Source organism: Schistocerca nitens, chromosome 4 (genome assembly GCF_023898315.1).
Source record: "Schistocerca nitens isolate TAMUIC-IGC-003100 chromosome 4, iqSchNite1.1, whole genome shotgun sequence".
Classification (NCBI taxonomy): Eukaryota; Metazoa; Arthropoda; class Insecta; order Orthoptera; family Acrididae; genus Schistocerca; species Schistocerca nitens.
This window is the reverse complement of record NC_064617.1, coordinates 856,813,499-856,957,677: the sequence shown is the minus strand read 5'-3', so window position 1 is coordinate 856,957,677 and position 144,179 is coordinate 856,813,499. Positions and strand designations below refer to the sequence as shown.

Sequence of the window (144,179 nt, the reverse complement as noted above, 5' to 3'; positions counted from 1 at the left end):
GACATATAGGTTAACTCTTACACAGAAGATTACAGCAACCCGCCACTTTTTGCAATGCTATCTATTTAAACAGCGCCGTTACCGGTTTCGAACCAATAGGTTCATCTTCAGACGGCTAGTTCAAGTTTTACATTACATTTCGTGTTTTCCCACTGCAGTTGTGTAGCGATCAACTTAAGCCCAGTCAGCTATAAGCAGGACAATATTTCATATTGAAGTTAGTCGTAGTCAATAGCCAGATATTCACAGCTATATCCGCAAACAGTTCCTTGGCGGATCTATGTCTGTTATCATATACTTTCAGCAGTGTCAGTTTTTGCTACTAAACGAGGCAGTTGAAAGCAAAGGGATGTATTTGACAAAGTCACGATTCTGAGAAAATGAGCTTCAAAATTTGAATCAGATATAAAATATTATCTTCATTTGTTATATTTCAGTGAATTAAATTCAGAATGTTGTGCTTGTGACTGAACACTCGCAATATTCAATTTGTGCTTTTAAGTAACAACAAACTGCATACGCTCTCTTCAAGTTTATTTAACAGATATAGTAAAACTGATATTTTTGTTACTAATTGTGAACCGTGATTTATCTTCAAAGAATATTCTTAAAATTTTATTTTATTTAATAGCGATTCATCAAGAACATTAACACATTTAATTACACTATGTGAGCGTGGAAGTAGTTGCCAGGGAGTAACTGATGAAATCATAATCAAATTGCTTTTAACAAATGCAAATTTTATTCCTAAAAGCGTTTTTCTTAAAGAAACAGATTTAAAATTATAATCAGAAAGCACCCTCTAAATATCAAGTTACAATTTATTCAGAGGCAGAAACAAAGAAATTTTGGAGTATATGAGCTTTCGGGCTGAGAACCTTGCCGCTCCCTTTTGACACGGCCGTAGTCACGACCGCTCACAACAACCTCTGAAAGACTACACTGGTGCAAACGTGCAACACACCAGATTACCTTAAACTAAAAGTTTTAACAATTCACACAAGCACACAAACTATGCACCCAGTAGGAGGGATGGAAATGGTACAAAACACTAACAATTAAAATATTAACCTTGCCACCGAAGGTGCAACTTGATTTTAACTTCTAAGAAAAGTCTTACGGTGAAAGGGTGGCAACTTTATATACTAAAATGATCATTTAAATAAAAGCCCATGAAATGCAATTTTATATAAAATTCTACTAGGTTGGCCAAACAATAGTTAATATGCTCTACAGTACACTCTCAAGATCATAGGCAATAATATCAGAGCTTCCAAAGATATTTCAGGTATTAGGCCGTTACACTCCAAGCAATAAATTCGTTAACACACCGAATCCGACAAACATGACAGAGGCAGCTACTAACGTACGGCATATTGATAGGGAGATTACAGAACAACCCGAACCGCAGGTTGCTCTAACCCGCCCCTACTCCACAAGGGAAAAACGGACCTCTCAGTTCATAAATAACCACCTTCCGGCGGGTGGCAAACGGAGAAAATTGGTGGGAGGACCCCAAAACAAAGCGGCTGGTGACCTCACCAAGAAAACAAGTAGAATTTAACAAGTAAATGAAACAACATATCACCAATCACTTAACTTCTAATACACTGCGATTTCTGGAGAAGACCTAGCGCAGCACCCCGAAATCGCTCTCCCGAACCGTCGGCTGCCAGCCGCTTCGACGGACGCAGGAAGGCGCGCCGATCTCCCGTCTCACGGCGTCGCAGCTCGCACCGGCCAGACCGATGTCGTGGGTTGTCTCCTGTTGCTCTCGTGTCGGCCGCGAAGCCACTACCCCTTGCTATACGGCGTGGCCCACTGGACTCCCTTGGCGACCTCACATGTGCCGACGCTCAAGGCGGACAGGTCCTCTTGTGTCTCAGTGCTTAACCGACCAACCGATCGATCCAACCGCCAATGACTATTGGCTGAGCAACTCGAGCAGAATCCGATGCAGGAACTAAGCCCCGACCAGGCGACCACTCGTTGAGTTCTCTTACGGCGGAGTGGAAAGACTCTCAGTTACCCGGCTTTAAAGATCCGAACGAAAGACATACTAACACTCCAGACGAGCGACAGACACTAACTGTCTCACAAATTCGGACGAGAGACAGACTAGCAAGTTGGGGACGAGAGACTGACCCCAGACTGACTCCTGACTCACCCAGACTGACCAACTGGCGAGCTCATAGCGCCCCATAAATGCACGTGAACAGGCAATCTTTCCCCTTTCCCACCAGAGGGAGACACCAAAGCTGTGATTGCCACAGCGGCGCCACCGCCAGAAACGGAGGGCGACAACCTTTGAAGGAAATATTATCTCTAGATTCTTACAGTCATGAAGCTCTGAAAGAGCTAATTTCATCTTAATTAATTTTGAAACTCAATGTGAATTTGAATGCGAATTTATTAACTGTGCTTTATACTCAAAACTCTGAAGCCGGTTTTACGCGACACACTTATCATATACAAACCTGCACTGGCACCCAAAGCGTACAAGTTTGTAAATAGCAACTGCTTCGTTAGCCCTATTATGTGATACATCTAACATGTGTCTCCACCAGCGCCTCAAGGGTACGTATTCGGAACCATAGACTTGGTCACATCGTTGAGTGTGAAAGTTAGTTTTGTAAAGGTGCTATTTACTCATATTGAGGCTTCTGAGAGGTCCAGCTACGTATTTATTAAGCGGTTATTGTTATCTTGTGCAGCTATGATCAAATTACGTTATGGTTATGCAGAACTGTGGAATAAAGTATTCTTTTTATCTCATGTTGGTACAAGTGAATGATTATGTAAGTTTACGTTACAGCATTTTAGACATGGAGGCCACTATTATCTATAGAGAAGTTGCTGTGACAATGTTTGTTTTTGTTGTTAGGAGACGCGTACCGGTACGACAATAACGTAATGCCAGGTGTAGGAGTTGGGTCTGTCCCTGGCTGGGAAGAAGGCAGGGGCATATACTACCAGTTAATGAAGTAGTAGTGGCCCGAAGATCCACAGGAATTTAGGAACTTCATCAGAATAGTTGTGCCTTGTCTGTCGTACATGATGGAATTCGCCCAAGTGGCACAGTAATGGGGGAAGCCATTTCACAATAATGCGACCTCAAAGACGCAGAACGCTTTTTACAATTCTCATTGGTCGCAGCCGGCGCAGATGCTCTGTACTTGTGTCTATTCTCTCAACACTGTCCTTCCTGGCATGCTGAAATACTATAAAAGATGCAGTCAAATCAAGCACATGCGCTACTTTCACCAATTAAGGTGATACGTAGACATATCGAAAGTAAAATTAAATGGACATGTACGTAAAACATAAACTAAGAATTAAATTTTTTAGACGTAACTTATTATGGTACAGCGTATCTAGAGGATCACATAGACACCTTCCCTTGCTGTATGCCTCAGTAGGCACGCTTATACTATCTTTGGATCATTCCATTTCTACAATAACAAGCTGTCATTAGAGATAAAACTTTTCTCAGCGGCAATACAAACAGAGAATTTTAATTTGTTTAATTACTGTATTTGTAAAAACTTTGCTAGCAGAAAAATGTGCATAATATCTTGTGCAATAGCCAAACCAGTCTCCAGATCTCTCGTATTTCTCATCTGCCTACTACGCGTGAAAACAATGACAAGCGAAAGGCCCATAAAATATTGCATTCTGCGCGTGCGCGCATACACATCTTCCATTGCGCATGCGTAAATCTATGGCAGAGTAATTTCTCCTCAGCAGATAAACCGTCTACTGAAATCGCAGCTTCATTCGTTCTGCCGCTAGGTGGTAGCCCGTTTACACCTTACTTGAACACGTTAGGATTGTCATGTAACACCTGCCCAATGCTTAGCATCTCTTAAATATGTATAACTAGAAACATGCAGTCTTGTAGACCTCTTAATATTATTTTATCACAGAACTCCAAATTAGCTGACAAAGATAATGTGAACAGTCATCTATGTCATATTATAAGCAGATGAAAAACTATTCAGCGTTTGTACAGACTTCGTTGATTACGTTATTTAAAAAGAACTCGAAATTTCGTATGTGTAGTCATGTAGTACGTGTCTTGAAATTATGTTAATATCGTTAGACCAGTCGGATTTTAACTAAAAAGAGTGCAGAAAATATAAACTAAGGTAATAATCAAATGAAGTGAAAATATTAATTCGCAGAATTTTTGCTCGCTCGACACACATCTTCCTACCACATTTCAGACAAAATGTCTGACAACATTTGGTACACTTATACCACTGCTTACATGCCCTTTTTCTTGTCTTTGACGCACTACACTTCATACACGTCTTCCTTTTTTCCATTCTATCAGCTGGTTTACCTCTAACGCGTCGTCGTCAAATAAACCTCCTATATTCGACATTTGATAGGCATTCGCAGGAAAATTCGATTTTTCTCCTTTCAAATATTGTGTTGAGGTATTTTCCATGCTCAAATAGAGTTTGAACATACCAACTTGAGATTATATTTGTGATAAAAGACTGCATTTGCTGCGAACAATTATCTGTGGAATAGGTCACAGCTGGCTCTTCTTCCAATGACGCATTTTCTTCACTTAATGTCATACACTATTTCCTGGTGACCACCAGGTAACACAAAATGAAAATCAGCATCAGAATCATCAAAAATGTCATCGTCGTTCCCATTTTCCTCTTCAGCGTAATTACTATTGCACCCAAGCTTCAAAATCTGGATCAGTTGCAGAAATCTCATTCTTCTTAGGAAATCGTTCAATGCTATAGCTGAAACTAACGAATTCAGGCATATAATAAAACGCCATGAATAAAAAAAATCCGAAATATCAGTTGAAAGGAAAATATGTAGTAATTAGGAACATGTAGACTATTGGACTTACCTATTTATTACACTTAATGAGAAACTTACGGTCAAACAGGCACCAAATTTCGTGCTCAGTTCTAAATAATATACTTTATCGTTTGACAAACTCACGCTGATTATTGAATGTTGCTTTACACACGGCAAGCATTAAAGCGAAGACACTGAAAAAGAGAAAGGGTGGTTTTTTGCAGTGTTACCACACTCAGTGTTTAAAATGAATTATGGGTCTGAGAGACAGTTGTTTCGGGTTAAGGGTTAAAATGGAAGGAAGCCATATAGATTCTAGTGCCATGTTCTGGTAGCCATCTTTAAACTGTTTTCGAAATGAATTGTTGAAAGGTATTAACTGGATTGCGAACTTTCAATGAGCTAAATTTAAGTCAGCAAATGGAAAAATAAAGACAACCAGCATAGAACTTAAATTTAACATTTTGAATGGTTTGGATTGTTAGCATTGTATTCTGAAGTACTAAATTCTGAAAACATTTTTACAGTTCTTAAGATCGTAATTTTTATGCAAATTCATACAGGGTGTTTCAAAAATGACCGGTATATTTGAAACGGCAATAAAAACTAAACGAGCAGCGATAGAAATACACCGTTTGTTGCAATATGCTTGGGACAACAGTACATTTTCAGGCGGACAAACTTTCGAAATTACAGTAGTTACAATTTTCAACAACAGATGGCGCTGCAAGTGATGTGAAAGATATAGAAGACAACGCAGTCTGTGGGTGCGCCATTCTGTACGTCGTCTTTCTGCTGTAAGCGTGTGCTGTTCACAACGTGCAAGTGTGCTGTAGACAACATGGTTTATTCCTTAGAACAGAGGATTTTTCTGGTGTTGGAATTCCACCGCCTAGAACACAGTGTTGTTGCAACAAGACGAAGTTTTCAACGGAGGTTTAATGTAACCAAAGGACCGAAAAGCGATACAATAAAGGATCTGTTCGAAAAATTTCAACGGACTGGGAACGTGACGGATGAACGTGCTGGAAAGGTAGGGCGACCGCGTACGGCAACCACAGAGGGCAACGCGCAGCTAGTGCAGCAGGTGATCCAACAGCGGCCTCGGGTTTCCGTTCGCCGTGTTGCAGCTGCGGTCCAAATGACGCCAACGTCCACGTATCGTCTCATGCGCCAGAGTTTACACCTCTATCCATACAAAAGTCAAACGCGGCAACCCCTCAGCGCCGCTACCATTGCTGCACGAGAGACATTCGCTAACGATATAGTGCACAGGATTGATGACGGCGATATGCATGTGGGCAGCATTTGGTTTACTGACGAAGCTTATTTTTACCTGGACGGCTTCGTCAATAAACAGAACTGGCGCATATGGGGAACCGAAAAGCCCCATGTTGCAGTCCCATCGTCCCTGCAGCCTCAAAAAGTACTGGTCTGGGCCGCCATTTCTTCCAAAGGAATCATTGGCCCATTTTTCAGATCCGAAACGATTACTGCATCACGCTATCTGGACATTCTTCGTGAATTTGTGGCGGTACAAACTGCCTTAGACGACACTGCGAACACCTCGTGGTTTATGCAAGATGGTGCCCGGCCACATCGCACGGCCGACGTCTTTAATTTCCTGAATGAATATTTCGATGATCGTGTGATTGCTTTGGGCTATCCGAAACATACAGGAGGCGGCGTGGATTGGCCTCCCTATTCGCCAGACATGAACCCCTGTGACTTCTTTCTGTGGGGACACTTGAAAGACCAGGTGTACCGCCAGAATCGAGAAACAATTGAACAGCTGAAGCAGTACATCTCATCTGCATGTGAAGCCATTCCGCCAGACACGTTGTCAAAGGTTTCGGGTAATTTCATTCAGAGACTACGCCATATTATTGCTACGCATGGTGGATATGTGGAAAATATCGTACTATAGAGTTTCCCAGACCGCAGCGCCATCTGTTGTTGAAAATTGTAACTACTGTAATTTCGAAAGTTTGTCTGCCTGAAAATGTACTGTTGTCCCAAGCATATTGCAACAAACGGTGTATTTCTATCGCTGCTCGTTTAGTTTTTATTGCCGTTTCAAATATACCGGTCATTTTTTAAACACCCTGTATGTGTGACAGTAGTTGCGTCGTCAGAACGATGGTGATCAGTGATCCTTCTTCACGTCTCTGATAAATTAATACACGCCAAGCAACAAGGCACTGCCCAGAACCATTGTTCCAGCGGGAGCTATGACTCATAGATTTTCATGGTGTCCAACTCCGGAAATTCTTGCATCTGCGACCAGATGATGTCAGAAACGACTTAATAGTGTGTACGTGAAAAACCACACCATTCTCATGAAATTTCAAAGCACTTTTTACCACCACAACAACTTTACATCTGCGTCCATCGACAAAGCGTCCACACACTTCAGTGACTCTCCCTGTCTGTCTTCCCTCTCCTGTTGCGCACGTCACTTTGGAGCTCACCAAGCCAATCGCCGAAACCGATTACTAGATTTTCGCAGAATGAATTTTACTTTTAATTAAGTCGCTGTTTAAACCGTTGGAGTAGAGCAGTCGCTTACAATTAAAGATGTGTGTGCGTATTTTGTGTCTATTAAACCGGGGACCTAGAAACAATGCAGAGGCTTCGTCTCGCCGTAGCACTCAGTGGTTCACAATCCCACGACAGGCCACAACAGCAGTCCACCCACCCCACCGCCGCCCCACATCGAACCCAGGGTTATTGTGCGGTTCGGTTCCCATGGAACCCCCCCCCCCCCCCCCTGGAGACAGTGTTTGTGCAGCAATCGCCGACATAGTGTAACTGAGGCAGAATAAGGGGAACCAGTCCGCATTCGCCGAGGCAGATGGAGAACCGCCTTAAAAACCATCCAGAGGCTGGCCGGCACACCGGACTTAACACTAATCCGCCGGACGGATTCGTGTCGGGGATCGGCACGCTTTTCCGCTCGGAAAGCAGCGCGGCTAGCCGGGCGGGCTATTAAAGATGTAGTATTTTTATCTTTTCATTTTAAAAAAATGCATGTGAAATGCCTGCACTAGCAGGACAGAGCGGATTAGGTTGTGGAAAGGGGCCAAAATATGCTGCAGTCAGTTTCACTCAACATACAAACTTTAAACTTTATTCACCAACACACAATATTACAACAAGGTTGCAAAACACTCGAAACCTTAATCGACCTCCTTTGATAAACTTTAAGTTGGCTGAAGGCCACACTCAAAATCCAAGACACAAGGCCTAAGCAAGAAATTGAAATACTAGGTTCTTCTGGAGGTTTCACCCAAGAATATTTTCTAAATATTCATTCTAAACAGGCTGAAGGCCTTAGCAATTTAATTTTAATGGAACTTGGTTGGAGGCCGCATATTAGGCAATAAGAAGAGTTTCAATCAAAAGGCAGAATGCCTTATCTTAAAACAAAAGCATAACAATCGTATGCCTTAAGGGCAAGACAAGGACATTAATTTAAGAGACATTAAAACTCGACTGAAGGCCACACATCAACCAAATAACTAAAATCCAAACAGGGAAATTACTACATAATACACAAGGAACAGCACTCAGAAGTTTCCAAGGGTCGGCCTGGGATTGTAACACTAACGCCCGTTTCGGTGAGACAGGCAGCCTGTCCAACGACTTCTTCATCTGGAGGCAACCCAGCCGACAGATAGCCAACCGACCAATCAACCAAATCAGTTTCGCTCCACGCAACCAGCAAAACGACCACAAAATACACGACACACAGAATATTGGCACCCACACCGACCAACAACACCTGAGCTGTCGAACTACACGCTGCACTGGACAGCAGCAACACGAAGAGGAAAATAAACAGCCTAAATTTACGTCAACGACCAGGGCGGGTAACTGGAACGTCAACGGCCAGAAGGCGGAAGATGCCGCTGGTGGACTCCCATAACAAGGAATAAATTAAGTTAAATTTCACAGGAAGACAGTTGGAATCTTAGCCGACTTAAATATACACACGTTGTTGCTTGAGGGAATGTCCCAAAAGCGACAACCAGGATCAAACGAAGTTGAGGCTCGATAGTATGTTAAGTGAGGACTAAACTTTCATGTACAAGATCGGTGGGCGACGAACTTCGTAGCACTCGCAAGCAGCACCTCACACTCCAACCGCGCATGTACACCACCAGCGGATCCAGGCCGGCTACGCACGACGGGGGCTTGCTAGCTGCTCGATGCCAACCGACCGATTGGACTGCTGGTCCATCCGCGACTGCTGCTCCGTCGCGGCTGCCCTGCTGGTGCGTCTCGCACTCGCTGACTACCTGACACACGACGACCCGGAATTACTATCAGTCGCTCCAGAGGTGGTACGACAGTGCGCTTATCGATACGCGCTGCTGCTGCCACTCACGGGCAAGTAAGGGAGGAAGTAATGGAATAAGAACACAAGGTGGCACTACCGTAATAGAAGAAGACAAACAGTTAATGAGGTGAACACGAGCCGTGCACGGCTCGGCATGTATAAAAAGTAATACATTTCACAAGTCTGCAAACGTATCAAACCGTTTCATGATTAAACGATCGACAGTTGTATCGAAAGAGATTTCGAAAAAAAAAAAAAATATTGTTAATGTGTTTGGGTGTAGTTCCGTTACATGCTAAGTTTTTACCAATAATGTAGTCATCACTTACACCCTTCTGCCTCCAAGGACATCACTTGTATCCCTTAGACTGTCATTAATTTGACCTTTGGAATGACCCACAACAATGTAACGCAACATTCTGTCCTATTTTCATATATTACATTAATCAATTCAAAAATTTTACAGATTATAATTCTAAGACAAAAAACGACGCACGAATTATCCTAATTGGACGAAAAGTGGCAGATGTTATGTACATGCACGGACAATGATTACAATTTCAGAAAATCAGGATAATTTATTCAAGAGAAAAAGCTTCACAAACTGAGCTAGTCAATAAAGCGTTGTTCCACCTCTGTCCCTTACGCAGGTAGTCATTCGGCTTGGCATTGGTTGACAGTATTGTGGGTCTCCTCCTGAGGTATATCGTGCCAAATTATATCCAATTAGCGCGTTAGATCGTCAAAATCTCAACACAGTTGGAGGTCCCTGCCCATAAGGCTCAAAACTTTCTCAACTGGAAAGGGATCCGGCGACTTTATGCCCAAGGTAGGGTTTGGCAAGCACGAAGGCAAGCAACAAAACTCTACCAATATGTGGGCATAGATAATCGTCGACATACCGCTGTGCTGTAAAGGTGGCGCAGATGACAACCAGAGCGCTCCTGCTATGTATAGAAGTGGCACCCCAGACCATCGCTCCTGGTTGCCAAGTCATCTGGCGGCGACATTCAGGTTGGTACCCCATCGTTGCCTGGGGCATCCCCAGACACGTCTTCAGCCTGGAATCTCATTGACTGGAGTAGAAATGTCTTCACTTATGAGTCCCGCTTCTAACTGAGCCCCAATAATCACTGAAGACATGCATGGGGAAACCCCAGATATTGGAGGGTTCCAACCAGACTTTGATATACAGGGTGATCAAAAAGTCAGTAGAAATTTGAAAACTGAATAAATCACGGAATAATGTAGATAGAGAGGTACAAATTGACACACATGCTTGGAATGACATGGGGTTTCATTAGAACAAAAAAAAAAAAAAAACTACAAAAGTTACAAAATGTCCGGCCGATGGCGCTTCATCTGATCAGAATAGCAATAATTAGCATAACAAAGTAAGAAAAAGCAAAGATGATGTTCTTTACAGGAAATGCTCAATATGCTCACCATCATTCCTCAACAATAGCTGTAGTCGAGGAATAATGTTGTGAACAGCACTGTAAAGCATGTCCGGAGTTATGGTGAGGCATTGGCGTCGGATGTTGTCTTTCAGCATCCCTAGAGATGTCGGTCGATCGCGATACACTTGCGACTTCAGGTAACCCCAAATCCAATAATCGCACGGACTGAGGTCTGGGGACCTGGGAGGCCAAGCATGACGGAAGTGGCGGCTGAGCACACGATCATCACGAAACGATGCGCGCAAGAGATCTTTCACGCGTCTAGCAATATGGGGTGGAGCGCCATCCTGCATAAACATCGTACGTTCCAGCAGGTGTTTATCAGCCAGGCTGGGGATGATACGATTCTGTAACATATCGGCGTACCTCTCACACGTCACGGTAGCAGTTTTGCTGTCCAGCGCGATCTGTCGGACATTTTGTGAACTTTGTTTTTTTCTTTTTGTTCTAATAAAACCCCATGTCATTCCAAGCATGTTTGTCAATTTTTACCTCTCTATCTACATTATTCCGTGGTTTATTATGTTTTCAAATTTATACTGACTTTTTGATCATCCGGTAAATTAACCTGCCGCATGAAACACAGACCCCAAAATGTTGCCTTTCGTAGCATACTACAAGATGACGCATGCCACATTTCTGTAGCATGCCACAATGTTGCAATAAACGAGCCTTTACGCCTCAGCTGGGCCCGCCAACACTGACATTGGGCTGTTGATGACTGGAAGCATGTTACCTGGTCGGTCGAGTCTCGTTTCAAATTGTATCAAGCGGATGGACCTGTAAGGGTATGGAGACATCCTCATGAATCCATGGACCCTGTGTGTCAGCAGGGGACTATTCAAGCTGGGGGAGGCTCTCTAATGGTGTGGGGTGTGTGCAGTTGGAGCTATGTAGGATCCTTGATACATCTAGATAAGACTCTGACAGGTGACACATACATAAGCATCCTGTCTGATCACTTGCGTCCGTTCATGTCCATTGTACAATCCGACATTAGGCTATTCCAGCAGGAGAATGCGACAACTCACACATCCAGAATGGCTACAGAGTATCTCCAGGAACACTCTTCTGAGTTTAGCCCGCATCTCGTGGTCGTGCGGTAGCGTTCTCGCTTCCCACGCCCGGGTTCCCGGGTTCGATTCCCGGCGGGGTCAGGGATTTTCTCTGCCTCGTGATGGCTGGGTGTTGTGTGATGTCCTTAGGTTAGTTAGGTTTAAGTAGTTCTAAGTTCTAGGGGACTGATGACCATAGATGTTAAGTCCCATAGTGCTCAGAGCCATTTGAACCATTTTGTCTTCTGAGTTTAAATACTTCCGCTGGCCACCAAACTCCCCACAAATGAACACTATTGAGGGTATCTGGGACGCCTTGCAACGTGCTATTCAGAAGAGATCTCCACCCCCTCGCACTCTTACGGATTTACGGAGAGCCCTGCAGTATTCAGTGTATTCCCTCCAGCGCTACTTCAGACATTAGCTGAGTCCATACCACGTCGTGCTGCGTCACTTCTGCTTGCTCGCGGGAACTCTACACGATACTAGGCAGGTGTACCAGCTTCTTTGACTCTCCGGTGTAAACCAGATCTTTAAAACAAACGTTATCGAGATTTAAAACTGAAATCTTTCAAAAATGTTCAAATGTGTGTGACATCTTATGGGACTTAACTGCTAAGGTCATCAGTCCCTAAGCTTACACACTACGCAATCTAAATTATCTTCAGGACAAACACACACACACACCCATGCCCGAGGGAGGATTCGAACCTCCGCCGGGACCAGCCGCACAGTCCATGACTGCAGCGTCTCAGACCGCTCGGCTAATCCCGCGCGGCTGAAATCTTTCATACAGTTGACGAGGCTGTAAGTTGTCACAGAATAGAACACATTTAATTGCGTTTATATCTTTTCATTTCATCAAATTCCGTAAAAACCTTACGTTATGAACTTCTGTTTGTTCACTCTACCTTTTAGCATGCGTGAATATTTCTGTTTCCTAGAGAGCATTCGTAACCCTTCGTTTCTCGCTTGTGTGTAAAATTTGTAGTACTTCTGGCGGCCTCTGAAATACGTAGTATGGGCGACTGCTTTCAGATGTGTTGCCACGTTGGACTTGTTGCCCTCAGTCAGTGTAGTGTGGACGTTAAATCTGCTGTTGAACTTCAAAATTTTTGGAAATCGTCACTGTTAATTTTGTAGATACCAGATCTTCATAAAGGATCCACTTTGTTCTTTGCGTGGTGCGTATGCTCAGTACGGAAACTGGTATTTATTTTCGTTTTTATTAAAAACCCGAGCGATTCTGTCCGAGATTTTACCAAGCCACGGCGGTGAGGCGTATTTGGTTTTCTTCACTACTTCATTTTCTTTATCTGGGGTGATTTCGATGTCAGTTGACTTTCTGCTTTTCTTTAATTTATCTGCGTATATTCTCTGTACTGCCTCTGGCTCGAAACCGTTCTTTTAAGCTACCTATCACAAATTCCCCAATGGTTTATCTACCTTATGGCGCTCTAATAGACTGCTATAACTTGATACAGCATGGACCTGTTCTCGCCCGGATTTTTGAGAGTGTAGGAGTACGCGCTTGAAAATGGATAACGGGCGAAACAGCTGACCGTGGTGTAAAAGAGATTCTATAGCGGCCAGAGTGGGAAACGGAATTGTCCTTCATTTAATGGTAAGTCATTTTGCGAGAACTGGTACATTTTGTCATCTTAGGGCGTTCAACACCGTACGAAACCGTCGATTAATAATCAGGATCATTGGGAGTATTTTCGCAGACATGTGGTTAGGTCCAAGAATATTTGACTAAAAGAAGCCAGTACATTACACTGGGAGGCGAGTGTCTGGCAGACACGAAAGTAACATTGCGTGTGCCTCAATGAAACGTAAATCGACCTGTAATGTTTTCAGTATACACAAACGTTTTGTGAGATGGGATCAGCAACACTATGAGATTGTTCGCTAACTATGCTGTTGTCTGTAGGAAAGTACACCGAGGTGACAAAAGTCATGGGATACATCCTCATATCATGTTGGACCTCCTTTCGCTCCACATTGTACAACAGCTCAACGTGGCATGGACTCACCAAGTCACTGGATGTCCCCTGTAGAAATATAGTGTCATGGTGCCTATGTAGCCGTCCATAACTGTGTTGGCGGTGCAAGATTTTGTGCACGAACTTACCTTTCAATTATGTCCCATAAATGTTCGCTGGAATCCATGTCACATGATCTGGCTGGCCTAATCATTCGTTTGAATTGTCCAGGATGTTCTTTGAACTAGTCACGAACAATTGTCACCTAGTGACATGGCGAATCGTTGTTTGGGACCAACAAGTCTAAGAACGGATGCAAGTGGTCTGCAAGTAGCCGAACATAACTATTTACAACCAATGGTCGTCTCAGTTGGACCAGAGGACACAGTCCATTCCAAAACACAGTACACAACGTTATGAAGCCACCACCAGCTAGCACAGTGCCTTCCTGACAACTTGGTTCCATGACTTCGAGGGATCTGCGTCACACTCGAACCCTACCATCAGCTCTTATCAATGAAATAGGCACTCATCTGACGAGGCCACAGTTTTCCAGTCATCTAGAGTACAGCAGATGTGGTCACGAGTACAGGAGATGCAATATCGTGCTGTTAGCAAAGACGCTTGCATTGGTTGACTGACATTAATGCTAGATTTCTCCGGACCGTACTAATCCCATGTTAATTTCTGTGGTTATTTCACGCAGTGTGGCATGTCTGTTAGTACTGACAACTCTCGGACCTTAAGTGATTGCCGTCAGCCATTGCATTGCCCGTGGTGAGAAGTAATTCCCAATATTTGATATTCTCAGCACACTCTTGTCGCTGTGAATCTCGCAATATTGAATTCCCTAACGATTTCCGAAATGGATTGTTACATACGTCTAGCTCCAACTAGCGTTCAGAGTCTGTTAATTCCTGTGGTGCAACCATAATCACGTCGGCAACCTTTTAACATGAATCACCTGAGTACAAATGACAGGTTCGCCAATGCACTGCCCTTTTATACCTTGTGTACGGGATACTACCGCCGTCAGTATATAAGCTGTTCCATGACTTTTGCCACGTCAGAGTACAGTTTTCGACATAAAAACTGACCGCCATCCGGCCGCCACAGCGACTAAGTCGTTCACTTAAGGCGGCCAATAAGACCGACCGCCGCACGATAGCTCAGTCGCCGGCACGGTAACTCAGCGTGTTCGGCCAGAGGGTTAGCTGCCTTCTGTAATAAAAAAAAGAAACTGAGTTAATGGATCAACGACGAACTGAAACGGGTGTCTTGCGACGTCCGCCTCGAGAAGATACAACGAACGAAAGCGAACAAAATGAGATTTAAAAAAGTACTGGTAATCATCCTGGCTTCTGAACTTATAGTCGCGTGTTCGCGTCCAACCGTATCACTTTTCCAGAATGAGATTTTCACTCTGCAGCGGAGTGTGCGCTGATATGAAACTTCCTGGCAGATTAAAACTGTGTGCCCGACCGAGATTCGAACTCGGGACCTTTGCCTTTCGCGGGCAAGTGCTCACCATCTGAGCTACCGAAGCACGACTCAAGCCCGGTACTCACAGCTTTACTTCTGCCAGTACCTCGTCTCCTACCTTCCAAACTTCACAGAAGCTCTCCTGCGAAAGGCAAAGGTCCCGAGTTCGAATCTCGGTCGGGCACACAGTTTTAATCTGCCAGGAAGTTTCGTATCACTTTTCTTTTTAACCACATTTCTGACCTCGTCTAAAGTTATGAGCATGATTGAAAATCGAAGATAATTCGCTTCATATTCTACCTACCAGTAATAACAAATACTTCCAGAAACATTAGCACAGGACACCTCGTGGCTGCGTCGCGATCACAACAGCTTACGATCGAGAGTTTCCTCGAGCTGCAGCGGCTACCGGCCACCGGCCAGACGCCACCCGCCGCCTGAAATCAGTCGCGGCCCAGGTGAACGCGGCGCGACGCTTTCAGTGTATGTATCAACTGTCATTTTCAAATTTGAAGCTCTAGTTATCATCTTGCAGTTAAGCATTGGATTTCGCATACTTGAAAATCATGAAATATGGTTAAGCGTCGTAAAATTAGGTCGCAAGTGGAAAAGGTGTAACATCTGCAACACAATATTTACTTTTGGTATATTAGAGGGGTGAATGCAGAGGAAGCAGCTCGAAAGATTTGAACTGTGTGTGGAGCGAATGCTTTTGGGAATAATACGCCAGAAAAAGATATTATTGTTTCAATAAAGTTTGTTCTGGCATGAATGATTTTCCACATTAAGGAAGTCTCGACTGCTAATATAATTAATGGATTACCATTTAACCATCATGCGACATTTGCATTTAACAGGCAAGGTTCAGAAGTCCAGTGTAAGAGTACTGCATGCTCTAATTCGAAACAACAAAAATCAATGGAGTGACTATTATTGCAGTTTTGCTTGAACGTCATCAAGTCGCTCACTGAGTGACGGGTTATGATGCCTTTATCGTTAACTTTCTAAGAAAAGCCCTACCAAAAGACGTAATCTCGAGCAAATAGTAGTGTGAACATAATATTTTCCATCTGATAGCTCCAGAATTGTGTTTGACACTGTGGATTCTTCCCCAAGGGAGTGTCCATCACAGCTGGAATTTATTGCCTACAATTCAGACACCTTTCGGTCGCAGTGTAAGAAACTCGACCAACAAACCTACATCACGTGTGTGACTGCATGATAATGCACTCTGTTCATTTGAGAAACAAAAGTATCCAGGAGATTGATAGTGAAGTCATCTCTCAGGCACTTGGCCCTCTGATCGTATACTCGTAAAATTTTACCTTTTCCACTCTTGATCGATCAACCGTCAAGGCAATTCATGTCTAGTCATAAGAGCTCTTCAAACTGCACTGGTTTAATGACATCCTTAAAACCAGTAGGTTTCTACAGGCGTAGAATTTGTAAACTACTTTAGCATTGTCAGATTTTTTTTAGATATTGTGAAAGATTATACTGTTGCTGATTAAATTCTCTTTGATGATTACTGTTGTGTTCAATAAACTAATGGAAAACGCAATTAAAATATTCACTCTACTAATACAAATTAAATTCAGCTTACTACAGAATCATCACGACGGCAGTCTATCTTAATAAAGCATTAAGTGTGTGTTAGACAATTTTTGCCTATTTTAACACGATTTAGTAGGATATTACCGACTTTTGACTTCGAATAGGTCTGTATTTACTTCATGATCTATATCATACTCAAGTATTATGAAAATGTGACAGTTCACAGATAAAATTATGTATTCACAACAACAAAAGATATGTCGGAAGAAAACAAGAGTGGTATTATGAATTTTGCAGTACCGTAAGGTTTCTGCTCTGACACTAAGGAGTACTGAAAGTAGCAAGATTAATTTTGCTCGAGCGTTGTCTTACGATTCCCTTAGTGAGTTTCTATCTGCCTGCTTGTAGCTCTGCTGCAAAAGAATTAAAAATCTGGTTTTCAGCGAGTCTCGAAAGTCGAGCGAAAGCAGCTTGCACCTGGTAGGCAAGCACAGACGTTCAATGAGTTCTCTTATTTCAGTTCGATACCAGATCGTTCTAATCGGATTCAGCCAGTCAGTCTTAATATGGATTTCCGACTACACCCCTCATCATATTATAGACTCGGTAAATCACATTCCTAATCGGACTGTTGAATCTACATCACTGATCTATGACAGGGCCTGAATTCTTATAAGTTATGGGAAATACTAATACAAAGTGCTTATTACAAATATGTTATTTAAGCATAATTATATGAAGTAACGAGACAACAATTTATTTGCAGGACCACAGCCCCATCCATCAGGGCCAAGAGAGGATAAAGTTGTTGCCGTTTGCTCCACGATCACCAGACATCAACCCGATAGAGAATATGTGGGCAGAGGTAACGAGGTTATTGCCATGTGGACCTACAATTGCAAGCGACCTTTTGACGAATATAGAAAACCAATGGTGGGAAGTAAACCATCACGCTGCGCTATCAATGCCCCGACGCTTTCGAGAAATCTTACATAATGATGGTCGGTGGGTTGGTTACTAAAAGTGTACTCGTCCACAAACCCATGTGGACGATCATCTGATATCCAGGCAAGTTTTGCTTTGTCGCAGCTCTTTAGCATACAAGTCCATTTACTTTCAGTCTCCTCCTCACAATTCTAGCAATGCAAGGTAACTGGAAAATCTCGTTCATTCGACGCCAACCAAGGAACTGATTGGCGCATGTGTTGTTCAACAGGCAGCAGTCGTTACCCTTACTGGAATCGATAACTGTGTGTGTGTTTTCGTGTTCACGCACAATCTGAATCATTCAAAAATGGCTCTAAGCACTATGGGATTTAATATCAGAGGTCATCAGTCCCATAGACTTAGAACTACTTAAACCTAACTAAACTAAAGACATCACACATTTCCGTGCCTGAGGCAGGATTCTGAATCATTACTATTAACATTAGAGGCAAGCAACAGTAAGTATTGCATCAAACATAACTGTAAAGTATTTTAATGCAATGGATAGTTACTACAAACTGAATTTTTACCCAACCCATGTTCTGCATATTACGTTAAGTAAGATCTCTGAACTCTATAATATTGTTAGCAGAGACAGTGCGCTCTTGTTGTCGCGCCTCCCGACAAGTGCAGCGATCAGCAGTGCCCAATGCTGCCGCGATTTGTTTATGCTGGCAGAGCGTGGACACTGCAGCAGACGCTTCGCCATAAACAGAAAGAAATCACCTTGGCTCTGACTGCAGTGAGCGGACATCACTGCCCGCGTGTTCTTACAGTAAGAATCGTGACGCTCTACTCACAGGTGCCATGGAGCAATTGGAACGGGTATCATATCATTAGCCATCAGAATATTAAACAATGATGAAATGTCCACTCTGTTTGAATCCCAAGAAAATAGGAACCTTCTCACAAAGTAATGTGAGGAGATCTCAAAATATATCCAACACACAAAAATTAAGTGCAGAGCTTTCACGCACGCAGTATTAGCACATAAGGAAATATTGTGTCTTGGAAACGTATACTTCATTTTCTACTCTCACATCAACGCCCTCTGCAAGGCAGTCTGGAACCGCGCGACCGCTGCGGTCGCAGGTTCGAAACCTGCCTCGGGCATGGATGTGTGTGATGCCCTTAGGTTAGTTAGGTTTAAGTAGTTCTAAGTTCTAGGGGACTGACGACCTCCGATGTTAAGTCCCATAGTGCTCAGAGCCACTTGAACCCTCTGCCAGGCAATTAAATGTGATTTACAGAGTATCCATGTAGATATAGTGTTGTTGTTGTTGTGATCTTCAGTCCTGAGACTGGTTTGATGCAGTTGTCCATGCTACCCTACCCTGTGCAAGCTTCTTCATCTCCCAGTACTTACTGCAGCCTACATCCTTCTGAATCTGCTTAGTGTATTCATCTCTTGGTATCCCTCTACGATTTTTACCCTCCACACTGCCCCCCCCAATACTAAATTTGTGATCACTTGATGCCTCAGAACATGTCTTACCAACCGATCCCTCCTTCTTGTCAAGTTGTGCCACAAACTCCTCTTCTCCCCAATTCTATTCAATACCTCCTCATTAGTTATGCGATCTACCCATCTAATCTTAAGCATTCTTCTGTAGCACCACATTTCGAAAGCTTCTATTCTCTTCTTGTCCAAACTATTTATCGTCCATGTTTCACTTCCATATACGGATATACTCCATACAAATACTTTCAGAAACGACTTCCTGACACTTAAATCTGTACTCGATGTTAACAAATTTCTCTTCTTCAGAAACGCTTTCCTTGCCGTTGCCAGTATATATCATCTTGGACAGTTTCCAGCCACTGGCTGGGTCTGTCGGGAACACAAGCCTCTCCATCGTGTTCTGTCTTTCCACCATTCCCCCTCTTCCACCTTCGTCCAGTTCTCTCCTCTTCTCATCACACATTCCTTCACTCCCTTCACCCACCTATCTCTTGGTCTTCCTCTGGGTCTCTTCCCCTCCAGTTGCAGATCAAACATCCTCTTTGGAATTCTTCCCTCATCCATTCTCTTCATGTGTCCATACCACTGCAGTCTTGATTTTTCTATCCTGTCCTGTACTCGTTCCTCCTTTAGTCTTTCCCTCACATACACATTTCGCAATCTGTCTCGTCTTGTTACACCCAACCTGCTCCTCTGGAACTTCATTTCACTAGCCTGTATTCTACTTTTGTCGCTTTTGTGCATTACCCATGTCTCACTTCCGTATGCCAATATGGGGACAAAGGAGGTTCGGTATATAATTCCCTTGGATTTCTGTGGCACCGCCTTGCTCCAGATATGCCCCCTAATGTATTTGTAGAACTGCCCTGCTTTTCTGCACCTTTCATTTATTTCCATTGCGTTTCCCCCCTTACTTTCAATCACGCTTCCCAGGTACTTGAAGTTCTCTACCAGTTGTAGTTTTTCCCCTCCACAAGTTATATCCACATTTGGCCTATTCTTCTTCCTTGTTGTGACAATTATTTCACTTTTCTTTGCAGAGAAATGCATTCCGTATTGTGCTGCCGTTGCCTCCCATGCATCTAACTGCTCTTGCACCTCCTTCTCGCAATTTCCCCATAACATCAGGTCATCGGCAAAAAGCACTGCTTTCATTTTATGATCTCCAATTGCATCTGATACTTGCTGTAGGATTTCATCCATAACAATAATAAACAATAAAGGCGAAAGTGCACTTCCCTGTCGCAGCCCATTTTCCAGCTTGAACCATGCAGTACGTTCCCTCCCCACTTTCACACAACTCTCACTTCCCTCATACATTTTTCTGACTTTTCGTGTTATCTCTTCATCCATCCCTTTTGCGTTCAGCACATCCCAGAGCTTGTCCCTACAGATACTGTCATACGCCGTTGCCAGTCTACTTTTTATTTCTTCTCTACTTCGACCATCATCAGTCATTTTGCTCCCCAAATAGCAAAACTCCTTTACAACTTTAAGTGTCTCATTTCCTAATCTAACTCCCTCAGCATCACCCGAATTAATTCGACTACATTCAATTAACCTCGTTTTTCTTTTGTTGATGGTCATCTTATATCCTCCTTTCGAGACAGCGTCCATTCCATTCAACTGCTCTTCCATGTCCTTTGCTGTCTCTGACAGAATTACAATGTCATCGGCGAACCTTAAAGTTTTTATTTCTTTTCCACGGATTTTAATACCTACTCCGAATTTTTCTTTTGTTTCCTTTACTGCTTGCTCAATATACAGATTGAATAACATCGGGGAGAGGCTACAACCCTGTCTCACTCCCTTCCCAACTACTGCTTCCCTTACATGTCCCTCGACTCTTATAACTGCCATCTGGTTTCTATACAAATTGTAAATAGCCTTTTGCTCCCTGTATTTTACCCCTGCCACCCTTAGAATTTGAGAGAGAGAGTATTCCAGTCAACATTGTCAAAAGCTTTCTCTAAGTTTACAAATTCTAGAAACGTAGGGTTGCCTTTCCTTAATCTTTCTTCTCAGATAAGTCGTAGGGTCAGTATTGCCTCACATGTTCCAACATTTCTACGGTATCCTAACTGATCTTCCCCGAGGTCGGCTTCTACCAGTTTTTCCATTCGTCTGTAAAGAATTCGTGTTAGTATTCACTTAAAACGTCCGGGCTGATAGGCCGTGGTCGTAGAATAAAACTCTCCCCTGACGTTTCGTCTCCGACTGCGGGAGACATTCTCGGAGGTACAGCGACGAACTGCAGTTCGAATGAAATCAAAATGGTTGAAATGACTCTGAGCACTATGGGATTTAACATCTGAGGTCATTAGTCCCCTAGAAGTTAGAACTACTTAAACCTAACTATCCTAAGGACATCACACACATCCATGCCCGAGGCAGGATTCGAACCGTGACGGTCGCGCGGTTCCAAACTGAAGCGCCTAGAACCGCTCGGCCACTGCCGCCCGCGAATGAAGTCATAAAATAAACACAAAAAACTAAAGTTTCTGAGAAGCATATAAGTCATTTCCTCTTTTGATATCGTAACTTTTGTTTTTGTATTAAGTGAAAAAATAAACAGTTTAGGGTCCGAAGCATAATAGGACACCTGATTCTTATCTTAGGCCCTATCGGAAACGCAAATAGCAGGGAGCTCTTCCTTCTCTTCTCTAACAGTCTGTTTCCTTTCATGCATCACTACCGCTCGTAGATTCTTATTTAAGAACTTGCGGGCATCAAGTTCTTCAGCAGAATGAACCTTATGTCACTGTGCTAATTACGGTATGGAAAAAATGCAACAAAGACCGGCTCCCCTAGAGCAGTGAAGATATTTGCACATGTCTGTATTCAACAATGACTGCCAGCTGCCACAACACTTAACAGAATTCATGCTGCAGGCAACACAACTGTGAGTGCACTTCAGACTTCATTTAGTAAGTCGTCAGGAGACGGACAGAAACAAAAAATTAAAGTCGCTTTCCGAGTCATATTCAAGCCAAAATGAGGTGATATTAAGGTACTTGAATGTTCTAGCAATTACACTTTGATAATTCCCATATGAGTATTCCGACAGTAAAAAGAACCCGTTAGTGCGAAGCCATCAGGAACTACATTAATATGAAACTGCAAGAACTCGAGAAAAATACGCGGACTCTTCGCTGGGTAATCTCTTAGTGTTATTTAGGATTATCTCTGTCCTAGGCGTAATGCAAATGAGACTTCACATTCATGAGGTGCTTCCTGCTGTTCTTGACAAACATCAGCAACTTATAATCACTGCGAGTAACAACTGTGTGATGATAATGGTGTAGGTTGTCAGTGGATGTGGCGGTGTTACGCTGTCAAACTACTTACAGTTGCGTTAATTGTGGCGCACATAAGTAGCTGAAATGACTTACTACACAGGTACTCCATGTTGCACTTGGTTAAGTGATCAGCTCGCTGCAATCCTGCTTCTACTGTTCGTAAATACTTGTATACTGACTATTCGTTATTTGACTAAATATACAATACAATCCGATTGGCATGTATATGACGTGGGTTAGTGCCATTACAAAGCAATGACTAAGGAATGGATGCCGTTGAAGTCCCATTACATTGATGGCAAGACAAATGTTCGCAAATCACTTGTATTGCCTCAAAAAACAATTGCATCTTAATTATAGAAGGACCGACGCACACTGTCACAGGGCGTTGAAATACAGCAACGGCAGCAGACGAAAATTTGTGATCGACATGGGTACGAACATGGACGTCCTGCTTATTAGGCAGATGCGCTAACAATTTTTTATTTATTTATTTATTTTTAAACTATCTTCATTTTGTTCGGTATTGTTCATTGCGCTTGGTCTGGGCAGACGTTACATGACATCCGTTCAAGTTGATCGTTGATTCTTTTACAGTTTTTTTAATTACAAAGGGCAACCAGACCTCTGACCGAACACGCTTAGCTATCGTGCCGGCAGCCATTGGACTATCAGGACATACCAGTCAGCCTGCCTGCTGGATCTATCTACACACGCTCCTCGTCAGGCGCAAATTCCCATCTAAGCCGCGTATCACATACGCGGTACCTCCCGTCCATTATTCCATTCGTCGCAGCCACACTGTATTCCAGCGAGGGTTCGGACGATGACGTGCGTGGAACACTGAAAACTTTCGAAGGCCCGTCGAGACCTGAATAATTACAAAAATGGTTCAAATGGTTCTGAGCACTATGGGACGTAACATCTGAGGTCATCAATCCCCTAGACTTAGGACTATTTAAACCTAACTAACCTAAGGACACCACACACATCCATGCCCGAGGCAGGATTCAAACCTGCGACCGTAGCAGCAGCGCGGTCCCGGACTGAAGCGCCTAGAACCGCTCGGCTACAGCGGCCGGCAGCGAATAATTACACAGGATGTTTCAGGAGGAATAGTAAATATTGTAGGAGGTAGTAGTATTGCAGAAAAAATGCCGTATAAAATGTGTCCAATTTTTATTGAGTACATACAGCTGGGTTCGCATTGTTGTTAGGTTCATTTGGATACGAGAATGTGTATGTTCCTCCAGCATGACGGAGCTTCTGAACATTCTAGTCGTCAGGTGACACGTCATCCAAACCTAACATCTTCCGGAAGATGGATTAGTAGATATGGGCACTTTTCTTGCGCACCAAGGTCCCTTTGGATTTTTGCCTGTGGGGATAGTTGATAGCGAAGTCTACATAGAAAAAGTAAACCCAAGAGCCGATTTGATCGCTCGGATTATGAGTAGTGCAGCCCTCATAAAAGAGCGCAAGGACGACCTCAGAAGAGTTACACGTGGTGTTTTCAAGAGAATTCAAAAGTGCATTGAAGTTGGTGTTGGAATTTTTGGAAATCAACTTTGAAAGTCCTCATTTCCCTTTGCATTGAGTTTGTTAGAAGAAAGAAAACACAGACACACACACACAACACACACACACGTATTTCTAAAGTGCTATTCGGAAAATGTTTGGCAACTCACTGATAGTGACGGACCGGGACTGCATTAACCTATGCATTTCACTAGATGTAGTTGTAATTTTCTGAACAATTCATGTTTAACAAGTGACAGCAATTTGGAAGATTTACGTTTGCGAGATGGTTACTTTATGTGTTAATTACAGTGTCTCTCATCTTTTACTTTGTGGGAAACCTGCTTCTTTCTGCCCTGGCCTACACTAAAGCAATGAGTGAATCCTCACATTCTTGATACCTCACTGGACGAGCTATTGCATCTGTAGCCAAACATTCAAATCCCGCTGGAAAAGTATATTTCGTCAGATGGTTTTGATCCTCTTCTACTGTCATTGAAAAGGATCACAAGGAAATTAAGTACAGGAATCCTACGAAACCCTTGAGTTCATACTGCGGTGCTGTGCAGATGAAAAAAGTACTTTTTCACAATTATCAGATGACAGATGGAGTTTGTCAGTTCCACTAATTATGACTGCATTATTAATTGTTGGTTCACAGGCGCTTTTTTTGCAGCTTATTGTAATTATTTTTCTAATGATAGAGCTGGAAGAACAGAATCATCAGATTTTAGCCATATGAAATATTCGAATTCACCTTAAGTCTTCACGTTTCGAGCATTGGCAGAATATCCGTCAGAAAAGCTGACAACAAGGAGCCAGGTCATGCCTCTCTTCTGGCGGGTGTGCCAATGACAATGATCTCAATAACAATATTGTACAGCAAAGATACGTTGACAACTCAATCACTGGAGAAGCTCCAAAATTGTGAATGCACTTTCCCGGTTTTGGTCTGGTTAAGACAGTAAAACACAAATAATTGGCGCTGTTATTAATATAAGACGTTTCGTTTGCACTCAGTGCATCGATGTATTACAAGTAATACACTATAGCCCCTAAACCTGGTTACAGAAATGCGAACAAGACTCTTTGCCATATAATGAAGATATTCCGACCCTTGCCACCCACAACTTTCAGACGAAGCTATAGTCGCTTCTGGGACCATTCACACAACACATCAGCTGGTATCTTTCCTGGTTGTCTAACTGAAACTTGGCAACAGCGCAGAATATGTCTGGCACCTCTGTGACCGACGAGTTACTTCCTTGATATTATCGTGTCATTTCAGTTGAATAATGTGAGTGATTTTCTCTTGAGATATGATATAGGGATATCAGTTAATGCTTTTGAGTCCACGAAAGTCGTTCCACACGGAAAATACAACTACTCTCGTCTCTTACATTGCGATTTATCTGGCATACGGCCTACTGGGCCAATAAGTACGATACATTCACTAACTCCGAGATAGCCGACACGGTAACTCAGCGTGTTCGGTCAGAGGGTTAGCTGCCCTGTGACAAAACAAAGTCTACCTACATGCTGTTGATAAAGAATTCGGCCTAAGAGTGAAGTATGGCGGTATACAAATCTCCTCTATTTATATGGTTCTAAACAATTACTATCACTGTTACATAATTTATTTTACATAAGAACAATCAAAGTTTTCACATACATTTTCCCAAATTGCATAGAAATTTATGTAGAATACAAGTGAATAATTCCATACAAAGACAGGAAAGAATCTGTTTCAATTAAGACTATAAGTTATATGTTTTATCACTGCAACAATATATTTCGTTAATTTGCATATAGTAATTAATTGACTCAAAGAAAACTCATGCTAACATTTTCAAGTGTACAGAGTAGTTTTATCGAATGAAAGGCCTAGATGCAACTAATTAATTTTTGTACGAGTATAATTTACATTTCTATATGGTCATATTACAGTTCTAGTTCTTATTAATTAACTAACACCAATTAAAACATGAGTGTGATTGATTCTGACTGAAAAATCATCGTGTCTTATTTCTTTATGGATTCAAACAATTTCTGGCTTCAAAATATAAAAATAGCTCTCTCTCTATGACTTGTAAATATCGGAACTTTAATCAATAATTACTCCGTAGTTACAATAAGGAAATCATTCCTACCATGTGCCTGAAGATTGTATTGCGTGTAAATTATGATGGTACATTAGTTTTTAATCCAATATGTTTCCTTCACTCCGTTTACTTGTGAGACTCGTCACAATGTCAAAACAACAGTTTAAATAGTATTTATATTTTAAGTAAGGTCCGTTTTGTTGTAGACACTAGTAGCTGGCGCACATACCGCAACGTGCGCATGCGTCGTGTATCGGCATGCCTCAGAAACAACTGTGCTCAGTTTTAGCTCTGTAACTAACCTGTACGGTTCTGTTCTGTGCTTTCAACATGTTTAAGACTATCAACTCGCCCTCCGCGTATGAGGTTCGCTCAGTGATGCGGTTTTTGTCAGCAACGAACCTGTCTGCTGCAGAAATTCATCGACAGATTTGCGACGTGTACGGTGATACTGTTATGAGTGAAAGCAAAGTGCGTAAGTGGCTACGAGAATTCAAAGATGGCCGTGACAACGTCCATGATGAGGACCGCTCCGGTCGCCCTTCTTTGATCACAGACGATGGCGTCGGTGTTTTGGGATAGGCATAGTGTTTTGTTGGTCGACTTCATGCAACGAGGAGCCACTATCAATGCAGAAGCATACTGCCAAACCCTGAGAAAGCTACGCAGAGCGATTCAAAGCAAAAGAAATGGCATGCTGACGAAGGGAACTGTCCTTCTCCATGACAATGCAAGACCTCACACTGCAGGTGAGACCCACGATTTAGTGGACAGTTTTGGCTGGGAAGTTTTAGACCACCCACCCAACAGTCCTGATCTTGCTACGAGCGATTACCATCTGTTCCTCCACCTCAAACAACACCTCAGTGGCAACCATTACAGTGATGACGACGACGTAAAACGGCAGTGAACTCTTGATTGTCGGAGCAGGCGACAAGTTTTTATGAAGAGGGTATTTTAAAATTGGTTGAGAGGTATGATACGTGTTTGAACAAACTTGGCAACTATTTCGACAAGTAGAGTGAAGTATGTTATTTCTGAAAATAAATTTACTTTTTTGAAATAACCTTTGATTGTGTACTTATGTTCAAACGGACCTTACTTAAAAAACACGCCTCGTGTTACAAAAAGGTACGGCCAAACTTTCAGGAAACATTCCTCACACACAAAGAAAGGAAATATGTTATGTGGACATGTGTCCGGAAACGCTTACTTTCCATGTTAGAGCTCATTTTATTACTTCTCTTCAAATCACATTAATCATGGAATGGAAACACTCAGCAACAGAACGTACCAGCGTGACTTCAAACACTTTATTACGGGAAATGTTCAAAATGTCCTCCGTTAGCGAGGATACATGCATCCACCCTCCGTCGCATCGAATCCCTGATGCGCTGATGCAGCCTTGGAGAATGGCGTATTCTATCGCAGCCGTCCACATTACGAGCACGAAGAGTCTCTACATTTGGTACCGGGGTTGCGTAGACAAGAGCTTTCAAATGCCCCCATAAATGGAATTCAAGAGGACTGAGGTCAGGAGAGCGTGGAGGCCATGGAATTGGTCCGCCTCTGCCAATCCATCGGTCAGCGAATCTGTTGTTGAGAAGCGTACGAACACTTCGACTGAAACGAGCAGGAGCTCCATCGTGCATGAACCACGTGTTGTGTCGTACTTGTAAAGGTACATGTTCTAGCAGCGCAGGTATGAAATCATGATAACGTGCTCCATTGAGCGTAGGTGGAAGAACATGGGGACCAATCAAGACATCACCAACAATGCCTGCCCAAACGTTCACAGAAAATCTGTGTTGATAACGTGATTGCACAATTGCGTACGGATTCTCGTCAGCCCACACATGTTGATTGTGAAAATTTACAATTTGATCACATTGGAATGAAGCCTCATCCATAAAGCGAACATTTGCACTGAAATGAGGATTGGCACATTGTTGGATGAACCATTCGCAGAAGTGTACTCGTGGAGTCCAATCAGCTACTGATAGTGCCTGCACACGCTGTACATGGTACGGAAACAACTGGTTCTCCCGTAGCACTCTCCATACAGTGGCGTGGTCAACGTTACCTTGTGCAGCAGCAACTTCTCTGACGCTGACATTAGGGGTATTATCAACTGCACGAAGAATTGCCTCGTCCATTGCAGGTGTCCTCATCGTTCTAGGTCTTCCCCAGTCGCAAGTCATAGGCTGGAATGTTCCGTGCTCCCTAAGACGCCGATCAATTGCTTCGAACGTCTTCCTGTCGGGACACCTTCGTCCTGGAAATCTGTCTCGATATAAACGTACCGCGCCACGGCTATTGCCCCGTGCTAATCCATACATCAAATAGGCATCTGCCAACTCCGCATTTGTAAACATTGCACTGACTGCAAAACCACGTTCGTGATGAACACTAACCTGTTGATGCTACGTACTGATGTGCTTGATGCTAGTACTGTAGAGCAATGAGTGGTATGTCAACACAAGCACCGAAGTCAACATTATCTTCCTTCAATTGGGCCAACTGGCGGTGAATCGAGGAAGTACAGTACATACCGACGAAACTAAAATGAGCTCTAACATGGAAATTAAGCGTTTCCGGACACATGTCCACATAACATATTTTCTTTATTTGTGTGTGAGGAATGTTTCCTGAAAGTTTGGCCGTACCTTTTTGTAACACCCTGTATATATACTACTGGCCATTAAGTCTGCTGCACCAAGAATAAATGCAGATGATAAACGGGTATTCATTGGACAAATATATTATACTAGAACTGATATGTGATTACATTTTCATGCAGTTTGGGTGCATAGATCCTGAGAAATAAGTACCCAGCACAACCACCTCTGACCGTAATAACGGTCTTGATACGCCTGGGCATTGAGTCAAACAGAGCTTGGATGGCGTGTACAGGTACAGCTGCCCATGCAGCTTCAACACGGTACCACAGTTCATCAAGAGTAGTGACTGGCGTATTGTGACGAGCCAGTTGCTCGGACACCATTTATTTTTATTTAATCGTGTCTGAGCTACATCTGTAATTAATTAATACGCTATATATGATAGATTACAAATACAAGTAAATGATAGTTTTTCATTCATATATACATTCATGATCTTCACATATTGTAAGTCGTCATTATTGTCTAAAGCAAGGCTCATATCTCTCTCCAGTGTTCGGCACACTTCACTGCAGCGTCGTTGGCCAACCACAGGTCTTGGAGAGTGCATGGGGCCAGCAAAGATGGACAGGTCAGCAGGTGTGTCATGGTTTGTTTTCCTCCACATTGGCAGGGCTCTTCTTCGGCGTATCCCCACTTGATCAGGTTATCCTGTGATCTTCCCATTTGACATCTAAGTCTATTTAGGCTCTTCCAGACTCTCCATTCCAATTGTGATCCAGCAGGAAGTTTTTCTTTAATGTTCCAACTTTTCAGACTGCCTTTATCCAATTTCTGTTTCCACATTGATTCTCTAGTTGTAGACTGACTTTCGGTTAGTGGACGTTCAACTTTTATGAAGTCTTTCCTAGATTTAAGTCTTGCCTCCGCTGGCTGATGTGCGTACAGGGGATGTCTTCTATCTTCGCACTGCCTGCTTCGTTCGGCCATCGCCAACGTTTGCCGTCTGATCTGTGGGGGGGCTATTCCAGAACACATATAAAGGAGATCACGGTTTGTAGGCTTCAGGCATCCCGTGATTAATCGACATGAGGCATTCAGTGCTGCGTCTAGCTTCTGGGCATGTGTCGATCTTCTCCAGACGGGGCATGCATATTCAGCTGGAGCAAAGCACAATGCCAGGGATGATGCACGTAGAATTTCAGGGTTTGCTCCCCAGTGTGAGTTGGTAAGTTTACGGATTATGCCGTTCCGTGTGTTGACTTTCGCTCTAGTTTTCTCTATGTGTTTCTTGTAAGACAATGTTCGATCTAACGTGACTCCAAGATAAACTGGGTTTGGGCAGTGTTGAAGTTTAACTGAGTTCCATTCCAATTGTAATTCCCTGTTTGCTTCCTTGTTGTTTAGATGAAATAAACAAGTCTGCGTCTTTGCTGGATTAGGTCGAAGCTGGTTCCCGTTGTAATATTCAGTTAGTTCTTCTAAGGCATCTGTTAGGTTTCTCTCAATCTGTTTGATTAATCTAGATTGGCATGCAATGGCTACATCATCAGCATAGATAAAGCTTCTTGTCGTCGGTCCAACTGGTTGGTCATTTGTATACAGATTAAAAAGTAGGGGGGACAAAACACTACCTTGTGGGAGCCCGTTCTTCTGGTTCCTCCAGCGACTTCTTTGTTCCTGAAATTCCACATAGTATCTTCTGTTGGAGATCAGTGATCTCACAACTTCAGTAAGGTGGTAGTTTCCTGTCATTTTCGGACACCATTGACCAGCCGTTTTCAATTGGTGAGAGATCTGGAGAATGTGCTGGCCAGGGTAGCAGTCGTACATTTTCTGTATCCAGAAAGGCCCGTACAGAACCTGCAACATGCGGTCGTGCATTATCCTGCTGAAATGTAGGGTTTCACAGGGATCGAATGAAGGGTAGAGCCAGGTTCGTAACACATCTTAAATGTAACTTCCACTGTTCAAAGTGCCGTCAAAGCGAACAAGAGGTGACCGAGATGTGTAACCAATGGCACCCCTAGCATCACGCCCGGTGATACGCCAGTATGGCGATCACGAATACACGCTTCCAATGTGCGTTCACCGCGATGTCCCCAAATACGGATGCGACCATCATGATGCTGTAAACAGAACCTGGATTCACCCGAAACAAATGACGTTTTGCCATTCGTGCACCCAGGTTCGTCGTTGAGTACACCATCGCAGGCGCTCCCGTCTGTGATGCAGCGTCAAGGGTAACCGCAGCCATGGTCTCCGAGCTGACAGTCCGTGCTGCTGCAAACGTCGTCGAACTGTTCGTGCAGATGTCTTGCAAACGTTCCCATCTGTTGACTCAGGAGTGGAGACGAGGCTACAGGATCCGTTGCAGCCATGCGGATAAGATGCCTGTCATCTCGACTGCTAGTGATACGAGGCCGTTGGGATCGGGCATGGCGTTCCGTATTACCCTCCTGAACCCGCCGATTCCATATTCTGCTAATAGTCATTGGATCTCGACCAACTCGAGCAGCAGTACGATAAACCGCAATAAGCCGGCCGAAGTGGCCGAGCGGTTGTACGCGCTTCAGTCTGGAACCGCGCGACCGATACGGTCGCAGGTTCGAATCCTGCCTCGGGCATGGATGTCTGTGATGTCCTTAGGTTAGTAGTTCTAAGTTATAGGGGACTGATGGCCTGAGATGCTGAGTCCCATAGTGCTCAGAGCCATTTGAACCAAACCGCAATCACGGCAAGCTACAATCCGACGTGTATCAAAGTCGGAAACGTGATGGTACGCATTTCTCCTCCTTACACGAGGCATTACAACAACGTTTCACCAGGCAACGCCGGTCAACTGCTGTTTATGTATGCGAAATCGGTTGGAAATTTTCCTCATGTCAGCACGTTGTAGGTGTCGCCACCGACGCCAGCCTTGTGTGAATGCTCTGAAAAGCTAATCATTTGCATATCACAGCATCTTCTTCCTGTCGGTTAAATTTCGCGTCTGCAGCACGTCGTCTTCGTGGCGTAGCAATTTTAATGGCCAGTAGTATATGCCGTCTTCTGGAGAGTGGAAATGAGATTGGAATAGGATATAGGGTCCCAAGGGGTTGTGGTATTACAATCCCGAAAAATAAAATACAGAGTCGAGGTCGCTCTGTCACGCTGACGTCGTATGACGTAACGACGGCGTCATCTCACGTACTTCGAAGCGCGACCGATTACGGAATTCCTTAAGATTGTTGCGTATGCGTCGGTCGCTGAGTGCAGTTAGCCGACGAAGAAAAGTGCGGAAGGTGGGTGTCAGTCGTCTGCGAGATGTCGAGGAACGCGCACGCCTTGTTGGTTGCGGTGCTGCTGGTGTTAGCGGCGTGCATGCATTGCGGCTGCTTCGCCCAGTGCACGGCCTCACAGACCACCGCCTCCGGCACCAAGGCGCCCGCCACCTTCTGCAGCGGCGACATGATCTTCGCCGACGACTTCGAGGACTTCGACCTGAGCGTGTGGCAGCACGAGATCACTATGTCCGGCGGAGGGGTGAGTGTCGGAGCGAACGTCCCTGCACTGCGCGTAAAATGACGCACGCAGTGAATCTCTACATTAGCGATACGACATTTATAACATCTTGCTGCAGCGACCACTAGCACCTACTCCTTTCTGGTAGCAAGACGGAATCCTGCTTCTACATAACGCTTCGCAACCGTTTTTGTTCTTCTGATTTTTGTTATTTGAAACTAGTGTTCCGCTTAGTGGGCCATTTTCAGGGAACAACTGACTGATATGATCCATTATAAACAGTTTTGAAAGCCTGAGACTGTGGAAATAATAGGTTTGTTTATAAACAAATCTTCTGCTACCAGTCACGATTTTCTTTATTTACTTTTCACACGACGCGGTTCGGGAAATGATTCCCATTTTCAAGTGCGTTTTTTGTGTGTATTATGCCATTTCTGTGTGGTGTTGTCGGTGTGTGAGAGTCTGCCTCATTTAGTTGACTTCACTGCAATAAACACGCGATTTTTTAGTTGGTTATCACTCTCTTTGTGAAGTTAGTGGCAAAATTTAGAATAATTTGTACTTACAGTTTTCTAATGCTCCATTTGTGCAGAGTCTCACACACACTAAACATCACACACGACTTGCTGTAGATTTTAAACATCGAAAATACGAGGCCTGTTCAGAAAGTAAGCTCCGATTGATTGCCAAATTGAAACCACAGTGAACATCAGAAATGTTTTACTTGTAACAATTAGCTACACCTTTCAGCTACTTCTCTACGTAGTCGCCGTTCTGACTTAGACTTTTGTCATAGCGTTGTACCAACTTTTCAATAGCCTCATCATAGAAGGCAGCCGCCAGTGCTTTCCGCCAATTCTCCACGCTGGCCTACACCTCGTTGTCTGTGTCAAAATGTTGTCTTCAAAGACAGCGGTTCATGTGACCAGAGATGAAACTCAGGGGGAGACAATTGCGGACTGTATTGTGGGTAATCTCACATTTCCATTTGAAAACGATGCAGGAGCATCTTCATTGCCCCTGCAGAATGCGGCTGAGAATTGTCTTGAAGAAGAAACAGCACGACAGTTATGTAATGTTAGCTGCATAGCTTCAGGCGAAATTTCTCACCAGGCCCTCGTACTTGGCGGCAGACACTATTTTCTAGACATCTTTACGCACTCACTGCGAGCTCAGAAATGAGAAGAGCGACGTGATGCTAACTGGGGTTATACTAGAGACACTACCCAACACATCTGTGCAAAGCTTTATCGGATTTTCATAGTAGTTTCCATTTCGCGACCGATCGGAGCTTACTTTCTGAACGCCCCTCGTATTTTACATAAGCAAAACAGTTACAAAGATGTTCTTATCTCTGTGGTCCATTTGCAAGAACATCTTCGTAACTGTTTTGTTTATGTAAGATATTTTCGATGTTTAAAATGTACAGCAAGTTGTGTGTGATGTTTAGTGTGTGTGAGATTCTGCACAAATGGAGCATTAGAAAACTGTAAGTACAAATTATTCTAAATTTTGCCATTAACTTCACAAAGAGAACGATAACCAACTAAAAAATCACGTGTTTACTATATGTTGCAGTAAAGTTAATGAAATGAAGCAGCCTCTCACACATCGACAACACCACACAGTAATGGCATAATAGACACAAAAAACGCACTTGAAAATGGTAATCATTTCCCGAAACGTGTCGTGTGAAAAGTAAATAAAGAAAATCGTGACTGGTAGCAGAAGATTTATTTATAAACAAACCTAAACAACTGACCAGTGACTCCAAGCGACCAAACATTATATGCAAAGACATATCCACTTGCATAGAGCATTGTGCATTAAACTTTTTTCTTAATGTTGAAATTCACTACACTGCACACACACACACACACATTACATACATGTAATATTACAAATATTGTAATGGAGCAAGTTGTAAATAAATGCCGGCCGGAGTGGCCGAGCGGTTAAAGGCGCTACAGTCTGGAACCGCACGACCGCTACGGTCGCAGGTTCGAATCCTGCCTCGGGCATGGATGTGTGTGATGTCCTTAGGTTAGTTAGGTGTAAGTAGTTCTAAGTTCTAGGGGACTGATGACCTCAGAAGTTAAGTCCCATAGTGCTCAGAGCCATTTGAACCATAAACAATATAAAAATATAAATATAACAATATTAACCCCTAAACATCATTTTATACATCTTAAGTAGCTTATGACACCAATTTAAATTTTTAATTTTCTTTTTAATTTTTAAATTCCGACAGTAATTATGTGGAATACTGAAAATCAAATTTGTGTTACTCCTAGAAGCTGTTCGATATTCAAGTTGCAGCTGTGACCGAGTGACTGTTTTAGCTATTTACTGATGCAAAGTCTGTTATGTTCATTGCTGAAGTGGCTGTTCTTAATTTTATAAAACGTTTTTGCGTTTTCCTCGAAACTAGCGTGCGTGGAAACGAGGCCTTCTGGAAATGAGCCGTTAGTATCAAGATGATAATTAAGACCACTTTTCTTCCATATACGAGACCAGTGTATAAACAACTAGGTCGCAGCTCTGTACTACCCGGCGTACAGTAGTAGTCGTACGACGGATGGCAGGCCGCCAGCTGTTAAAAGATCGAGACTATCAACGGCCATGTGCGCTTCCGTGACGCGGCAACCACGTGACAAGCGCAGCCGGTCTTCCTAGCGCGGACCTTGAGTTCTAATGCTGAAACTATCGGTAAAGCTACGTTTTCCTTGTGGCGGGAATTACCCGCAACGAGCTGCGTAAAACGCTTGGGAGACCGTGCTGCCCACTCGCTCACGCCAGACCGTTTTCCTGGAGTGCGCCGCTGCGGAATCTCTACGTGCGGACAACGCCTGCGAGTTTCGGGACGACTCTGTCCTGCACGTCGCAGCTATTTGCTCGGTTGGAGGAGTGGGGGAAGTCGAACTGAGCATCGGCGTACTTCTCGGCGGGCGCTGCAGTATTTGTTCCGCACTCTCTGGCAGCAACAGAGAAGCTAATTGTTCCGATCTAATTATTGAATCATTCACCAGAAATGTCGGTTGACCGCTTCTCTGTCCCAGAGGACGAGCAGCTTATCGAGTTAGTATCCGAACAGCATATTTCACGAAACATGCCTGACTCCGAGTTGAAAAATCAGGTTTGAATTGGGCAGAAACCCGGGGAAAAAAGATTGAAATAAGCAAGCAGAATTGTCTTATTACATCGAATGTGGTACATTTCATTTACATCTACATGGATACTCTGCAAATGACATTTAACTGTCTGGCAAAGGGTTCGACGAGCCACATTCACAATTCTCTACTATTTCAATCTCGTATAGAGCGCGGAAAGAACGAACACCTATATCTTTTCGTGCGAGCTCTGATTCCCTCATCTTATCATGGTCATCGTTTTTCCCTATGTAGGCCGGCGTCAACAAAATACTTTCGCATTCGGCGGAGAAAGTTGGTGATTGGAATTTCGTGAGAAGATTCCGCCGCAACGAAAAACGCCATTGTTTTAGTGATGTCCATCCCAATTCCTGTATCGTTTCAGTGACACTCTCTCCCATTTCTCGCGATAATATAAAACTCCTTAGTAGATCTGTTACATTTTCTAAGTTTCCTACCAATATTACGCAGTCTTTGGTTAGCCTTCCCAACAACATTTTCTATGTGTTCCTTCCAATTTAAGTTCTTCGTAATTGTAATTCCTAGGAATTTAGCACACATTTAAGTATCTAGGCGTGGACATCACTTCGAGAAATGAGATTTAATCCGAACTGAAGAAGAGATTACGGGCGGGAAGTGCGTGCTATTTCTCACTGAATAGATTACTTTCATCATGGGTATTGTCTAGGAATTTAAAGATTAGAATATACAAAACTATTATTCTACCAGTTATGCTGTATGGGTGTGAGGCTTGGTCTCTCACTGTGCAAAATGAAAAGCCATTTCGAGTATTTGAAAACAAAATTTTGAGGAAAATTTTCGGAGCAAAAAGGGATTAAATTAGCGGAGAGTGGCGAAAACTGCATAACGAAGAGGTTCACGAACTCTATTCAAGCCCTGACATAATCAGTATTATTAAATCACGTAGGCTGCGATGGGCGGGTCACGTAGCTCGAATGGATGAGGGCAGGGCAGCGCGCAGAGTACTGGTAGGGCACCTAGAGGGAAAACGTCCTGTGGGGAGACCGAGGCGTAGATGGGAGGACAATGTGAAGGCTGATTTGAGGAGCCTAGGTATTGAAGGTGAATGGAAGGAAATAGCCCAAGACAGGGACAGATGGCGAAAATACGTTGCTGCGGTAATGGACTCTCGAGTCCGGTATGACCAGTGAGTAAGTAAGATATTTAGTTGAAATTACAGCCCTTGTATTCGACCGATTTATCGTGTAACCGAAGTTTAACTGATTCCTTTTAACACTCATGTGCATGACCTCACACTTTCCGTTATTTAACATCAATTCCCAATTTTCGTTTTGCAACTTGTTTCGGTCATCTGATGACTTTACTAGTCGATAAACGACAGCGTCATCTGCAAACAACCTAAGACTGCTGCTCAGATTGTTTCCCAAATCGTTTATATACATAAGGAACAGCAGAGGGCATGTAATACTACCAAGAGGAACGCCAGAAATCACTTCCATTTTACTCGATGACTTTCTGAACTGTGACCTCTCTGACAGGAAACCATGAATCCAGTGACCTAACTGAGACGATATTCTATAAGTACGCAATTTCACTACAAGCCCCTTGTGTGGTACAGTGTCAAAAGCATTCCGGAAATCAAGAAATACGGAGTCAATTTGAAATCCCTTGTCGACAGTACACAACACTTCATGCGAGTAAAGAGCTAGTTGTGTTTCACAAGAGCCATGTTTTCTAAATCCGTGTTGACTGTGAGTCAATAGCCCGTTTTCTTCGAGGTAATTCATAATGCTCGAACACAATATATGTTCTATAATCCTGCCTCATATCGGCGGTAATGGTATGGGCCTGTAATGTACTGGATTGCTCCTACCACTTTTCTTGAATATTGGTGTGATCTGTGCAACTTTCCAGTCTTTGGGTACGGATCTTTCGTCGAGCGAACGGTTGTATATGATTGTTACTCAGAAGGGAACCTAATTTGTATACAGTCTGCACCAGAAGATTTGCTTTTATTAAGTTATTTAAGTTGCTTCACTACTCCTAGGATATCTACTTCAGTGTTACTCACCTTGGCAGCTTTTTTTGATTCGAATTCTGGAATATTTACTTCGTCTTCTTTTGTGAACGCATTTCGGAAGGCTCTTCTTACAAGGGAACCTCCCCATCGCACCCCCCCCCCCCCCCCAGATTTAGTTATAAGTTGTCACAGTGGATAGGCCTTGAAAAACTGAACAAAGATCAATCGAGAAAACAGGAAGAAGTTATGTGGAACTACGAAAAAATAAGCAAAATATAGAAACTGAGTAGTCCATGCGCAACATATATAACATCAAGGAGAGCGTTAGTCTAGTATCGCCATGGTCCTGTGGTTAGCGTGAGCAGGTACAGAGCGAGAGGTCCTTGGTTCAAGTCTTCCCTCGAGTGAAAATTTTAATTTCTTTATTTTCGCGAATTTATGATCTGTCCGTTCGTTCATTGACGTCACTGCTTACTGTAATAAGTTTAGTGTCTGTGTTTTGCGACCGCACCGCAAAACCGTGCGATTAGCAGACGAAAGGACGTGCCTCTCCAATGGGAACCGAAAACATTTGATCGCAAGGTCATAGATCAACCGATTCCTCCACAGAAAAACATGTCTGATATATTCTATACGACACTGGTGACGGCGTGTGCGTCACATGACAGGAATTTGTTGTCGACCCACCTAACTTGTATACTTGGCGAATGGGTAAAAAGATTCTTCTACCTACCCGATTTAGGTTTTCTTGTGGATGTGATAATGACTCCCAAAAAACTGATGAAAACATAATAGTTTGTCACATAAACTGAAAATAAAAAATTAAAGTTTTTACTCAAGGGAAGACTTGAACCAAGGACCTCTCGTTTCGCAGCTGCTCACACTAACCAGGGGACCACGACGCTGCGGTGCGGGTATTATCCTTGATGTTGCATATCTTCCGCATGGACTACTCAGTTTATATATTTTGCTCATTTTTTCATAGTTCCACACAACTTCTTCCTGTTTTCTCTGTTAATGTGTGTTCAGTTTCTCAAGGCCTATCCACTATGCCAACTTATAACTAAATCTGAGGGGGGGTGCGATGGGGAGGTTGCCTTGTTAGTAACTCTACTTTGGCAGCACTGTCTTCGACAGTATCTCAGTTGCTATTGCGCAGAGAAGGCATTGATTATTTCTTGGGAGCATTGTCTTCGATAGTGAAATATTAATTTATTACTTCACTGTTACTGACTCTATCGGCCAGTAAGCTTCCACATGCTTTCGTCATATACTACTAAAAGCAACTACAAAATTATGTTATTGTACGACACATACTGAAGGAGGTACGGCTTGATAAATATTGAGTAGTGCTAAAAATCAACCTTTCTGAAAAGCCCCAATATTTCTCTATTTCAGTAACACAAAATTTTCACTGAATTAAGAAGAGGTGTCAGAAGGTAGTTCTAGTATCACTGTACCATGTACACTGGCGAGCCAGAACATTATGACCACGTGCTTAATAGCATGTTGGTCCCTATTTGGACTGCAGTACAACACCCATTCTGCGTGCCATCAATTCTATCATTTATTGGCAGATTTGAGGAGGCATGTACACACAAGTCGTGTAATTCCCGTAAATAACGGGCCGCTGATTTGTGTACGTGGTGATAGCGCCCGATAGCGACCCAGAAGGATTCCATCGGATTGACATCAGGCGAATTTGATAGCCAAGACCAACCAGATTTCACAATCATACTCTTCAGATCACTGTAGCACGATTCTAGCTTCGAGACACGGACAATTAGACGGGGTGTTTCAGAAAGGACTCTACAACTTTGTAAATTCATATAAATGAATTCATAGTACCAGAGTAGTGTCAATCTGCAGCGAAATAAGTCTCGCGTAGTTCGCTAGTGCCGAATCGCACCGTAAGGAGCTCTAGTGGCAGTTGCGTTTAAGATGGCTGCCTTCACTGGACACGAAGGTGCTGGCTGTGTGTTTTGTTTTGAAGAATCGAAGTCGGCGACAACAGTTCAGCCTAATTTCCGTACCAAAAACGCTAAAGATCCTCCTAGGGGGCGTACAAATTTATGAGTGGCATAAACGTTTTGTAGAAACAGGGTGCTCGGTAAGACACGGGAAATAATCAGGTTGTCCAAGCACATCTGACGACGTCGTGGAGCGAGTGAGACAACGTTTTGTCAACAGCCCTACGAAATCGACGCGGCGTGCATCTTGCGAACTGCAAATCCCAAGTACGACTGTTTGTCGTGTTTTGAGAAACCGTTTGCATTTGAAACAGTACGGATTGACGATCGTACAAGCAATAAAAGACACTGATAAAATTGGTCGCAATAACTTCTGTGGGGATATGTTAAATCGATTACATAAAGATGAACATTTCGTGGACAAAATCATCTTTTCTGACTAGTCGACTTTTCACTTAAGCGGCAAGGTTAAAACACATAACTGTAGGATTTGGGGCAGCGTAAATCTACATCAAGAATTGCAACATGTTCGTGATAGCCCTAAACTGAACATTTTTTGTGCGTTGAGCAAGAACAAAGTGTACGACCCATTTTTTTTTTTTTTTCTGTGGGAGAACCATCAATGGGGTAGTGTGTCTGGATATGTTACAACAATTTTTGACACCACAGATCACGAGGATGACCAAGAACGAAATGTTTACTTCATGCAAGATGGTGCACCGCCCCACTACCTGGCTGAGTCTGGGATTCAGTCCGGAACCGCGCTGCTGCTACGGTCGCAGGTTCGAATCCTGCCTCGGGCATGGATGTGTGTGATGTCCTTAGGTTAGTTAGGTTTAAGTAGTTCTAAGTCTAGGGGACTGATGACCTCAGACGTTAATTACCATTGTGCTTAGAGCCATTTGAATCATTTGAGTCCCGGAATTTCTCAGTGACCGCTTTCCAGGTCAATGGACTGGCCGTGATGCGCCAATTGCATGGCCCCCACGTTCCCCAGACCTGACAACATTCGATTTTTTTTAAAAATGGGCATACAGGTACATCAAGGATATCGTTTGTGCCTCCTGTGCCGGCTTTTGTACCTGAACGTAGAGCAAGAATTTACGCCGCAACTGAGCAAGTTACACCTGCAATGCTAAAGCGAGTTTGGGAAGAAATTTACTTCCAATGGGATGTGTGCAGGATAACCAACGGAAGCCACATACAACATCTTTAGTTTAAGCTGAAAAAAATAATGTGTTTGCCTACAATGTAACACTAAATCCAGCTCTATATCTTCTTTGAATAAATTTAGATGAAATTTTAAAGTGGTAAAGTCCTTTTTGATACACCCTGTACATCTACATCTACATCTACATCTATACTCCGCGAGCCACCTTACGGTGTGTGGCGGAGGGTACTTATTGTACCACTATCTGATCCCCCCTTCCCTGTTCCATTCACGAATTGTGCGTGGGAAGAACGACTGCTTGTAAGTCTCCGTATTTGCTCTAATTTCTCGGATCTTTTCGTTGTGATCATTACGCGAGATATATGTGGGCGGTAGTAATATGTTGCCCATCTCTTCCCGGAATGTGCTCTCTCGTAATTTCGATAATAAACCTCTCCGTATTGCGTAACGCCTTTCTTGAAGTGTCTGCCACTGGAGCTTGTTCAGCATCTCCGTAACGCTCTCGCGCTGACTAAATGTCCCCATGACGAATCGCGCTGCTTTTCGCTGGATCATGTCTATCTCTTCTATTAATCCAACCTGGTAAGGGTCCCATACTGATGAGCAATACTCAAGAATCGGACGAACAAGCGTTTTGTAAGCTACTTCTTTCGTCGATGAGTCACATTTTCTTAGAATTCTTCCTATGAATCTCAACCTGGCGCCTGCTTTTCCCACTATTTGTTTTATGTGATCATTCCACTTCAGATCGCTCCGGATAGTAACTCCTAAGTATTTTACGGTCGTTACCGCTTCCAATGATTTACCACCTATGGCATAATCGTACTGGAATGGATTTCTGCCCCTATGTATGCGCATTATATTACATTTATCTACATTTAGGGAAAGCTGCCAGCTGTCGCACCATTCATTAATCCTCTGCAGGTCTTCCTGGAGTACGTACGAGTCTTCTGATGTTGCTACTTTCTTGTAGACAACCGTGTCATCTGCAAATAGCCTCACGGAGCTACCGATGTTGTCAACTAAGTCATTTATGTATATTGTAAACAATAAAGGTCCTATCACGCTTCCTTGCGGTACTCCCGAAATTACCTCTACATCTGCAGATTTTGAACCGTTAAGAATGACATGTTGTGTTCTTTCTTCTAGGAAATCCTGAATCCAATCACAAACCTGGTCCGATATTCCGTAAGCACGTATTTTTTTCACTAAACGTAAGTGCGGAACCGTATCAAATGCCTTCCTGAAGTCCAGGAATACGGCATCAATCTGCTCGCCAGTGTCTACGGCACTGTGAATTTCTTGGGCAAATAGGGCGAGCTGGGTTTCACATGATCTCTGTTTGCGGAATCCATGTTGGTTATGATGAAGGAGATTTGTATTATCTAAGAACGTCATAATACGAGAACACAAAACATGTTCCATTATTCTACAACAGATTGACGTAAGTGAAATAGGCCTATAATTATTCGCATCTGATTTATGACCCTTCTTGAAAATGGGAACGACCTGTGCTTTCTTCCAGTCGCTAGGTACTTTACGTTCTTCCAGAGATCTACGATAAATTGCTGATAGAAAGGGGGCAAGTTCTTTAGCATAATCACTGTAGAATCTTAAGGGTATCTCGTCTGGTCCGGATGCTTTTCCGCTACTAAGTGATAGCAGTTGTTTTTCAATTCCGATATCGTTTATTTCAATATTTTCCATTTTGGCGTCCGTGCGACGGCTGAAGTCAGGGACCGTGTTACGATTTTCCGCAGTGAAACAGTTTCGGAACACTGAATTCAGTATTTCTGCCTTTCTTCGGTCGTCCTCTGTTTCGGTGCCATCGTGGTCAACGAGTGACTGAATAGGGGATTTAGATCCGCTTACCGATTTTACATATGACCAAAACTTTTTAGGGTTCTTGTTTAGATTGTTTGCCAATGTTTTATGTTCGAATTCGTTGAATGCTTCTCTCATTGCTCTCTTTACGCTCTTTTTCGCTTCGTTCAGCTTTTCCTTATCAGCTATGATTCGACTACTCTTAAACCTATGGTGAAGCTTTCTTTGTTTCCGTAGTACCTTTCGTACATGATTGTTATACCACGGTGGATCTTTCCCCTCGCTTTGGACCTTAGTCGGTACGAACTTATCTAAGGCGTACTGGACGATGTTTCTGAATTTTTTCCATTTTTGTTCCACATCCTCTTCCTCAGAAATGAACGTACTACTGAAAGATGGCATCGCCGTCGAAGAAGACATCAAGCATGAAGGATGCACGTGGCTTGCAGCTGAAATGATGTCTCCGATTACTACCACATGTGCTATGCAAGCGAAGGAGAATGTCTCCCATAGTGTAATACTGCATCTGTGGCGCGGTGAATGTCTGTGAAACGTCCCCTTAGAAAAAATTATGAATTACTGTGCTGGTAAACTACGTTATTTCATACAAAGACAGCTGAGTAAAACTAAAAGTACTGAGACAGTTCTCTCTTTATTTATTCTGATCATCACTAAACTGACACACAATATTTTTTTTTTAGCGCAACGCAATCTGACTTTCAATAATCCCTACAAAAGAATGGCCCTGACTAACAATAACCTATACCTTTCAAGAATCACTTACCTCACAAAAATCTTCGTTACTCGAACTACTGCAATACAGCGAACGCCAATACTGCCGGCTAAATAAAAGATTCTAACTACTGAAGGGACTAACTACTGATAGGCATAGTTAGCAAATGAAAGATTGTGATAGAGAACAAACAATGTATTTACCTTAATAGCGTTCAAAAGTCATTATACATATAATTTTGTGACATCCAATTAAACAAATTTCCTTTTTCTGAGGGACACACGTCCAGATCGTCCGCTCAAAACTCTGGCATCTCTCTCTCCACATCCACCACTGTTGCCGGCTCACCTCAAACTGCACAACGCGACGCGCTGTTCACATCCAACTGCCCAACATTACACAAGCGAATATTCCTACAATGAGTCCAGCCAGCCACAGACTGCACACAGCACAGTCAGTGAATTTCATACAGAGCGCTACGTGGCGTTACCAACATCTACATCTACATGATTACTCTGCAATTCACATTTAAGTGCTTGGCAGAGGGTTCATCGAACCACAATCATACTTTCTCTCTACCATTCCACTCCCGAACAGCGCGCGGGAAAAACGAACACATAAACCTTTCTGTTCGAGCTCTGATTTCTCTTATTTTATTTTGATGATCATTCCTACCTATGTAGGTTGGGCTCAACATAATATTTTCGCATTCGGAAGAGAAAGTTGGTGACTGAAATTTCGAAAATAGGTCTCGCCGCGATGAAAATGTCTTTGCTTTAATGACTTCCATCCCGACTCGCGCATCTTATCTGCCACACTCTCTCCCCTATTACTTGATAATACAAAACGAGCTGCCCTTTTTTTGCACCCTTTCGAAGTCCTCCGTCAATCCCATCTGGTAAGGATCCCACACCGCGCAGCAATATTCTAACAGAGGACGAACGAGTGTAGTGTAAGCTGTCTCTTTAGTGGACTTGTTGCATCTTCTAAGTGTCCTGCCAATGAAACCGCAACCTTTGCCTGCCTTCCCCACAATATTATCTATGTGGTCTTTCCAACTGAAGTTGTTCGTAATTTTAACACCCAGGTACTTAGTTGAATTGACAGCCTTGAGAATTGTACTATTTATCGAGTAATCGAATTCCAACGGATTTCTTTTGGAACTCATGTGGATCACCTCACACTTTTCGTTATTTAGCGTCAACTGCCACCTGCCACACCATACAGAAATCTTTTCTAAATCGCTTTGCAACTGATACTGGTCTTCGGATGACCTTACTAGACGGTAAATTACAGCATCATCTGCGAAAAACCCAAGAGAACTGCTCAGATTGTCACCCAGGTCATTTATATAGATCAGGAGCAGCAGAGGTCCCAGGACGCTTCCCTGGGGAACACCCGATATCACTTCAGTTTTACTCGATGATTTTCCGTCTATTACTACGAACTGCGACCTTCCTGACAGGAAATCACGAATCCAGTCGCACAACTGAGACGATACCCCATAGGCCCGCAGCTTGATTAGAATTCGCTTGTGAGGAACGGTGTCAAAAGCTTTCTGGAAATCTAGAAATACGGAATCAACTTAAACAGCCTACTTACATCTGGAGCCGTCGTTCACCTCGATGACGGCGTTTGTGGAGACGACCATCGACCTGGTGTAACAAGAAACACGATTCATCCGACGAGCCGACGCGTTTCCAATGACGCACGTTTCTGTGCCCAGTGCAATCGTAACTGAGGATGTCGTTGGCTCAACATGTGAACGTGTAATGGTGGTCTGCTGCAGAGCTCCACGTTCAACAGTGAACGATGAACGGTGTGCTCCGAAACACTTGTGCGTGCAACAGCATTGTGCTTTTTCGGCAGAGATGCCACATATCACCATCTGTCCTACTTTACAGAGCAGTCAAGCCTCTGAACCCCACGTTCTGTGAAGAGATAGTTGTCCACAGACTCTGTGAGATAATAATCTGCCCTTTGTCAGAGCCGCTCATTTCAATGGATTCTCCCATTTGCAAACCATGTCTTATCTATCTGCAGCTCCCATCCGTGTCTGCTCCGCTTGCATTTCTTTTTTACTGTGCCACGTGCCCGCAACGACTGCAGGCGGCATCCTACGTCGCAGTCAGCAGTGGTCATAAGGCCAGACTGCCTATTGGCTTCTGTGTCGGGTTCTTCGGTAGACGTTCGTCTGATGATTTTTCTGAAATTTCGCCAACACGAGTGGCTGGTATCTTCGGAGTTTCACCCTCCATTCCTCCATTGCTAGTGATGGACTCGAGGCGAGCTCTCGGCCGCAGACTATAAACTGAAGAACCAAAGAAACTGGTACACCTGCCTAATATCATGTAGGGCCGCCGCGAGTACGCAGAACTGCCACATCACGAGGTGGCATGGACTTGACTAATGTCTGAAATAGTGCTGGAGGGAACTGACACCATTGATCCTGCAGGGCTGTCCATAAATCCGTAAGATTATGGGGGGGGGGGAGAGGGGGGGGGGAGATCTCTTCTGAACGGCACGTTGCAAGGCATCCCAGCTAAGCTAATTATGTTCATGTCTGGTGAGTTTGGTGGTAAGCGGAAGTGTTCAAACTTAGAAGAGTGTTCCTGAAGCTACTCTGTAGCAGTTATGGACGTGTGAGGTCGCATTGTCCTGCTGGAATTGCCCAAGTCCATCGTAATGTACAGTGGACGTGAATGGATGCAAGTGATCAGACTGAATGCTTACGTACATGTCACCTGTCAGAGTCTTATCTAGACGTATCAAGGGTCCCACATCACTCGAACTGTACACGTCCCATACCATTACAAAGCCTCCACCAGCTTCAAAATTCCCCTGCTGAGATGCAGGGTCCATGGATTCATGAGGTTGTCTCCATACACGTACACGTCCATCTACTCCATACAATTTGAAACGAGACTCGTCCGACTTTGCAACATGTTTCCAGTCATCAACAGTCCATTGTCAGTGTTGATAGACCCAGGCGAGGCGTAAGGCTTTGTGTCGTGCAGTCATCAAGGGTAGACGAGTGGCCTTCGGCTCCGAAAATCCATGTCGATGATGTTTCGTTGAACGGTTCGCACGCTGACAGTTGTTGATGGCCCAACGTTGAAATCTGCAGCAATTTGCGGAAGAGTTCCACTTCTGTTTCGTTGGACGATTCTCTTCAATTATCATTGGTCTAATTCTTGCAGGATCTTTTTCCAGCCGCAGCGATATCGGAGATTTGATGTTTTACCGGATTCCTGATATTCACGGTACACTGATGAAATGGTCGTATGGGAAAATCCCCACTTCATCGCTACTTCGGAGATGCTGTATCACATCGCTCGTGCGCTGACTATAACACCACCTTCAGACTCACTTAAAACTTGATAACTTGTCATTGTAGCAACAGAAACCGATCTAACAACTGCAATTTGATCCCTTCGTGACAATACAGCTCGGCTACAATTTGTTGTTTGTTAAAAACTGCAGATTCCTCAACGTCTCCACATATTGCGCGTGAATGGCCCGGCGCTAAAGATTTCATTATGTATTATCAAGGTCTAGCATGAGAACACCTATCTGATGGTGGATAATAATTTTGATTTTTAATGTTTTTTCATTCGTTGTCAACACTAACGATATGTGACGTTTTTGACTCTCAGTGAGACACAGAACTATTTGCGAGCTCACCGTAAGTTCAAGTTATTATTCCGAGCCGGAGGAAAATTCGGTAGCTGACGTCTCTTTGTGTGTAGTCAACAACGATATGTGTGGAGCTCTATTCCCAGTCAGCACTGAACTCTTCGTCATATTATTTCTAGTTCAAACATGCTCACATGTCGCTGCTGGTGCAACAAACCCATATTTAACGTTCGTTTTCTCTAGAATACAACAGCGATAGGTGCCGGGTTGGAGTCCTGGGAAGGAAAATAATTAATGTTTCGTCTCGTCATTTCAGTTAAAACATCTAGCTACTGCCGAGAAAATCGGATATGTCACAGTTGATTGTGCGTCGATATCTGTCCGATTAGGTTCTGGGTTCGAATCCCTGTCCAACACAAAGCTTTACTTCACGGCAATTCAAGTAAGTTACTTGTGAAGAAGCAATAGTTAAGACCTCTCGTAGTTCGTCAACGGGGACAATAGATGCTGGGTTGGAATTCGCGTCCGTTAAAAATGTTTGCGTTATGCGATTTAAAGTTGATATTTGCTAACTGATACTGTCTAAAATCGAGGTATATCACACTCTGTGTGCCTAGTCAGGAATGACTGTTAGTTTCCGTCAGTCGCGAAATCTTTGCTTAGTCTACATGACCTGGGTTTGAATCCATATGCAGAACGAGACGGTTCGTCGTGTCATTTGAAGTTCATACATATTCTCTACTTGCTTCTCATGAATAACTTAAATTTTTAATCTCATTTTGTGTTAAATAATAAGTACGGCATGTTACTTTGGAGAGGAAGTCATGAATACGACGAACTTACTACGTGCAATACCTATCTGACATAATGAGAGTGGTAACATTTCAGGTATGTCATTTATTGTAATAAATGTGAGCTTACAAGCCCTAAGGACAGTCTGATCTGTGATAAGGTGTTCCCTGATATTTATAATATCGTGGTATTACTTTACATTTAGAGTTATTGCGATACAGAGCAGTGTTTTCTAGTGGTTGGTTGTTGGAACCATTTTCAGTAGTCACACGACTGTACCAAAGAGCGATTAGAGGACCTGCTGGACAGCTGCGTTATGTGGGTTGCATGTGAATCAGGCGAAATGCAATTCAGGTCGTTCGGATACTTTTGAGCACGACTGTACCTGGTGCGCCGCCGGCCGCTGTAGCTGACCGGTTCTAGGCGCTTCAGTCCGAACCGCGCGACTGCTACTGTTGCAGGTTCGAATCCTGCCTCGGGCATGGATGTGAGTGATGTCCTTAGGTTAGTTAGGTTTCAGTAGTTCTAAGTTCTATGGGACTGATGACCTCAGATGTTAAGTCCCATAGTGCTCAGAGCCATTTGAACCATTTGAACGTCGAGTTCCCTCCAGGCATTCCCATTTTAGTTTCCGAAGAATCTCCGTAACACTTATACGTTGTTAAAACGTACCGGTAACAAATCTAGCAGCCCGCCTCCGAACTGCTTCGATGTCTTCCTTATAATCCGACCTGGTACGGATCCGAAACACTCGATCAGTACTTAAGAATATGGCGCACCAGCGTCCTACGTTCGGTCTCCTTTACATGTGTACCACTCTTTCCTAAAACTCTCCCAGTAGAGCGAAGTCGGCCATTCTCCGCTGGCCCGTGTGGCCGAGCGGTTCTAGGCGCTTCAGTGTGGAACCGCGCTGCTGCTACAGTCGCAGGTTCGAATCCTGCGTCGTCAATAGATATGTGTGTTGTCCTTAGGTTAGTTAGGTTTAACTACACTACTGGCCATTAAAATTGCTACACCATGAAGATGACGTGCTACAGACATGAAATTTAAGCGACAGGAAGGAGATGTTGTGATATGCAAATGATTAGCTTTTCAGAGCATTCACACAAGGTTGGCGCCAGTGGTGACACCTACAACGTGCTGACATGAAGAAAGTTTCCAACCCATTTCTCATACACAAACAGCAGTTGACCGGCGTTGCCTGGTGAAACGTTGTTGTGGTGCCTCGTGTAAGGAGGACAAATGCGTACCATCACGTTTCCGACTTTGACAAAGGTCGGATTGTAGCCTATCGCGATTGCGGTTTATCGTATCGCGACATTGCTGCTCGCGTTGGTCCAGATCCAATGACTGTTAGCAGAATATGGAATCGGTGGGTTCAGGAGGGTAATATGGAACGCCCTGCTGGATCCCAACGACCTCGTATCACTAGCAATTGAGATGACAGGCATCTTATCCGCATGGCTGTAACGGATCGTGCAGCCACGTCTCGATCCCTGAGTCAACAGGTGGGGACGTTTGCAAGACAACAACCATCTGCACGAACAGTTCGACGACGTTTTGCAGCAGCATGGACTATCAGCTCGGAGACCATGGCTGCCTTTACCCTTGACGCTGCATCACAGACAGGAGCGCCTGCGATGGTGTACTCAACGACGAACCTGGGTGCACGATTGGCAAAACGTCATTTTTTCGGATGAATCCAGGTTCTGTTTACAGCATCATGATGGTCGCATCCGTGTTTGGCGACATCGCGGTGAACGCACTTTGGAAGCGTGTATCGGTCATCGCCATACTGGTGTATCACCCGGCGTGATGGTATGGGGTGCCATTGGTTACACGTATCGGTCACCTCTTGTTCGCATTGACGGCACTTTGAACAGTGGACGTTACATTTCAGATGTGTTACGACCAGTGACTCTACCCTTCATTTGATCTCTGCGAAACCCTACATTTCAGCAGGATAATGCACGACCGCATGTTGCAGGTCCTGTACGGGCCTTTCTGGATACAGAAAATGTTCGACTGCTGCCCTGGCCAGCACATTCTCCAGATCTCTCACCAATTGAAAACGTCTGGTCAATGGTGGTCGAGCAACTGGCTCGTCACAATACACCAGTCACTACTCTTGATGAACTGTTGTATCGTGTTGAAGCTGCATGGGCAGCTGTACCTGAACTCCCCATCCAAGCTCTGATTCAATGCCCAGGCGTATCAAGGCCGTTATTACGGCCAGAGGTGGTTGTTCTGGGTACTGATTTCTCAGGATCTATGCACCCAAATTGCGTGAAAATGTAATCACATGTCAGTTCTAGTATAATATATTTGTCTAATGAATACCCGTTTATCATCTGCATTTATTCTTGGAGTAGCAATTTTAATCGCCAGTTGTGTAGTTCTGAGTTCTAGGGGACTGATGACCTCAGATGTTAAATTCCATTGTGCTCAGATCCATTTGAACCAATTTTTCGGCCATTCTCCGTCCCGAGCACAGTTCTCAAATGCTCGATCCATTTCATATCGCCTTGCAACTTTACGCCCAGATATTTAAAAGACTTGACTGTGTCAACCAGGACTCTAGTAATACTGTATCGAAACATTACAAGTTTGTTCTCCTTACGCATCCGCATTAACTTACATGTTTACACATTTAGAACTAGCTATTATTCATCACACCACTTAAAAATTTTATCTAAGTCGTCTTGTATCTTCATAGAGTCACTCAACTTCGACACCTTACAGTAAACCACGGCATCATCGGCAAAAAACCGCAGATTGCTGGCCACCCTGTCCGCCAAATCATTTATCTATATAGAGAACAACAGCAGTCCCATCAGACTTCCCTGGGGCACTCCTGACGAAACCCTTGCCTCTCATATACACTCGCCGTCGAGGACAACGTACTGCGTTCTATTATTTAAGAAGTCTTCGAGTCACTCACATATATTGTGAACTTATTCCATATGCTCCCAACCTCGTTAAGAGCCTGCAGTGGGGTGCTGTGTCAAATGATTTCCGGAAATATGTTGTTGTTGTGGTCTTCAGTCCTGAGACTGGTTTGATGCAGCTCTCCATGCTACTCTATCCTGTGCAAGCTCCTTCATCTCCCAGTACCTACTGCAACCTACATCCTTCTGAATCTGCTTAGTGTATTGATCTTTTGGTCTCCCTCTACGATTTTTACCCTCCACGCTGCCCTCCAATACTAAATTGGTGATCCCTTGATGCCTCAGAAGATGTCCTACCAACCGATCCCTTCTTCTGGTCAAGTTGTGCCACAAACTCCTCTTCTCCCCAATTCTATTCAATACCTCCTCATTAGTTATGTGATCTACCCATCTAATCTTCAGCATTCTTCTGTAGCACCACATTTCGAAAGCTTCTATTCTCTTCTTGTCCAAACTATTTATCGTCATGTTTCACTTCCATACATGGCTACACTCCATACAAATACTTTCAGAAACGACTTCCTGACACTTAAATCTATACTCGATGTTAACAAATTTCTCTTCTTCAGAAACGCTTTTCTTGCCATTGCCAGTCTACATTTTATATCCTCTGTACTTCGACCATCTGTTATTTTGCTCCCCAAATAGCAAGACTCCTTTACTACTTTAAGTGTCTCATTGCCTAATCTAATTCCCTCAGCATCACCCGACTTAATTCGACTACATTCCATTATCCTCGTTTTGCTTTTGTTGATGTTGATGTTATATCCTCATTTCAAGACACTGTCCATTCCGTTCAGCTGCTCTTCCAAGTCCTTTGCTGTCTCTGACAGAATTACAATGTCATCGGCGAACCTCAATGTTTTTCTTTATTCTCCATGGACTTTAATACCTACTCCGAATTTTTCTTTTGATTCCTTTACTGCTTGCTCTATATACAGATTGAACAACATCGGGGACAGGCTACAACCCTGTCTCACTCCCTTCCCAACCGCTGCTTCCCTTTCATGCCCCTCGACTCTTATAACTGCCATCTAGTTTCTGTACAAATTGTAAATAGCCTTTCGCTCTCTGTATTTTACCCCTGCCACCTTCAGAATTTGAAAGAGAGTATTCCAGTCAACATTGTCAAAAGCTTTCTCTAAGTCTACAAATGTTAGAAATGTAGGTTTGCCTTTCCTTAATCTATTTTCTAAGATAAGTCGTGGGGTCAGTATTGCCTCACGTGTTCCAACATTTCTACGGAATGCAAACTGATCTTCGCCGAGGTCGGCTTCTACCAGTTTTTCCATTCGTCTGTAAAGAATACGCGTTAGTATTTTGCAGCTGTGACTTATTAAACTGATAGTTCGGTAATTTTCACATCTGTCAACACCTGCTTTCTTTGGGATTTGAATTATTATATTCTTCTTGACGTTTGAGGGTATTTCCCCTGTCTCATACATCTTGCTCACCAGATGGTAGAGTTTTGTCAGGACTGGCTCTCCCAAGGCCGTCAGTAGTTCTAATGGAATGTTGTCTACTCCCGGGCCTTGTTTCGACTCAGGTCTTTCAGTGCTCTGTCAAACTCTTCACGCAGTATCGTATCTCCCATTTCATCTTCTTCTACATCCTCTTCCATTTCCATAATATGGTCCACAAGTACATCGCCCTTGTATAGACCCTCTATATACTCCATCCACCTTTCTGCTTTCCCTTCTTTGGTTAGAACTGGGTTTCCGTCTGAGCTCTTGTTATTCATACAAGTGGCTCTCTTTTCTACAAAGGTCTCTTTAATTTTCCTGTAGGCAGTATCTATCTTCCCCCTAGTGAGGTAAGCCTCTACATCCTTACATTTGTCCTCTAGCCATCCCTGCTTAGCCATTTTGCACTTCCTGTCAATCTCATTTTTTAGACGTTTGTATTCCCTTTTGCCTGCTTCATTTACTGCGTTTTTATATTTTCTCCTTTCATCAATTAAATTCAATATTTCTTCTGTTACCCAAAGATTTCTACTAGCCGTCGTCTTTTTACCTACTTGATACTCTGCTGCCTTCACTACTTCATCCCTCATACCCATTCTTCTTCTACTGTATTTCTTTCCCCCATTCCTGTCAATTGTTCCCTTATGCTCTCCCTGAAACTCTGTACAACCTCTAGTTCTTTCAGTTTATCCAGATTCCATCTCCTTAAATTCCCACCTTTTTGCAGTTTCTTCAGTTTTAATCTACAGTTCATAATCAATAGATTGTGGTCAGAGTCCACATCTGCCCCTGGAAATGTCTTACAATTTAAAACCTGGTTCCTAAATCTCTGTCTTACCATTATATAATCTATCTGATACCTTCTAGTATCTCCAGGATTCTTCCACGTATACAACCTTCTTTTATGATTCTTGAAACAAGTGTTAGCTATAATTAAGTTACGCTCTGTGCAAAATTCTACCAGACGGCTTCCTCTTTCATTTCTCTCCCCCAATCGATATTCACCCACTATGTTTCCTTCTCTCCCTTATTCTACTCTCGAATTCCAGTCACCCATGACTATTAAATTTTCGTCTCCCTTGACTACCCGAATAATTTCTTTTATCTCATCATACATTTCATCAATTTCTTCATCATCTGCAGAGCTAGTTGGCATATAAACTTGTACTACTGTAGTAGGCATGGGCTTTGTGTCTATCTTGGCCACAATAATGCGTTCACTATGCTGTTGGTAGTAGCTTACCCGCACTCCAATTTTTTTATTCATTATTAAACCTACTCCTGCATTACCCCTATTTGATTTTGTTCCTCCTGCTACTGAACTTAACTAATTCCCACTATATCTAACTCCAACCTATCCATTTCCCTTTTTAAATTTTCTAGCCTACCTGGCCGATTAAGGGATCTGACATTCCACGCTCCCATCCGTAGAACGCGTTTTCTTTCTCCTGATAACGACGTCCTCCTGAGTAGTCCCCGCCCGGAGATCCGAATGGAGGACTATTTTACCTCCGGAATATTTTACCCAAGAGGACGCCATCATCATTTAACCATACAGTAAAGCTGCATGCCCTCGGTAAAAATTACGGCTGTAGTTTCTCCTTGCTTCCAGCCGTTCGCAGTACCAGCACAGCAAGGCCAGATCAGTCAATTATCCAGACTGTTGCCTCTGCAACTACTGAAAAGGAACCACAGGAACCACACGTTTGTCTGGCCTCTCAACAGATACCCCTCCGTTGTGATTGCACCTACGGTACGGCCATCTGTATCGCTGAGACACACAAGCCTCCCCACGAACGGCAAGGTCCATGGTTCATGGGGGTAGGGAAATATACGAATATGGAATCCGCCTGTTGCCCTTCATCCAGAGTTCTCAGTATATCATGTGAGAAAAGGGCTAGCTGAATTTTTCACGAGCGATTCTTTTCAAAAGCATGGTGATTCGAAGACGTAAGGTTCTCAGTCTCAAGAAAATTTATTATATTTGAACTGAGAATATGTTCATGGTTTATGCAGCAAACCGAAGTTAGAGATACTAGTCTGTCATTTTCAGGGTCTGTTGTTTTACCGTTCTTTTATAGTGGAGTCACCTGCGTTTTTTTCCAGCCACTTGGGACTTCGTGCTGTGCGAGAGATTCAGGTTAAAGGCAAGCCGAGGTACGGGGGCCAATGCCGTGAGGTACTCTTCGTAAAATCAAACTGCGATTCAATCCAGACCTGGTGATTTGTTGCTTCCAAATCTTTCGTTATTTATCTGCTCTAGGGATGGTTCATACTGTCTTGTCCATATGGGAGTCTGTCTGATGGTCAAAGGACAGGTTAGAATCTCTGCTTCTGCAGGATCTCGAAACGGCGTGTTCGATGCGCTGATAACCTCGATCTGACCGATATCGAATGCACTGATATCGGACGTCGTGTCGACGCCCACTACCTTGAGCAGTATAAGTCTCGACGACGTATCGCTCACGTGACACGCTGAAGTATGCTTATCTCCGCAGCGAAAAGAGAGCTGTTTTGCTAACAGCATTCATCCCTAATTCAGCTGTTTATAAATGTATTCGAAACACACTGATATAGCAGAACTCAGTGGCCACCGACCACAGCGAAAATAATGCCCTCTGGTGCAGCTGTGGGTAAGCGACGCTTTAAGAACCGTGCAGGACTACTATAAATGATTCATTCGGTTTCAAAGCTCTACCAAGTGTAGAAGTATGACTCCAGAATTTCCCTACAGATGGTGCTAGCCGTCAGCGTAGGGCCCGTGAGACCGTGTCTGCAGTGCCATCTGCTTCCTCTAATGGCTGACGACGAATGTCAACACACAGTAACCCAAGTTCCATAGATCGGTATCTGTTTCAAACCCGTAAACATGTCGAGTTTTGTGCCTACCAACTTCGATTTGCGGACAGCATTTGTTTTCTGTTATCATTTGTTAGAAAACTGCTTCAGAATCGCATCGAATGCTTGTCGAAACTATCGGCGTACACGCGTTTGGGAAAAAACAGTGTTTCGAGTGGTTCAAAAAATTCAAAAGTGGTGATTTTGACCTGAGAAAAGTCGAGTGCGAGAAACCACCGAAAACGTTCGAAGACAACGACTTGGAGGCCTTATAGGATGAAGGTCATTCTCAAACTGAACACAAACTCGCGGAACAATTGAATGTGACGCAGAAAGGCGTTTCTCTTCGGTTGCAAGCTATGGGAAACGTGAAGACAGTGGGAAAATGTGTTCCTCATGAACTGAATGAAAGACAGCAAGCAACTCGAAAGACCAATTGTGAAATGCTGCTCGCCAGATAGAAAAGAAAGTCGTTTCTCTTCCGGCACGGTAGCTCAGCGTGTTCGGTCAGAAGGTTAGTTACCCTCTATAATAAAAATACTGAGTGAACGGATCAACGATGAACCTGAAAGGGTGTCATCGGGCGTTTACCCCGAAAAAATTCAACGAACAATATAGAACAAAAATATGCCGGCACGGTAGCTCAGCGTGTTCGGTCAGAGGGCTGCGTGCTCTCTGTAGTCAAAAAACTGAGTCAAGGAATCAACGATCAACGTGAACGGATGTCTTGTGACGTCCGCCCAGACCAAACGCAACGAACTATATCGAACAAAACGGAGAAAAACAGGTAGCTGAGTGGTCAGCTCGACAGAATGTCAGTCCTAAGGACCCGGGCTCGATTCCCGGCTGGGTCGGAGATTTTCGCCGCTCAGAGACTTGGTGTTGTGTTGTCCTAATCATCATCATTTCATTCACATCGAGGTGCAAGTCGCCGAAGTGGCATTAAATCGAAAGACTTACACCTGGCGAATGGTCTACCCGAAGGGGGCCCCTAGCCACACGGCATTTACATTTTAGAATGACGTCAAGTTGTAATGGAATGTTATCAGAGAAGGGGGAAAACGTATGGCAGAAGAAACATAAATAGTAAAAAAATGTAGCAATAGATGGCGCTGTAAGCATCATAATTTAATAGTGATCGACTACAAATAACAAATGAATCATACAACAATGCCTAGAGTGTACGCTTGACGTTAAACAAACTACACTACTCAGCGTGAATGGGTGTACAGATGTGATAGTGTTAGTTACGTAAACCCATCCACCACGGCAAGGTCATATCACATCGGATGGTAAAAATCGGTATTTAATTGTCATGAGGCCAAAACCCGCATAAAAAGCATCAATCAAAATCAAATCGGATTATTAATTTCCGTGTGACTGGCGCAAAACATGTTGAATACGCTGTCCACTGTTTTCTGCAGCAAGTTGAAATCGAGAAACAACATGTTACCCAACTGATCGAAGTGTTTCTGGGGTCACGTCCAGAATGTGTTGCGCAATTGCGTGCCTTCAATGCAGCTAAGTCTGCCAACGGAACACTGGACACAACATCTTTCAGACAGCCCCACAGCCAGAAGTCACACGGGTTAAGATCAGGTGACTGGGACGGCCAGTCTGTAGGGAAATGGCGGCTGATAATTCTAGCATTTCCGAAATGGCGCTTCAGCAGCTGCTTAATTGGATTTGCAATGTGCAGAGGTGCGCCATCTTGCATAAAAATGATCCCATCCACACATCCACGCTGTTGGAGAGCTGGAATGACGTGGTTGAGCAAAAGACACTCATAGCGCTAACCAGGATGTTACAGGTAAAAGGACCAAAGGCACCTGTCTCTTCGAAAAAATATGTCCCTATGATAAACGATGCCGTAAACCCGCACCACACAGTGACATTTTCAGGATGAAGTGGTACTGGTTGATTTGCGTGTGAATTTTCCGTTGCCAATATTCGACAATTCTGTGTATTGACATATCCTGTCAGATGGAAGTGGGCTTCGTCTGTCCACAAAATCTTCCACGGTCAATCATTGTCCCATGCGGGTAAGAAATTCTGAAGCGAAGATCTCTCTTTCTGGCAGATCAACAGGAAGCAACTCGCGCACATAGGAAACTTTGAATGGATGGCAAAGATGGATGTTTAGTAGGATTTTGCGCACCGTGCTCACGGATATGTCCAATGTTCAGGCAATTCTCCGTGCACTACACGTTTGCACACCACCACTCGTCTCCTCCTGCATTGCTGTGGCCGCTGCTCCCACTGACGTCGAATCAATTCGTTTCCTCTCTCTACCAGGTTGCACATCAAAAGAACCCGTCTTTTCGAATCATTTTCTCCAGACCCACGGCAGTCATCGGAGGAGCGCCTTTTTTCAAGCCCTTCAGTGTCCGGAACTTCTGCAGAGCGACGTGCGCACAGTCGTCATTCTTGTAATACAGCTTTACAAGCAGAGCGCGATCCTTCATAGAGACAGTGATGGCGAACGTCGCAGACGCGAAAGAAGGAAAAGCCGTGTACCCGGCGTGTTTATACCAACTTCAATGGGTCGTGTGCATGACAGGTGTTTTCATTCACACATTCTGACACATGCAGCGCCAGCTACTGATCAATTTTTACACTATTTTTTTCTTCTGCCATACGTTTTCCCTCTTCTCCGATAATATTCCGTTCCAATTTGACGTCAATCTGACCAGTGGTGTTATTTCTACAGCGTTTTGAAAGTTTAATTATAATCATCCTGTATTTTGAGAATTCTAAGCGTAGTAAGTCATAGCTGAATGCAGGCAAACCATCGACATCCACTGCAAGACCAAATAGCTTTGGAAAGAAGACAATGCTCTGTGTTTGGTGGGATCAGAAGGGTGACATCTATTATGAGCTGCTAAAACTTGGTGAAACCGTTAAGACTGATCGCTACCGACAGCAAATGGTCGAGTGAAACCGAGCATTACCTCAAAAATGCCCGGAACATAGAAAAAGGCAACACAAAGTCATATTGCTCCACCAGAAAGAGTGATTCGGTGTTGGGCGGCGGTGGGGTGAAGTGGACTGCGGTAGTCGTCGTGGGGTTGTGGACCACTGCGGCTGCGGCGGGGACAGAGCCTCTGCGTCGTTTCTAGGCCCCCTGTTAACATACAATACATATTGCTGCATGATAACTCCCTATCACACACAGCAAAACGGGTCAGGGAAACGATCGAGGCGTTCGATTGAGAAATACTAGGGCATGCAGCTCATTCTCCAGACTTGACTCCGTCCGATTATCACCTGATTGCATCACTGGGATGCGCTCTCGCTGAACAACGCTTCAATTCGTATGAAAATGTACGAAAATGGCTCGCTGACTAGTTCGCTTCAAAAGAAGAACTGCCTTTTTTGGCGTGGCATTTGTAGCCTGAGGAGGAGGGGGGGGGGGGGGGGAGGTCGGAGGCGGGAGAAATGCATAAATAGCAATGGAGATTATTTTGAGTAAAATATTGTTTATCAGTTTTAAGCAACAGACGTGTAATTATTGCAACCAAATTCCTGTTTCATACTTCTGCACCTGGTATATTTTCCACAGCATTAAATGCACGTATATCACTGACACATGAATAGAACCGTAACTCACCGAGTTTGTATTTTGCGCTCTGAAAGTGTTCTACGGGTGTCCCTCTGGTCGCACGCCACTCGACCAAGCGGTAGTGAAGTTCATTCCACATCTCACACCTTGTGTAGCAACATTCCCTCACAGCAGCAGTCATGCTTTCTCTGAGCTGTTCGAGTGTTGTCGGCAGTGCGGGTACGTAAACACGGTCCTCAGTGTACCCCCAAAGGAAAAACTCACGAAGCGTTAGGTCAGGCGACCTGGGGGCCCAAGGGAACAGGGGCCGCATAATCTTCACCACTGCACTCAATCCAACGATGCAGAAGTTCGTCGTTTAGATTGGGTCGTACATCAGTGCTCGAATGAGGAGGTGCCTCGTCCAGCTGGAAGTCGCAATTCTCGGAATCAGCTGTCAGCTGTAGAAACAACTAGAACTGCAACATTTTAAGCTAAGAGGTAGCCGTCACAGTCTTCTAACAGAAGAAAAACAGCCCGTACAACTTGGTCTGTCACACTGCGCCGAAAAACATTGACCTTAGGCGAATCTCGTTCATGCGCCACAATTGCATGAGAATGTTCAGTGTCCCACACTCTCACATCGTGACGATTAACCTAACCATATAAATGGAAGGTTGTTCCGTCACTGAATATCAGCTTGGAGACGAAATGTTCATCTTCAAGCGCTTCCTGCACTATGATGCAACATTGGAGGTGCCGGCCGCAATTATCCGGTTTTAATTGTTGCCCCAGCTGTTGACGGTGCGGTTTCAAATGCAACCGCCGTCGCAAAATTTTCAGCGCAGTTTACTGTCTTATTCCAAGTTCATGACTTGCGCGGACCGTTTATTTTTTTTACACTGTGCACTAAGCTTTTTCCTTCACCCTCTGCACGGTTGCATCTGCCCCATTTGGTCTACTAGTACTTTTCTGTCTACAGAGGTGACCAGTGTCCCTAAACTGTCGATACCAACACAGTGCTCTGTTTACATGGCGGCTCTTTTCCACAATCCCTGTTACAACAGTTAGATTAGATTAGATTAATTATTCATTCCATAGACACATAAAAGAGAGAATCCTCCTAGGTGTGGAACATGTCAGATAAACACATTACAAAAATGTAATTAGAAAAACTTTAGTTTCATTAATTTCAAGGATCCTCAGCCAATAAACAGTAAAATTATGTACATGAATTAAATTTAAACTTCTAATATTTACAGGTTTAATACTTACATCTGCTTTCATTAAATCCATCATTCAGACATTTGCTAGTTTCTTGGCTATTACAACCAAGTATTGTCAAAAATTAAAGTAAATTATTCATTTCAGTGATCCTCAGTTACGAAGTCAGATTATATACAAGATTTAAAATTAAACTTCCACTATTTACAGACTTAAGACTGCTCTCCATACATCCATCATTCACACAGTAGGTAGTTACTTGGCTGTTACAACCAAGTATTGTCAAAAATTAAAGTATAATAAATTTTCATTAAAATGGTCTACTGCACTTGTTGAGAAACTCATGGATATAATAGAAGGAGTTGGCCACCAAAATTTCTTTTAAATTATGTTTAAATTGTGCCTTGTCTGAAAGTAAACTCTTAATGGTTGTTGGTAACTTATTGAAAATATGCGTTGCTGAATACTGGACTCCTTTCTGGGAAAGAGTATGTGATTTTAAATCTTTATGTATATTGTTCTTATTCCTAGTATTGATACTGTGTACTAAGTAGTTAGTTGGGAAAAGAGATGTATTATTTACAACAAACTTCATTAAGGAATAAATATACTGAGAAGCTGTGGTTAATATGCCCAATTCTTTGAATAGGTTTCGACATGATGTTCATGGATTTATACTACTCATTACTATTATTATACGCTTCTGTACTCTAAAACTTTTTTCTCTGTTTGTGGAGTTGCCCCAAAATATACCACCATACGACATAATGGAGTGAAAATAAGCAAAATATGCCAGTTTTTTAAATATTTATATCTCCTATGTCTAACATCATTCGCATTGCAAACACAGTCTTGTTTAGGCGCTTTAGCAGTTCGTTAGTACGTTGCTCCCAACTGAATTTATTATCAAGTTGTAATCCCTAGAATTTTACACTCTTAACTTCTCCTATTTCCTTGTAATCATATTTTATACACACACCAGAAGGAAATCTCTTGGAAGTTCTGAACTGCATATAGTGGGTCTTCTCAAAGTTTAATGACAGTGAATTGGCTATGAACCACTTATTAATGTCAGTAAAAATTTGATTAGCTGCCTTGTCTAAATTTATGTTTGATTTACTATTTACTGCAATGTTTGTATCATCTGTAAATAAGACAAACGTGGCATCTGGTAATGTAACAGATGACAGGCCATTAATATACACAAGAAACAGTAGTGGACCTAGTATGGAACCTTGGGGAACACCACATGCAATTTTTTTTTCCCAGTCAGATGATGTCTGATTGCTGAAGTGTTGCGTAACGACACCCTTTGTTTTATATTAGTAAGATATGACTAAAACCACTTTGTAACACTACCAGTGACGCCATAATATTTTAATTTACTAACATCTCGCATATTGTAACACACAAAATAGCTCCTTTCTTCCTTTGTCGCTAGTTTGTCAAGGCACCATGCAAACTCGTTGTAACTTCCTGGCAGATTAAAACTGTGTGCCCGGCCGAGACTCGAACTCGGGACCTTTGCCTTTCGTGGGCAAGTGCTCTACCATCTGAGCTACCGAAGCACGACTCACGCCCGGTCCTCACAGCTTTACTTCTGCCAGTATCTCGTCTCCTACCTTCCAAACTTTACAGAAGCTCTCCTGTGAACCTTGCAGAACTAGCACTCCTGAAATAAAGGATACTGAGGAGACATGGCTTAGTCTCGGTCGGGCACACAGTTTTAATCAGCCAGGAAGTTTCATATCAGCGCACACTCCTCTGCAGAGTGAAAATCTCATTCTGGAAACATCCCCTAGGCTGTGGCTAAGCCATGTCTCCGCAGTATCCTTTCTTTCAGGAGTGCTAGTTCTGCAAGGTTCGCAGGAGAGCTTCTGTAAAGTCTGGAAGGTAGGAGACGAGATACTGGCAGAAGTAAAGCTGTGGGGAGCGGGCGTGAGTCGTGCTTCGGTAGCTCAGATGGTAGAGCACTTGCCCGCGGAAGGCAAAGGTCCCGAGTTCGAGTCTCGGTCGGGCACACAGTTTTAATCTGCCAGGAATTTTCATATCAGCGCACACTCCGCTGCAGAGTGAAAATCTCATTCTGGAAACTCGTTGTGTTTACGGTTCTATTGATGCATCGTACAGCAATGAGCGAAAACATTATGACCACTTGTTTAATAGCGTGTTGTTCCACTTTTCAAACACAGTACAACAGAGATTCTGCTTGGTATGGATTCTGCAAGTCCTTGACAGGGTTCCAGAAGTATGTGGCACCAAACGTATACCCACAGGTCAAGGAATTCCCACAAATTACGGGATGGTGGTTTACGGGCACGTACGCTGCAGCTAGTGCCCGATATGTGTTACAGTGGGTACAGATCAGGCACATTTTCTAGGCAAGGCATTTGCTTGCTGTCTTTCATTCAGTTCATCAGGAACCCATTTTCTCACTTTCTGCACCTTTCCCATTGCTTTCAACCGAAGAGAAACGGCTTACTGCATCACATTCAATTGTTCCGCGAGTTCCTGTTGAGTTTGAGTATCATCTTCATCCAATAAGGCCTGCAATTCGTTGTCTTCGAACTTTTTGCGGTGGTTTCCCGCGCTGGTGGTTTCTCACGCCAAAATCACCACTTATGAATTTTTTGGATCACTCGAAACACTGTGTTTTCCCAAGAGCATGTTCGCCGAAAGCTTCTACAAGCATTCAGTGCGAATCTGCAGCAGTTTTCTTCAAATGATAACAGAAAACAAATGCTGTCTGCAAATCGTAGTTCGTAGGCACAAAACTCGACATGTTTACGTGTCTGAAACAGATAACGATGTATGGAACTTGGGTTACTGTGGGTTGGCATTCGTCGTCAGCCGTTACAGGAAGCAGATGGCGTTGCAGACGCGGTGTCACGGATCCTACATTGACGGGCAGCATCATCTGTAGGGAAATTCCGGTTTCATACTTCTACGCTTACGTAAGATTTTAATACGGCGCATTTTGCGTTTAAACTTTACAACATTATTTTACTGTAAATGTCGACACAGTCTGCGCAACTCAGCGATTGCAAAGGTGGAGCGCTGTCAGTTCTGATTGCGGACAAATAAAGTTATGGAAAAATCCTGGAATAGTAGTAACCTCACTCCAGCCAGCTAATGAAAACATGCGTACAGCACTCCCATTGATACGATGGAAGAACTGGAACACAGCACTGTACAGTCTCGTCAAGATTTATGAGATGCTCCACAGCAGTTTGGATGAGTTGCTTACAAATGCTGGGGTACAAGTGTATAGCAAATTGTAACGCTTAGACAGTTTCAGTGTGTATCTGGCATAAATGGGAAATGGTCCAAGAATGAGAGACTTATTATCCGTAAACAGTGGTTTTTCCACTACCATACAATGCTAGAGTTCTCTTGGCCAGGAATGCAAATAAACCAAAGAGCGTGGTTAGAGTTATGTTCAAAGAATTTGTGTTGGAGCAGAGAGTTTCTTTGTGCAGCACTTACATTGCACATTGGTGACAGTAAGTATATATCTACATATATTATATTCATTATTGCAAAAATAACATGTATTTAAAATTCAAAATTGTAGTGTGAAATTACGATTGGCATTGATATAAACTTAGATCATTGTTTATAAAATAAACGCTATAGCTCTGCATGAAGTGCCGGCCTTTGCGGCCGAGCGGTTCTAGGAACCTGCTGCTACAGTCGCAGGTTCGAATCCTGCCTCAGGCATGGGTGTGTGTAATGTCCTTAGGTTAGTTAGGTTTAAGTAGTTCTAGGGGACTGATGACCTCTGATGTTAAGTCTCATAGTGCTTAGAGCAATTTGAACCATCTGCATGAAGTTTTATTAAGTTTTGTGTGTGAATTCCTGAGGGACCAAACGGCTGAGGGCATTCCTAAGGAACCAAACTGCTGAGGGCATCGGTCCCTAGACTTACACAGTACTTGAACTAACTTATCCTAAGAACAACACACACATCCATGCCGGAGAGAGGACTCGAACCTCTGGCGGGATGGGCTGCGCTATCCGTCACATAGCGCCTCAAACCACGCGGCCACTCTGCATGACTAAGTTAAGGTTTGTGGGCATTTGTGAGGGAGGTGGTATGTAAAGCGGGTGGGAGGAAAGAGTGAGTGTGTGTGTGTTTTGTCCTGACTTGTTTTCAAGTTTAAAGATACTTCGAAATTTTGAAAAATATGGGTTGTTTACAGAGTCAAATTCTCCGTTGTTGCAGAACGGCGAGTTCGAGATCTACGTGAACAACAGGTCCAACAGCTTCGCCAGGGACGGCTACCTCAACATCCGCCCCACTCTGACCTCCGGCAAGTACGGAGAGGCCTTTCTGTCCAGCGGCACCATAGACCTCAACGGCGGCTCGCCTGCCGATGAGTGAGTATGCGCCGAAACGCTCGCGGCCGTATAACTGCGTCTATTGCTGAGCTTGTAACGATTGACAAATAATCCGTTTACGACTGTGGACACCCACACAGACACGAACTCCGGAGAACTTTTACATAGATGAAGCCCTGAATATTGAAGCTATACCTTGTTATATGAATGTTCATGAACCAATAGTTTTGTAACGCTCTCTGCTGACGAAATAATCGCAGGAGTACACAGTTACAGAAAATCGGCCCAACGTGAAATTAATATGCATAGCTTGTGTACCTGAACATCCAACAGTGTGTAGACACTCTCAAAATCCTCTCAAAATTACCAAGTGTAAATGACGACACCTTGTAGCTGAACGCAGTGCCATGAGGTGATTTCCCTAGAATGTTATCAGTATATCTTAATCTGAAAATGGTCTAGCACAGACAAAAAATGGCACTGAGCACTATGGGACTTAACTTCTGAGGTCATCAGTCCCCTAGAACTTAGAACTACTTAAACCTAACTAACCCAAGGACATCACACACATCCATGCCCGAGGCAGGATTGGAACCTGCGACCGTAACGGTTGCACGGTTCCAGACTGTAGAGCCTAGAACCGCTCGGCCACTCCGGCCGGCACAGACAACACCTCAGCGAATGGTTGTACAACGACATAGTACAAGAATTATATCTGCACGTACTACTACAAAAGCTGTGACTTTACTAGCATATGCAGCACAAATTATTGCATAGAAGCATCAATATACACATTACAAAAATCTACCACAGCGAATCTTCTTCCTGGCCTCATCTACGAAAGTCACCTTCCACAACCTGAAAATTGTAATTGCGGAGAGCGGGATATTTATTACTAATTCGTGGGAGAAACAGTACGTGACTGAATTACTTCATTAACTGTATCGTGGATGATCAACCTCTACATCTACATCCATACTCTGCGAACCACTGAAGTGAGTGGTAGAGGCTACGTCCCACTGAACCAGTTATTAGGGCATTTTCCCGGTCCAAACATTTATGGAGCGCGACAAAACTTATTGCTTAAATGCCTTTGTGCGTGCTGTGATTATTCTAATCTTTTCCTCACGATCCCTAAGTGAGCGATACATGGGGGTTGCATATTCCTAGAGTCATCATTCGAAGTCAGTTCTTGAAACTTTGGAAGTAGGCTTTCTGTGGATGGTCTTCGTTTATCTTAGAGTCTGCCAGATCAGTTCATTCAACACGTCAGTGACACTCTCCCGAGTGTCAAACAAACCTGTCAACATTCGCGCTGCCCTTCTGTGTACACCTTCGATATCCCCTGGTAGTCCTATCTGGTACGGAACCAATATCCCAGTATAAGTCGCACGAGAGATTCGCAAGCAATCTCCTTTGTAGACTGATTGCATTTCCCCAGTGTCCTACCAATTAACCAAAGTCTGCCACCTGCTTTACCCACGACTGAACCTATGTCATCGTTCCACTTCATGTCCCTACTAAGTGTTACATCCAAGTATTTGTATGAGTTTACAGATTCCAGCTGTCACCCACTAACATGGTATTGATAGGATACTATCTTTTTCGTTTTGTGAAGTGTAAATTTTTTATTTTTGAACATTTAAAGGAAGCTACCAAACATTGCACCACGTTCAAATATTATCAAGGTCTCACTGAATATTTGTACAGTTCAGTTCAGACTGTACTTCGTTGTAGATAACTGCATCATCTGCGAAAACTCTGAGGTTGCTATTACTATTGTCCGCAAGGTCATTAATACAGAACATGAACAGCAAGGGTCCGAATACACTTCCCGGGGGTACAGCCAAAGTTACTTGTCCATGACTCTCCATCCAAGACAACATGCCTCGTCTTCCCTACCAACAAACAGTCTAGTCACGTTTTTCGTTTGATACCCCATATGATAGCACTTTTGCTAACAGGCATAGTTGTGGTACTGTGTCAAATATTTTTCGGAAATCGAGAGATACTGTATCTACCTGACTGCTCCGATCCAAAGGTTTCAGCATGTCATGTGGGAAAAGCACGAGTTGGGTGTCACATTATTTATGTTTTCGAAATCCATGTCGGTTGTCATAGAGCAGGTCGTTCGAGATATCTCATTATGTGCGAGCTCAGTGTTAAGGATAATGAACTGTAGTTTTGTGGATCACTTCTGCTACCCTTCTTGTAGACAGGTGTGTGGTGCTTTCTTCCAACAATTGGGCATAGTTTTTTTGTTGGAGGGATCTACGATACATTATAGTTAACAAAGGGGCTAACTCAACCGCGAACGGGGTATAGAATGTGACAGGTATTCCATAGGGCCTGGGGATTTGTTCAGTTGTTTCTCAACGTCATCTTTTTCACTCATCTTTTCGGCTGTGCGAGAATTAAGATACGTCAATACTCCTGGGTTTTACTTTCTAAAGGAATATTTTAAAACAAAGTTAAGCATTTCTGCTTTTGCTTTGCTTCTCTCATTTTCAGTTCCAGTCTCGTCCGTGAGTGACTGGACACAAATTTTGGTGCCACTAACAGCCTTTACATGTGCCCGGAATGTGTGTGGGTTTTGTGAAAGATCATATGACAATATTCTGCTATGGTAGTCATTGAAGGTTTCATGCATTGCCCTCTTTACTGCCAAACACGGTTCCTTCCGTATCTCTCTATCTACAGGCCAATGCTTTCTTTATAACTACTATGTAATAGTCTCTGTTTTCTTCGAAGTTTCTTTAGAGTAACTGTATACCATGGAGAATCTTTGCTGGCGAAGAGATGATTTGGCAAGCACGAAGATAAGTGGTAGAAAACTTCTCCGTGTGCAGACGGGCATTATCTTGCTGAAATGTAAGCACAGAATGGCTGGCCATGAAAGGCAACAAAGCGGAGCGTAGAATATCGTGGAGATTCCGTTATGCTATAAGGGTGCCTCTTACGACAACCGTAAGGGTTGTAAGCGTATTGTCATATCTCTGACTTGGTTCCGGAGTATCTTTGCGAGCGGCTACATTGTAAGCATATTGTCATATCTCTGACTTGGTTCCGGAGTATCTTTGCGAGCGGCTATATTGTAGAGTCGAGCACGGGACACGGAGCTGCCATGTTGTGTTGTGGGTAGCTCTTCATGGAAAAGGCATTATTATAGAAGGTCAGGTGTGGCTGCAAGTACTATTAATTCGAGGTAATGAAAAATTGGAAGTGGATTCAGTGAAAAGTGCGTAAAGAAGTAATTAAGTATGAGCAGTGCCGCCGATAACGTATTTGAGTGTTCGCCCGTTTGCGTACCGTACCGTACAACATCAATCATCCCCGTCGTGTTCGGCCCCCCAGAATGAAACTAACGTGAATCAGTAAAATAGTTTACGGTGGCCTTGAAACTTTCCCTGATGCAAACATCTTGGCTTGGATGACATGGAGTATAGCTGAGAGTACAGGTCTTCTGGCTAAGGTTCTTTATGGTACTTTGGAGCAAGACAAGGATTTTACTTTGACTACAAGAAGAAGAAGAAGCTAAATGCAGACGAGTATCTGTTTATATGGACCAAAGTAGAGAACAATAGTTGTAAAATAAAGATTACTGGTGACTGTATATTCTATTATAGACAGTAAAAATTCCCTACCTCCTTTCCCTATCTCTCCCATGTTTTCCGTCCTCTGCTGGAATATTGCTGCGCGGTATGGGATCCTTAGCAGGTAGGATTGACGGAGGACATCGAAAAAGTGCAAAGAAGGGCGGCCCGTTTCGTGTTATCGCGTAGTAGGGGTGAGAGTGTCAGTGATATGACACGCGAGTTGGGGTGGTAGTCACTGAAACAAAGGCGATTTTCTTTGCGACGAGATCTATTTACGAAATTTCAATCACCAACTTTCTCTTCAGAATGCGTAAATATTTCGTTGGCACCCACCTACGCAGGGAGAAATGATCATCATAATAAAATAAGAGAAATCAGAGCTCGAACGGAAAGATTTAGGTGTTCCTTTTTCCCACGCGCCATTCGAGAGTGGAATGGTAGAGAAGTAGTATGAAAATGGTTCGATTAACCCTCTGCCAGGCACTTAAGTGTGAACTGCAGAGTAACCATGTAGATGTAGATGCAGAAAGGAGAGCAATCAAGTGTCAGAGCCTTGTAGCGAAAGTGAGAACATGCGTTCGGTCATCGCGTATCCGCAACAATCAGCCGCGTCGCGACGGTTACGCGCACGGTCGTATAAGAGAGAACTGTGAACTGTAAATTAACTTTTATGAACAGTGTTACATTATTAAAAGTGTCAAGAAGGACTGGCACCAGATATCTGTGTGTATGTGCCGAGCGTAAGAACTTTCGTTCGACCATTCGGCTTCCGCATCATCAACAAAAACCCGCGTCATGTCGATTACGCGTACGTTCGTCCAAGTAATAATGGTGGATAAATAATCATCATCATTGCCTGTGTTCGTCCAGACAGTAAGACATTAACATCATCAAGAATACTGTACAATAATACAGGAATGATAATTATGACCTCTCTTCAAATTAGCAAGAATGTTAATTGGCGCCAACACTTAGTGTGTAAACAGTGCAACCTGCGATTTTCTGATCGCCTCAGAATATAACTGTCCATACTAAACGTAGGACGGTGGTGTGTTTTTGGTGTTGAGTGGCTCCCCTAAATCGGCTTGCATATTTACCCTTCTGGCCATTAAAATTGCTACACCGAGAAGAAATGCAGATGATAAACGGGTGTACATTGGACAAATATATTATACTAGAACTGACATTTGATTACATTTTCGCGCAATTTGGGTGCACAGATCCTGAGAAATCAGTACGCAGAACAAGCACCTCTGGCCGTAATAACGGCCTTGATACGCCTGGGCGTTGAGTCAAACAGAGCTTGGATGGGGTGTACAGGTACAGCTGTCCATGCAGCTTCAACACGATACCACAGTTTATCAAGAGTAGTGACTGGCGTATCGTGACGAGCCAGTTGCTCGGCCACCATTGACCAGACGTTTTCAATTGGTGAGAGATCTGGAGAATGTGCTGGGCAGGGCAGCAATCGAACATTTTCTGTATCCACAAAGGCCCGTACAGGACCTGCACCATGCGGTCGTGCATTATCCTACTGACATGTAGGGTCCCGCAGGGATCGAATGAAGGGTAGAGCCACGGGTCGTAACACATCTGAAATGTAACGTCCACTGTTCAAAGTGCCGTCAATGCGAACAAGAGGTGACCGAGACGTGTAACCAATGGCACCCCATACCATCATGCCAGGTGATACGCCAGTATGGGGATGACGAATTCACGCTTCCAATGTGCGTTCACCGCGATGTCGCCAAACACGGATGCGACCATCATGATGCTGTAAACAGAACCTGGATTCATCCGAAAAAATGATGTTTTGCCATTCGTGCACCCAGGTTCGTCGTTGAGTACACCATCGCAGGCGCTCCTGTCTGTGATGCAGCGTCAAGGGTAACCTCAGCCATGGTCTCCGAGCTGATAGTCCATACTGCTGCAAAACGTCGTCGAACTGTTCGCGCAGATGGTTGTTGTCTTGCAAACGTCCCCATCTGTGGACTCAAGGATCGAGACGTGGCTGCACGATCCGATACAGCCATGCGGATAAGATGCCTGTCATCTCGACTGTTAGTGATACGAGGCCATTGGGATCCAGCACAGCGTTCCGTATTACCCTCCTGAACCCACCGATTCCATATTCTGCTAACAGTCATTGGATCTGGACCAACGCGAGCAGCAATGTCGCGATACGATAAACCGCAATCACGATAGGCTACAATCCGACCTTTATCAAAGTTGGAAACGTGATGGTACGCATTTCTCCTCCTTACACGAGGCATCACAACAACGTTTCACCAGGCAACGCCGGTCAACTGCTCTTTGTATATGAGAAATCGGTTGGAAACTTTCCTCATGTCAACACGTTGTAGGTGTCGCCACCGGCGCCAACCTTGTGTGAATGCTCTGAAAAGCTAATCATTTGCATATAGCATCTTATTCCTGTCGGTTAAATTTCGTGTCTGTAGCACCTCATCTTCGTGGTATAGCAATTTTAATGGCCAGTAGTGTACATACATAATTTCCGGCAAGCCAGCAGCAGTGTGGTGCAGAAATAATACGACCGCCGCGGTAGAACCAGGTACGTGGCGTGGAGAGGGCACACGGTCAAAGCGAGAATAATTTTAAGGATCTCCCACCAGTTGTACCCCCGGGACATGTTACAGGCTCCTACTACGAAAAGAAACGACACCTCAGACCATCATATCTGGTTGTCGGGCCATTTGGCGGGCGACAGTCAGGTTGGTATCCCACCGATGTGTCCAGACACGTCTTCGCTGGTCATCAATGCTCGGTATGAAGTGGGAGTCGTTACTGGAAAGAAATCCACTTCGGTCAATGAGATCCCACGTCGAAGAAGGGTCTAGAGACTGCCGCGGTGGTCTAGCGGTTGTAGGCGCGCAGTCCGGAACCGCGCGACTGCTACGGTCGCAGGTTCGAATCCTGCCTCGGGCATGGATGTGTGTGATGTCCTTAGGTTAGTTAGGTTTAAGTAGTTCTAAGTTCTAGGGGACTGATGACCACAGATGTTAAGTCCCAGAGTGCTCAGAGCCATTTGAACCATTTTTTGAAGTCCCAGACAGCGGTGGGCTGCCATAAAGGTCGCCAGATCTCTCCCCAATTCAGCACATTTGGAGCATTATGGGCAGGGCGCTCCAACCAGCTCAGGATTTTGACGATCTATCGCACCAGTGAAAGGGAAGCAGTGGTTGGGAAGGGAGTGAGACAGGGTTGTAGCCTCTCCCCGGTGCTATTCAATCTGTATATTGAACAAGCAGTAAAGGAAACAAAAGAAACGTTCGGAGTAGGTATTAAAACCCATGGAGAAAAAATAAAAACTTTGAGGTTCCCCGATGACATTGTAATTCTGTCAGAGACAGCAAAGGACCTGGAAGAGCAGTTGAACGGAATGGACAGTGTCTTGAAAGGAGGGTATAAGTTGAACATCAACAAAACCAAAACAAGGATAATAGAATGTAGTCTAGATAAGTCGCGTGATGCTGAGGGAATTAGATTAGGAAATGAGACACTTAAAGTAGTAAAGGGGTTTTGCTATTTGGGGAGCAAAATAACTGATGATGGTCGAAGTAGAGAGGATACAAAAAGGATGACTGGCAATGGCAAGGAAAGCGTTTCTGAAGAAAAGAAATTTGTTAACGTCGAGTATAGATTTAAGTGTCAGGAAGTCATTACTGAAAGTATTTGTATGGAGTGTAGCCATGTATGGAAGTGAAACGTGGACGATAAATAGTTTAGACAAGAAGAGAATAGAAGCTTTCGAAATGTGGTGCTACAGAAGAATGCTGAAGATTAGATGGGTAGATCACATAACTAATGAGGAGGTATTGAATAGAATTGGGGAGAAGAGGAGTTTTTTGGCACAACTTGACCAGAAGAAGAGATCGGTAGGTAGGACATGTTCTGAGGCATCAAGGGATCACCAATTTTGTATTGGAGGGCAGTGCGGAGGGTAAAAATCGTAGATGGAGACCAAGAGATCAATACACTAAGCACATTCAGAAGGATGTAGGTTGCAGTAGGTACTGGGAGATGAAGAAGCTTGCACAGGATAGAGTAGCATGGAGAGCTGCATCAAACCAGTCTCAGGACTCAGGACTGAAGACCACAACAACAACAATCGCACCAATTGGACGAATCTAGAACGATATCCTTCAGGAGGACATCCAACTACTCTGCCAATCAATGCCAAGTCGAATAACTGCTTGCATAAGAGCCATAGGTAACTGACTCACTCAATGTGTAAAGATCTTTCTTTTGAATAAATAACCCATTTTTTAAAATTATAATGATTTGTTTGTCTTTACGTATACCTCAAGTCTGCCGATTTCCGTCCCATTCGGGGAATTTCTTCATGATAGGTCTTATTTTTTTTCTTTGTTAGAACGTATTTAGCGTAAAATGATCGCGACAAGAAAATCTGAGAAATTACTCATACAGAAGTTTATCGACATTCGTTCTTGCCCCGGATCATTCGTGAATGGAACAGGGAGGGGGGTAAATAATAATGGAACGCCAGCAGTATCCTCCGCCACACACTGTAAGCTGGCTTTCGGGGTACACTGTGGGTAGCATGTTGCATGGGAGATTTGAAATGCGTGCTAGTTGTTGTGGTCAGTCTGCTGGACTCGTTTAAGTGACAGGGACGTTTCGATAACGCCAAATACACTGCCAGTAGCATTAAATATGAAATGAGGGTAGCAGAAAACAAACCAGGGGACAGATCATACCACAAAAGTGTTGTCAGCGGGAGAAATGGAATGAGCAATGAGAATGGGGCATTTCAGTCAAAGACAATCCTTGTCCTACTGAGGCGCTATTGACTGATAGGGCCTGCATGTTTAAACAGTTTCACGAGTTGTTTGGAGCTCACGAAATCTCTGAGTCGGCTGACGACGCTGTTTTGTGTGGGAGGCAATTTTGGGACCTCTAGCGCTGAAATGCTTTTTGCATCTGTTTCATGCTGCTGAAGTTAGTGATTCACGGTGATGGATAAAGTTATTCTGCAAGTATAACGGCCTATTAGAATTCACAAATGCGTGTCTCATGCGTGACTGTGGTGTTCTCATTGGTAAGTAAATGCTGTAGCTTAACGTCTGAGCTGGTGATCATTCGGCAGATGACGATGACTGATGATGTTCATATCCTTAAGGCGCCAAAGTACACGATTATCAGCGCTCTCACATAAAATATAAATAGAACCGAATGTGGTTAAAGTTGATCGAAACAACAGTAACCTCTAAAATGAAACAGACAGGAAAACGAATCAAACTAATAGGATTTGGTATACAACACTGAGTTATAGATCATAAAAAAGAATAACATGAAACACAGATAAAAAGAATGCGGTGGAGGTCTCGTATTAGACTGTGGAGCTATTAGCTAGCTGGATGTTGTTCTGATGAAAGATTTGAACTTAACGAGGTTTAATTAAAACAAAGATTATTTGAAGTTCCTATTATTTTTTATGTGGTTCCATACCTACCATGCCTCGAACTGTTTTGACTTTATGTAAGCCTGTAATGTCAAATGGTGACAACTGAGCTATTATTCTAATATTTTTATTGCAGTATATTGTCACATTTGTCTTTGTAATGTTTAACAGTTTCGTTCAATTCCGAGCATCTTCAGAGCTGTTAAAACATATGAAAGGCAAGCTAAGTATGATCTTAGATAAGTACTCTGAAGCACACATGTGATTTACAGAATAGTTATGTAAAGGTAGATAAGTGTAATAATGTAACGACACCCGCTGTAGTTGCACAGCAAACCGTCGCTTTTATGTGTGGTGTGCAGCGTCCATATGTCATTAACGTACGTACATTACAATTATTATGAATTATAAAGGAGTGTGGACAAGCATGTTAGGTGTTATCGAAGTTAGGTGTTATCGTCTTCTATATGTGGTACATCAAAACAATAAAGTTTTTGTGTAAGAACAAAAGAAACGGGGGCTCTTAGCTTCTTTGAGTGTCCTATTCGCACCCTGAATCGCTACAGCAAAATTCCCCTTACGCTTGCTCTCGCAAAGTGGCATGACGTCACATGCTTTGAATACCGGAGTACAGTTGGCTGTGGTCGATTGCCGTTATCCGCTGCTGCTATCACAGCATGGTGGAAGACTAGCACACATTGTCTTCAGTACCGGTATCCAGATCAGGGTTGCCAGGTATCCCGACTCTTTGGAACTGTCCGAATTTCCAGTCGAAAACCCGACTTCCGATTGAACTTTATCAGGACAGGTAAAAATCCCGATCACTCAAAAATGGACAACATTTCATGTAATATTACGGTCTCCACTTTGAACTGTTCATTATAGGTTCAAAACTGACGGGCAGTCTTGTAAAGTTACTGACATTTAAAACTCTGCTTCTAGTTTTAGTCAGGGAACTAAATTGAGGGCCGTTGTTTTCGAGTAGTGAGTCAGGAGTAGATCATATCAGTGCTTAGTCATTGCCTGCAAAAACAAATAAGTAGTGTTGTGCAGTGCCGGCCGCAGTGGCCGTGCGGTTCTAGGCGCTACAGTCTGGAACCGAGTGACCGCTACGGTGGCAGGTTCGAATCCTGCCTCGGGCATTGATGTGTGTGATGTCCTTAGGTTAGTTAGGTTTAATTAGTTCTAAGTTCTAGGCGACTGATGACCTCAGAAGTTAAGTCGCATAGTGCTCAGAGCCATTTGAACCATTTTTGTTGTGCAGTTTCCTTCCTCTGAGGCATCCTCCATCGTCTATAAGACAGTAAACCAGGGTCGTGTCAAAATATTCGAAAGAGATTTGGCCAATTAATTGCAGAGTGGTATAGACTATCTTGACACACGATATGACTCTGAAGAGAGCGTGTACAAAGCTTCCAAACCATTTTCATTTACAGGGAAACAATGCTCACTTTCAGAATTCGTGGAAGTGACTTCTCGATGTGAACTTCGTGTGAACGAGAATTTGATGTTCGAAGAGTGTGTGCAATTAAACGCCTTACTCAAGGAGGAAGAGGAGAACTTTTTTAAGTTGAATTCTGATGACAACTGGATGGAATTTTCTCGTCGTTATGAAAACCATGAAACCTTGTTCAGAGTTGTCTATTTCGTGGTTTCTATTCGTAATTTCAGTGCTGCTCCATCACGAATTTTTTCCTGATAAACACTTGGCGAGTTGAGAGAAACCCTCTGTCCATGATTACATTAGAAGCTTAATTAACTGTGAAGATGATTTAGTCATTTAAGAGCCTGTAGTTTCGTCGTTTCCTCGACGGGAAAGAAGGGAAAATGCAATTAAGGAGGCTGAAAAGCGGGCAGAAATATCGATAAGATAAAACACAGTGCTTTGTTAAAAAGTATTATATTTTGAATTTTAGCATAAGTGTGTTTTGTCTAGGTTTCGTAAAAAATCCTGGTTTTGTTTAAAAAGAAACCTAGCAACCCTGATCAAGATGTCAGTCAGTTTCACGCCCTCCTCCTTCTTATTGAGACTATTGGGGTGTTTAACAGTCTCTATGGCCTCTCTGTATGACTTTTCATGGTATCCGATTGTGGCTGCGAGTACTTGGGCCCTGTCAAAATGAATGTGATGCTCTATTGGTTGCAAAGCATATTCCGCAACAGTTGATATGTTGCCCATGTGCTGTTTTAGTCGTTTTTTTTTGACCGTTATTTTTGTAGTACCCACGTACACCTCCCAACAACTATGGGGACTCCTACAAATTCCTGTTTTTTCTAGAAGAGCACAAGTGGAATTACAGAAGAAGGAGATTGACAGACCAGCTGTTGCAGGACATACTTTGCAGCCTGGAGACCACCACATTTGTTCTGACAGTACTCAGGTACTGGAAGCCACAAGCGGATACCATGAAAGGCCAAACAGATAAAAAAACGGTTCAAATGGCTCCAAGCACTATGGGTCTTAACATCTGAGGTCATCAGTCCCCTAGACTAAGAACTACTTAAACTTAACTAACCTAAGGACACCATACACATCCATGCCCGAGGCAGGATGTGAACCTGCGACCATAGCAGCCGCGTGGTTCCGGACTGAAGTTCCCAGAACCGCTCGGCCTCCAAACAGATAGGCAAAAGAGATAATGCTCCAGGAATTTCTGCAGGGAGGACATCGGAACCAACGGCTTTCTGCATCAGTATCCTCCCCGTCATCCACATACTGTTTCCCGCACAGTGCATCCTTCATTGAGCCAAACAGATGGAAGTCGGAAGGTGCGAAATCCGGCCTTTAGAGTGGGGGAGAAACAACAGTCTAATGAAGCTGCTTTCGGGTGCGTAGACTTGTGTGACGCCTTGCGTGGTTATGGAGAAAGAGAAGTTCGTTTGTATCTTCTGGCGACGAACACGGTGAATGGGATGCCTCAGTTTCCTGAGGGTAACACAATACACTTCAGAGTTGCACCATGAAAGAGGGCATCAAACAGTCCCAGAAGACGGTCGCCATGATTTTACTGGTTGAGAACAGCTTTGAACATTTTCTTCAGAGGAGAGGTGGTGCGGCAACTCTCCATAGATTGCTGTTTTGTTTCCGCGACGTTCTTGCGATGACAACAGACGCCTCGTCCAACGACTCACCGTGCTTTTGTTCACTGCCAGGTCTCCGTAAATATTCTGTAAGCGCTTCTTAATATATGCGATGCTCTGATTTTCCGTCAAAAGAAACTCAATACAGCTCTCTGCCTGAAAAGCGCCTTCGTTACAGACGCATTTAGAAAGCTGGTGGGTGTTCAATAAGTAACTATCCCGTTCATAACTTGCCGTATTAAAGTCATGGAAGTTATAGGAGATGCTGTAAGTGATCTCCTTGAACATGAAGATACAGCTGCACACGTTTGTGGACGTTCTTGAAGACGTTGTGCAGGACATCGTGAGTGATGTTCCGAATGTGATGCGTCAGTGCAGCTTGGAGTTCTTGTATGGTGTGCGGATTGCCTTCGTAGGTCTTTCCCTTCAACGTGTCCCATAGAAAGTAATCCGTTGGAACCACGTCGGATGAACACGGAGGCCAGAGTCCTCGAGAGAAGATGCGGTCACCAAAGATGTCCTTTAAAAAGTTCATCGCCTTGTGGGTGATACGTGCAGTCGCCCCATCCTGTTGGAACCAGGCATTCTCAGTTTCGTCCTCATTCTGTTCACCTAGGAAGGGCTCCAGAATGCAGGTGCAGTACCGTTCTGCATTTATGGTGTCCTGGAAGAAGATCGGCCCAATGATGCGTTTACGAGTCACAGGGCACCAAACACCAGCCTTTTGATCATGCAGTGGAGACATCTTAAATTCATGCGGATTCTCTGTAGTGGACTGACAAGGCAGCCAGTCCACAGAGACGGGTAGCCGAAAGGGCACACGTACACACACGCCGACTGGCGCGAAGTCTGGAACAGGATACGTGATGAATGTGATAAAGAAAAGAACGTAGCTACTAGAACACTTAACTTTTATATCGTCCTTTGGTATACAGCATTCTTGATGATACAAGTGAGACTCTTTAGATTCATGAAGTAACTAATGGTGCCTGCTAGGTCGTAGCCATGGACTTAGCTGAAGGCTATTCTAACTGTCTCTCGGCAAATGAGAGAAAGGCTTCGTCAGTGTAGTCGCTAGCAACGTCGTCGTACAACTGGGACGAGTGCTAGTCAGTCTCTCGAGACCTGCCTTGTGGTGGCGCTCGGTCTGCGATCCTGACAGTGGCGACACGCGGGTCCGACATGTACTAATGGACCGCGGCCGATTTAAGCTACCACCTAGCAAGTGTGGTGTCTGGCGGTGACACCACATTCTCTATAGTCCACACACGACTATTTTGGCTATTCACGTAAACGGAGAGGTGAAATCACCATTGTCCTGCAGGAAGGACAGAAACCAGTTGCAAAAGTTCACACGCGCCGGGCGATCGGTGTCTCTCAGTTCATGCACGACCGACATTTTGTACGGATACATGGACAGTGACGTCCGGAGAATGTTGTGAGAGGAACTCACTGACACGTGGGCCTGCTGAGCCAGTCATCTAACCGATTTCTTTGGACTTTGCAGCATCATGTCTTGCACTTCCGCCACCTTCTCTTCGGATGTGGATGTTCATGGCCTGCCTGATTTTGGAGCATTATGAACGCTTGCGCTCTTTCGAAACTTGGTGGTGACGTTCCGTACAGCATTGCGGTCAGGCATCTTCACTCCTGGGAACTTTGCTGCAAATGCAGCTTGAACTGCTGAGGTAAACTTGTCTCCATTGCGGGACACATGCTCTACAAGAAACGCTCTTTGTTCAAAAAATTGTTCAAATGTGTGTGAAATCTTACGGGACTTAACTGCTAAGGTCATCAGTCCCTAACCTTACGCACTGCCGGCCGCGGTGGTCTCGCGGTTCTAGGCGCGCAGTCCGGAACCGTGGGACTGCTACGGTCGCAGGTTCGAATCCTGCCTCGGGCATGGATGTGTGTGATGTCCTTAGGTTAGTTAGGTTTAAGTAGTTCTAAGTTCTAGGGGACTGATAACCACAGCAGTTGAGTCCCATAGTGCTCAGAGCCATTTGAAGCATTTGAACCTTACGCACTACTTAATCTAAATTATCCTAAGGACAAACGCACACATCCATGCCCGAGGGAGGACTCGAACCTCCGCCTGGACCAGCTGCACAGTCCATGACTGCAGCGCCTAAGACCGCTCGGCTAATCCCGCGCGGCGCTCTTTTTTCAATCGTATGCATTATCACCTAGATCACAATGATGTCACACAAGACGTTGGTCTTCAATCAAACCGGACCTGTGAACAAATACAAATACTTAGGCAGATATGTTTCAAATATGTTAAACAATGGAAAATGTATTAATAATTGACAATCATATCAGTCATTACTTAGCACACCGCAACATGTCACTGCACAGTTACTTTCTGAACACCCGGTACGTATGGGGCAGCCACGTACCGAAACTTCATGAAACTGTAGGGACCGAAGTGGAAATATTCCACGATTTCGCACGACAAATTGCTCATTTTTTGAACCGAAACTGGCCGAGAAAAATGTGTTGCTTTTCTTATTGAACACGCCTCACTTTTTTGCCTTATAGTTACAAGTAGTGTTTAAGTCATTTAACATCTGCCAGTCAAACCTACTGTACTTATTTCATTCAGTTACTCGTAGTATGAATGTCGCTAGCTAAAACTGCTTCACGAAGCGTATTTATAAATTTCTGTACATTCCTGAGCAAGTTATTTCACTTTGAGAGAGGTATATAACTATGTACACGTTTCTTTTCCGCTGTGGTTAATTGAGGTTTCACGTTGGCTTCTGGTTAGGAATTGTTTCTCTGCATATTCCAGTTGTTTCTTCTGGCGGCATAGTGCGTATCGATCATTGTCGGCGCGGGTGTATTTCCTGCGAGCACGCAACTGATATCTTTACACCAGATCAACGATGTGTTCTAAAACTTACAATTGGTATCAGTGTCGCTACTTACAGATGTATTTGCGACCTTTGCTAATGTTCCGGTGCTGGTTGTTTCACTAAGATAAAAGTTTACGATTGTACACAGGCTACTTTTCTCTGTAGTCGTCTCCTGACCCTTCATATTAGCTGCTGACTGAGAATTATTTCACCACTTACCCCAGGTACAGCTTCCAAGCCCATGATACGCTTCGGACTTCGTTTTCGCCGACAGGTTCCCTGCTAGCGTGCTACTGACCCCACCACACCTATTCCGGCGATTAGTTCCTAAACTCCCTATCCATAGCGCCAAATGCCGTTTGTATTTTATTTATCACTAATATGTAGGGTATTATACGATGTTGAAAGTAAATGCCCTGGTTGTGCACTTATAATATCGTTTGCATTTTATTTCATGTCCGCCTGCTTAGCTGGGTGGTAACGTGCTTGCATCCCACGCAGCAGGGCCCAGGTTCGATTCCTGGCCGGGTTTGAGATTTTCTCTGCACTTGGACTTGTGTTCTCATCATCATTTCATACTCATCACCGGCAAGGTGCAGAATGTGGCGTCGACTGAGATAACACTTGCAGTCGGCGGCTGAACTTCCCTGGATGGGGCCTCCTGGCCAACAATGCCACACAGTTCATTTCATTTTGTTTCATTACTTTATCTTACTGTTAACCCTCCCCTTCTCCCCCGCACCTCTCACCTGATAGCAACCTGAAGAAGATGTGCGTATCATCAGCTGATAAGCATAAGTTTTTGCTGGATGTCTGCATTTGTTGTTAGGTGACCTTATACCATATTTCTACAAGTACTTTGATCCATGTGTAAGCACTCATGACCATTAACGTATTTTATTATTGTGTTACAACACTGAACAGGCAGAATATTACGACCTGCGAGCTACTATCAATATAAACTCGTCCAGGCGATAGCAGCGTCAGCCGCGTGGGATTAGCCGAGCGGTCTTAGGCGCTGCAGTCATGGACTGTGCGGCTGGTCCCGGCGGAGGTTCGAGTCCTCCCTCGGACATGGGTGTGTGTGTTTGTCCTTAGGATAATTTAGGTTAAGTACCGTGTAAGCTTAGGGACTGATGACCTTAGCAGTTAAGTCCCATAAGATTTCACACACATTTGAACATTTTTGATAGCAGCGTCACCTGGTGAGGAATGACTGCTAGTCAGGCACATGCACGGTGCATGTAATATCAGTGAGTGTACTGTCTGCAGGTAGAATGGGGAAGGTGCGCGAGCTATCCGAGTTTGACCGAAGGCAGATCGTGGTGGCCTGGAGGCTCGGCACGAGCCTCTCGCAAACCACAAGATTTGTAAGATTTGACGGATGTTCGAGGAGTGCTGTGGTGATTTTCTTCAACAAGTGGCGAAACCAAGGGGAAACCATGTCCAGACGACTTGGGGTTAGGCGGCCACCCCTCATTACAGATGCCGGACGTCGTAGGCTGGGCAGACTGGTGAAACAGGACAGGCGGCGAACTATGGCGGAACTGACATCAGACTGTAATGCTGCGCAAGAGTACAAGTGTGTCTGAACACACAGTGCATCGAAAACCCCTAGCGATGGGCCTCCGCAGACAACGACCCATGCATGTGCCGATGTTAACGTCACGACATCGGCAACTACGACTGAAATACGCACGTGACCATCGGCAGTGTACGTTAGCGCAGTGGCAGAGTGTTGCATGGTCTGATGAATCCTGATACCTTCTTCATCGTGACGCTGGGAGGGCGTGAATACGTGTCTTCCAGAGTAACAAAAAAAAAAAAAGGCGCTGAGCACTATGGGACTTAACATCTATGGTCATCAGTCCCCTAGAACTTAGATCTACTTAAACCTAACTAACCTAAGGATATCACACAACACCCAGTCATCACGAGGCATAGAAAAAATCCCAGAGTAACAGCTCCCTGACACCTGTACTGCGGGATGAACAAGCTGGCGGTGGCTCCATTATGCTCTGGGGGAACATTCACGTAGGCATTTGTGGGTTCAGTGGACCTCGTGAAAGGCAACATCATGGCCAAGGAGTATTATACACTGGTTGCAGACCATGTACACCCTTTCATGATGATCATGTTTCCCCGACAGCAGTGACATTTTTCAACAAGGCAATGCAAGGCCGGGAGTGTGACGGAGAGTTTCGAGAAACACAGAGGCGAGTTCCAGTTCATGTGCTGGCCCCCCAATTCAATGGATCTAAACCCATCTGAGGACATCTGGCCGCGCGGGAATAGCCGAGCGGTCTACGCGCTGCAGTCATGGACTGTGCGGCTGGTCCCGGCGGAGGTTCGAGTCCTCCCTCGGGCAAGGGTGTGTGTGTTTGTCCTTAGGATAGTTTGGGTTAAGTAGTGTGTAAGCTTAGGGACTGATGACCTTAGCAGTTAAGTCCCATAAGATTTCACACACATTTGAACATATTTTTGGACATATGGGATGTGATTGAACGTGGTGTCACAGCTCATCGCCCCCTCCGCGGAATTTACAGGAATTAGGTGACTTAAGTGTGTAGATGTGGTGCCAGCTCCCTGCAGCAACCTTCAAAGGCCTCCTTGCTTCCATGTCTCGACACATCGCCGCTGATACCCTTGCCAAAGGTGGACGTGCTGGTTATTAGGTAGATGGCCATAATATTCTGACTTATCAGTGCATTGTTCTTGTATTTTTATAGGATTACAGTACTACATACACAAGCTCATTTTTGATGCTCGATAATAACGTGATAATTTTAAGAATGTGCCACCTCTTTACCTTTAAATGTTTAAAATTTTTCTTCTTTAAGATTCATATTCTTACCTAGCTTACATTATGTGATCAAAATTATCCTGACACACCCAAAAACATACGTTTTTCAAATTAGGTGTACTGTACTGCCACCTACTGCCAGGTACTCCATATCAGCCACCTCAGTAGTCATTAGACATCGTGAGAGAGCAGAATGAGGCGCTCCACAGAACTCATTGACTTCAAACATGGTCAGGTGATTGGATACCACTTGTGTCATACCTCTGTACGTGAGATTTACACACTCCTAAACAACCCTAGGTCCACTGTTTCCGATGTGATAGTGAAGTAGAAACGTGAAGTCACACACGTACAGCACAAAAGCGTACAGGCCGGTCTCGTCTGTTGTGTGACAGAGACTGCCGACAGTTGAAGAGGGTCGTAATGTGTAATAGGTAGACATCTATCCATACCATTACACAGGAATTCCAAACTGCATCAGGATCCACTGCAAGTACTATGACAGTTAGGCGGGAGGTGAGAAAACATGGATTTCATGGTCGAGTGGCTGCTCATAAGCCACACATCACGCTGGTAAATGCCAAACGACACCTCGCTTGGTGTAAGAAGGGTAAACATTAGACGATTGGACAGTGGAAAAACGTTGTGTGGAGTGACGAATCACGGTACACAATGTGGCGATCCGATGGCAGAGTGTGGGTTTGGCGAATGCCCGGTGAACGTCATCTGCCTGCGTGTGTAGTGCCAACTGTATAATTCGGAGGCGGTGGTGTTACAGAGTGGTCATGTTTTTCTTGGAGGCGGTTTGCACCCCTTGTTGTTTTGCGTGTCACTATCACAGCAAAGGCCTACACTGATGTTTTAAGCACCTTCTTGTTTCGCACTGTTGAAGAGCAATTCGGGGATGGCGATTGCATCTTTCAACAGGATCGAACACCTATTCATAATGCACGGCTTGTGGCGGAGTGGTTACACGACAATAACATCCCTGTAATGGACTGGCCTGCACAGAGTCCTGAGCTGAATCCTATAGAACACCTTTGGGATGTTTTGGAATTCCTACTGCGTACCAGGCCACACCGACCGATATCGATACCTCTCCTCAGTGCAGCACTCCGTGATAATGGGCTGCCATTCCCCAAGAAACCTTCCGGCACCTTATTGAACGTATGCCTGCGTGAGTGGAAGCTGTCATCAAGGCTAAGGGTGGGCCAAACCATATTGAATTCCAGCATTACCGATGGAGGGCACCACGAATTTGTAAGTCATTTTCAGCCAGGTGTTCGGATACTTTTGTTCACATAGTGTAGATTTATTTGCGGCATATTTCCCTTTACGGTCTTCTGAAGAAATGCACCAGGTACGTGAAATAGATAAGGAAATAAAATGTCTTTTGTGCAACTGGTTGCTGATTTTTTTTCAACAATAATACACATACAATTGATGTTATTGGATAATGTATTAAATATGAGGCCTAGTCACAGAGTAACATACGTTTTGAAATAAAAAAATTAAAAATATACAAAAACCAAATTTAATATATTCATTTTAAAGGTAGACTCTTAAGTTATTTTTCCAGATAATTGCCATTCAAACTGAGGCACTTAAAATACTGTGGCACAAGTTTTCAACACCGTCTCTGTAGAAATGTGCCTCCTGCAATTGCAGTCACTGGTTTGTACCGGCATTTAGTTCCGCGCCAGTAGCAAAGCGCTGAGCAGCGAACCATGTCTTCATTGCTGGGAAGAGATCGTCGTCATTCGGCTTCAAATCAGGGCTGTGTGGAGAATGATTAAAGACGTCACATTCAAAAGCCCACAGGAGCTTTTGGGTACAATTGGCCGTCTGTGGACGTGCGTTGTCGTGAAAAAACTAAAAGTTTTGCGCTAAGTTTTCCCTGACGTTTGTTTTGTATCGCCCAACTTAACTTTTTCAGTGTTTGACAACATCTGAATGGTTTAAATGGCTCTGAGGACTATGGGACTTAACATCAGAGGTCATCAGTTCCCTAGAACTTAGAACTACTTAAACCTAACTAACCTAAGGACATCACACACATCCATGTCCGAGGCAGGATTCGAACCTGCGACCGCAGCAGTCGCGCGGTTCCGGACTGAAGTGCCTAGAAACGCTCGGCCACCGCGGCTGGCTTGACAACACCTCTCGGAGTTAATTGTTGTGTCACGTTCAAGGACGTCAACGAGAACTACTGCCTTAGAGATCCAAAACACAGTAGCCATGACCTTTTTGCTGACAGCGTTTGCAAACATCGACTGCATTTTTGTTTCACAATTAACACACGTCACCCAAGTCTCGTCCCCGGTTCTGATACATCCGATAATTTTGTTACCATTTTTCTTGTAATCTTCAAGGAAGGTCAGCGCTACAGCTAATCTCTGTTCTTTGTGGTCTGTTGTTAGGATTTGGGAACTCACCTATCACAAAGTTTGTTGTAACCAAGCTTCTCGGCCACATTTTTGTGCACCAAACTCTGTGAAATTTGAGGTAATATTGGGAAAGTTCCGTAATCGTGAAACGACGATTTTCACGAATTTTATCGTCGATTTTCATCGCCAGTCGGTCTGTCACAAGGCTAAGCCTACCACTGCGGACCTCATCGTGAAGACTGATACCGCCATTTTTAAAATCAATGCACAATTTCCTCACTCGACTTTCACTCACTGTTCCTTTTCCGGGCACATCACAAGGGCAGAATAAATTTTAATTGGTCTGCAGTTTTTTGCAAACGATAACCTACTCACAGAACGCATCTCACAAATGGAGGTATTTTCTATTTCAGCGCACGTTTTAACACGTCACAGAAAGCAAAACAGTAGAGACACAGACCATACACTACGACCGCTGGATGCGTACAGCACCAAGATGGCGGCTGTAGCTTTGCCCACCGCCGCGACAGACCAAAATGTCTGTTACTTTGTAGATGGCCGCCCTCGCGTATTACAACATATGTAAATTCCTTGTCGATCTGAATGCAACATTACTTTTAACCAGAATTGCTATATAAAAAAAAGACAATCACTATAAACTCACAAGCAGAGAAACTAAAACAACTGCGAATGCCCCTTTCTAGTATGCCAACTCCACTAAAGGCCAAGATGCTGTTCAGTTGTCTCGCGTTTGGTGCTGAGCCCATTGGTCTGGCCGGTGTTGCAGGTGCACCAACCCGTTGGTCAACGGCTGCTCGCGCACCGGCACTGCTACCAACATCCTGAACCCGGTGACGTCGGCGCGCGTGCGCACCGTCAACTCCTTCAGTTTCCGCTATGGCCGCGTCGAGGTGCGCGCCAAGATGCCCGCTGGCGACTGGCTCTGGCCCGGTGAGTAGGCCTGCTTGTCGCTGCCATCCCCACCTGTCACCACTCCGTGGGTACGTATTTACACGAGGAAGCAGCGTCTGCAGAATGGCGAAGCACCACTGTAGGTGTTCCACAGGGGTCGATGTTTGGTCCACTCTTGTTATACATGTAAACTGCCACACACACACACACAACAAAAGATATGAAACACCCAAGAGGAGGAAGCGAAATGAAACTTGATGGGCTGACAGAGCTTGTCATATCATTTCATTTAAGCGATACCAAAATCAAGTCAACTTTACAAGGAAGTTGCCACTATGAGCTCACCTGTCAGTATGATGATGCAGCCCCTCTAGCCTGGATGTATGTACTGATTGTGAATCACTCCGTAAAGCCATTGTATCTTCTCTTGACCTGCAACTATTCTTTACAGATGCCTGATATCCTGGACAATGGCAGTGGGATGGAGTTGACTTCCGAGCTGGCCCAATGCATTTTCCACTGGGGTCAGATCTGGAGATGTTTCTCGCCTCAGGAGCGCCTGAACATCATGTAGACAGTTCACAGACACATGTGCAATGTAATGGACATGTATTTCTTCGTTAAAAAGTGGCCCCACAACGCTGTCATATGAGAGTAAGACTTGATGATGATGATGATGGTGTTTGGTTTTTGGCGCACTCAACTGCACGGTTATCAGTGCCCGTACAAATTTCCAATCTTTGCTCAGTCCATTCACGCCACTTTCATGAAAGATGATGAAATGATGAGGACAACACAAACACCCAATCATCTCGAGGCACGTGAAAATCCCTGACCCCACCAGGAATCGAACCCAGCACCCCATGCTCAGGAAGTGAGAATGCGACTGCGAGACCATGAGCTGGGGACAGTAAGACATGAGGACACAGAATGTATGTAATGTAGTGTTGTGCCATCAGAGTTCGCTCAAATACTACCAGATGTGGCCTGAAGTCATACACAATGAATCCCCACACCATGCCTCTCCAAAACGTTGGAGAATGAGATTTCTCCCCAGGTCAGCACCATATTCACAGATGAAGGTCTTCTGGAGTAATGCAGAATCATAATTCATGACTGAACACAGCGGGAAGCAATTAATTGGCAGACCTTTCTTCCCATTCAAGGCACCACTCCAAATGCAGCCGTTTGTGTTGTGGTGTTCACCACAATTTACACAGGGGTCAGTAATTACCTAGTCCAGCTGGCATTAGTCTCCAACAGTTGGTGAGAAGTGACATGAAACGTTGCAGGGAGATCATTACTTGTTGCTGGATGGCAGATGAAGGGGATGAAACTGCTGAGGTCATTGGACCCTAGGCTTAGATACTACTTAATCTAACTGAAACGAACTTACACTAAGAACAACACACACACCCATGTCCAATGGAGGACTCGAACCTCTGATGGGGGGAGCAGTATGAACCATGGCAAGGTGCCTCAGACTGGGTGGCTGGCAGACGAAAATGAAAAGGGATTATGATGGGCTTCGTGCACTTAACGGCAATCCTTCCTTATGGTGGTCACACGTAGCCGACTGGAACCTTGACCACGAGTCTGAGTTCGCTCACATACGCATGCATTCAAACACTGGGCCACTGTCACATCTAAATACCCCACAACTCCGTATACTGCACGACCCGACCATCCTGCCAGATGGACATCCACAATAACCCCTTTCAAACTATGTCAGATGCTGATACCACTGTCTTACGCAATTACATGACATTTCCATGTCCTTCATAGTGATTGCATCTGACGCTGTTCACGCCCCTTATGTAGCCTACCAAGTCTGACAACGACACTAATGACGAACAACACCAGTGCACTTTGGTAGCTATTTTACCTGTCACAAAGAACTGCAACTCTAATCGTTTAATGCCCACTGTTGGTGTATCCCTGTGCAAAGCTACGGAAAAAAATGCAGCATGAAGGAATTACCCGAATGGGACACAAATCGACAGATGTGATGTACGTGTACAGAAAGAAATGATTACAATTTCAGAAAGAAAATACGCGATTCATTCCAGACAAAGAGCTTAACAAATTGAGCAAGGCGATAACTCGTTGGTCCACATCTGACCCTTACGCAAGCAGTTATTCTGCTTGGCACTGGCTTACAGAGTTGTTGGATTTCCTCCTGAGGCACATCTTGCCAAATAATATCCAACTGGCGCGTTACATCGTCAAAATCTCGAGCTGATTGGAGGGCCTTGCCCGTAATGATACAAACATTCTCAATTGAGGACAAATACGACGACCTTGCTGGCTAAGGTAGGATTTCGCAAGCACGAAGATAGGCATTAGAAACTCGCGTCACATGCGGTCGGGCATTATCTTGTTGAAACGTGAGCCCAAGATGGCTTGACTTGAAGGGCAACTAAATGGGGTGTAGAATATTGTCGACGTACCGCTGTGCTGTAGTCCAGCAGATGACTAGCAAAGTGGTCATGCCATGAAAAGCAATGAGAGCCCAAACCATATCTGGTTGTTGGGCCTTACGGTGGGTGACAGTAGAGTTCGTATGCCAAACCTGCAGGGGCGACTCCAGAAACGTCTTCACTCGAGTAGAACTGTGTTCAGTATTAGCCCACTTCGAAATGAGGTGCGATGACCAACGAAGACATGTCTGGAGATGCCCTGGACAGCGGTTGGATACCACATTGATTCTCACCCGCCATACGGCCCGACAACCAGCAGTGATGGTCTGGGGTGTATTTCTTTTCATAGCAGGACCCCGTTGGTTGTCATCTGCGGCACAGCCGTACGTTGACGGTATTCTACGCCCCGTTTTGTTACCCTTCATACCAACCGTCAGGCATTTACGAGGGTGAGTCAAATGAAACCCTTAAATTTGTAATAACAAATCGAAATTTCGCGCCATTATCCTGTAAGTTGGTAAGCACGCTACAAACAGCGTGCAGAATGGCCTGTAGGTGGCAGCATAGTGCAGATGCAGACATACCGTCGCACTATCAGTATAAAGATGGCCGTCCGAATTGCGACTTGCACCATGGAAGAACAGCGTTCTGTTATTCGGTTTTTGCGTGGTGAAGGTGTGGAACCTATTGTAATTTATCGACGAATGAAGGTTAAGTACGGTGATGCATGTTTGTCACAGTAGCAAGTCTACGAATGGAGTAGGAAGTTCGCAAATGGTGTGACTTCAGTGGAAGATGCTCCTCGTCCAGATCAGGCACAACGAGTTGTGACTCCACAGAACACTGCAGCAGTTCAAGCCATAGTGAAGGAAAACCGCCGAGTGACACTGAATGACATTGCAGCATGTTTACAGGTTATCCAGGCGTCAGCACACCACATTGTCCATGATGTACTCCAGTTTCACAAAGTGTCTGTAAGACGGGTGCCACGGCAGCTGACTCCTGAAATGAGAGAACGACGTCTTGTTGCTTGTGAAGAACTTCTTCGGCGCTTTGAAGTAGAAGGTGATGGCTTCCTTGCAAGAATCGTTACTGGGGACGAAACCTGGGTTCACTTCCACCAACCGGAAACGAAGAGAGCGAGCAAGGAATGGCGCCATTCCTCATCACCAAAACCAAAGAAGTTTCGAACAGACTAATCAGCAGGGAAGGTTATGCTGACTCATTTTTGGGACGAAAAAGGCGTCATTTTGGAGCATTACATGCCTAGAGGGATCACTGTCACCAGTGCATCGTACACATATCTCCTAAAAAATGATCTGCGGCCTGCAATCAAATCAAAGCGACGTGGATTACTGTCAGCAGGTGTTCTTTTGCAACATGACAATGCAAGGACCCACACTGCCCGTACAACAGTTGCAACAATCACAGACCTGCATTCTGAGTGTCTTCCTCATCCACCATACTCACCAGAACTTGCCCCAAGTGATTTCCATGTGTTTGGACCACTCAAAGACGCAATGGGAGGAAAGAAGTTCCGTTCTGATGAAGAGGTACGCCAGGCGGTGCATAAGTGGTTGCGCGGACTACCAAAAGAATTTTTTTCTCAAGGAATTTATGCACTTTGTAAGCGCTGGAGGACTTGCATTGAGCGTGAGGGAGATTATGTTGAAAAGTGATACAGCTTCGTACCACGTCTGCACAATAAACAATATTTTTAAAAAAATTTAAGGTTTTCATTTGACTCACCCTCGTACATTTTAGTAAGATAATGCCCAACCGCACACGGCGAGAGTTTCAACTGCTTGTCTTCCTGCTTGCCAAACCCTATCTTGACCAGAAAGGTCTTCTGACCTCTGCCCAACTGAGAACGTTTGGAGCATTATTGGCATAACCCTCCAACCATCACGTGATTTTGATGATATAACGCGCCAGTTGGGCAGATTTTGGCATGATGTGCTCAGTAGGACATCCAAGGACTCTGTAAATTAATTCCAAGCCGAATAACTGCTTTCATAATGACTAGAAGTTGACCTACGCGTTATTTACTTGTTAGATTTGTGAAGTTCTTTGCCGGCCGAAGTGGCCGTGCGGTTAAAGGCGCTGCAGTCTGGAACCGCAAGACCGCTACGGTCGCAGGTTCGAATCCTGCCTCGGGCATGGATGTTTGTGATGTCCTTAGGTTAGTTAGGTTTAATTAGTTCTAAGTTCTAGGGGGCTAATGACCTCAGCAGTTGAGTCCCATAGTGCTCAGAGCCATTTGAACCATTTTTTGTGAAGTTCTTTTTCATGAATGTATCACCCATTTTCTCTGAAACTCTAGTCATTTGTTTCTCTGTACTTGTACATCACATTTTCCAATTTCCACCCCATTTGGATAATTCCTTCATGGTGCGTCTTTTTTTCTTGTCTTAGAGTGTACTACAAAAGCAAAAAATTAGAAAGAAATATGTAGGTTTCTAATGTCATTATTTCAGTTCCAAATATATTACTTGTTCAAGAGCTAAGTAAAATGGAATATCAGTTCACGTACAATAAATTTTGCATTACATTAGCCTCCTTCATCTCTTCGATCATGCGCGAAGCGCGTAAAGTAAAAAGTGACAGCACGCCGTTCGCTTTTCAGCTTAGTACGATACTTCTATCGACGTCCACGCCGTTCGTGAGGAACAAAAGGAACCACCGTCACAACCAGATCGTGTAGTAAGGAATATTCCGTTCTGTCATACGATCCATGTTGCTCCTTAGGGGTATCTAGACCCATTTAAAATATTTGTCTTGAGGACTTAATTTTATGCGAGCGAAACAGGCAGTAGCCTAATAAGCGTCTGGAAATATCGAGACTCTGCAAGTGTAGCTTATCACTAGGAAATAGCAGTTAATTTACTGCACAATACTGCAATGTTGTTGAGCAGTATAATATCTTTATCATCTTTTGTTGCTTTTTATACGATTTTACATGCCGTTTAGAAAATATTTTTTCTCCTTAGATGTTAATAACTTTTGAAATATCTTGGCCGGTCGCTGTGACCGAGCGGTTCTAGGCGCTTCAGTCCGGAACGATGCGGCTGCTACGGTCGCAGGTTCGAATCCTACCTCGGGCATGGATGTTTGTGATGTCCTTAGGTTAGTTAGGTTTACGTAGTTCTAAGTCTAGGGGACTGATGACCTCAGATGTTAAGCCTTGGAGCCATCTGAATTTGAAATATCTTGCTTTTCGACAAGAACTTATATCTGTCAGAGACAGGAATGTTTGATGTGGATTTTATCTTTTAGAATGAAGCAATAAATTAATGATTCCGATAAAACAACCTCAAATTTCGTTTGATTTCAAATACTAGTATCGAGGATAAAGAATTTTGAAGCACATCCGACCTCGTAGTAAGTAAAGCTACAAAGGATAGTCATTTCGACTACATAATTTCTTACGAGTAGACATTCTAAGGTGCTAGGTTCTGTGACTGAAGATCGACCTCGTCATCTACGCTATTCTCTGCAAATCACTGTAAAGCGCATGACAGTGCGTACCTCGCATAGTGCCAGTTATTGCGTCTTCTTCTGCACCTCTCATGGATTGAGCGTGGGAAGAACAATTGTTTAAATGCCTCCGTACGTGCTGTAACTAATCTAATCGTGTCCTCACAATCCGTGTGGGAGCCGTATGTAGGACGTTGTTGCGTAACGGCACCACCGACCACCTTAAACGGCCATCGATGCTAACGCTATACCTCTGCGAGGAATTTTTGAGATGTGACCGTGAAATAACCTAATGGAGACAGAACAATCAAGCTGGGATTCTTTCCCGAAACACTCCAGCAAAGTATAACCAACAGTAAGCGGTGGGGCAGGAACAGACGTTCTCCCAGCAAAAAAGCAACTTCTAACATTACATATTAAAGCTGGTCGCCAGCTTAATTAGGCATCTTGTGTCAAGCAAAATGTTAAAGCAGAAGGCAGTGCTAAGGCTGGTTTAACCTTCCTTGACACACACACACACACACACTAAACTCTTTCCTTATATCTGTTCACATCACAACACATTAACCTAAGCTTGCAGATAAATGTGCTAGTAACAAACAGATTGCCAATAACCTACCTTACAACACCTTACAATACCTAGTAACAACACGTACCTTAAATGAACTAGGTGTAACACATGAAACTATTAGCAATACTGAACATGGAAAAGCTTGAAATGATTCCGAATTTAAATCAGGAGGTCTGCTAACGATCATAATCTATAGCTTCATTGCTTGATACAGGGTCTGTATGCCTGAGCACTAACCAAATTGCATTACACTAGATAACACAGTAAATTGTTCTTTCTTAAACTCGCTTTTGAAGCAACTAAACAGAATGTAAATCTAACAACTCTGGCTCTGAAGGAGCTTCATTAACTAGCTAGACTAGTACATGAGGACCCTTAAACTTTCATGGTTTGAAGAACCATGCTCATTAACTAAACTACACCAGTATGTATGAGAAATCGTAAGCATTCTCATCATTAATTATTAATTAAGTAAAGCACAACAAACTATAACTCTTTAAATAACAAATGAGCTTTCATAAGCAGTCTTTTGACCTAATCAAAAGTATAATTGGCTGTACAAATGACAACACCACATTAGATTCAAGTTCAACCACTTTCTCATAGTAAATTAGGACGCTTGGAATTAAATTTACTAGGGTAGGATTCCTGTCCAGGTTTGTGATTTGGGTTAATCACAGGTGTAAGATAGAGTTTTTAGCAACACCACGATTATTATTAAAATCAACCAAATTTCACAAATACCTGGGCCACTTAAAGAGTGCCAAATATAAACAATTTAGCGGAAGGCTGGTGGCACTGGTGGCGCAATTTGCAGTGGCTGTTAACCTGGAGGCGATGCAGTCATAGCAGTACTGTTGGCCTCGCCCTGTTACATATCTTCTTAACGTCGGAATTTTACTTTTATAGGGCCAAAACCCATTCCATGATAATGGTATCACAAGATGAAGCATCCGAGGCCCATAAATACTGCCCTTAAGCTCTTCTGCTGAAGATTACATGGATAGATCACGTAACTAATGAGGAGGTATTGAATAGAATTGGGGAGAAGAGAAACTTGTGGCACGACTTGACTACAAGAAGGGACCGGTTGGTAGGACATGTTCTGAGGCATCAGGGAATCACCAATTTAGTATTGCAGGACAGCATGGAGGATAAAAATCACAGAGGGGGACCAAGAGATGAATACACTAAGCAGATTCAAAAGGATGTAGGTTGCAGTAGGTACTGGGAAATGAAGAAGCTCGCACAGGATAGAGTAGTATGGAGAGCTGCATCAAACCATGCTCTGGACTGAAGACCACAATAACAACAAGCTCTTCTGGCCTCAAAACTCCATGAATATGAGGCATAGTGATCCGTTACTGCTACTCAGCCCAGACTCCTTACCCACCACAAAGGACGAGTCGCCACTTGCGCGCCAACCACACCATTTCCACTCCGCCAGGCAACTTCCGTAGCTGCGGGGCTACCCTTCATCTTTTACATTCAACCCTATGTTCCCTTTAATTATGGACGAAATCATTTACAGTACATTACATAACGATAATTTCAGTAGTTATTCAAATTGGTTGGTTGTTTGGAGGAAGAGACCAAACAGCGAGGTTATCGGTCTCATAGGGTTAGGGAAGGATGGGGAAGGAAGTCGGCCGTGCCCTTTCAAAGGAACCATCCCGGCATTTGCCTGGAGCGATTTAGGGAAATCACGGAAAACCTAAATCAGGAGGGCCGGATGCGGGATTGAACCGTCGTCCTTCCGAATGCGAGTCCAGTGTGCTAACCACTGCGCCACCTCGCTCGGTAGTTATTTAAATTCACAAGCATAATTTAAACTACATCGTTCAAAAGTTCAAATAAATGAAATAGGTATACAAAGTCAAAAAATTTCCATGTCAGATACAATATTATACAGAAGCAATACTATAAATTGACAGCGAAATATCGATAAAAATACAAAATAAGTTGAAAATAGGTGTTACAGTTGTATGTTCTTAGAGCACTATTTAAAGCTGGTTCTTCAGACTCTGTAAGTTGGCTTTCTTGGGAAATTTTGCGACTATCTTAAAGTATCTGACAGTTAAGTTTACCCAACATATCTGTGACAATCTTCCATGGGTTATCCATCCTGTGATCATTCGTGCGGTCTTTCTCTGTATACGTTCAGTATCCTCGGTTACCCCTATTTGGCACAGATCCCACACACTTCAGTAATATTCTAGGATGAGTCTCTCGAGTCATTTGTAAGCAATCTCCTTTGTAGGCTATTTGCATTCCCCCTTTTTTTTTTTTTTTGGTCATCAGTCTACTGACTGGTTTGATGCGGCCCGCCACGAATTGCTTTCCTGTGCTAACCTCTTCATCTCAGAGTAGCACTTGCAACCTACGTCCTCAATTATTTGCTTGACGTATTCCAATCTCTGTCTTCCTCTACAGTTTTTGCCCTCTACAGCTCCCTCTAGTACCATGGAAGTCATTCCCTCATATCTTAGCAGATGACCTATCATCCTGTCCCTTCTCCTTATCAGTGTTTTCCACATATTCCTTTCCTCTCCGATTCTGCGTAGAACCTCCTCATTCCTTACGTTATCAGTCCACCTAATTTTCAACATTCGTCTATAGCACCACATCTCAAATGCTTCGATTCTCTTCTGTTCCGGTTTTCCCACAGTCCATGTTTCACTACCATACAATGCTGTACTCCAGACGTACATCCTCGGAAATTTCTTCCTCAAATTAAGGCCGGTATTTGATATTAGTAGACTTCTCTTGGCCAGAAATGCCTTTTTTGTCATAGCGAGTCTGCTTTTGATGTCCTCCTTGCTCCGTCCGTCATTGGTTATTTGACTGCCTAGGTAGCAGAATTCCTTAACTTCATTGACTTCGTGACCATCAATCCTGATGTTAAGTTTCTCACTGTTATCATTTCTACTACTTCTCATTACCTTCGTCTTTCTCCGATTTACTCTCAAACCATACTGTGTACTCATTAGGCTGTTCATTCCCCATTGCTCTACAAAAAAAAAAGGTCTCTTGCTTTACCTATGGCTCAGCCTATGTAGTCATTCCATTTCATATCCCTACAAAGTGTTATATCCATGTATTTGTATGAACTGAGTGATTCCAGCTATGACTCGTTGATACTATACTCATAGTTGTGAAATGCGCAATTTTACATTTTTTAACATTTGAAGCAGTTGCCAATGTTTGCACAACTTTGAAATCTTATCAGGGGTGACTGAATATTTGTACAGTTTCGCTCAGACTATTTTTCGTTGTAGATATCTGCATCATCTGCAAAAAGTCGAGGGTTACTATTAATATTGTCCGCATGATCATCAACACACAACTTGAACATCAAGGAGCACAACATGCTTCCTTGCGGTACACCAGAAGTTACTTTTACATATGGCAATGACTGTCCATCCAAGATAGCGTGTAGCGTCGTCCCTATCAAAAAATCCTCATTCTGTTCGAGATACCTCATTGTGTTTGAGGCAGACTTATACAACGCATGGAGAGTCTGGGGTAGAGCAGGACGACCACGAACAAGTCTGTCAAGTATGTCCCACATATGCACGACGGGGTTTAGGTTGGGACTCACCACTGGCCATTCCATTACTTCAGTGTCCAGGCATCGCAAGACACCCCTGATGACGCCTGTCACATGGGCCCTGGAATTAGAAGGGACTCTGGGCCACCACCGTAAGCAGTCATCACCACATGGTCCAACAGGATCTGTTCGATGTACTGGCTGGCGGGAAGGCGACCATGGACAACAACAAGATATGTATGGCTGTCATCACCTATAGTTCCCCACACCAACCTTCGAAATCTGTCGATTTGCTGGACAACATCTGGGCGATGCCGCTCACCACAGGTCTCTGCACACAAACACGGCCAACACTTTGCATCAGAGGATATCTGGACTCTTCTGTGAATAACACATTTCGCCATTGACGAAGTCGCCAGTTGACATGGGAATGACAGAGCTGAAGGCGAGCTGTAAGATGTTGTTGTATTAAGCGGGGTACTCTAACAGGACGTATAGGTGGAATGGGCCTTCCTTGTAACCTCTTCATTACTGTCTGATCAGACACTGTGGCTCCAGTGGCCAGACTCAGGATTGTCCTGCACTGCTCTGGCGGTATCTGTGCATCACCACAACGCAAAGATGGCTGAGTATCGGTCTGGACGTGGGGTTGTAATGCTTCAGTGACCTTGTCCAATTCGCCCTGTGTAGTGTGTTCACAACCTGTGGATGATGGATGGAGACAAACTGGCATCTGCAGCAACGCGACGGAGAGTCTATCATTTTTTGTTCAAACAGACCACCATTGCAACTTGTATTGCATTAAGCTGTTACATAGCATGTGCTTGGTTGAACACAACATGCAAAAATGACAATTGCCATCTTTGTACCTCACTAGAAAATACAGGGACACTGCTTATGCTCTTCCTTCTGAAAGATCACCTTACACTGTCGTAGACGAAACAGACAGTACCTGGCGAATGATTTTAATTGTTGCATACATTGAAAACGAAAATCTTAAGGAATTAAGACCACAGATAGCGCCTGTACCAAAATAGATATGACATACTGGACATTGATTCACGTGTTCCTCTAATTCTTTTGAATAGTGTATTTGTTGACTAGCGTTACACACTGTCAGAAACAGAATTAGTACACACTTTTGAAGTTTTCCAATTCACTCAAGATTTATTGTCGCAATAGTGCATATGGAGTACATGAAATGATTGGGTTTACAGATTAAATGCAGAAGCAGTTCTTTGGTACCAGGTATGGACCCATGCTGACACACTCAGTACATGGTGTAACCTCGATGGGCAGCAGTGCAGGAGCTGACTCTGGCATCAAGTCGATCGTACAGATGGTGAGTACTGTCCTGGGATACGGTGTGCCACGCCTGCTCGACCGGATCACGTTGTCCTGTAAGAGTTGTTGGTGGACGAGTGTCACGAGTCACTTCCTCTCGCATCATGTCCTACATCTGCTCGATTGGGGACAAGTCTGGAGGTGTTGCTGGCCAGGGAAGTTCCTGCACGTCTTGCAGAGCACGTTGAGGTTCACAAGCAGTGTGTGGGCGAGTATTATCCTGCTGGAACAACACGTAGCCTGCCTGTTGCGAGAACGCCAGAAGAACAGGTCTAACATCGTTCCGCACGCACTGAGCGCTGGTTAGCGTCCCCTCTAGAAACGACAAAGATGAACGAGAGTTGTAGCTTATTGCACCCCAGACTAGAAAGCGTGGAATGGGGCCAGCGTGTCTTGGACAAATGCACTTAACGAGATAGTGCTCATCAGGACTACAATGTATTCACAAACGACCATCACTTGGGTGTGGGCAGAATCTGTGTTCATCGCTGAAGACCACGGCGCGCCATTCCATCTTCCAAGTCATCCTCTGGTGGCACCAGTTGATCCGTGCACGGCGATGCTGTGGTGTGAGTGGAAGACGGGCTAGAGGTGTGCGTGCCGGTATTCCCACTGCTAATAACCGGTTCGCAACAGTTCGTGTTGACATGTCTGGGCTCACAAGCCCTCTTATCTGTGCTGTGGTAGCCGCACGATCTGACACTGCTGCCCTTACACTACGACGATCCTGGCGGGTGTTTGAGCTGCATAGACGTCTTAAATCTCGTATAGGTGTGAGAATGTTTTTCACGTGAGCACAGATACCAGCATCGTTATACAAATGACGCAGCACGTCCTAGTTGTCTGGCCACAATTTCATCATTTGCAAACTTGCTCAGATGGATGCAGGGAGCATGGGCGCATCTCTGTTGCACGGCTACCTGCTTGCTGCATGCATATGCACCTCACTGAGCCTCCTGTCTGTACCCTACTGGCCATTAAAATTGCTACACCACGAAGATGACGTGCTACAGACGCGAAATTTAACCGACAGGAAGAAGATGCTGTGATATGCAAATGATTAGCTTTTCAGAGCATTCACACAAGGTTGGCGCCGGTGGCGACACCTACAACGTGCTGACATGTGGAAAGTTTCCAACCGACTTCTCATACACAAACAGCAGTTGACCGGCGTTGCCTGGTCAGACGTTGTTGTGATGCCTCGTGTAAGGAGGGGAAATGCGTACCATCACGTTTCCGACTTTGATAAAGGTCGGATTGTAGCCTATCGCGATTGCGGTTTATCGTATCACGACACTGCTGCTCGCGTTGGTCGAGATCCAATGACTGTTAGCAGAATATGGAATCGGTGGGTTCAGGAGGGTAATACAGAACGCCGGGCTGGATCCCAACGGCCTCGTATCACTAGCAGTCGAGATGACAGGCATCTTATCTGCATGGCTCTAACGGATCGTGCAGCCACGTCTCGATCCCTGAGTCAACAGATGGGGACGTTTGCAAGACGACAACCATCTGCACGAATAGTTCGACATCGTTTGCAACAGCATGGACTATCAGCTCGGAGACCATGGCTGCTGTTACCCTTGGCGCTGCATCACAGACAGGAGCGTCTGCGATGGTGCACTCAACGACGAACCTGGGTGCACGAATGGCAAAACGTCATTTTTTCGGATGAATCCACGTTCTGTTTACAGGTGGTTGTTCTGGGTACAGATTTCTCGGGATCTATGCACCCAAATTGCGTGAAAATGTAATCACATATCAGTTCTAGTATAATATATTTGTCCAATGAATACCCGTTTATCATCTGCATTTCTTCTTGGTGTAGCAATTTTAATGGCCAGTAGTGTATTAAAGGGTAGACACAGATGACCCTCTGGTAGTTATGTAACTACGCGATCTATTGGAAGATGATGTTGAAAACATCATCAGTACATCTACCATCCCCCAGGTGGCATATGAAGTCATCAGATCAAAATCGACATCGTCTTTCCAGGTGTACCAATTTTTTTTCCAGCAGTGTATTAAAATTAAGAATGACAAAGTTATTAACAGCAGCTATGAAAATTACCATATCTGCAACATATGGATCGGACTCTCCGTTTATGTAAAGGATCAAGTTGTAAACTAATCTGGTACATTATAAAATACCGTACCTTCATTCTATTCAGGCAGTCTGGTTAGATGTAACAGATTGCCTGTAGACTCCCCTATGGCCAGGTGAAACGGGCAAATAAAGTAGTATTCCCTGGCACTCACTTTTCTGTTTTCCAGCCATCTGGCTGCTGCCGCGCTACAACACGTACGGCCGGTGGCCGGCGTCGGGCGAGGTCGACCTGTTGGAGGCTCGCGGCAACCTGGGGCTGACGCTGGGCGATACCAACATCGGCGCCGAGCAGGTCGCCTCGACGCTGCACTTCGGACCCTACTACCCATTGGACGCCTACAAGACGGCCACCTTTTCGCAGAACAGTGCCGCCGGCCAGGGCTACGACAAGGACTTCCACTCCTACCAGCTCGAGTGGACGCCAGGTGGGTAAAAGTCGCTCTGGACCAGTGGTCCCTGTAAAGGGTATAATGACATTGTCTCAGGGGAAAAAACTAAAGGTTTTAGTTATGTTTTGGTCACGAGAATAAATTATTTTTAAAAGATTATTACTATTAACACTAAAGATGGCAACACTCACGCACTATATTGGCTATTCTACCTGTCACAGACAATTGCGACTCTAATCATTTACATACACTATGTGATGAAAAGTATCCGGACACACCCAAAAACATAGGTTTTTAATATTAGGTGCATTAGGTGCTACCTACTGCCACGTACTCCATATCAGCAACCTCAGTAGTCATTAGACATCGCGAGAGAGCAGAATGGGGCGCTCTGTCGAACTCACAGACTTTGAACGTGGTCAGGTGATTGGGTGTCACTTGTATCATACGTCTGTATGCGAGGTTTTCTCACTCCTAGACATCCCTAGGTCCACTGTTTCCTATGTGATAGTGAAGTGGAAACGTGAAGGGACACGTACAGCACAAAAGAGTACAGTCCGACCTCGTCTGTTCACCAACAGAGATCGCCGACTGTTGAAGAGGGTCGTAATGTGTAATAGGCAGATATCTATCCAGACCATCACACAGGATTTCCAAACTGCATCAATATCCACTGCAAGTACTGTGACAGTTAGGTGGGAAGTGAGAAAACATCAATTTCATGGTCGAGCGGCTGCTCAAAAGCCACACCTCACGCCGGTAAATGCCAAACGACGCCTCGCTTGGTGTAAGGAGCGTAAACATTGGACGATTGAACAGTGGAAAAACGTTGTGTGGAGTGACGAATCACGGTACACAATGTGGCGATCCCATGGCAGAGTGTGGATTTGGCGAATGCCCGGTGAACATCTGCCAGTGTGTGTATTGCCAACAGTAAAATTCTGAGGCGGTGGTGTTGTAGTGTGGTCGTGTTTTTCTTGGAGGGGGTTTGCACCCCTTGTTATTTTGCGTGGCACTATCACAGCACAGGCCTACATTGATCTTATAAGCACCTTCTTGTTTCGCACTGTTGAAAAGCAATTCGGGGATGGCGATTGCATCTTTCAACACGATCGAACACCTTTTGATAACGCACGGCGTGTGGCGGAGTGGTTACACGACAATAACCTCCCTGTAAGGGACTGGCCTGCACAGAGTCCTGACCTGAATCAAATAGACATCGCGAGAGAGCAGATGTTTTGGAACGCGGACTTCGTGCCAGGCCTTACCGACCGACATCGATACCTCTCCTCAGTGCAGCACTGCGTGAAGAATGGGCTGCCATTCCCCAAGAAACCTTCCAGCACCTGAATGAATGTATGCCTGCGAGAGTGGAAGCTGTCATCAAGGCTAAGGGTGGGCCAATATCATACTGAATTCCAGCATTAGCGATGGAGGGCGCCACGAACTTGTAAGTCATTTTGAGCCAGGTGTCTGGATACCTTTGATAAAATAGTGTACCTGTCGATGGTGTATACGTGTTTGAAGCTACATTGACATCTGATCATATCTTCTGTGTGCTTTACTTTTTTTATCAGGTATTGTATACAGGGTGATTTTTCCCATCATGTACAAACTCTAATGATTGATGAGAGGATGCAGAACGAAAATGTCTAATAAACGTATGTCCAAATATGTATGGTTTTCAAGCTGGAGACCATTTATTCAATTATACATTGTTACAGAGACTGCGGTGTAATACACTCTGTACCATTCAGCCACAGTAACAGTATGTGTTGAAAATGATTTCCATGTGCCCCAACACATGTGTACACGCACCATAGTATGTTCTTTCTTATAAGTTCAGAGTGGCCAGGCTGCATCCCAATAGTGCCAAAGGCAGCATGAATACGCTGATCCAGTGTCTCCACATCTGGAATGGGCTCTGTATATATGATACTTTTGAGATGGGCCCATAACCAGATATTGCACTGTTGAAATCTGGTAAACGAGTGGGTCATGCAACTGGGCCCACTCGTCCGATCCATTGACCAGTGAAGACACAACTGAGATGTGTCTGGACGTTAATGCCAAAGTGGGCTGGAGCACCATCATGTAGTATCCTACGGATCATAAGTGTCACTTCTTCCGGCAGGGGTGGCAAAGTCACCTGTAAGGAACGCCAATAGTTCGATTCCGTAAGGTGACGTGGAAGAGAGACTGATCACAAAATACGGTCGCCAGTTATCCCAGCCCACACATTCTGGTTGCACTGATGCTTATGATTCGCTGTCACCATACCATGGGGTTATGCATATTATTCAGCAGATGACTGTTATAAAAGCTGAAGATACCACTCTGCGTAAAGATGGCCTCATCTGTGAATAGGATGGATGATACAAATCCCAGTCTTGTGGTTGTCTGATGAAGAAACTAGTGACAAAACTGCTCTCGATGTGGAAAGTCAGTCGCTAGTAAGCGCCGCACATGCTGGTAAGTGGTAAGGGTAGTAACAGTTGTCATGGAGAATGTTCCACGCGGTCATCTGGCTTGCCCTGTACTGGCGGGCCAACTGGCTGGTGCTGATATGGCGGTTGCCTTCCATAGTGTTAAACACATTTTCCTCCAGTTCTGGTGTCCGAACATTTCTGGTACGTCCTTCATGATTTCGTGTTTCCTGTCTCAGACAAACGGTGAAACGCTGTTGTAAAAATTGAATGATGTGGTTGTTGTCGGCAGGGATAGGTCTCCTGATATAACCTTGCTGCCTGCAGCCCACTGCTATTTGCCTTTCTATAAGTAAACATCATGTCGGAAAGTTCTTGATTCTTATACAGAGTCATTGCGTACAATGCTGTATCACATACACTACAAGGTGAGTCAGTAAGAGAAGTGAATTGGACCCAACATTACTAATTGCTATGGCAAGGGAGAGCACTAGGGCATGATGTATCAGGAACAGCACCATCCTCTAGGAGGGAACCATGCGTACTGTAACTTTGGCTGCATGGTACAGTGTGTATTGGACCGCAGTCTCTGTAACAAAGTATGATTGACTAAATGATCTCTATCATAGAAACCATGCATTTCCGGACATGAATTCGTTAGACCATTTTTGTTCCGTATTCTCTCATTGATCAATCCCTAGAGTTTGCACATGGTGGAAAAAGTCACCCTGTATACTAGATGGCCCATGCATGCCACACTCTACTGACATTAGTTAATTCCATAGACGCCGAAGCCTTTGCTTAAGCAGAACAGTAAAGGGTACTCCACACTAACAAACAGGAGACCCTGCTAAACGTTAAGACCAGCGCCTGAAAACGAACACTTTAAGCTATAACTGGTCCTATAGATCGACGCTAGAAAACTTGCTTGCTGTAGGAGAGTTGGCGGGTTAGAGTCCTAGGCTCGAGATAGGTGTCTGTTGCGGGCTTTCAAAAAAAATTAATGGTGGCCCTCAACTACGTACCCTAAGACTCAGAGCTGAAATATTAAATGTTTTGGCTGGTTTCGTTGTCTAGGGGCTGGGATATGTAGTTGCCGCATTATAAACCAAATACTGCTGAGTCTACAGTAAACAATATGAATATACACATGAATCGAATGGTCGAAGGTTCCTATCACTTGGCAATTGCGAATTTTGAATCTAACATAGAAATTTATAAATGAAAGATTGCAATTAAATAAAATCTGCAGGAACTATTTTAACGTCGTTAAATGATGAGTATGATAGCAGAAGTACCTTTAAGAATGTCATTTATTACTGTAAAACACTTATTGGTGTCGATGGCCCAGCAATTAAATGAAATATAAGTTGAAAAACAGGGAAACAATAGACTCCTACTTCACATAATTAGCTATGAGCAACAACATAGCTCGCGAGATATTCGCTTTGAAACACATACTACGTCTTCACTACAGAAGCCACGGAAATATCACAAGTGCACCAGTCGGCAATACGAAATATTTTCTATCTCCCGCAACCACGCGCAAACTGCTCAACACTCTCCAAGTATTTCCTGCGATCTTCCACCACGCCCCCCCCCCCCCACTTCCATACAGTCTCTCCATTGACTTTGGTAGTCGCCTACCATAGTAACCAGCGCTGTGATTGGCTAGAGCGCTCCCGCCATGTCTCCAAGACAATGCACTCACAAAAATGTTGAAACACTAAAGAAATACTGGATTTACATTTAAATAACTTGAAATTAAATAAATATTCCTACGGCTGGACCATAAACACGCTCTAACACACATTGTTAAATACATAAACAGATTAAATAAACATATATCAAAGGCATAGAAACAAAAGTAGGCCAGTAGCCTAATGCCTCTGTGCTTTCTAAACCGCAGTAAATATGTGACCAATTTCTTCATGAATAGTATATATCGGATGTAAACAAAGACATAGACGAATAAATATATTTATAAGCATGCACGTACTGTTTTTCGTGTAACTGTGGAGTACTTATGGCCTGACGCGATCAGTAGTAATCGGCCACTTTGACCTCCAATAACTCATGTACTATTCAAGTTACATGCCTGTAATTCATACCAATTTAGGTTTACACTAATAGCTTTCTAAAGACCTGTCGATCGACAAAATCGATTGAACCGTTTAAACTTTGGAAATTCGTTGCTGGGTGTTACTTCTATAATTTACTATCAGATACTAAACTTTGAACTAAAAAAGATATTGAAAATCTGATAACACCATCAGAATTGTCGTACAGGTAATGGTAGTGTGAATGTTTCTTTTAAAGGTATCATGATTCCTATGGTTATTATTAATTTCTACATGAAATGTGAAATGTCTGCCATTATGGTTTCACAAAACCCGCCATCTTTGGCACACCCGGCATTCAAATCTCCTTCAACACAAAGCACAGTCCTCGACAGAGTGTCAACGTGGAATTCCCAGCCACGCGATCGGCCTGGACCTTGCGTTGGGGCTGCCCCTCTTGCTCCGGCTACTATTCGGCACCACGAGGTTGCTGACGAGCCCCGGCTTGCCGAGTGGCCCGTACAGCCACGCCAACTCCGAATTTAGAATATTTTCAGGGCGCCACAACTCGCCCGTTACCTCACACTGTGCAGAAGAATGATTGTCCTTGACCAAAACAATACGCACAAGGGCCAAAGCTTATTAATTACCTGTTTCAAGGCATATCAGAGTATGACAGCTAATTTGTTAACAACACATAATGCACCAATTCGTTCAACACAATCGGCAGTATTAAATAAATGCTATCATATCTTTGATTGCAATAGAGAATAATGAATATAATAGTTGGTTGGTTGTTTTGGGGAGGGAGACCAGACAGCGTGGTCATCGGTCTCATCGGATTAGGGAAGGATGGGGAAGGAAGTCGGCCGTGCCCTTTCAGAGGAGCCATCCCGGCATTTGCCTGGAGTGATTTAGGGAAATCACGGAAAACCTAAATAAGGATGGCCGGACGCGGGATTGAACCGTCGTCCTCCCGAATGCGAGTCCAGTGTCTAACCACTGCGCCACCTCGCTCGGTTAATGAATATAATGAATATCATAAATGATGTTCCTGTGAACCTATGTTACACACTGACAGATCTTTATAATTGCATTATTCGTAACACAAATGTTTAAATGTATGTCCACCTTGTATCCATTGATGTATATTTCTGCAAATACTGAATCGCTAGCAAGACGTATTTGTTCTATATCTACATCTACATGATTACTCTGCAATTCACATTTAAGTCCTTGGCAGAGGGTTCATCCAACCACAATCATACTATCTCTCTACCATTCCACTCCCGAACAGCGCGCGGGAAAAACGAACACCTAACCCTTTCTGTTCGAGCTCTGATTTCTCTTATTTTATTTTGATGATCATTCCTACCTATGTAGGTTGGGCTCAACATAATATTTTCGCATTCGGAAGAGAAAGTTGGTGACTGAAATTTCGAAAATAGGTCTCGCCGCGACGAAAATGTCTTTGCTTTAATGACTTCCATCCCAACTCGCGCATCATATCTGCAACACTCTCTCCCCTATTACGTGATAATACAAAACGAGCTGCCCTTTTTTTGCGCCCTTTCGAAGTCCTCCGTCAATCCCATCTGGTCGCAGGTTCGAATCCTGCCTCGGGCATGGATGTGTGTGATGTCCTTAGGTTAGTTAGGTTTAAGTAGTTCTAAGTTCTAGGGGACTTATGACCACAGCAGTTGAGTCCCATAGTGCTCAGAGCCATTTGAACCATTTGAATCCCATCTGGTAAGGATCCCACACCGCGCAGCAGAGGACGAATGAGGGTAGTGTAAGATGTCTCTTTAGTGGGCTTGTTGCATCTTCTAAGTGTCCTGCCAATGAAACGCAAGCTTTGGCTCGCCTTCCCCACAATATTATCTATGTGGTCTTTCCAGCTGAAGTTGTTCGTAATTTTAACACCCAGGTACTTAGTTGAATTGACAGCCTTGAGAATTGTACTATTTATCGAGTAATCGAATTCCAACGGATTTCTTTTGGAACTCATGTGGATCACCTCACACTTTTCGTTATTTAGCGTCAACTGCCACCTGCCACACCATACAGAAATCTTTTCTAAATCGCTTTGCAACTGATACTGGTCTTCGGATGACCTTACTAGACGGTAAATTACAGCATCATCTGCGAACAACCTAAGAGAACTGCTCAGATTGTCACCCAGGTCATTTATATAGATCAGGAACAGCAGAGGTCCCAGGACGCTTTCCTGGGGAACACCTGATATCACTTCAGTTTTACTCGATGATTTGCCTTCTATCACTACGATCTTCGACCTTCCTGACAGGAAATCACGAATCCAGTCGCACAACTGAGACGATACCCCATAGGCCCGCAGCTTGGTTAGAAGTCGCTTGTGAGGAACGGTGTCAAACGCTTTCCGGAAATCTAGAAATACGGAATCAACTTGAGATCCCCTGTCGATAGCTGCCATTACTTCGTGCGAATAAAGAGCTAGCTGCGTTGCACAAGAACGATGTTTTCTGAAACCATGCTGATTACGTATCAATAGATCGTTCCTTTCGAGGTGATTCATAATGTTTGAATACAGTATATGCTCCAAAACCCTACTGCAAACCGACGTCAATGATATAGGTCTGTAGTTCGATGGATTACTCCTACGACCTTTTTTAAACACTGGTGCGACCGGCGCAATTTTCCAGTCTGTAGGTACAGATCTATCGGTGAGCGAGCGGTTGTATATGATTGCTAAGTAGGGAGCTATTGTATAAGCGTAATCTGAAAGGAACCTAATCGGTATACAATCTGGACCTGAAGACTTGCCCGTATCAAGCGATTTGAGTTGCTTCGCAACCCCTAAGGTATCTACTTCTAAGAAACTCATGCTAGTAGCTCTTCGTGTTTCAAATTCTGGAATATTCCATTCGTCTTCCCTGGTGAAGGAATTTCGGAAAACTGCGTTCAATAACTCCGCTTTAGCGGCACAGTCGTCGGTAACAGTACCATCGGCACTGCGCAGCAAAGGTATTGACTGCGTCTTGCCGCTTGTGTACTTTACATACGACCAGAATTTCTTCGGATTTTCTACCAAATTTCGAGACAATGTTTCGTTGTGGAACCTATTAAAGGCATCTCGCATTGAAGTCCGTGCCAAATTTCACGCGTCTGTAATTTTAGACAATCTTCGGGATTTCGCGTTCTTCTGAACTTCGCATGCTTTTTCCGTTGCCTCTGGAACAGCGTTCGGGCTTGTTTTGTGTACCATGGGGGATCAGTTCCATCTCTTACCAGTTTATGAGGTATGATTCTCTCAATTGCTGTTCCTTTGACATATCTCGATTTTTCGGTTCCGTTTCGTAAAGCCTGGCTTTGATTTAACCCAATAAGAAAAAATCCAAGTGCGTTAAATCAGACGACCTCTCTGACCATCGAACGCAACTACCACAACCTGTCCACCGTTCAGGGTACACATTGTTGAGATATTCCCTAACCCCTCTACGATAATGGGGTGGTGCGCCATCGTACTGAAACCGGTGGCTCACAGCTAACTGAAGTGGGATGTCGTCTAGTAGATGCCCAAGATTCAGCTCATTGTGTAGGGATTGCAAATACAGCTGACTAATTAGTCTGGGAGACAAATAAACTTTCCAATGATTTGGTCTCCTACAATGCCGCTCCATACATTAAAACCGCAGTGGGCTTACATGTGATGTGGTCGCAACCAGTGAGGATTTGCAGGAGCCCAGTAATGCAGATCGTGTCTACTGACAGTGGCGTCATTGACGAAATATCATTCATCTCCTCATAAAATCTGCTGAACGATACCCAATTTTGGAAATAGTTTCCATATAGCTGTTGTTGTAAGTGCAGCTTAAAGGGTTGTCATTTTCGATCCTCCAGAATGCTTTGTACCGAAGACCTCGATATCCCCAGGTGCGCTGGAGCTCATGTTTGTTCTAATTACGATGAGAAATAGGTATTACTGAACGAAATCTAATGAATTGTATAATATTAATAATAATGACCATATTATTATTATTATTATTATTACTATTACTATTGGTGAATTCTCCCCAGAAATGGAAGATGTTAAGCAAATAACTCGATCAAATTTTTCTTTATGTTTTTCATGTTCTTCCAGTAGGTTTTCATTCTTTCCGAAAAGGCTTGTTTACGATCATCCGACCACTTTGGTTTCTAATGTTTTTCTTTTGGGTGCTCTGATATAACTTCCCATTTGTCTACTTTGTGTCTGAAGGTGTTACCTTCTAGACTGTCGGCTGGTCTTATGTTTGCATTATTTAGGTCCTTTGGAATTTCATCCAGCCAGGGTGTGGAATTCTTAAGTGAGGTTACATAATCTATTATTCTCTTCGTAAGTCGATTTTCTGGTAGTGGCCTGAGATGACCAAAGAATTTCATTCGTCTTTTCCTAATATCGGTTTCAATGTTTGAAAACCTTTCTGTTGTTTGAATTGATTGTAGCCTATAAACGTCTTGGATATGTCTTCCACCTAGAATTTTCCTGATGATCTTTCTCTCTTCTTTTTTGATGCCTTCAAGTCGTTGTTTTCTATTAACTGTTAGTGTTGCACTTGCGTATTGCTGCTTTTATGACAGTATTGTAGTGTCGAATTTTTGCCCCTCTTGACATTGATTTTTTTGTTTAGAGGTTTGCGCTAACCTTAACCCTTTTTTAATTTTTTGAAGGCGATGTTGCTGTGAGATTTTTTTCAATACCTGTCGGTTCGATGAATTCTCCAACGTATTTAAAGTATGGGGCCCTGTTAATTTTACCATATTTCGTTTTCAAACTTGCAATTTCTGTTTTTGAACAAAACATTTCAGTTTTCTCAAATGAAATTTGTAAACCTACTTTTTCTGCACATTTGAGTATTTCCAACTGTTTGACTGCAGTCTGCTCATCCTCTATTAGTATCGCCAGGTCGTCCGTAAATGCAAGATATGGTATATAGACGTTGTTTTTGGTAATGCCCAGTCGAATTGGCTTCCAAACCCCACATTATTAAGTTCCTTCTACCATTCTTCCATAACTTTGTCTAGAACTACCTTGTCTCACACCTGTTTGACTGTCGAAGGGTTCTGAGATCGCCCTCATAAATTTTACTTTTGATTTCGTGCCAATTAGTATTTGTTTTATGATTTCTCGTCTTTTGGGATCTAAGCCCCTCTCTTCTAAAATTTGGAATAGTGAAGGCCTGTCTATTGAATCGTATGTTTTTTTGAAATCTGCAAATACTACAGCTTTTTGTCTGAGAGCATGCATTTTGAGTATGGTTTTGATGTTGAAAATTTACTCCGGACATGATCTATTGGTTCTGAATCCAGCTTGATATTCAGCTACTTTGGGTGCTGATTCTATTCGAGAGACAAGCTAATAGGATTTTGTAGGTGACTGGTATTATTAGTATTACAAGTACAAATAATACTGCAACCTAAATACAATAACATGATAACACTTTCGTTTATACTACGTTGCACGTACGAGATATTTTCATTTAACATTCCGGCATCAACGGGTGCGTCGCGGATCGATCTTTCCACGACACGTTGTACCTGAAAGCCTTCTCCGGTTCTTTAGCGCATCTCTGTATGTTTGAAAACATGTACAGAAGGTAGACCTCGCGTTGTGAATTCAGCCTTCGGGACTCAGCTGCATTGCGATGCGTCTGCCCGTAGATAAGTGTCATATAGGTGTAGTCTTCGCTAGAGTACATTACGGTTGTTACCTGGTTCATTGTAAGATCTGATTCAAACTGCTAAAAGATGGCCACGCGATCTTGTAAGTGCGGAACGGGGCCAACGAAATATACGGGCGCCTACAACGAACTTGTGACGTCACACCAGTAGTGTGCGGCGCCATCTGTTGCGAGAGCCTGACAAGTATCAACTATTCCTGTGGCCAGCCAGAAAGCGATGGAGAACATACTGACCATAGTTTCCAGTCTGCAAGTCCACATTCTTGTCCAGGTCACTGAAAGAATTGTTTCTATTCTCTATTTACTCATCGGGATCAGGAGCTATGATTATGAATGAGGATTTTGAGCTCTAATTGATAGATATGTTTGATAAATTTTCATATGCACAACATCATAATATTCCTGATGTAAATACTGATAAGTCTAATGCCTCTATCACAAACAGCACTATGAGCAGTTCAGAGGCGACCTCTACGGTAAGTCGCCAATAAATGATTTTTCGCCCTGACTTCGAATAATCTAAGTTAATTGCTCGCCACAAAAGTGGAAAATAAAGTTACTACTTGCCACGCGGTTTTGATATCATTACGGGCGGCACCGAACAGTTACTTCCGCGAAATCTAAGCGATTCAGGAGGTTGTACAGCCCTCGCGACTTCACTTCCTATTCGTACCGAACACATGTGTTTAGTTTCAGTCTGGCTGTGTCGTCACCCGAGGGCTGCTCGTAAACCGGCGTTTGACTGACGCCGACCATGTGGTAGCTGGGTGCGAAATGAAGTCGCTGCTTCGCTTCGCAAATTCACGGAGCTTCATACTCCGGTGAGTTGTAGGATGGGCGGATCGAGCCTTTCCTACTTCTTCCTGGGGGTGTTGGACGTTGTCTTCTCGTCTGAATCTTCTTCACGGTTGCGTTGCTTCTATTAGTTCTTGTGGCTCATGTTGCGGAGTTCCTTTACACCAGCAACAGGCCTGGCCCCCTTGTGGTCGGGCGCCAGTGCTCTTGGTTGCCCAAGTTGAGGACGAGGTCGTTCTCCGACATACGGGCGGTCGCATAAAAACGATGCGCCGCCTGCCGGAATCGGTGTTTGAGCAGCGGGACTCCCGCTACTCTGTGGAGATCTCCGGTGCTGAAAGTCTCCTGGCAGGTGAAGCGCTAACCTAAGCGCCTTGTTCTGGACATGAAGTCGCTGCCTCTCTGGCCGTATTTATAAAGGGTGTTGCAAAAAGGTACGGCCAAACTTTCAGGAAACATTCCTCACACACAAATAAAGAAAAGATGTTATGTGGACATGTGTCCGGAAACGCTTAATTTCCACGTTAGAGCTCATTTTAGTTTCGTCAGTATGTACTGTACTTCCTCGATTCATCGCCATGATTTCATACGGGATACTCTACCTGTGCTGATAGAACATGTGCCTTTACAAGTACGACACAACATGTGGTTCATGCACGATGGAGCTCCTGCACATTTCAGTCGAAGTGTTCGTACGCTTCTCAACAACAGATTCGGTGACCGATGGATTGGTAGAGGCGGACCAATTCCATGGCCTCCACGCTCTCCTGACCTCAACCCTCTTGACTTTCATTTATGGGGGCATTTGAAAGCTCTTGTCTACGCAACCCCGGTACCAAATGTAGAGACTCTTCGTGCTCGTATTGTGGACGGCTGTGATACAATAAGCCATTCTCCAGGGCTGCATCAGCGCATCATGGATTCCATGCGACGGAGGGTGGATGCATGTATCCTCGCTAACGGAGGACATTTTGAACATTTCCTGTAACAAAGTGTTTGAAGTCAGGCTGGTACATTCTGTTGCTGTGTGTTTCCATTCCATGATTAATGTGATTTGAAGAGAAGTAATAAACTGAGCTCTAACATGGAAAATAAGCGTTTCCGGACACATGTCCACATAACATATTTTCTTTCTTTGTGTGTGAGGAATGTGTCCTGAAAGTTTGGCCGTACCTTTTCTAACACCCTGTATATGGGCGCAGCGGACGGCCGAAGAAAACACCTGCCTTCATCCGCTCTGTCCCCAACTAGCAGCATCAAAATGGCCGCTTAGTCGGGCACATAATATTTTATCACTGTTGTGTGTTAATTTAGAATTAGCTTAATTTTGTATGAATGTAGTTAAACAGGTTTTAATCACAGAAAGAGTTTTAGCTCACCTACATTTAAACTTCGCCGTCTAAAATTTTTAGAACGGAACTGACGGTAGAACATTACCTATGAACTACAACTATCAGAGACTTTGTGTTGATTGTTATTTACATCAAAGTCTTGAAATTTGTTATAGCTCTATTACTTAATGGGTTTAATTAGTGCTATAATCAAAACTCTCTATCATTGTGTGTGTACTGTGTATGGAATTGGGGACCTAGAAACGATGGAGAAGCTTCGTCCCACCGTAGCCCGCAGTGGTCCACAGCCCCACAACGGCCCACAGCAGTCCACCCACGCCGCCGCCGCCGCATACAGAACCCAGGGTTATTGTGCGGTTTCGGCCCCCAGTGGACCGCCCCCCTCCTGGGGGTGGTAGAGAAATTATGGTGTACGCATACGTGGAGAGAGTGTGCAGCAATCGCCGACATAGTGTAACTGAGGCGCAATAAGGGGAACCAGGCCACATTCACCGTGGCAGATGGAAAACCGCCTAAAAACCATCCACAGGCTGGCCGGCACACCGGACCTCGGCACTGATCCGCCGGGCGGATTCGTGCCGGGGACTGACACGCGCACCCGCTCGGGAAGCAGCGCGTTAGACCGCTCAAAAATGGTTCAAATGGCTCTGAGCACTATGGGACTTCACTGCTGTGGTCATCAGTCCCCTAGAACTTAGAACTACTTAAACCTAACTAACCTAAGGACATCACACACATCGACGCCCGAGGCAGGATTCGAACCTCCGACCGTAGCGGTCGCGCGGTTCCAGACTGCAGCGCCTAGAACCGCTCGGCCACTCCGGCCGGCTTAGATCGCTCGCGTACCAGGTTGGGCTACTCTCTATCATTACTATAAATAATACTTACTCTACTAATACAGACGTTTTCGTTCGATATTTAGTTTTCAGTAAATTACTCGGAGGCTATGAGAGATAGCTCGATGGGGTCACGCATTTACTGTTTTTATGTCGAACTGAAGCTTCATACAAATTTTTGGCTTTGGAGCTTTATTATTTAGCGCCACTTATTTTTCCTAAAAACGTGGATTGCGAGTAAAATTCTATTCCGATCAAGTTGAAACTTGCAACAGTTAATTTTGACATACATTTGCACATTCTGACCGATTTCTGGCGTTCTAGCTGTATTATTCAGCACCACATGTTTTTTATTTAAAACGATGTATTTAGGGAAACACATTCATCTTATCACTCTGAGATTAGACAACTTAAACATTAATATTATGAAGCATATGTTGACAAAGTTTGGAAATGCAATTTTAATTTTTAATTTCATTCTTAATTATGATGCATTACTTGTACGCTACGCAAAGACGCGTTATGGTGACGTGGTGTTAGTAGCTGTGAACTGGGATAAGTCCCGGAACACACGCTCTCCTCTGTGTCTCTCAAATGATAAAATGGTTCAAATGGCTCTGAGCACTATGGGACTCAACTGCTGAGGTCATTAGTCCCCTAGAACTTAGAACTAGTTAAACCTAACTAACCTAAGGACATCACAAACATCCATGCCCGAGGCAGGATTCGAACCTGCGACTCAAATGATACACCGCTTGTTTCGCCATAGTAGGCTTGTCCGCCAAACTTCGGGAACTCTCAGCTCCTTGCAGGGCCCATGCGAAACCAATCTTTAATTGAAAAGGTACCCACTAAAGATCTTCATTTTGCCGTCTGCTATCGAGAACTTGCCTGTATTTAAACGCGCAGTCAACAGTTATTAAACTCGTCTGAACTAGTTAGTCGCTCCCCGCTGTAGACGGCTGCCCGCACTCGTAAGACTTGCTGTGCCACGTGCTGTGACGTAAGCGCCGCGGCCCGTCTTTGTAGTGGGCCACGAGATTGGAACCAGGAGGAAAACGCACGCAGACGGCGGCACAGCTCGGTGGAGATTCGCTTGTACGTGCACTTCCCCACTGGATAGCAGTGGCGACGCAACCCTTCTTGCACTAACGTATGCGGGAAACATAAAACTACAGACGGCGGCTTGTGTGGGCCACCTGTTATATGAGCAGACAACAAAAACTAAGTTGTATATCATAATGGCAGGCCAAGTGACTTTTATTGATTGCTGCACTTCACTTCCAAGTGACACAGATTCATTTTTCAACATAAACACCTCGTCTCTGTAGACACCATTCAGGGTGTTCTGGCAATAGTTCACTTCCTCGAAGGATGGTCACGGATCCTTTCGAGAACCGCTGTGTGAACGTCTTCGTGGTTGGAAAACCTCTTTCCGCCTCAGATGTTCTTTCAGACTATTGAAAAGATTGCCTAGCCGTTGTGGTCTGTGGTCCATGTCAATGGCGCTTCCAGTATTATAGATTTTACTGTTCACTCTCATTTAATCAAATATGACTGTAATGATGTCTGGCAATGTTTGCCGACAAGATAAAGAATGCAACCTATAACACTGGACTGCGTACTCACGGCAGTTTGCCGTTTTTGGTACAACTTGGAAAGAGAGAAAAATGAATGTATGATAGCCGATGCGTCGGTTCTCGATTGTGTTCAGGAGACGTAAGGTTTGATTACGCGAAGGTGGTTTCTTGACTGACCTTTGACCCGGATTGCCTTCATGCAATCAGAATCTTCGATGAAAATACCTAAGGGACCTATCTGAATATTTAAAAAAAAAAAGGAGATGAATGCAAAACAGTGAAATTTTGTAAAAAGTTATCAGATTGGAAATTGAACACATTATGTCCTCCCTAATACAATCGAGATATCGCGATGAAGAGCGAACCTGTAACAAAGCTTACATACATTGAAAAATCATGGTGAGTTTAAAGAAACGAATAAGCAGAGATTTTCTGTAAAGTGAAGCATCAATATATTCTCAAAGAAAAGAACATTTCTTAACAAACGATGGATTGCTCTTTCAAAAGTTTCGCATCTTATTGCTATCGAGCGCTGTGGCAATGATTTAAATATCTGCGCCCAGCAGGTCATAGTGTTTGTTTGAAATATTTTAACGCTGGACGTGCATGTTGGTGTAGGCGCACATTATAAAATATTTCGTCTCTTTACACATGCGCTGTGATGCTTAATATCTTTACAACTACAGCCCGATGGCTGTTCCTTTTTTTATGGTAAATATCTCACGTGCAAAGTATCTGAAATACAATAATACATTACTGGTCATTAAAATTGCTACACCACGAAGATGGCGTGCCACAGGCGCGAAATTTATCCGACAGGAAGAAGATGCTCTGATATGCAAATGATTAGCTTTTCAGAGCATTCACACAAGGTTGGCGCTGGTGGCGACACCTACAACGTGCTGGCATGAGGAAAGTTTCCAACCGATTTTTCATACACAAACAGCAGTTGACCGGCGTTGCCTGGTCAGACGTTGTTGTGATGCCTCGTGTAAGGAGGGGAAATGCGTACCATCACGTTTCCGACTTTGATAAAGGTCGGATTGTAGCCTATCGCGATTGCGGTTTATCGTATCACGACACTGCTGCTCGCGTTGGTCGAGATCCAATGACTGTTAGCAGAATATGGAATCGGTGGGTTCAGGAGGGTAATACAGAACGCCGGGCTGGATCCCAACGGCCTCGTATCACTAGCAGTCGAGATGACAGGCATCTTATCTGCATGGCTCTAACGGATCGTGCAGCCACGTCTCGATCCCTGAGTCAACAGATGGGGACGTTTGCAAGACAACAACCATCTGCACGAACAGTTCGACGATGTTTGCAGCAGCATGGACTATCAGCTCGGCGTCCATGGCTGCGGTTACCCTTGCCGCTGTATCACAGACAGGAACGCCTGCGATGGTGTACTCAACGACGAGCCTGGGTGCACGAATGGCAAAACGTCTTTTTTTCGTATGAATCCAGGTTCTGTTTACAGCATCATGATGGTCGTATCCGTGTTTGGCGACATCGCAGTGAACACACATTGGAAAAGTGTATTCGTCATCGCCATACTGGCGTATCACCCGGAGTGATAGTATGGGGTGCCATTGGTTACACGTCTCGGTCACCTCTTGTCCGTATTGACGGCCACTTTGAACAGTGGACGTTACATTTCAGATGTGTTACGACTCGTGGCTCTACCATCATTCGATCCCTGCGAAACCCTATATTTCAGCAGGATAATGCACGACCGCATGTTGCAGGTCCTGTACGGGCCTTTCTGGATACAGGAAATGTTCGACTGCTGCTCTGGCCAGCACATTCTCCAGATCTCTCACCAACTGAAAACGTCTGGTCAATGGTGGCCGAGTAACTCGGTCGTCACAATACGCCAGACACTACTCTTGATGTGCCGGCCGCGGTGGTCTCGCGGTTCTAGGCGCGCAGTCCGGAACCGTGTGACTGCTACGGTCGCAGGTTCGAATCCTGCCTCGGGCATGGATGTGTGTGATGTCCTTAGGTTAGTTAGGTTTAAGTAGTTCTAAGTTCTAGGGGACTAATGACCACAGCAGTTGAGTTCCATAGTGCTCAGAGCCATTTGAACCATTTGAACTACTCTTGATGAACTGTGCTATCGTGTTGAAGCTGCATGGGCAGCTGTACCTGTACACGCCATTCAAGCTCTGTTTGACTCAATGCCCAGGTGTATCAAGGACGTTATCGAGGCCAGAGGTGGTTGTTCTGGGTACTGATTTGTCAGGATCCATGCACCCAAATTGCGTGAAAATGTTATCACATGTCAGTTCTAGCATAATATATTTGTCCAATGAATACCCGTTTATCATCTGCATTCTTTCCTGGTGTAGCAATTTTAATGTCCAGTGGTGTATTACACTCTCCATCTCGATCAGCCCAATCCATGTCTGTGCGCGCATCGGTCAAATAGCTGACTGGCACTGTTTCACTACGGTTGGATGCGAGGCTACTATTGCTCGTTTCAACTCTGGAGTACATTTCCATTTACCACCCGATTTCAGTCGCACACTGTGTATTATCTATACCGCAGCAGAAGTGTGGCAGCAGGTAACCAGGAACATGTAGTCTCCTCTGACAACGCGCCACAGTTGATGCGCAATGGTCTTATCGTAGGAGACATGTGTAGCTTAATTTCTATAGTATCTTGCTTCGTCCAAAAGTTATTCTGTCCAAAATAAGGAACTCTCAACACATATGTTCTCAATTTCTGTCTAAATTTACTTTTACTCTTTACTGGACTTTTTCACGTCACTGGGTAAATGGTCAAACATCTTTATCTCCAAGCATCTCACTACTTCCTGCACTGTATCAAAACTGAGTAGAATCTTGTCTACACTGTATTGGATCATATTATTTTTCTTTCTTTTCTGATATACATGGTGATTCACGAAGATATTCATATGTTTCAATATGTTATTCTACAAGTAAAACTATAGAAAGAAGTTCATATAAACATACATCCGCAAACGTTTAGTTACGGAATTACGGCTAATAAAAGAGATTTAGCCTGAAATTTAGGAACTTTGCCAATATGAAGCCATCGCAAAGCTGTACGACTTTAAAGTAAAGCACGATTTCCATTTATCTTGTTGTTATTGGTCTGGTGAATCTAATAAAACACGTCCCAGACGTGTATCTTCAAGTAGTTTTCCAGAACCTCCAGAGAAGCAAAGACGTAATTTCGCAAAAATTTTAATTTATTGGCTACTTAGCCAAAAAAAAAAAAAAAATGGTTCAAATGGCTCTGAGCACTATGGGACTCAACTGCTGTGGTCATAAGTCCCCTAGAACTTAGAACTACTTAAACCTAACTAACGTAAGGACAGCACACAACACCCAGCCATCACGAAGCAGAGAAAATCCCTGACCCCGCCGGGAATCGAACCCGGGAACCCGGGCGTGGGAAGCGAGAACGCTACCGCACGACCACGAGATGCGGGCGACTACTTAGCCCAATTTTTTTTAATAAATCCCAGATAACTGCACAAAGTGTTCAACAGAAGTTGTAGAGAGTTTAATTTTGGAATAATGATGGTAATAATATGAACTGAAACTGTATGAATGTGTCAGATAATCTGCTTCTATTAATACCATAGCACGTGAATTGACGTTAAACCGGAAAAAAAGCTCAGTGTTGAGGAAATTGCATAGTGTACATACAATTTCACAATACATTCACAATAAATGTTCAAAAATGTCTCCAGCGAGTTCAATGCATTTAGCTGCATTTGTAGTTGCTCGTTTCAGTTTCACAGGGTTGTTCTTAATTTCGTCTGCTGCATTCATAATGCGAGCAAGTAATGCCTCACGTGTATTGACTTTGTTCTCATAAACTATGTCTTTCATCCATCCGCCGTATGGTCTGAGGCGCCTTGTCACGGTTCGCGAGGCTGCTCCCGTCGGAGGTTCGACTCCTCTCTCGGGCGTGTGTGTGTGTGTGTGTGTGTGTGTGTCTTTACCGTAAGTTAGTTTAAGTTAGAATAAGTAGTGTGTAAGCTTATGGACCGATGACCTCAGCAGTTTGGTCCCATAGGACTTACCACAAATTTTCAATTTCCAGTTTCATCCATCCCCGTACACAAAAGTCCGTCGGTATTACATCGAGCGATCTGGGTGGCCACAGACGTGTAGCACAACGGCCAATCCATTTCTGGGGAAAATGTTCATTTATATGTATAGTAACGGCATTGATGAAAAATGGAGGCGCGCCCTCATATTGAAAATACATTTGCAGTCACGTAGCAAGTGAAACATCTTTGAGCAAGCGCGGCATTTCTTATTGAAGGAACTGTAAGTACGTCTCGCCAGTTAGACGTCCTAGGAAAATGAATGATCCAGTAGAGTGTGTGTTGAGTATACCACACAACATTTTCGTGCTAAATCGCTGCTGGAAATTGCATGTGGGTTTGCTTCAGATCATACGTGCTCGTTATGTAAATACACTCCTGGAAATTGAAATAAGAGCACCGTGAATTCATTGTCCCAGGAAGGGGAAACTTTATTGACACATTCCTGGGGTCAGATACATCACATGATCACACTGACAGAACCACAGGCACATAGACACAGGCAACAGAGCATGCACAATGTCGGCACTAGTACAGTGTATATCCACCTTTCGCAGCAATGCAGGCTGCTATTCTCCCATGGAGACGATCGTAGAGATGCTGGATGTAGCCCTGTGGAACGGCTTGCCATGCCATTTCCACCTGGCGCCTCAGTTGGACCAGCGTTCGTGCTGGACGTGCAGACCGCGTGAGACGACGCTTCATCCAGTCCCAAACATGCTCAATGGGGGACAGATCCGGAGATCTTGCTGGCCAGGGTAGTTGACTTACACCTTCTAGAGCACGTTGGGTGGCACGGGATACATGCGGACGTGCATTGTCCTGTTGGAACAGCAAGTTCCCTTGCCGGTCTAGGAATGGTAGAACGATGGGTTCGATGACGGTTTGGATGTACCGTGCACTATTCAGTGTCCCCTCGACGATCACCAGTTGTGTACGGCCAGTGTAGGAGATCGCTCCCCACACCATGATGCCGGGTGTTGGCCCTGTGTGCCTCGGTCGTATGCAGTCCTGATTGTGGCGCTCACCTGCACGGCGCCAAACACGCATACGACCATCATTGGCACCAAGGCAGAAGCGACTCTCATCGCTGAAGACGACACGTCTCCATTCGTCCCTCCATTCACGCCTGTCGCGACACCACTGGAGGCGGGCTGCACGATGTTGGGGCGTGAGCGGAAGACGGCCTAACGGTGTGCGGGACCGTAGCCCAGCTTCATGGAGACGGTTGCGAATGGTCCTCGCGGATACCCCAGGAGCAACAGTGTCCCTAATTTGCTGGGAAGTGGCGGTGCGGTCCCCTACGGCACTGCGTAGGATCCTACGGTCTTGGCGTGCATCCGTGCGTCGCTGCGGTCCGGTCCCAGGTCGACGGGCACGTGCACCTTCCGCCGACCACTGGCGACAACATCGATGTACTGTGGAGACCTCACGCCCCACGTGTGGAGCAATTCGGTGGTACGTCCACCCGGCCTCCCGCATGCCCACTATACGCCCTCGCTCCAAGTCCGTCAACTGCACATACGGTTCACGTCCACGCTGTCGCGGCATGCTACCAGTGTTAAAGACTGCGATGGAGCTCCGTATGCCACGGCAAACTGGCTGACACTGACGGCGGCGGTGCACAAATGCTGCGCAGCTAGCGCCATTCGACGGCCAACACCGCGGTTCCTGGTGTGTCCGCTGTGCCGTGCGTGTGATCATTGCTTGTACAGCCCTCTCGCAGTGTCCGGAGCAAGTATGGTGGGTCTGACACACCGGTGTCAATGTGTTCTTTTTTCCATTTCCAGGAGTGTAGTTTATACCATCTCGAGTAAATTGTGCCTCATCAGTAAATAAAAAGTATTTGTGTAACTGCCAATTAGTATTTAACCAGTTGCACAACTCCAAGCAAAGGGCAGTATCTCTGGGATGTAAATGATGCACTTTGTTTATGGAAAGGATACAAATTATTGTACTTCAGTGTACGCCATACCTTAGATTGTAAAATGTCTAATCGTTGAGAGATATGGCGGGTACTGGTACCCGGGCTACGTTCAACATCGTCCATAATATCCTCATCATCGTCTTCACGTATCGAGCACTCGTACAGATTATGAACGCTAGGTAGAGAACCTGTCTCCCGTAACATTCGAAATACTCCGCTAATGGTTCGTGCATTCGGAATCCGAGTTGGACAATGTACGCAATATTCTTTAACTGCAGAACCAGCATTACCGTCACATTTGCCATAAAGATACACCATATCGGCGTATTCCTCTGTTGTAAATTTGAAAGGTATCCCTATTTCATAAATAATCTACAAACTACAACAGTTACTATGTGGTTTCACTTAAATACACTGTTGTTATTATGTTCTTTCACTGAACAATACAGAAAACTAATTTGTTTCAAGATTAGGAAACGGCCGAAACAACTCACTAACGGTTGCCAACAATGACATAAACGTTTCTAAATGGAAAGTAAACAAATTTACTTCGATAAAAATCTTTGCTTCACTGGATGTTCTGGAAAACTACTGCAGATACATGTCTGGGACCTGTTTTATTAGATTCATCAGACCAATAACAACAAGATAAATGGAAATCGTGTTTTACTTTAACTTCGCACAGTTTCGCGATGGAATCATATTAGCGAAGTTGCTAAATTTCAGGCAAAATCTTTTATTAGCCGTAACTCCGTAACCAAACATTTGCGTACCTATGTTTCTCTGAACTTTTTTCTTTAGTTTTATTTGTAGAATAACATTTTACAATATTTGCATATCTGGTGAACCACCCTGTATAAGCTATATGTAAACTGAATGAGCTATGAATCAAAGACACCGCCAAAAGTAAATTAACGAGTTGTTTTGTGGCAAGGACAATGTTTTGATACATCGTTAAATATCTGTATGAAACAAAGTAATAAATACGCTCTTCAAGTTATTAATTCATGTATCTTCACCTTTTTGTTTCGGGAAGTGGTAGCGTACGGACGTGTGCTTGGATCCGTCGTACCAGCATTGTTAAAAATGTGTATTTTAACAGTTCATTAAAAGTATTATAAAAAGTTGTTACGAAATGAGTGTTTATTCGCACGGTTATAAGTTCAACTCCTATCGGCTCATTATTTCGCTCGCCGCCGAGATTCTACACGAAGAGGTTCGGTGCAGGCAAGAATAGTTCACGCTATATCTGGAGGAGCGTTCCTGCATCGACATTGTCACCCTCAAGACTAAACACAATGGAATTAATGTGAAGGCAGCGCCTCAGACTTGATAGGCACCTGTTGAACTTGGTTTACTTATGCCAAAAGTATTGTGCTTCGTGTGTTTAAGAACTTATAGACACATCGATAATTTCAATGGCTGCTGTGATTATTTGGTACCGCACACTACTAGAAGCAGAAATAGGTAATGCGAATTATGTTTATTTACCCTGAATGTAAATGATATTCAAGGTCTGTTGCTCTTGGTATCAGTTAAAGTTCACCCAAGACTGTGCACAGATTCATAAATTACCTTCAAAATTTTTCTCAACTATTCTTTGCAATCAGGTTTTTTCAATTATTCAAGAAATTATAACCCATTTCCACATCCCTGTTATGGTTGATTCCCAAGTGTCGTAGAATGTTGACAACAAACCTCATAAGGAAGTTAATGTTCGGTAAGGCTGTTCTCAATACGGGCAATTATTGTTTAAACTGCTGTTCACAAAATGCTCTAGACTGGACACCACATACTAACCGCATAACAGGCGTCTGTGAACAAACACTTTCCCTCGTGAGGAGTTGATGTCACCACAAGAAATCAATGAGTCAACTAAGGAAAAGTGTGTGATTTTTTTTATAATTCATCTCCACTCTGGTATCATCCTTAGTGCAAAAGTAGCAGAACGTAGAAGTTTAAGGAGATCTGCAAATCCGGTTATGGTTCGTATCAGTACAAACACTTAAACATTTAGGTAATTCTTTTTTTATTAAATTTTGTTGATTTCCTCCCATGCGGCTATTGGTAACGATCAGGTAAGACTTTGGTAGTAAACAATTGCATATATTTTGTTTCATCTAATTTCAATGGCTGGGAATTTCTTTTATAACAAAGAAGTTAAGTACTTCTGCCACTCTGAAGACAGCAGTATTGTGCATAAAGGACGATATTTATAAAATGAATTGCATGACTACCACAAAACTCCTCAACGGAGCATCTCACCATTTAAAGTATCAGTTAACAGAATGAGATTTTCACTCTGCAGCGGAGTGTGCGCTGATATGAAACTTCCTGACAGATTAAAACTGTGTGCCGGACCGAGACTCGAACTCGGGACATTTGCCTTTCGCGGGCAAGTGCTCTAACAAATGAGCTACCCAAGCACGACTCACGCCCCGTCCACAAAGTTGGTAGAGCACTTGCCCACGAAAGGTTAAGGTCCCGAGTGCGAGTCTCGGTCCAGCACACAGTTTTAATGTGCCAGGAAGTTTTATATCAGCGCACACTGCGCTGAAGAGTGAAAATCTCATTTTGGAAACATCCTCTAGGCTGTGGCTAAGCCATGTCTCCGCAATATCCTTTCTTTCAGGAGTGCTAGTTCTGCAACGTTCGCAGGAGAGCTTCTGTAAAGTTTGGAAGGTAGGAGACGAGGTACTGGCAGAAGTGAAGCTGTGGGGACGGGGCGTGAGTCGTGCTTGGGTAGCTCAGTTGGTAGAGCACTTTCCCGAGAAAGGCAAAGGTCCCGAGTTCGAGTCTCGGTCCGGCACACAGTTTTAATCTGCCAGGAAGTTTCATGTCAGTTAACACTTTGCTTCCTGAAGGCGTGGCAGTCTACTCGCTACCTGTTAGATATTTTATTAATTTCATATCGCACTCACCATTTCTAGTAGTATATCATCTCGTAATTCCCTCTTTCTTCTTCAAACGTAGGTACACGTTTCTTGTAATTCAGTTATGCAGAAACTGTAGATGTAATATTAAGAAAGCTGTTTTTAAACAAATTTATTTTTTCTGAAAATGCAGAAATTTTTTGTCATTCGTAAGAAATGGTAGGTTATTGGGTTGAAATCAACGAATATATGTCAATAATGAACATGAGCGAGCAAAACTTCGTAAAGTCTATGCTGTATTGAATTATATTGGTTGCTTTACTGAATGTGTTACATATTATTACGCAAACGATTATGATGAAGACATAATCTCAGGTATTTCCTAATAATGTATCACCATCTACCGCCGGATATCTTATCTTCACCTTTCACCGGTGCCACACACTTCATTATCATTCGTTTAATCAGCTGCAGATAAGTAAACATGGGAGAAAGGAAGTATTTTTCAGTGGACCTTAGTCCGTGGATCTTTAAATCTCAATTACCTTCATGAGGCGATGTTGTCTTTAAGAAATTCTGACACATCATCAAAATATTTTGTACACTTATTGTACTCGTGATGCAAAGTTCTACATACGGAAAGGAAAGAAATGTTTTACATATTAAAAAGTTCCCTTGCTCAGATTTTCAACAGTTGTGCGAGAGTCTAAGAAAAAAATCCTTCGTATACAGTTTGAGTAGTTATCACAATTGAATTTTTATTTTATTTTATTTTAGCAGAAATAACCTACTCCTATTGAAATGATCAGCCTCCATTACCGCTGTAGAAGTGAAACAGAGTCTATTGTATATGACATACGAAAAAGTCTGCTATTTAAGTGCAGCTATTTGACATTTCAAACTATATAATACCACATTTATGTTCTTTGTGATAAAATTCTAGTGACAGTTGCATTCTCAAGCTAATATTATTGTATTGTACTTTATTATAATGTACGTTTAATATGTATTTATTTCTCACACTTTTTTAGAGGTCAAATACCTTCATTCAGTCGTTACGTTTTGTCATATCATTACTCCATGTTTGTACCATTATTTCAGCTTTTAGTAGGTTTTTCTTTGTAATTTACAGACTACATGAAGTTCAGCATTGATGGTACCGAAATAGGAACGGTTACTCCTACAGATGAAGGTTTCTGGAGCTATGGAGGATTTAATACAGATCTACCAGCGGCTGACAACCCATGGAGATTTGCTACTAAAATGGCTCCTTTCGATCAAGAGGTAAGACACAATAAATTTCTGACTTCGCCTCTTTTTGTGAGGCATACACTCAGTTCACATTTAAGGTTCTTACGACCTTATGATACTTATCTAGCTTCTTTCAGTAGCTTCTCAAACTGGTCTTTGACTATACATATGACTAAATCATTAGAGGCGAAATTTGAACACTCTTTGTGGTCCATAGTATGTGGCATTACAATGAAGAAGGAATGTGTATCAAAGGAAACATCACTGAAGTTATAAGTATGCAATTTCTTAGACTATAGAAAGAGTCAGTCAGACCCGGAGACAGTAATAGTGAAGGGAAATGTCGTTCAAAGATTATGCAGTATTGTGTTCATATGCGAGGAATAGAAGCTATAACTTCAGTTCCACGCTTCCTAAGCAGTCGACAGATATACTGCAATGTAAATTACATCACGTATATATTTCAAATAGCTTTGCGTTTCAGTACAAGATAGTAAATTACGATGCTCAAGTTTTATCTGTAGACATCCTGCTATCCACTGAAAACGCAAAGATGAATAAGCAATCTGAAATGTGGTGAATAAGTGATTGAGCATAGCGGCAAATGATAAACGTGATGTGTGGCATTTACTTTCACGAACAGGTAATAACAAAGCTGAAAAAGAAACAGGAGCGAAAAGATTCTGAAGAAAATGTAGTTTCCTTGCGAGGAAAGCAGTACACAAGATATTTAGGCAACAGATATTGCTAATCTGTCTCACACCATATCAAGAGGAATTGCCTGGAAGATCCCTGAATATGTAGAAGTTCACATATTGCTGCAGATTCCTTTGCTCAGAACATGATCGTGACAGAGGGCTTTGAAATGTGTTCTAACACTTCTTACTTTCATTCAAAGATATTACTATACTTCACTAAATAAAAAATGGAATGGTTTCACATATACGTTGCATTTGTAGGTTTTGCGTTTTTCATCGTGCATACGAGAGACTTACGTCCTTTTATCAGACAAACGTGAGCTGTCCTGTCTAATCTTATTACTGGAATTACTTATGAACAGAAGTGTTTCATTAGGGTCTGAGAACATTCAAGCACATTTAACAAACATCATAAATATATAGAAGTAGTAATAAATATAAAATTCATCGATAATATATTATTTCCACAACTTCCATAGGCGAATATACGAGCCCATCACATATAAAAATACGGTTTTTATAAATGTTTTGCGGCACGGTAACTGTTTTAGATCTATATTTCTAAGTCATTTAGTTGTGACCTTCATTTTTATGATAGCACATACTCACCTGTGTAAAATATTTTCAGTACTACATCATCATTAACTTGGCTATTGGAGGAACAAACGGGTACTTCCCTGACTACGCACTGAATGCTGGAGGAAACAAACCATGGATCAATACGTCACGTATTTTTTTAATAATATGCATTGTAATAGGGTTATCTAGTGCGCAAATTTCTCCCAACAGTGGAAGATGGCAAGCCATACATTCATGAAACCTGGTGTGCAAATGTCAGAGATGAAAGATTTTATCATTACATCAAACATTATGCACATACATATCACTGACATTATTTTTTAACAATTGAAAATGGTGGCTTCGAAAAGTCACAGCCACCATGTAAAGGTTTACAAAAGTGAGTTTGTAGCGGACAGTAATTCTTTATCCCTCATCCAGGAGGTAACAAACACTCCACGATTGCCACGAGCGGAACGACAGCAACTGTCCATTTCGCTGATGCCTGAAATTTACGTAATTTTTTAATTAGTATTCTGTTTCCACCAGAAGAAAAAGGACGGTTAGAGTTTACCATCCCGTCGACGTCGAGGTCATAGTGACGAAGCACAAGCTCGGACTTCGAAAATATGGGGACAGGAAATCGGCCGTGGTAGTTTTCAAAGGAACCATCCCTGTATTTGCTTGGAGCTATTTAGGGTAATCACGGAAAACCTAAATCTGGATGGTCGAACGGGGGTTTTGAACCATTGTCCTCCAGAATACGAGTCCAGCGTGCTGATCACTGTCACCTCACTCATTGTTTCCTCCAGAGAACATTATTTTGGAATGTATGAAAGAGTTCGTCTAATTTCTTTGTTCCTGTATCTCAAGGCGAGATGCTTTTAAATACTTTCCACAGCGATACTGTCTCGAAATCTGTCAGGAAATCCAAATGGGCTCTACTTGTATGTTAAGTACACTAGCGGCAAGACACAATCAGTACCTTCACTGCGCGATGGCAATGTTAATGGCATTGATAACAGTACTACTAAAGAAGACTTACTAAAAACCGTTTTCCAAAATTCCTTCACCAAACAGGACTAAGTAAATATTCCATAAATCGAATCAAGAACAAATTCTAACACACATAACTTAGACGTAGATATACTCGGTATAGTCAAGTAGCTTAAATCAATTAATAAAGGCCAGGCGTCGCATCCAGGTTGTACACCGGTTAGGTTGCTGTCAGAGTATGCTGATACAATAGCTCCGTACTTAGCAATGTATACACTGCTCGCTTGCAGAAAGATTCGGGAACATACCTTCACCGAGGAGTCAAGCCGTATATTTCTCCCTCCTACGTATATCTCGCGAAGAGGCCATGAGGATAAAATCAGAGAGATCATTAGAGCCCACACAGAGGCATACCGACAATCTTTCTTTCCACCAACCATACGAGACTGGAATAGAAGGGAGAACCGATAGAGGTACTCAAAGTACCCTCCGCCACACACCGTCAGGCGGCGTGCGTAGTATGGATGTAGATGTAGATCTGTACCCAAAGATTGGAAAGTTGCAAAGGTGACACGCAATAAAAGGAAATAGGAGCAATACGTTAGGTTACAGACCCATATCACTAACGTCGATTTGCAATAGGATTTTGGAACATATACTGTGCTCGAACATTATGATTTACCTCGAAAAAAAAAAAAAGACTTAGCCAAAGGTAGCCACACAGCTTTAGTATATGGAGTACAGTCTCAGTTGTGCGACTGAATTGGTGATTTCATGTCAGAAAGGTCGCAGTTCGAAATAACTGACGGGAAGTCATCGAATAAAACCAAAGTGATACCTGGCGTTCGCCAAAGGAAGTGTTACAACCCCTCTGCTGTTCCTAACTGATATAAACGATTTAAGAGTCAATTAGAGCAGCACTCTTTAGATTGTTTGGAGATAATGGTGTCATTTACCGTCATCAGATGATCAAAACAAATTGCAAAAAATGGCTCTGAGCACTATGGGACTCAACTGCTGAGGTCATTAGTCCCCTAGAACTTAGAACTAGTTAAACCTAACTAACCTAAGGACATCACAAACATCCATGCCCGAGGCAGGATTCGAACCTGCGACCGTAGCGGTCTCGCGGTTCCAGACTGCAGCGCCTTTAACCGCACGGCCACTTCGGCCGGCAACAAATTGCAAAACGATTTAGATAAGATATCTGCATGGTGCGAAAAGCGGCAATTCCCTCTAAATAATGAAAAGTGCGAAGTCATCTACGTGAGTACTAAAAGTGTAACGGTAACACCGGTCGCCTTAAACGACAATCGATGCTAACCTCATACCTCGACGAGGAATTTTTAAGAAGTAGTGACCGTGAGATAACCTAATGCAAACAGAACAATCAAACTGGGATTCGTTTCCGAAACGCTCCAGCAGAGTATAAGTAACAGTAAACAAGTGGGTCAGGGAACAGACGTACTTCCAGCGCAACAGCAAGTTATAGCATTACATATTAATATCGGTCAGCAGCCTAATTAGGCATTCTTGTGTCAAGCAATATAATAAAGCAGAAGGCATTGTTAAGGCTAACCTAACCTTCCTTGTGAACACTAAACTCTTTCCTTGTATCTATTCACACTACAACATAGTAACCTAACCTTGCAGATAAATTCTTTATTCTTTACTCGTCCGTAGATCATTTCAGACAAAGATATTTGACACTTCATGTGTACATAAATCGCAAATATAAATAGCTAATTACAAAATGATAGTACACATGCATATATTTTATAGAATTTTCACAGAAAATGTCATTAAAGCACACAATAAAAAAATCTATACTGACACTATTTAATTTTTTACTTCAAGGTATTCATTAACACTGTAAGGGCAAATATTGATCAGATGTCTTTTTAATTTTATTTTAAAATGAGACATACTCTCTATCATCTTTACACATTCTGGTAAACTGTTGTACAGTATGCGCCCAGCATTTACCGGTTCTTTGTCTGTTAATTTTAGCCGACTTCCTTCTATATTGTAGTCATTTATATTCTTGTATTATGTCCATGATATTCTCTGTTTAGCAATGCAGTGCAGTTAATTTTTAAGTGGATAATTGTTTGTGATGCTACTGTTAAAATTTTGAGCTCCCTGAATTTATTGCTGCAGGGTTCTCTAGGTGATACTTTCGCGAAGCATCGTAGGGCTCTCTTTTGTAATCGTCATATCCTTTGTGCACATTTGTAGCATTTCCCCAAGCCAGGATGCTATATGAAAGGTGTGAATGGATTAGTCCATACTACATTGTTTATAGAGTGTGTTTGTTTACTGGCTTTGACATTTTTCTCATCAGAAATATGCTCCAACCTACTTTGCTGCACATGTTATTATTTTGATGCTCCCATATCATATACATAGCCACTGTTACACCTAGAAATTTATAGCTGTCTGTCTCATTTAGTTCTAGGTCTCCAAGCCTGACTGTGATATTGCCCAAAGCGTGTTTTTTATTTGCATTTATCTGCATGTATATTGTTTTATTTCCATTTATAAAGAGATTGTTTTCCCTGAAATAATTGTTTCCACTTTTCATATTTAGCGAAGCATTCTCTTGCAGGTCATCTGTTGTAGAACTGGTAACAACAAATGAAGTGTCATCTGCATACATGACTACATTATCAGATACTGATTTGGGCATATCATTGACATACAAAATGAAAAGTAGTGGACGAAGGATGGATCCTTGAGGAACTCTTTATTTTACAATTTCAAAATTTCGAAAGACATTTGTGATATTATTTTTCACTTTTTGCTTTATTTCCACAAAATGCTTTCTATTTTCCTAAAACGATTTAATGATGTCTACTGCTTTCTCCCTTATACCATAACAATGAAGATTTTCTAATGGGATGTCATTATGTACACAATCAAATGTTTAGATACGACCAGGAACATCCCACAGACATTCTTCTGTTCATCAAGTTCTTTAGGTACAAATGTTATGAATACAGCTATTGCTGTTTTGGTAGATTTACACTTTCTGAATCCATGTTGTTTCTCGTTGAGAATATTGCATGTTTGTATAAAATTTAATATTCTCTCTTTTATTATGGTTTCTATTATTTTAGAGAGTACAGATTTAATAGTTATAGGTTGTAATTTCCTTGATTTTCTTGCAGCCTCCTTTATGTATAGGGATTACTTTACTCATTTTCACGCACATTGGAAATATTCCTTTTTCTATAGATAAGTTTATCAGACAGGCTAATGGCTTTACTACCCATCGTAAACAGCATTTAATTAGTTTAGAGGAAATACCATCTAGTCCCTCAGTTTTTTTTGTTTTTAAACTATATGCTATTTTTACAATTTCTCATTCATTAGTTGGGGTCAGAAATAAGCATTTTGTCTCATATGGGATGTTTATGGCGTTTATTTTGGTAGTATTATTTTGAGTTATTAATTTGTCCACAACTTCATATAATGTTTGTTTAAAAATATTGCTGACATTTTGTGCATATCTGAGTTCCCTCCCATTTACCTCAAGTGCCATATTATCAGTGTATTCCACCCTACACCTTTCCTCTTTTCATTTATGAGAGACCATATGGTCTTAGTGATATTTGTTTAGGTTGCTATCTTGTTTTCTTAATATGTCGATTTAATCTCTTGTATCTTTTCTTCTTTCCCCTTTATGCATCCCTATTTTCTTGGGTTGGCCTTAACTGACAATCTTCAAACATGCTTTTCACCTCGCCCATTTTCTTTTTTATCTCTAGTGTGACTCATTTTTATTCTTATTCTTATTTATTTCTCTATGTACTAATGTACATGCAACATCTATCTAATGCCCTTAACGTTTTGCAGAATGATTCCCATCGTTTATCTAGGTTTTCTGTTAAGTATATTTCACTGAAGTCTTTGGTTTCCAATAGCCTTTGTAGCCTATCTATGTTTGTTTGCTTAGTTTGTCTAATCTCTGTAAATATTTTTTCTGGCTTTCTTATGTTGCCTGCTAATTCAACTACTGCCCCATAGTGGTCTGCAATCGTCGTGTTTATGACCTGTACTGTCTGCCTGCTCTTTTGTACATTAGTGATCACGTGACCTATTAATGTTCCTGTATTTTTACAGTATCTCGTGGGACTGTCTACTGCTAAATAAAGTGCAAAAGTTTTAATCAGATCTTGAAAACTCCTTGTATAACAGTTGTCTTTTAGTGTGCTAATATTTAGGACACCAGCTACAATCATATAAGAAATTCCCTGCCAGCCTTATCGAACAGTACTTCTAATTCTTTTAGAAATCCATTTATCTGACTGTTTGGTGACCTGTAGATACCTATAATCACATCTTTTCCCCCATAATATGTTGTCTGTATTGCTGCAGTTTCAAACAGCATTTATGTACAGTTGTCTACTGATTATGGAATGATAACCTCTATTTTACTGTGTACATAGACTGCCATCCCTCCGCCCTTATGTTCAAATCTGCAGAAAGTAGCAACTTTTTGATATTCCTGTATGTTGTAAACATTAATTTCATTTTCTTGCAGCCCATGTTTTGACATAATAAATATATGTGGTAACTCTGAAGCTACAAGTACTTCTATCTGTTCTAATTTACTAGATGCATGCTGTACATTCTGCTGCAAGATTCTTATATTAGAAATACTTGTGTTGATGTTTTTATTTTCTATGGCGCCTACAGGTACAAAAAGTCCTGCTCCTTGAGATGCTTTTTCTTCTTTGTTGTTTCTCCTCTGTCGTACCTTGCCTGAGTGATCTCTGTCACAGCTTCTTCACCTGCAGATGACGACACTATTCCTTCTGCAGGTGTTGACACTGCTTCTTTTTCTGCTGATGATGACACTGCTTTTCCCTCCTTTGCAGGGCAGAGTGATGTTTTCTCTTCTGTTCTTTCATCTTGTGGTTGTTTTAACTCTGTTACTGGATATAGTATTGTATATTCTATTTATTCCCTCAATGACAATGGTATAGGCCTATGTGCCTGTTCTTCTGTGCTGCTAATTTTTTCTAATATCTCTTTGCACAGAATTTGTTTACTATAGTTGTTTGTGTGCAGGCCATGCTTTGTGAAATGTTCTCTCACTGAGTTTTGTCGCTTCAATAAATGTAACATTAGAGAAAAAGCTACATATCTTCCTCAATTTTCTGTTTATGTTAACGATTTCTCTGTTTACACATGAAACTTCTATCAGGTCATGCCTGCGTGGAATGCTTACGACATATACATCGGAATGTATAAGTTTTCCTAAAGATTCTCTTACAGCCCTGGTTGCATTTACTCTTTCGTTCTTATATAAATCGTTTCCTCCCCCAATAATGACCCATTTGGAATCTTTTGAACTGTTGTTTCACAGTCTTTTAGAAATTCATCTACAGGTGCGCCAGGATGGGTAAAACCAGTTACCTTTAGTTTAGTTTCCATAGTGGCCATAATACCTGCTAAGCCTATTCCGTGGCTAGTTGAAAATATGTAAACATCACCTTACTTATTTTTCTCACTTGGTGCAAGATTTCGCGAATGTTTAATATTTTCTCGCTTCTTCCAGGTACTTCTTGGAGATGTGAAATCATTTTTCTTATTTCCCTGGTTGACTGTATCTTCATTTTAATCTAGCGGATCATATTTGTTCGTTGTTTTCAGTTCGAACGTTTTTCGTTTTGTTTCACACACCAGCTTTTTTTAGGCATAGAAAACGGCTCATTTTCCACTTTTTGTTCTTTTTTGATATCATTTATCACTGTTTCCAGATTACTTACCTATTGGTTTGCTCACAATAAGTCCTGTTCTAATGTAGAAACTACCTTTCCTTCATGTGCATTACCATGTTTTTGTAAATACGCCATTCGCGAACAGCTGTCAGTTACACCACAAACGCGTTTTGTGTTTTCTTCGTCGAAACGTGAGATACACTTCGAATGAATCCATTTTTGGCACACTGAACATAGTCAAATACCATTTAAATGTCTTTCACTACATAAATCCACTTTATATTCATGATATAGGCGTTTTTCACGGAGCCACTTACTAAAACTTCTGTACGAGCCACCATCTTTGCTACTAACTAGCGCTATTAGCTAGTAACTAGTGAGTCAGACTAACAGATGTTCAATGAAATAGCAAACAGTAACATATGCCTCTCAAAAACACGTACCTAAAATGAACTAGATGCAGCAGTTTATAGAACCAAGCACTAACACACATGAAACTAGTAGCAATACTGATTTAAATCAAATGGTCTGTTAATGATCATACTCTATAACTTTATTGCTTAGTAGAGGGTCTCTATGCCTATGCATTAACCATCTTGCAATAGAACAGCTAACACAGTAAATATTTCTTTCTTAAACTCGGTTTGAAGCAATTAAACAGAATGCAAATCTGACTACACTGGCTCTGAAGAGTCTTAGCTTTGCTTCATTATTAATTATGTAACGAACAGCAAACTATAACTCTTTAAATAGCAAATGTGGTTTGATAAGCAGTCTTTTAACATATTCAAAAAATAATTGGCTGAGCAAATGCCAACACACCATTAAATTCAAGTTCAATCACTTTCTCATGAGATGAACACTGATAAAACTTTGTAATACTGATCAAAGTGCATAAATGCAACAATTAATAATTTTTTCATTTCAAATTAAATTTACTATTTCCAGGCAGCTTTTCAAGTAAGGCAAATTATTTAAGGAAATGACTGCAGATAGGTTTAAATTTGCACTGGAAATGGAGTATTTCTGAAATTATAAAACTGAACTTTAAACACTGTAACTCCACACATTAGAAAGCAGTCAAAACTATTTTTGCAGCTGCCGAATAAGTCTTTCCATAATAAATTAGGCCACTCGGATTTAAATTCACTAGGATAGGATTCCTATCCAGGTTTGTGATTTGGGATACTCACTTGTGTAAGATAAGAGTTTTCAGCAACACTACGATTATTATTAAAATCAACCAAATTTGACAAATACCCGTTCCATTTACAGACTGCTAAATATAAACGATTTCGTGGAACGCTTGTGGCACTGGTGGCCTAATTTGCAGTGACTGATAACATGATGACGATGCAGTCGTGACAGTACTAGTGTTCCTGCCCTGTCACTGATCTTCTTGGCGTCAGAATTATATTTTTATAGGGCCAAAACCATGCCATGATAATGGTATCACCAAATGCAGCATCCGAGGCTCATGAATACTGCCCTTAAGCTCTTCTGACCTCAAAATTCCAAAAATATGAGCTACAATGGTCCGCTACCGCTAACGAGACGTGAACCACAGCACTGCTCAGCCCAGACTCCTTACCCTTCACAAAGGACGAGTTTCCACTTGCGCGACAACATCTTTTCTACTCTGCCAGGCTACTTCCTTAGCTGCGGGGCTTCCCCGCATCTTCTACATTCAACCCTACGTTCCCTAACTGTGGACCAAGTCATTTGCAGTACATTATATACACTCCTGGAAATGGAAAAAAGAACACATTGACACTGGTGTGTCAGACCCACCATACTTGCTCCGGACACTGCGAGAGGGCTGTACAAGCAATGATCACACGCACGGCACAGCGGACACACCAGGAACCGCGGTGTTGGCCGTCGAATGGCTCTAGCTGCGCAGCATTTGTGCACCGCCGCCGTCAGTGTCAGCCAGTTTGCCGTGGCATACGAAGCTCCATCGCAGTCTTTAACACTGGTAGCATGCCGCGACAGCGTGGACGTGAACCGTATGTGCAGTTGACGGACTTTGAGCGAGGGCGTATAGTGGGTATGCGGGAGGCCGGGTGGACGTACCGCCGAATTGCTCAACACGTGGGGCGTGAGGTCTCCACAGTTCATCGATGTTGTCGCCAGTGGTCGGCGGAAGGTGCACGTGCCCGTCGACCTGGGACCGGACCGCAGCGACGCACGGATGCACGCCAAGACCGTAGGATCCTACGCAGTGCCGTAGGGGACGCACCGCCACTTCCCAGCAAATTAGGGACACTGTTGCTCCTGGGGTATCGGCGAGGACCATTCGCAACCGTCTCCATGAAGCTGGGTTACGGTCCCGCACACCGTTAGGCCGTCTTCCGCTCACGCCCCAACATCGTGCAGCCCGCCTCCAGTGGTGTCGCGACAGGCGTGAATGGAGGGACGAATGGAGACGTGTCGTCTTCAGCGATGAGAGTCGCTTCTGCCTTGGTGCCAATGATGGTCGTATGCGTGTTTGGCGCCGTGCAGGTGAGCGCCACAATCAGGACTGCATACGACCGAGGCACACAAGGCCAACACCCGGCATCATGGTGTGGGGAGCGATCTCCTACACTGGCCGTACACCACTGGTGATCGTCGAGGGGACACTGAATAGTGCACGGTACATCCAAACCGTCATCGAACCCATCGTTCTACCATTCCTAGACCGGCAAGGGAACTTGCTGTTCCAACAGGACAATGCACGTCCGCATGTATCCCGTGCCACCCAACGTGCTCTAGAAGGTGTAAGTCAACTACCCTGGCCAGCAAGATCTCCGGATCTGTCCCCCATTGAGCATGTTTGGGACTGGATGAAGCGTCGTCTCACGCGGTCTGCACGTCCAGCACGAACGCTGGTCCAACTGAGGCGCCAGGTGGAAATGGCATGGCAAGCCGTTCCACAGGACTACATCCAGCATCTCTACGATCGTCTCCATGGGAGAATAGCAGCCTGCATTGCTGCGAAAGGTGGATATACACTGTACTAGTGCCGACATTGTGCATGCTCTGTTGCCTGTGTCTATGTGCCTGTGGTTCTGTCACTGTGATCATGTGATGTATCTGACCCCAGGAATGTGTCAATAAAGTTTCCCCTTCCTGGGACAATGAATTCACGGTGTTCTTATTTCAATTTCCAGGAGTGTAACAATCATTCCATTAGTTATCTAAAACCATAAGCAACAACATCGTTCAAAACTTCACATAATTAAAATAGGTATACATAGTCAAAGAATTTTCATAACAGATACAACATTCTACATAAGCAACAGTACAAACGGACATAAAAATATCGACACAGATACAAAATAGGTAGAAAATGGGTGTTACAAATGGAGTCCGCAAAATTCCAGTTACACGATAAATGACAAATCTAAATTTAGCTGAATACGTAGGGACTACAGTTAAGAATAACTTGAACTGGAACAATCACATAGATAATATTGTGGGAAAACAAAACAAAAGACTACGATTTAATGGCAGAACAGTTACAAGACGCAGTAAGTCTGCTAAAGAGACTGCCTTCACTACTGATCCGTCCTCTGCTGGAGTATTGCTGCGTAGTGTGGGATCTGCATGATACAGGATTGACGGAGGCTATCGGTAAAGTGCAAAGAAGTTACTATAGAGAAATATCGGAGAGAGTGCCACTGTTATGATACGCGAATTGAGGTAGCAGTTATTAAAAAAAAGTGTTTTTTGCTGCGGCGGGACCGTCCCATAAAATTTCAATCATCAACTTGCTCCTCCAAAGCGAAAATATTTTGTTGGCGCCCGCCTGCATGGGGAGAAATGATCATTGTAATACAGTAAGAGGAATCAGAGTCAACACAGAAAGATTTAAGTGTTCGTTTCTCCAGTGATCTGTTCGAGAATGGCATGGTAGAGGAATAGCTTGAAGGTGGTTTGATGAATCCACTGCTAGGAACTTAATTGTGAATTGCCGAGAAGTCATCTAGATGTTGATAATATGCAGATATTATTTACACAGGTGTAAACCTGAGATCCTGTAAAGAATCGAGCTCTCATGTATAAAATAGCTTCAGACCTCTGATTACTTTACAAATGAGTTAATATATTAAATGAGTATTTGACGAAACAATGTAAGCGAGGAAACGTTTAGGAAAGGTTTGAAATTTCGTTTAAAGATTGCTGGAAGTCGCTAAGTGCACTCATTATGGAACACAGGGTGAGTGTAGTCTGGGTAATTTGTGCTCCATTTCAAGCAAAACCTAGTTTCTCGAGCATCTCAAAGTTTATGACGTCATATCTCTTGAACTAAGTATCGTACAATGACGTAATTGCGCGGTTCATTCAGTGGTATATGTGGGTACTGCCTGAAAAATGTGGTACGATTGGAATTACTAATAAGAAAATAATAAATTACAATCTCACGCCTGATGCGGTAGTTTCATAGTACGAACAGTGAAAATGTAACTTTTTTCTTTTCATAATTTTGCAAGGGAAGTCTGAGAGGATATGTTTTGTAAAGGTTTGAAATGACGTATTGAGATTATTACAAATCACAAAGCGCTCTCATTCTCAAGCACTCATTAGTTCGTGTGAATAAAGAGCCAGTTGTGTTTCTGTAGAATGATACTTTCTGAATCCGTGCTGACTGTATGCCAGTAGATCGCTTTCTTTGAGGTAGTTCATAATGTTCGAACGCAGTACATGTTTCAAGAGTACACTGCGAATCGACGTCAGTGATATGAGCCTGAAATTCAGCAGATTACTTCTATTTCCTACCTCTCGTAATTGTTTGACCCGCGCAACGTTCCAGTCCTTAGGTATGGACCTTTTGTCGAGCAAGCGGTTGTATATGATCGATAAGTATGGAGCTACTACATCAGCACACTCTAAAAGGAACCTAGATGGTTTGCAGTGTGGACCAGAAGACTTGCCTTTATTAAGTGAATTAAGTCGCTTCTACTTCTAAGTTGCTTATGCTGGCAGCTGTTCTTGATTCGCAGTCTGGGATATTTGCTTCTTCTTTGGTGAAGGAATTTCGGAAAACGATGATAAGTAATTCCGCTTTAGTGTCACTGTCATAGACAAAATTACCATCGCTGTCACGCAGTGAAGGTACTGATTGTACCTTGCCGCTGGTGTACTTTCCATAGGACCGGAATCTCTTTGGATAGTCTGAAAGATTTAGAGGCAGATTTTAGTTATGGAAAATATTTAAAGCATCTTGCATTGAAGTCCACGCATTATTTAGAGCTTGTGTAAAACGCTGTAAATCTTGGGGATTTTACGTTCTTTTAAATGTGGCATGTTTTTGTCGTTGCTTCCGCAAACAGACCTTTGACCTGTTTTGTGTACTGATAGTTCTGTCTCTTGTAAATTTATTTGGTCTTATATTAACCCATTAAGTGCCATGATCCTCATTTGGGGATTTGTCTTTGTAACGGAAATTTTGCAATTCTAATAATGCTGGCAGCTAATGCTACCATTCCCCGTTGTTGTATACACCTTTGTCGATCGCTTGCATTGAAGTTTCGTCAGTTGTTAAACGAGTGAGTTGTACACTTTTATTTCTGTGAAGAAGCTACATTTTTCAGCGTTACAAGAGCTGCATATTTTCTAAACAGTGTAAGTTACATTATTATGTAAGTAAATTCCAATATCTGTGTACAGTCATGTTCTGTAATGGTTTGAAAAGATGTTTATGGATCATTTATTTCAAAGATCTATTGCATTTTTGCATGACACATGTGTGACCATCGATCCCCATTTGCGGCTCATGACAGTTTCTATGTAAAACTTTATTTCGCTTTTATTTGCTCCTCAGGCACAATGAGTCACTACGAAGCTCTTATTATGATGGAAATTGAAGAAATTGTAAATGACCCGAACTTCATGGCTTCTTGTGGTGATCATGGTGATGTGAATGAGACCATTGACATTGTCGAGCTCCCTCCAGATCGTGTAGATAAGATGTCTGACTGTGAAGATATCGACGAAAATATATTTGAAATTCTGTTCCATCTGATGTGCCAGGTTCCTTGGAAATTCATGTCAATGGAGAAAAGGAAATTGAGGAACATGAAGGCTAACGAAAGAAGAAAGTGAAGGCTATTATCACTTCTAACTGGACAACAGAAGTTGCGACTTACTCCAAAACCTATCCTGACACAGCAAAAATTGAACAGCGAAAAGCCAGTTTGGTAGCAGCACTAAAAGGAAAATCTGCTGTTGAATGCTTTGAGAAAAGGTATTGAAATTGATTCTCAGTGAAAGCATCCGATATGCTGCACAGAACAACAATCATAGCTACGAGTTATCCAAAGGATGCATAAAAAAGTTCATAGGTATACTACTCTTCACTGGATATCATGCTCTTCCACAGGAGAAACTATACTGGAATGAAGATGAGGACTTTGATACAAGGTGTGTAGCACAGTGCATGAATCGCAACAGATATCTGGAAATAAAGCGCCACCTTCATTTCAATGATAACACACATATGAACAGAATTCCACCTGACAAAAAGGATAAACTTTTTACAATTCGTCCGTTTGATAATTTCATGACATTTCAAGTTTTCTCCGAGGGTCTGAGCATTTATGAGTAAATGGTACGATATTATGGACACCATTACCTAAAATGGTTGATTCGCTGGAAATCAATGAGGTATGGGTTGAAACAGTGGGCCACGTGCTGTTCTCAAAGCGGTTTCTGTTACCATATGTCAGTCTATGAAGAAAAATCGAAGGATACAAGTGATGTATCAGTTCTGGGACTTGGCGGATCAGTTGCGTTGAATATGATTTCCTTTCTGCAGACTCTTGAACTTCACAAAATATATTTTCATAACTTTTTCACGAGCTTCCGTTTGATGAAAGAGCTCTCAGAAATGAGAGGGCAACTGGAACTACCTTTATGAACCGAATGAATAACTGTCCTATAGAACCTGAGAACAGCATGAAGAAGAAGTGGAGCATATGACCATCGATTTGAAAGGTATACGGAGATAATGGCAGGAATGTGGAAAGGTAACAACTGTGTAAAGCTCTTGACAAACCATGAGACAGTGCATCCAGTAAGCCAAGCGAAGGGATGGAGCAAAGCTGAGAATAAAGGTGTGCAAGTTCCACAGCCAAGAATGACTTCAGAATATAACAGTCATATGGTAGGAGTGGACAAACTGGACAGGAATGTGCAGAAATATCGTGCAAGAATTCAAGGTAAGAAATGGTACTGACCATTTTCACCAATGCATTAGATGTAGCGGTGGTCGCGCTTACGTCATATATTGCCTCTCGAATGAAAATATTCCACTGCTTCAATTCTGGAGGATGGTGGTAAGGGAATATCTTCTTCAATCACCTGTTGCTTCTGATCCGAAAAGGGCAGGACATCCATCATACCCAAAATCGTCCCTTTCACGTGTTCCAACTGAATTCAGGACTTCTGGAAACGGATATGTAATTGAATGCGCAACACTGGGGAAACAAAGAAAATATGCACTTTGCAAGAAAAATGTGAGGAAACAGTGTTCTGTATGCAATGTGGGACTCCATATTGACTGTTTTGCTGTCTAGCTCAAAAAATAAAAGAAAATGTGTAAAGAGATCGATTAATATGAATCATCTATTTCAAGGTTATTGAATTTTTTGTTTTATATTTCTTTTCCTCATCTCTATGTTAATCTAATAACACTGAAGTAAATGTAGATTAAAGAAAAAAATTGGCGGTTCATTTTTCTTTAGCATAAAAACGTTACTGAAATTTGATTTTAATCAAACTTCGCAGTCTGTATTCCTATGCTTATTCTAACATGTTGTGGGTATAACACGCACAACAATTATAATAGAAGACGAAAGATTTAAAAGGAGGAAAAAAAACTTACAAGGGATGGTATTGGTGAGAAAGAAGTACGTGTTGCAAAGTGGCCAACTTCACTTTTTGTTTCTTTTTCAAACACGGTAGGAGCTTAAGGCCAGGTTCTCATTCAATTGGGTAAAAAAATAGGCAAAGTTTGGAATTTGTTTTTTGAGGCAATGAAAAGACTTGCAGAGGATCTGTTATAGAATTATGATTGATCATACTTTGAAAATCATTTTAGATTTTCAATACAAAAAAAGCAATATTGCGCCCGTAATTATGGTTTGATCAAGGGCTTGCAAGTTTTAAGTAAGCAGACTGTGGGCAGTTTAGCTCGTCAGGAATTATCTTAAATCTAAAATGGATAACATCAGTCGATACTATGTTACGTTTACTCGAGTTTATAACTAACTTCGATGAGATGACCTTAAACTTAACGATGTGGTGCTAACTAGAACTTTGAGTTCGATTTTTGAGGATTTTCTTCATTCGTTATGGCTTTGTAGAAAATAGTTACTATTAACAAATTTCATATATTATTGCTATAAGCACCCAAGAAAAGTGCTTGCTTTTCAGGAATCAAAGGTAGAAGTTAATAGGTGGAACATTTTATATTTAATACTGCAAGCAGTTTTGAAAACTCTTTTCTCGAGAAAAACCTGTTTAAATTTTAGGAAAAACTTTTGTATGTATTATTAGTTCAATTTTCATAAAAACCACAAGTTATTATATATTTTTGATGTCGCTGAACACAAATCTCAAGTTGGATTTTCAAAATTCAAAACGGCTAATCCAAATAGGCGCACAAAAGTTATGTTTAGGCCACTTTTGACAAAAATTACTTACGCTTAGTCTGCAAGACCATTTTGATTGAGAACCTGGACTTAATTTCACAAAAACGTTTTTATTTTTTTCTCGTTTTAGCATGTACATCGTTTTTTCGCTTCATTTTCGATAGAACTATGCATAAATCTCGTTTATAGTCTCTCTAATCGTGATTTTTAATTTTATCTCGTACTTAGTATCTAACTAAATTACACTGTTCTATTCTGTGCACTGTATCTGCGTTCTGTTTGTTTATTTCCAGGCCCTTACGGACTTCTGGAACGGGCGTGACAGGTGGCTGCCCACGTGGAATCTCGAAGAAGGGGGTGCTTCTTCCCTCCAGGTTGATTACGTCAGGGTCTGGGCTCTCTAAAAATACTGAGTGCAAAACTCACACAACACAGTCAGTGTAACTGATTCAGCGTTTGCTAAGCACTCTGAAGGATTTATTATGCAGCAATATTATCAATTTGTTTTTCAAATTTTCAGGAACCCGGTACCTTTTTTTCTAAATTAGCAACAATACTTTCTAATCCCATCTGTACACTGACTGTTGCAAATAAAGGTTTTTAAAGACAAGAAAATTATATATTAAACTCATTAAAATGTGTAAGTAAACTGTTTTGTGATGGTGAATTTTCGTTTACTTAATGTGTAATTCATTACAGCTCAAGAATTCAGCTCACAAAATATGAGGACAGGCTGCCACTCACATGCAGTAAAATCATGGATTTAACTTCGTTCATCATATTAGATGATTCAGGAAAGTGCGCAGCTGTGCCACTGATGATTTAAATGATTAAAACTGCCCCAGTTACTTATGCTTTGGTGCTTAGGACAGCGCGCTTCGAGAATTTATTCTCATTTTCAAGTGCATATGTTTACATGAATAAGTCTGGTGATGTTTGCACGTGTAATTTTCTGTCTCTATCTTTTTTTTTTTTTTTTTTTTTTTTTTTTTTTTTTTTTTTTTGTGGTTAGGCCACAATATGAAAATCATACAAAATGAATCTTTGAATGTTTTTAAATGTTAATGTTAGAGATTGAATTTTTGTTGGTCTGCTTACAGGTATTGGTCCTCCTCCATTATGCAGAACATCACATACATGCAAATCATCATTTACACTGTTGGTTTACAAAACATGCTACAAAGACAATGGTGGTTGCTGTGTAAGAACACAAGAGATGTGAACACCCTAACTTTCGACACCCTGCAGATTTTTTTTTCTTTGAACGCTGTTAAACGTAACATAGATGCTGCAATCTGGAACATGTAGCACTTAAATCTGCCACACTACTGCTCCTCTAGACTCCGTGAAACTTGGCATCAGGGTCGCGAGCATAACTTCAGTTATGCACGTTTTGAGGAACTTTTGCACATGCGCAACTAGCGTGGCGTAAGTCACTGCCTTACGGGCCAAATGCATACAGATTTGATAAACAACGTGCACGATTCATGATGTGCACAGCTGGCCGTTACCACTCAACTAGAAGCTCACGTCGGTGCCACCAGGTGATAGCGCAGAAGGTATTATACATGAAAATCAGGTGTATTGTGAGCTGCATCTCTTACGTATTTAAACAATCATACATAAGGATTGTCTGTATCATGTATTGCTTGCAACGAACCATTATGTCCTGCAGCAAGGTACATTGGTTTTATTCTCTACGCGATGTTGTAAAGCAGAATCAAAATCTATAATTAAGAGGCCAGTTGGTGCAACTGCTGCAGGAGGTTGGAACTCCCTACCATAGGATACAACTGCCCAAAATGTCAGCTTATTGATAAACTGTCTAATACGAGGGTCGTCCAGAAAGTAAGTTCCGATCGGTCGCGAAATGGAAACCACACTGGAAACCAGAAACGATTTATTTGCAACAGTTAGGTACACCTTCCACCTACTTCTCTACATAGTCGCCGCTCCAAAACGCTGCAGGAGTGTCTTCATTGCCCCTGCAGTGTGCGGCCGAGAATTGGCATGAAGAAGGAACTGCTCAACAGTTGTGTTATGTGGGCTGCATGACACAGGTGAAATCTCTAACCGTGCCCTCTTACTTGGCGGGAGACGTTATTCTCTTCGCATCTTTACGTGCTCACTGTTCACTCAAAACTGAAGAGAGCGATGCGACACGATCGGCGGACATACTAGAGACACTGCCCAACACATCTGTGCAAAGCTTTACCAGATTTCCCCAGTGGTTTCCAATTCGCGACCGATCGGAACTTGCTTTCTGTACAACCCTCGTATTTTCTAGGTAGTTCTTAGTATAGCCAGTGTTCTGTTCTATGGGGTATTGAATCTCTTCTCTATGTTAACTTTTCCCTTGTGGCAACACATGATAGCTGAATTGCCACTGAATTACGCTGCAATTAACGTCGAAGGGCAATATTCTCACATCTGGTCTACATTACCAACACAGTGTGTTTCCACTTCATTGTCTTTAAGGAACAGACGATCAGAACAATATCGTTTTGGTAGTTTATGTAGTTGCCTTCTTGCACTGGTACCGGGTGATCAAAAAGTCAGTATAAATTTGAAAACTTAATAAACCACGGAATAACGTAGATAGAGAGGTAAAAATTGACACACATGCTTGGAATGACATGGGGTTTTAGTAGAACTAGGCGGTCCACCCCATATTGCTAGACGCGTGAGAGATCTCTTGCGCGCGTCGTTTGGTGATGATCGTGTGCTCAGCCGCCACTTTCGTCATGCTTGCCTCCCAGGTCCCCAGACCTCAGTCCGTGCGATTATTGGCATTGGGGTTACCTGAAATCGCAAGTGTATCGTGATCGACCGACATCTCTAGGGATGCTGGAAGACAACATCCGACGCCAATGCCTCACCATAACTCCGGATATGCTTTACAGTGCTGTTCACAACATTATTCCTCGACTACAGCTATTGATGAGGAATGATGGTGGACATATTGAGCATTTCCTGTAAAGAACATCATCTTTGCTTTGTCTTACTTTGTTATGCTAATTATTGCTACTCTGATCAGATGAAGCGCCATCTGTCTGACATTTTTTGAACTTTTGTTTATTTTTGGTTCTAATGAAACCGCATGCCATTCCAAGCATGTGTGTCAATTTGTACCTCTCTATCTACATTATTCCGTGATTTCTTCAGTTTTCTAATTTATACTGACTTTTTGATCACCCTGTATTTTGATGGGGGCGAAGTAGGTAAGTTGGTGACACAGAGTCTTCGTCTTGCACTAATTGTTGCCGTTGAGCTTTGAAGCGGCCTTGTCCGCAACCTCGGTGGGCCTCTTTACCTTGATGAAGTCGAAGTTGTCTTTGTTCGTCACTGTGTCTGGCACACCTTCTTCTGCGGCCTTTAACGCGTTCCAGTGGTATGGCACGCCCTCGTGTTGGAGGTCTCCCTCTCGGTCTGCACATTGTGTCCCGTGACATCGCGGGGACTTGAAACGCAGATGAAAAAAGTCAGCGGAGATTTGACAGTTTTCGATTTTTTTTGTAATTATCTACTTGTTAAGATAAATTAATAAGAAACAAATATTCCCAGCAACAAAAGTTTGTTTTACCTTCGCTCGTGATGCATATTAATGGTATTGAAATTAGGAAAAGTGTAACGTAACATTCCAAACACTGTAAGGTAATGAATTAAAAGTTAAATAAGTTATAAACCAAGTTACGAAAGTAAACCATACTTACCAGTGATCATGAACGTTGATACAACTCAGTTTATTCGCGCAGTACACGACGCTTGCTTAGAGAAAGTAAACAACCGCTGTTGTGCATAGTAGTAAAATTAGATTGTCCATAGACACCTCCTTCTAAATTCTTTACATAGACGTCTGTGGCCGAAACAGCATCGTAGACTGCGCTTGCGTAAAGTATAA

The 144,179-nt window shown here is 43.2% G+C and overlaps 1 protein-coding gene across 1 annotated transcript; it reads left to right on the top strand.

Moving 5' to 3' along the window:
- Positions 1–31,953: 31,953 nt before the first annotated feature.
- Positions 31,954–140,883, top strand: LOC126251860 (beta-1,3-glucan-binding protein-like). Its single transcript, XM_049952545.1, has 8 exons — positions 31,954–32,222; positions 63,718–63,872; positions 84,789–84,952; positions 98,550–98,807; positions 123,540–123,691; positions 124,985–125,084; positions 125,398–125,402; positions 140,572–140,883. Exons 1-8 carry the CDS (start codon positions 32,004–32,006, stop codon positions 140,680–140,682), a joined length of 1,164 nt encoding a protein of 387 aa, XP_049808502.1. The 5' UTR covers positions 31,954–32,003; the 3' UTR covers positions 140,683–140,883.
- Positions 140,884–144,179: the final 3,296 nt, after the last annotated feature.

Bases quoted from the DNA above. Each gene is read 5' to 3' on its own strand.
- LOC126251860 (XM_049952545.1), top strand. From the start codon at position 32,004: ATGTCGAGGAACGCGCACGCCTTGTTGGTTGCGGTGCTGCTGGTGTTA. The intron at 32,223-63,717 runs GTGAGTGTCGGA...CCGTTGTTGCAG, and splicing joins TCACTATGTCCGGCGGAGGG to AACGGCGAGTTCGAGATCTA. The intron at 98,808-123,539 runs GTGGGTAAAAGT...TGTAATTTACAG, and splicing joins CCAGCTCGAGTGGACGCCAG to ACTACATGAAGTTCAGCATT.